Source organism: Schistocerca serialis, chromosome 4 (genome assembly GCF_023864345.2).
Source record: "Schistocerca serialis cubense isolate TAMUIC-IGC-003099 chromosome 4, iqSchSeri2.2, whole genome shotgun sequence".
Classification (NCBI taxonomy): Eukaryota; Metazoa; Arthropoda; class Insecta; order Orthoptera; family Acrididae; genus Schistocerca; species Schistocerca serialis.
The window spans coordinates 265,921,143-266,065,321 of NC_064641.1; the positions used below are offsets into that span (position 1 = coordinate 265,921,143).

The 144,179-nt window shown below is 42.3% G+C and overlaps 1 protein-coding gene across 3 annotated transcripts; it reads right to left on the reverse strand.

Annotated features, from left to right (window-relative positions):
* Nucleotides 1-1,099: 1,099 nt before the first annotated feature.
* On the reverse strand, nucleotides 1,100-116,711 carry LOC126473715 (uncharacterized). Of its 3 annotated transcripts, XR_007586519.1 has the most exons (7): nucleotides 116,616-116,711; nucleotides 76,116-76,204; nucleotides 68,662-68,754; nucleotides 55,844-55,927; nucleotides 44,570-44,725; nucleotides 31,678-31,920; nucleotides 1,100-1,236 (listed from the first exon to the last, which is right to left on the reverse strand). XR_007586519.1 is itself a non-coding variant. In XM_050100959.1 (6 exons), the coding sequence occupies exons 2-6, from the start codon at nucleotides 76,200-76,202 to the stop codon at nucleotides 31,786-31,788; spliced, it is 555 nt and encodes a 184-aa protein (XP_049956916.1). In that variant the 5' UTR covers nucleotides 76,203-76,204; nucleotides 116,616-116,711; the 3' UTR covers nucleotides 30,501-31,785. The 3 variants fall into 3 exon arrangements, 2 of the variants coding, with proteins under 2 accessions (XP_049956916.1, XP_049956917.1); XM_050100959.1 differs by lacking the exon at nucleotides 1,100-1,236 and having other exon boundaries at nucleotides 30,501-31,920; XM_050100960.1 differs by lacking the exon at nucleotides 1,100-1,236 and having other exon boundaries at nucleotides 30,501-31,920; nucleotides 76,116-76,207; nucleotides 116,616-116,708.
* Nucleotides 116,712-144,179: the final 27,468 nt, after the last annotated feature.

A 144,179-nucleotide genomic window follows, 5' to 3' on the forward strand; every position in this document is an offset into this window, starting at 1 on the left:
CTGCCATCTTAGTCAACACTCTAGCTTATCCTGTACAGAAAACCTGCTATACACTAAATTCGTAGAAGTCTGCAATTGTAGATGTACATGCTCTCTGTTGTTAAATACCTTGATTGTTCCAGGGAAGTCCCCTGCATAGATTGTATGATCACCCAGTATCACCGATGGTGCATCAAAATTTCTATGGAACAAGACTGAAAGTTGCATTGACACATCCCACAGTCGACACCACTCATTCGCGGCGTTCATTCGTGGATAATGTAGCTTTGTTGTCACTAAATCAAAGGTTTTGAAATACTACCACCATGAACAACTCCTTATTCGACGCCATACCAACACTGACATACTCACAGCCTGTGGTCAGTTGGTTGCTGCTGCTAGTTTTCCAGGAAAAATAATTGTCAGTTACACACATTTTTTATCGCCTACGTACCTGTTCATCGGCATCGGCGTCAATACTTTACCCTTTGGCGGTTGTCTTCTAACGGAGTGAAATTTTTATCGATCACTGTAAATATATACAAGTCATAACCTTTTATAGACTAATACGCTCACCTTCATTGCCCGTTCATCATCGTCATCATCATCATCATTAACGTGAATAAAGTTATTAATATCTTTGACACTAAATGCAGGGTGATGATGTTCATTGTCAAGTAAAAAATGTATGAATTCAGTTAAAGAAAACTACTCATATCTGAGTGGTTAAAACGCAAAAGAAGTATTCTAAGCGGTTTGTGTGTGCTGTGAAATGGCGTGCTGAAGTCACAGCTGTAAATTTTACCACGAAATGATGAGGTATGATAATTATTTAATATCACGCTGTGCGGATGATAAGCAGAGAGTCAGAGGCAACACATTCACACATCCTGCCTTGCACAGCAATTGATCGATGCCATAGATTTAAAGTTATTATTATTATTATTATTATTATCATTATTACCGCTGCAACATCACATGAATGGTACCGTGTGTCTAGAGTGAGTTATAACTGTCAGTGAACACAAACAATATTAATTTGTACATCAACAAGGTGCTTTATGAACTTCAAATGTAAGTGCTGTTATTAACAGATTCAGTTGAATGTAAAAACATAAAATAAAAGAAATAATATATATTTATTTACATAGCCACCATGTTACAATATTCCTCCTTATTTCTATACATACTTTTGGGCTGTTACTGCTGCTACTGTAAACACCTCCATGTCCAAGGCCAGTAGCAGTTCTGCTAGAGCTGTAAAAATAAGAAAAACCCTCAGTATAAAATCATACTGACATAATAATAATAGTAATTATAGATGAGTGAATACTTACTGGAATCACTGTTATTATATCGCTAATGCTTCTTGTGTGGTGGGACACAGTACTGACATTTTAAAAAGGGTATACAATTCTAGCAAACATGGATTCCAAAGAGGTGATTCATCTTCTTGCCATTCTGTTGCATTGCCATTATTTATGCTTCTCGGTTATTATATATTTCCATGCTTGATGCATAAAGCTGTGAGCATGTTTTTCTGATAGATATTCACAACAAACAGACGTCTTAAATTCTCCTTTCCTCAAAGCAAGCGCCTTGGCATTTGTTGTATGTGCTAACATCAAAGAATTGACTGCTCTCATGCCAGCGTCATGTATTTTAATAGTATCGCATATAATAAGTTATTCTCGTAACGTCATAATCGCAGGTTTCGCCGTCTCACAGCTTCTTTACAATATAGCGATGGGAAAGCTGCACTGCATTCAGACTGAAATTGATCGAAGGGTGGAGAGCATGAATGGCGTTGGCAGGCAGCTTGATGACATCGATGAAAGAGGTTGCTGGGGTTGGGTTGGGAGGCAGTGGGTGAGGGGGAGAGGTGTTCTTAATAGGGCGGTGATGTGATGATGTCGGGAATCCCAAAATACGATGATACAGAACTGCTGATGGATGTTGAGCCAACAGTTAAGCCCAGAAACTGCAGAGGCCCATTACTACCACTGCCAAGCCTACGATCTAAGTTAACCAAATAATGCAGAGAACAGCCAAAACTCCAATATTAATTTGTTTTATTACTTAATGACTAGTTTGGAGCCTAAACTCATTATCAAATTATGTTAAAAGAAACAGATACCAAATACTAAGCGCTTTGTGCATAACAAACCGTTGCCACGGTACAAAGATAACTGATGAAAACTGGTACATACCAACAAGCTATGCAATAGCATACAACAGTCACATGAATTTGTGTTGTATTATAATTAGTATAAAACAGTGCAGTGCTGAACTTCACTCAACTAACTGGGACATCAAAGTGTGGAAGATATTAGAATGATTACGACAGGGGCTCTTATCAGATATGCGCAACTTCGTTTTACATTTTTTTTCCTTTGCTCAGTCTTTTATAAAACTCTTCCGCGCAGTTGTGTACAGCATAACAAAAGACATATTTCAACCACACCCAAAAATCTTTACGAACAGACATTTAAGTTACAATTTGTGACGGAAGGAAGAAATAGCCTGTACACCATCATGCCAGCGCCACACTCGAAAAATCGATGAAACAAATTTTGAACGTCTCGACGAATCTACTAACACAAAAACAAATTTTCAGAACACCAAAAAATTGAATAACAGACAAATTTAAAAGACAACTTAGTACGACATAGAAAGACAGGAAAGTCCGTGATGAATAAAACCACACAGTCTGGTATAAAACAATTACGTGGAATAGAACGTGCAACAGAGGTAGGCCTACATCTGCCTTTAAAATCATATTAACAGAACCCCATACGCACAAAAAGAGCTTGTATTCATAAACATTGTAAATTATCATACATAAAGGTAAGGTCTTTTTCACAGTGTGGAACTCGAGTCTTCCGCCTCCCAAAAAATGACTGTAGGGCAGAAATCAATAATAAGACATTATAATATTAATATAACAACATATTTCTAACAAAACTGTACAGAAGTGCTTCACCGGTAAAAGATAGCTACATGAATATAAAAACTGAGGACGCCGAAAGTTGTAAAGGCTAGTTTCTGTATCATATTGATTACGAACCTAAAATACAATACTCTCACATAAGTTAGGTTACCTAGTTTCAGAAATAAAACTGATAATATTCTCTCGTGGCAAGCGTACTTTCGGCATGTGAATTAAGACAATCAACCAAACTAATGGACCATGTGAATGGATATGTATCACGTTACAGATCCTCCTGAGGAGTGGTAGCGTAAAGTGCAGCACTAATCTGACTTGTCATGAAGCCGAAATTATGAATGGACTGATAGCTGTGCGAATAAGCGAAAGTAACCAACACAGTGGCTTAGAGAAGCTCTTAAAATTTTCACAGTCGAGGTTGATGTTGCATATTAGTTCATAGAGCGAATACATTTATTTGTGTGGTACTCTGTGCTTCTGTGAGCCAGTGCATCGGTTACTGTTTCTTATTCGCATAGCTCTCAATACATTCACAACCTCGGCTTTAAATTCGGTTCTCCTACACCCCCCCCCCCCCAATTACCCCTCTCGCTTCAGACATGCATAAGAAGAATGTACGAGATCTGAAAGAGTAACTATATCTACATCTACATAGATCTCTGCAAGCCACCATACAGCGCGAGCCAGAGGATACCCTTTACAGCTACTAGTCACTTCCTTTCGTGTTCCACCTACAAATAGAGGGAGGGAAAAACGACTATCTGTAAGCCTCCATGTGAGTCGCAGTTTCTCATATCTTATCTTCGTGGTTCTAACACGCAATATATGTTGGCGACAGTAAAATTGTTCTGCAGTGAGCTTTAAACTCTGGTTCTCTGGTTCTCAGAATTTTCTGAGTAGTGTTCCTCGAAAAGAACGTCGCCTTCCCTAGACGACTTCCCACTTGAATTCTCAAAGCATCTCCGTAACACTCGTTTGTTGTTCGAACCTGCTGGTAGCAAACCTAGCACCCTATTCTGAACTACTCCTCTATTCCGACTTGGTACGGATTCCAAACACTCGAGCAGTATGCAAGAATAGGTCGCACCAGCGTCCTGTAAGTAGTCTCTTTTACAGATTAAGTCGACCATTCACATTACCTACCACAGTCCTCATATGATAGTCCCATTTCATATTGCTTTGCAACTTTATGCCCAGGTATTTAAAAGACATGACTGTGTCAATCACGATACGACTAAAGCTGTATCCGAAAATTACATATACCTAATGTAAAGAAACAGAAACGAAACGTAAATAAGGTGCAAAATCATATTTAATATAGAGTGTGAAGCTACAAAGGTTTCCCTCGTGGCTTTTGCATCTTAACAGCTGCTCTTATTTTTTAAATCTGTCACGTTCACGGGAAGTCGTGTTTGAGCGTTCATTGAAAGTGAGTGAACGTATAGGTCATATCGACATCAGTACTACCTGTCCGTTGCAGAACCATAGAATAGCCGGCCGCAGTGGCCGTGCGGTTCTAGGCGCTTCAGTTCGGAACCGCGAGACTGCTACGGTCGCAGGTTCGAGTCCTGCCTCGGGCATGGATGTGTGGGGCGTCCTTAGTTTAGTTAAGTAGTTCTAAGTTCTAGGGGAGGCGCCACCTGGGGGAGGTGTGTTACCTTCCGAAACTGGGTTAAAACCACCAGGAGACCCTCTGATTCCTGGGAATCTTCAGATTTCTGAAGTGCTCTGTGGCTCGGAGGAACCTGAGTGGGGCGGGGACCGCAATGTCCTATCCCGTGGCCTTGACGTGGCCCCAGCGCTCAGTAGCCCCCTAGATGGGGTGAAGCTAACACGGGAAGGGCCGTCCATGCATGACGTTAAAAGGCTAGCCCTTAACTGGGTGCAATCCTCACCGATCCGCACTGGCCCACTGTGAATTATCAAAAGCGGTGGGTGAGACATGGTCGGCCATGATCCCCCAGTACGTGTGGAGGCCCTCCGGGGAACGTAACTCGGGTTTGAGTGCCGCACCGTCTCGATGATGTCAAACTCAACAACATAAGACCTGGGCCATTCCATCATTCTCTCAACATCATCACAATTTCATACCATCTCCAGGCTGTGGAAAGGTGAGGGTTGTCGTTGTGTCAAGGAAGGACGTTAAACTCCCGTCAAGATAGGACGTTAAACGCCCCCAACCCGAGGCGAAAGCAAAGGGTGCATGGCGCAGGGGAAGCTGCGTTACGAGAGACACACCATCTGTCTCTCTTGAGTCGAGCTTGGCAGCTGGGCGAGGGCATGACGGTAAGTCAAACGACGATCCTGGAGCCCTGCAGCCCAGGTGCTGTAGCTCCTCACGCCCTGGACGACGTTAAAGGTCTCCCACCCCAAAGCGACAGCAAAGGGTGCATGGCGCAGGGGGAGCTGCGCAACAGGGGACACCACACCAACTGTGTCCCCACGCCGGTGACTGGTTTGCCGTCGTGGGATCCTGCCCCAAGTCGGCAAGTGTGCTTCGCCACGCCTCTGGTCTTCCGAGGCGTGCTCCGCCAAGCCCAGGAGGTGGTAACACAGCCTGGGTGAGGTTAGATGGGCCCAGACCCCCGAACGACTGCATGACCAGCCCACCACCTGAGTAGGAGTGGGTCCTTGGCCGTCAGGTGGAAGCTTGGGCCAGTAGGGGGCGAAGGGAGGGAGGTGCATCCGCCTCCCCGGAGTGCGGGGTATATTTGCCGGTGCGAGATAGGTGATATCGGAGGTGGTAGTTATCGAAGAGGACCAGTGCGCTGGAAACGGCGCGCTGAACCTGGCAGCTCTGAGGGGTCCTTGGTCTAGGGGCGAGGCCGGTGGACGAGCTGCACTTAGTCCCCCCCCATGCCAGAGGAGCCGGTCCGGGGCAAGAGACGTGGCTCCCAATTTTTTCGCTTGTCAAACTGAAATGATGGCTACAGATGAGACAAGCGAATCGAGTGCACCCACGAGGGCTTCTATGCTAGCTGATTTCTCGCCACAAGATTGCTTGAATCAAGCGACGGAGGAAAGCACTATAGAACGATTGATGAGGTTAAGCCAATTCATTGACCAAAATGTCAAGAATGGTAAAATTAGTCAAGCAGCCGATCAAACAATCAAAAATGAGCTGGCGGCATGGTCAATTGCTAGCGCCAAATTAGAGGGCAGAATAGAGGAGCTAGAGAAAGAAAATGATAGGCTCCGGAAGCAACCAACAAAGTCATGGGCCGGTGTTGTTGCGCAAGCGGCAACAAAGCCCCAATCTACCAAGGACACGATTGCGAAAGTGTCAAAACGACCTGACACAGCAGTCTTTTTGCGACCACTCCCCGGACAGGACATTAAGAAAGTTCAGGAGGTTTTTGCAACCACAGTAAATCCAGCCAAAGACAAGATTAAGATTAACAGAGTCAAGGCAACCAAAAATGTAGTCATTGTAGATGTTGCCGCAGAAGAGGATAAAGACAAGATACTGGCAAACCAGGAACTTTTCAAGTCAGTCCAATGCGAGCCCCCACGAAAGAGGAACCCACTGGTCATCCTATATGATGTTCCAGTTTCACTAACTAATGAAGACCTTTGTGACACTCTGTACCAACAGAATCTAGATGACATGGACATTGAGACTTTTATGAAAGACTTTAAGTTAAGATTCAGGACAGGACCGAGGGATCGAGATGTAGTCCACCATGTGGCGGAGGTCTCAGGGGCTCCTTGGAAAAGATTGACAACTTTGGGCAAGGTGTATATAGGCTTTCATGCCATAAATGTCAAGGATTTCCTGGTGGTACCTCGTTGCCACAACTGTGCAGATATTGATCATATACATAAAAATTGCACTAGGAAGCCGGCTTGCTCCAGGTGTGGTTCTGAAGATCATCTAAGAAAAAACTGCAGCAAAACAAGCGTTTGTGTGCCATGTACATGTAGAGGAAAAAAGTCCTGCGGGGCATCTGGCAGAAACTGCCCAACCTACAAGATGTTAGAACAGCGCTTAATAGCCAGAACTGATTTTGGCTGACGCTATAAACCAAAGCAGGACAGCTAAGAAAAGAAAATCCCCTAACAAACAAAGAAGAGATGCTGAAAGAGCACGAAAATTTAAAGAATTCATAAATCGAACACAGAACACCAAGGAACAAGAAATAACCATGAGAAGTGTAAGTACACAAACAGAACCAGTAGATGAAGCAGACAAACAAAAAACTCCCATAAAAAATACAACCAGACAGCCTGAACCTGTAAATTATGATCCTCCAGTTGTCACTTCCACACTCAACCCTGAAGCGGCAAACTTTGTCGCCCGATCGGTAACAACAAGTCAACCCCCCACAACAACACTAAGCACCCACACGCCACCTAATGACTCAAGACCCCACGACACAAACACCACCATCCTCACACAAGACGACACCCCTAAAGTAATCAAATGGTTCAAATGGCTCTGAGCACTATGGGACTTAACAGCTGTGGTCATCAGTCCCCTAGAACTTAGAACTACTTAAACCTAACTAACCTAAGGATATCACACACATTCATGCCCGAGGCAGGATTCGAACCTGCGACCGTAGCAGTCGCGCGGTTCCGGACTGCGTGCCTAGAACCGTGAGACCCCTAAAGTAATCCTACCGGATAGCTCTGTAACAAGCACAACACAACTGGACGCAACAACATTAAGACCCATAGGAGTAGACCCTAGGAGAATCTATCCAAACTTAGAATTCGCTATGCAGCTTTCCCGCCTGGAGCAGCCGGCCATCCTCACTACAGCACTTCGGCACGTCGTACATGTAGGGCATAAATATGGAAGAAGGGTCACCTTCTCCACAGTGGAGGCCGTAGACAGAATACAGCTGAGGTCAATAAACCTTCCCACCGAATTCGGAGCCCTGCGTGACTTACTTAAAAAAGTGTTTGAAAGGAGAGGGAAAAGATTTGAGATGGACGAAATATATGCACAGTCTGTCCTGGCCAATGGGCGAATAGCATCAGACTGGAGCAAACCATGGCCCGAATGTAATTTCCATACATATTTCCCATAATGTCACAAAAAATTGTAATCGGACAGATTAACACCCACAATAGTCGCCTTGTCATGCAGGAGCTGCGAAGGATAGTGGAGGAGCTGAGACTGGACGTAATCTGCCTACAGGAACCATACTCTCGGGCTGGGCAAATCCCCTTCATGTCAGCCTCCTGGCAAGTCATTTCCACTGGGGAAGACCCCCAAGCAGTAGTAATCATCACAAATAAAGGGCTGAGAGCAACAACAATAAAGCAGCTGTCAAACAGCCACTGTAACGCCGTGGAAATACAGACGACTCTTGGCCTGGTTTTCATAGTAAATATGTACTTCCAGTACGGAGGGAATTTTGAGGACCACCTAGATCATCTTGCGGAAACGACCACGGCATTACAAGGCAAGAAGGTTATTATCACAGCAGATATGAATGCGAAATCCCCCCTATGGCACAGCGGCACCAGAGACGCAAATGGTGGAAAGGCTGAGGAGTTTATCATGGCCCAGCAGCTTGTTGTGGCCAACAAACCCGGTAATCCCCCCACCTACACAGGTGGAGGCGGATTACGGACCAACATTGATGTCACCCTGGCCACATCTAACATCAGCAGTAACATACAAAGTTGGACAGTGAAGGATCAAGTTACCACAAGTGACCACAATCTTTTTTCAACTCAGTCAAGAAGAGTGCCGCTGGGACCTGGGGTGGGAAACACAGTATAACTTCAATAAAACCAACTGGGAACGCCTGGGTCGAGAGTGTAGTATTCCTCCATTGCCCGAGGGTGACCTGGACGTGGATAGGTACGCCGAGGAACTGGTGGGATCAATGGTTAGGGCGCTAAAAGCTGCTGTTCCAACTAGGAGAAGGGCCGTAGCGGCCTCTCCATCACCACGGACTGCTGACCTCGAACGTCTGCGTCAGTCTGTCCGACGGGCGAGGAGGTACTACCAGCGATGTGCCATCTGGCCGGAAAAACAATACTGGTTGCAGCAATATAGAGAAGCTAAGGAAGCATTCCAGAAAGAACTAAAACAGGTAACAATGAAGAGCTGGGAGGACTATGTACTTAGACAGCTTGAAACTGACCTGTGGGGAGTTCCCTACAAGTTGGTCAGGGAGAAGATAAGGTCCCCAGCGGTCCTCTCCACTCTCAGAGAGGCTGGAAGAACTACAGAGTCCTGGCGGGAGACCGCTGAGGTCCTCCTGAGGACTTTACTTCCAGATGATGAGGAAGATGGTGAAACAGAGACCCAGCAGCAAATCCACAGGGCAGACCAGCAGGAGTACACCTACAATACCCGGGTGTACCCTTTATCTGAAGAAGAAATTGCTGCACAAATAAAATCGCTAAAAAAGGGGAAAGCACCAGGGCCAGATGGTATAGTAGCGGAGGCGGTATAGTTCCTCGCCCCACAGCTGATAGCACCTCTTACAGGGTTATACAATGAATGTCTTAGGACTGGCAAATCCCAAAGATCTGGAAAAGGGCAAATATGGTCATTATTAAGAAGGGCAAGGACAACGATCCCATGGAGCCAAAGTCCTACAGACCAATATGTCTCCTAGACATCATGGGGAAACTGTTAGAGAAGCTGTTGGCTGACAGACTGACCGCACACAGAACTTTGTGCGGGATGAGCGACAGGCAATTCGGCTTTCGGCCGGGGCGATCGGAGTCTGACGCAATCGCCCTGGCGGCTGAAGTCTGTGGCTCTGTCCTGCACAAATACGTGGTCGACATCATGGTGGACATCAGTGGTGCCTTTGACAACCTGTGGTGGCCCTCGCTCTTCTCCCGCTTGCGTGAGAAGGAGTGCCCAGGGCCCCTCTATGGCTGTCTCAGGAGCTATTGTATGGACAGGGAGGTCTGGTTATCATCGCCTAGCGACAAAATAAGCAAGACCATTACGAAGGGGTGTCCCCAGGGCTCCGTACTGGGGCCACTCTTTTGGGACGTAAATGTAGAACCGCTGTTAGAAAACCTACAACTCAGCGAGGACGTGCTAGACGTGATAGCCTATGCTGATGACCTCCTCCTGTTGGTCGGCGGCCGTAGCCGGGAAGAACTTGAACCAAAAGTAGAAAGAGCAATCAACATACTAGCTGAATGGTGTCAACAAGCTAAAATGAAAATTGCACCAAATAAATCAACATACCTCCTCTTAAAAGGCAGTCTGGTCAGGAATCCCACAGTAAGAATTGATGGTATACCAGTTCTTCGGCGTTGCGAAGCGCGATATCTTGGAGTTATTATTGATGAAAAATGGAACTACACATCTCATATCGAAACCATTACACTACGCGCAATAGAAACCCTGAACAACCTCATCAACATTGGTCATAAAAGATTTCACCTGCCACCTGCTCTCATCAAATTATACCACAACAGCATCCTATCATCAATAGTAGGTTATGCGTGTGGGGTCTGGGCTCACAGGCTCACGAAGGTGATGCCGGCCATGACCGTGAGAAGGGTGCAAAGAAACATGATAATGCAGTGCCTACAGAATGACACCTGGGGGGGCTCTATTGGTGCTAATGGGATTATGCCCATTAGACATAAAAATAAGGGAACAGGCAGCATGGTGCTGGGTCACCAAGGGAAAGATAGATAAGACAAGGGACATATTGGGGGTTCAGGTAGGAAATAAACCTGCCATAAAAAGATGGGGGGAGGAGTTATGGCAAACATCTTGGGAGAACGAAGAAACTGGTAGAAGGGTCTTTCAGCTGCTGCCAAACATCAAGGAGCGACTTGGGATGACCTACTTCGAGCCAAGCAGGGGACTATTGCACTTTCTCACGGGACATGGACCATATCCGACATATCTATGTCGGTTTGGAAAAAGAGCTACACCAGCGTGCGACTGTGGCGCTCAAGACGGAACACCTGAGCACATCATCTATGACTGCCTGCTATATGATGATATGGCGCATGACCTGCGAACGCAATTACCCGATCATGACACTTATGCCCTAATACGACGTGCCGATGCCTTCAGTATCCTCAACACATTGGCAAACGAGGTATCACATAAGGTTTTGCGAGAATTCTTAAGAAACCAAGAAAGACGATATTGAACCGGAATAGACTGAGATGTACTCGCCATACCGCCGGGTGCGGAGCAGGCCAGTCTCCCCTGACTGGAATCCGCTGCACTACTGGACCAGGACAGCGAGTGCATCACCCACCAGACTACGACTACTGCACTCAACTTAGACATAGAACCAATTACATTAGTAGTAGTAGTAGTAGACTTAGAACACTAACAACACTAACAAGTAGGGACTGCAGCGACAATACAGACTTGGCCAGCCCAGTGCCAGGGGCACGCTCACATGGGTTTAGCTCAGTGAGCAGGCCTAATAACAGTAGGTTTGTAACACCAACTGGCACACCTGTAATCGCTGCAGAACACAACAGAATAGTAGGATAGTCCAATAGATTAACCTTGTCCACAAGTTAGCCAGTTACAATAAAAAAGTAGAACTTGCTGTATTTTAGTAGTAATATAATACATAGACCCACTAATTATTGAAGTGGTGGGTTATTTTTGTATTTCTCATATAGTTGTAATGTACTGTGTTAATAAAGATTTAAAAAAAAAGCTCTAGGGGACTGATGACCTCAGATGTTAAGTCCCATACTGCTCAGAGCCATTTGAACCATTTAAACCATAGAATATAAGACATTCTTCGATACATAGGAGACAGCACGGACGGTGAATGTTCAGTTCAGCCTCGAGCGCCGAGCGGGAAGGTTCTTGTTTATTTAACTTGCCGCAGCGTGCTTGTGTGGAAGTTTTCCTCATTAGAGTTGTTCTGTCTGCCGAGTGATTCATAGCGCCTCTGCTACGCCTTACTGTCTGTTTGTCTTCGTCTATTTGCAGTGGCGTCGGCCGCTCCACTATGGCTACCATGGTTTCCACTTGTGTTCCACGAAAAGGTACTGTGTGCTTCACTTCCGCTAAAACAACGCTACATATGCAGCCCGGGTCTCTAGAAATCCACCAATGGCTTGTCCATACAATTCATGTGAACTCTGACCAGATCACACCCCTTATTTTGATGCAGACGAGTATGTGTTTTACGTGAAATTTATGGATTCCCTTTATGTTGAAAGATTATTGTCACGGCATGGTTCTCAAGTCCCGTTCAAGCATCGCGATAGCCGGCCGGTGTGGCCGAGCGGTTCTAGGTGCTTCAGTCTGGAACCGCGCGACCGCTACGGTCGCAGGTTCGCTGCCTCGGGCATGGATGTATGTGATATCCTTAGGTTAGTTAGGTTTAAGTAGTTCTAAGTGCTAGGGGACTTTTGACCTCAGATGTTAAGTCCCATAGTGCTCAGAGTCATTTGAACCAAGCCAAGCATCGCGATAATTCCGTTAGTATGGTGTCACTCGCAGAAGGTAAAACTGACTGTACCAATTACCAATGTCCGAGCGTTCAACCTCCCGCCGGCGGGTGGTGACAACTTTCTAAAGGACATATTGACTCCTTATGGTAACGTGAAAAACGTCCGTCATGATCGTTGGACTACGCAACACAGATTAGTGTTATAGTGGAATCCGTTCCGTGGAAATGCATTTTAAACGCAATATTCCATTACATTTACTAGTGTGTGGTTATCGCGTCGTGTGATGTATACTGGTCAGGAACCTGCTTCCTGCGTAATGAAAGTGGACACGTTCTGTCTAATTGCCCGCGGAAGGTTTTTGTGTTAAAGCCGTCACTAACGCAGCGCTGCAAATTGACGGTTGCTGATATTATTCCTTTCACTTCCAACGTCGGACCTATTTCGGCTTCAGATCATAAGGAACAATAAACCATTTCCGATAATTTCCGCCTTTACCTCCGATACAGGTTCAGAATCCTATTGCCCCTAGGATAGAACTCGTAACAGTGACAAACAAGCATCGTCGCACTCAAGATGGTGAGAGTTCCTTCTGCCCCAACCCCCTCCGCATCGATTGTATCCCCTGCTCCTCTCGATGCTACGATACCTCCCATCAATGTTTCGGTGAATGGCAAAGAAGTTATCTCCAGCATCCTCTTGCTAGCGAAGTGGCTCCTCCTGAGATGGTTGTGTGTGTAGAGGGAACGGATTCCCCACCCCCTTCTTTCTTGTGTCCTCCGTTACAGTCTGAGTCAACGCAATGTCCTACTGCTCCTGAGGCTTCAGACGCTGGCGGTTTCCCGAATTTGGCGCCTACAAAAACTCCTGAGCGGAACAAATTAGCGACCAAGTATCATTGTTGTATTGGTAGTTCCACAGAATGCTCCCGCCTTAGTGACTGGACCTGCAGTACATGGCCCTTGTTCTGAGGGGCAGGAGACTGTGCCTACAGCCCCTCACACACCCCCGTCTGCAGAGGCCGCCATGCCACGAAGCCGACAGAAACAGCGTATACAACCTAACCGTGCGGTGGCACGTAAGAAATCTAAGAAACAAGGTCGTGATGATGGGGCTCCGTTCTCCGGATGTCTGATTCACCTGTGGACTCCGCAACGGAGCTTGACGCTCAGCTGGCTACCTAATTCTGCTCCGTATGTTCCGTACTTCCCTGTATAGCTGTATTCAATGACTCAGGCCAACCCGTTCCTTTTGTTAAATGTTAATAGTTTGGAATCAGAATTGTGATTGGCTTCGTTGCGTCACTTCATTTATGATTCATGTGCGGACGTAGTCTTATTTCAGGAGGTGTTATAGTAATTTCTCCTTACCTGGTTTTCGTATGATCTTTAACGTAGCATCCGAATGTTCTACTGAGGCAGCCTTATTCTTTTGCGAAGGCATTCCCATAGCTGGGGTGAAAATGTTGGATTCTGGCAGGGGCATAGGCTGTCAGCCTTTTAATCTTGCCTTGGCTCTTTTACATGCACCGGTTGCACAGTGGATCGTTCGCGTTTTTATAAAGAGGATATTATTTATGTGTTGCGTATGAGTCCTCCGGGTATTCTGTTGGATGGTGATTTTAAATTTGTATTGCGTCATGCGGATCAGTCTTCTAATTTTAATTTCCCTATTGAATTACATGAATTGGTCCGCTCTGTACGCCTCAAAGAAGTCTGGATATGTAAATACCCGACGTTAGTTAAATTTACCCACTTTACTGCGACTTCTAATAGCAGATAAGATACTTATCAGACAGCCTGAGCGATTGCATTCTTAATGTTGAGGTCATCCCAGCTCCTTTTACGGATCACTGTGCTGTGGCCACAACTTTCAATCTTGAACAGCAACCATTCAAATTGTTTTACACTCCGTGGATGTTAAACGTCGCTCATCTAGTTGACCTCACTCTCGGTGACGTGATGCGAGCCGTGTGGAAGCGTACTCTACGGTCCAATGGGTAACACTCTTCCACCCTTAACTGATGGACACAGCTAGAAAAACTGAGGCTCAGGCAAACTTTGATACTTCTTTGTGCTGCCAAGGCGCCAGACTTTCGGAGAACTTACGAATATTACTATTCCATCCTGCGTGAGCTTAATGTTGCTTCGGATCACGCCCCTCTGAAAATTGTGAATCTTAGGCGAGTAAAGGCAAAATGGTTGGCCTTGAAGAGAATACAAATCTAAGGTTTGAAAATCCGTTCGAAGCGGAGTTCATTGGCGACGGAAGAACTGGCTTCGTTATATTATTTTCTTCGGCATCAGACCGATGGCCGACGAGCTTGCATTCATTCTCTCACAACAAGTGATGGACGTATCGTTATGACGCAAGCTGATATAGTGCGTATCTTACACCAGTACTATGTAGACACCTACGACATCGATGAGTCCAATGAAACCTTTTACCACCCACTTGTCAGCATCTTGGATACGACAATTACACCTGAACATAATGCAACGCTCTTAGCTGCCTTTCAGCCTGAGGAAGTTTACAAACTTAATGTGGGATTGCCTTCTCAAAAGCCCCCGGGTCTACATGGACTTCCAAAGGAATTTTACGTGTGCTTTTGGCAGTTGTTAAGTGGTACCTTTACCTCCCTTTTCAATGAAATGTTACAGGGAAGAGTAGTGCCGACCTCACTCAAAGTGGGAAAAATTGTCTAATTCCGAAACGCACTGGACCGGCTGCTCCTGAAAGCTTTTGCCCACTTCCTTGGTTAAACTTTGATTAGGCTGGTCCTGGCGGAGGTTCGAGTCCTCCCTCGGGCATGGATGTCTGTGTTTGTCCTTAGGACAATTTAGGTTAAGTAGTATGTAAGCTTAGGGACTGACGACCTTAGCAGTTAAGTCCCATAAGATTTCACACATAGTTAATAAACTTTGATTATAAGACTGTGGCGAGGGCAGTTAATTTTAGGATGTCAGATCTGATGGAGACAATTGTTGCAAAACATCAAGGCCTGTAGTCGAGTGTCGCGACGTGGTTTCAGTTGCTGTTGTAAAGTCCGTCCCTTGTGCACTTGGTCTTCCAGACTTCAATAAGGCATTTGATCGTGTTAATCACGACTTCTTGCTTCAGATTCTGAAGGTAGTTGGTTTCACTGTTGAAACACTACGAGTGCTCTCAAATCTGTTTACGGGTATTTCGGCTTCGGTTGTTGTCAATGGCCAACTGACGCCCTCAATAAATTTCCGTAGGGGAGTGCCTCAAGGAAGCCCGCTGTCAGTAACTTTGTTTGTGTTGTCTCTGGAGCCACTACTTCGGATGCTAGCACCCCAGCTGACAGGTCGGACGCTTTCCGGAGGGACTATAGTTATTCGTGCATACGCGGATGACGTGATGGTTCTACTTCGCAATCCTGCTGAGGTACCTCGACTGAAGGCTGTAGTCGATGGTTTTTGTAGGAGTTCAGGTGCAAAACGTAATGAAGGGAAATGCAAGCATCTTCCCTTGCAAGGTTTTGATGACGCGGTTGTTCCATGGGTTACTGCGGTGGATCGGCATACGTCTCTCGGTATCATCATTGATCGTTGTCCACTCAAAGCGGCGGCGCTCAACTGGAAGTCTGTTACGGAAAAAATTCAGGGGGCGATACTAGAGCATGAAAGGCGTTCTCTTACTCTTCTCCAGGAAATCCGAATACTGGATACATAGGTCTTATGCAAAGCTTATTGTGTGGCCCAAGTTTATTCGCTTCGCTCGATGACGGCGAAGAAAAACTACAATTGTCTGGTCGTTTCTTATGCAAAAGACATGTTTTTCGCTTACGGTATGAGGTGATCATGAAGCCTCGTTCCTTTGGGGGGCTGGACCTGACTGATATATGAAGGAAGGTGCAGATGCTGTATCGGCGTCGTACTGTTTTGACGATGACTCAAGAAACTCACACATTCACGTCTCCTTTATTTCTCTGTGTCCGTCCTACTAGTCTTGATCCCCCTATTGATGATGGTCGCATGAACTACAAGTTAAAACACATTTCTGACTTCTGTCTTACGGTGAGCTATTTAGGGGCTGACATACACTCCTGGAAATGGAAAAAAGAACACATTGACACCGGTGTGTCAGACCCACCATACTTGCTCCGGACACTGCGAGAGGGCTGTACAAGCAATGATCACACGCACGGCACAGCGGACACACCAGGAACCGCGGTGTTGGCCGTCGAATGGCGCTAGCTGCGCAGCATTTGTGCACCGCCGCCGTCAGTGTCAGCCAGTTTGCCGTGGCATACGGAGCTCCATCGCAGTCTTTAACACTGGTAGCATGCCGCGACAGCGTGGACGTGAACCGTATGTGCAGTTGACGGACTTTGAGCGAGAGCGTATAGTGGGCATGCGGGCGGCCGGGTGGACGTACCGCCGAATTGCTCAACACGTGGGGCGTGAGGTCTCCACAGTACATCGATGTTGTCTTCAGTGGTCGGCGGAAGGTGCACGTGCCCGTCGACCTGGGACCGGACCACAGCGACGCACGGATGCACGCCAAGACCGTAGGATCCTACGCAGTGCCGTAGGGGACCGCACCGCCACTTCCCAGCAAATTAGGGACACTGTTGCTCCTGGGGTATCGACGAGGACCATTCGCAACCGTCTCCATGAAGCTCGGCTACGGTCCCGCACATCGTTAAGCCGTCTTCCGCTCACGCCCCAACATCGTGCAGCCCGCCTCCAGTGGTGTCGCGACAGGCGTGAATGGAGGGACGAATGGAGACGTGTCGTCTTCAGCGATGAGAGTCGCTTCTGCCTTGGTGCCAATGATGGTCGTATGCGTGTTTGGCGCCGTGCAGGTGAGCGCCACAATCAGGACTGCATACGACCGAGGCACACAGGGCCAACACCCGGCATCATGGTGTGGGGAGCGATCTCCTACACTGGCCGTACACCACTGGTGATCGTCGAGGGGACACTGAATAGTGCACGGTACATCCAAACCGTCATCGAACCCATCGTTCTACCATTCCTAGACCGGCAAGGAAACTTGCTGTTCCAACAGGACAATGCACGTCCGCATGTATCCCGTGCCACCCAACGTGCTCTAGAAGGTGTACGTCAACTACCCTGGCCAGCAAGATCTCCGGATCTGTCCCCCATTGAGCATGTTTGGGACTGGATGAAGCGTCGTCTCACGCGGTCTGCAAGTCCAGCACGAACGCTGGTCCAACTGAGGCGCCAGGTGGAAATGGCATGGCAAGCCGTTCCACAGGACTACATCCAGCATCTCTACGGTCGTCTCCATGGGAGAATAGCAGCCTGCATTGCTGCGAAAGGTGGATATACACTGTACTAGTGCCGACATTGTGCATGCTCTGTTGCCTGTGTCTATGTGCCTGTGGTTCTGTCAGTGTGATCATGTGATGTATCTGACCCCCGGAATGTGTCAATAAAGTTCCCCTTCCTGGGACAATGAATTCACGGTGTTCTTATTTCAATTTCCAGGAGTGTATTATGGAGGCCTGTCCTCACCAAGAAATTCCTAAAGACTCGTTGGGAAGCAGTCCCTTACTTGAACCTCGTTGAAAGAGAATCGCCGCAAACAGCCTGGACAACAGTTTGGTTCAATATCAGTCTTCCGATTTTGCCGATGCGCGTAGCGTCCTCATGGTATAAGGTAGTAAATAACATGATTCCAATGAACGTGTGACTATTCGTTATTGGGCTTAGTGACACGGATTCATGTAGTCGTTGTACGTCTCCCGATACGATACGACATCGCTTTACTTATGAAGGTCATATCGCAAACTGGTCTTGGATCAGGACACGACTGGCCTTCTTTACTCGATCTTCTGAGACTGCATACACTACGGACATCATATTGCGCCCAGATTCTTCTTCCTATACACAGTCTAAAACCCATACCTTTATGTGGTTGCTGTGACACTTCGTTCATTATGTTGTAGAAGGCGAGGGGGGAGATCATATGAACTTCGTGCAGTACACGATCACTGCCTATTGGATATTCTTGCGAATGCCTCGATATCGAGACCTCTTCACCAACATGTTGAATCTTGTTTTCCGTCGGTAAGGTGTTGGTTAATTTAATTTTTCTGATGATAAGTGTTTTTCTTTGTTATGTATGTTCCCACCTGATTTTCTTCAGCTCGTCCTCTCCTGGTCTCCCTGTTCGTTTTGTTTTGTGTTTTGACTCACCATCGCTCCAGTTCTATTGTCAAATGTGTATAGATGAAGTATAGATATACATGAGCATATACTATCCTTGCTATCAAATTGGGATTCTTCTTAGTTTGCTATTTAGAATGTAATCTTGTTTCGTTTTCCTTATATTTTTAGATTCTATTACAAACTATAAAAATATATAAAAACACAGAACAAAAAAATTAAAAAAATACTAAAAACCATATAAAATAATTGCTGATACATACTATGTGAGCTTGGTGGTGGTTTGTCGGCTATGTTATCGTTTCCTTCCTTTCTCCTTTTATTTATTATTCTGTTGTCATAACTAATTTTTTCTCCCATTTGTAGCTTATATTACATGATGATTTGACTATGGTCTACTGAAGTGTCATGATAGTACAAAGTCATTCTGATAATAAAAAAAAAAACCAAATGCGTCCCTAGAAAACGTATTCCACGAAAGATTTTTTGAAGCAAGGCAAGCAGCATATTGCAGTTTTGTACAGAAAAGTGTCACCCTGCGTTACTGTAACAAAATGCACTGCTAATCTCATCTGATCTACCTACTTGTTTATAATGTACATTATTTTCATCACATGCACAAAAACGTGAAATGCGAGAAGAAGCCTCATCCACAGCTGTAGACCCCGTGTGCATGTAAAATTGACAGACAACATGCCTGTAAATATTCGATACGCAATTTATTAGAAGTGCATTGCAGGTAATATGGCGTGAGCCTCATATGTAGACATACCGAAACAAAAATTAAAAAAAAAGAGTCAAGAAAATTTAGCACTAAATATCCATACTGGAGTATTAAAGAAGACCTAGCACAAATGAGGATTTTGCAGAAACAGGAGAGCAGCCATTCCATCCGAAGTCCTGAGCACATCTTTCATCAACATAAAGAAAAAATACTTTACCTGCTTTTCAGAAGCAAAATCGATCTTAGCACAGGATCTACTGCTGAAGGTGAACACTCTCTCTCTCTCTCTCTCTCTCTCTCTCTCTCTCTCTCTCTCTCACACACTCTTTCTATGGACCAGATGATTAGCAAGTTTGGCTAACGATCGATAAGATTATGATAAAATTATTCAATAAAATTACAGGGTTATTACAAATGATTGAAGCGATTTCACAGCTCTACAATAACATTATTATTTGAGATATTTTCACAATGCTTTGCACACACATACAAAAACTCAAAAAGTTTTTTTAGGCATTCACAAAGGTTCGATATGTGCCCCTTTAGTGATTCGGCAGACATAAAGCCGATAATTAAGTTCCTCTCACACTCGGCGCAGCATGTCCCCATCAATGAGTTCGAAAGCATAGTTGATGCGAGCTCGCAGTTCTGGCACTTTTCTTGGTAGAGGAGGTTTAAACACTGAATCTTTCACATAACCCCACAGAAAGAAATCGCATGGGGTTAAGACGGGAGAGCGTGGAGGCCATGACATGAATTGCTGATCATGATCTCCACCACGACCGATCCATCGGTTTTCCAATCTCCTGTTTAAGAAATGCCGAACATCATGATGGAAGTGCGGTGGAGCACCATCCTGTTGAAAGATGAAGTCGGCGCTGTCGGTCTCCAGTTGTGGCATGAGTCAATTTTCGAGCATGTTCAGATACACGTGTCCTGTAACGTTTTTTTCGCAGAAGAAAAAGGGGCTGTCAACTTTAAACCGTGAGATTGCACAAAACACGTTAACTTTTGGTGAATTGCGAATTTGCTGCACGAATGCGTGAGGATTCTCTGTCGACGAATAAAGCAAGCAGGGAGCTAAACGTACCACAGCCGACGGTTTGTAGCAATTGTAAACGGTAAGGCTTCTGCTTTAGCCTTTTCCGTAAGATTTTCCAAACCGTCGGCTGTGGTACGTTTAGCTCCGTGCTTGCTTTATTCGTCGACTTCCGCGGGCTACGCGTGAAACTTGCCTGCACGCGTTCAACCGTTTCTTTGCCCACTGCAAGCCGACCCGTTGATTTCCCCTTACAGAGGCATCCAGAAGCTTTGAACTGCGCATACCATCGCCGAATGGAGTTAGCAGTTGGTGGATCTTTGTTGAACTTCGTCCTGAAGTGTCGTTGCACTGTTGTGACTGACTGATGTGAGTGCATTTCAAGCACGACATACGCTTTCTCGGCTCCTGTCGCCATTTTGTCTCATTGCGCTCTCGAGCGCTCTGGCGGCAGAAACCTGAAGTGCGGCTTCAGCCGAACAAAACTTTATGAGTTTTTCTACGTATCTGTAGTGTGTCGTGACCATGTCAATGAATGGAGCTACAGTGAATTTATGAAATCGCTTCAATCATTTGTAATAGCCCTGTAGTTTTGATCTCAAGTAAGTTATTTATTTCATTCGCTGACGGGTTTCGATCTGTTATACGGGAGCCATAACACTATTTTACCCTGTAAAAAGGGCAGTACAGTTCCATATAGGCCAAAGAACTTAAATAATATCATAAGAACAAAATAATATAAAAGCACTGCTGAAACACCTATGGGGACAGCGGGCGGCAACGGTGAGTGGTAGGCCGCTCTGGAAGTTGAGAAGAACACTGCTGAATAAAGCTCAACCGCTAGTAGTTTTTTTTAATATCGAAAGTTCCGTCCACCATCTATGACATAACGTAGGTAATCGCCAACGTTTGTGAGACATGACTACATTTTGCGGAATCCATTTACAAAAGTAAATACTTATTAGAACATGGTAATACAATAAACAGCTAAGGACGTTTTAAATATCAAGTAGAAGTCGTGAATCACAAAAAGCTCAAAAACAGCGAAGAAATCGGTATTCAATGACAAAGGCTGATTTAAACGTAAACTACCCTCTACAGTGACTTACGGTAGACGTAAACGTAGAGTAGATTCTCGGTATGACATCATCTGGTAACAAAGTAAACGGTACGGCAGTCAACAAGTACTGCCCTCAGTCAAAGATCTTGCAGAGGTACCTGAAGTTACACTCGACATGCATATATTATGCGCACGTACATGTGCAATTAGCTACCTGCTACACCGTTAAGGCTGAGTAGATGTAATGATATCGTTTAAAAGCTCTAGCCACTGTTTACAAGTCAAACAGAAGTATAAAATGTTACAATCTTACTTAAAAATTACAAAATGAGCATATTCGATATACATGTATAAACCAAGAATACAGCTGGCCTCCTGATCTCATGTGAATCTTAGTCAAGAAAGGCCGACAAAACTAATAACGGTAACAACATAATGCAGTTAAAAGGTTGTGTTTAGCTGCTAGGTACTGTATTTACATTATGTAAAATGCAGTAGCCAAAATAGAACACTAAATTCTGTAAGAAGGGGCTTATGAATTAAAATAATATTTGCAAGAAACTCTAAGGATGTAACGTAAATTTTAACATACACACAAAAATATTTTAAATGGTGAGATATTCTAAATATTGAGATTTTTAAATATTAAAAAGCATATGAAGTGAGAAAAGAACAATAAGAATCATCTCATTTTTACACAGTACTTTGAAATTGCACTAACGGATGTCATACAATAATATTTGTTTATTTGAAAACCCAGATATTACCAATAGTGCCAAATATGCTCTTAATTTTTTGCCTCCTGTAGTGTATACAAATATTATGAAAAAGCAACTGCTGCTGAAACAGTAAAGTAAGAGAACAGAAACATAAAATGTAATTTGCAATAAGGTATACTTGTCAGGTTCAAAAATGGTTCAAATGGCTCTGAGCACTATGTGACTTAACTTCTGAGGTCATCAGTCCCCTAGAACTTAGGACTACTTAAACCTAACCTAAGGAAATCACACACATCCATGCCCGACGCGGGATTCGAACCTGCGACCGTAGTGGTCGCGCCGTTTATACTTGTCAGGTCAGACATGTAGTAAGTATGATCTATAAATACAGTTGCGAATAAGGTGTAAGTGTCCTACAATTAGATTAACCAGATGTATGAGAAGCGTAAATTATGGGCAGGTCTGACTTTATACAATGTGTATAATAAAAAGAATAAACTTAAAACATTATTATGTACAATAAAAGTATTTTTTATTAGAAGAAAATTTCGTTCAAATGTAAAAAGACCAAGTGCAATTATAACTCAGCAGAGAAGGTTCTGTGCAAACTTAATCCATCCTGGGAATCGAGAAGCTCAACGATTTTTGCCTGTTTTCGAAACATATACTGGCAAGATACCGATCCTTGAAATTATAAGACCTTACCATAATCTCTGCAGCAGTTTCTCAGACTAGCCCACACATACATAAGAATCAAGCACGGGCCTTCACTCCATGCAATCTATATAAGTAGATATTGAAGCGTTAATAAAATATTTTTATTTACGTCCTAAAACGTGACTATAACTTACATTTTTATGCACGCACAGTGATGTTCATGTATTATGATTTTGACAGATGATCAGTACAACGTATGTTGAAATGGCGGAAGTAGTTTTTGTTTGGTGTAATTATAATTTAACAATTTTCATATTTTTTTACTTTACTTGTACTGTGAAACCTTGCTTCCCGCCGAATTTCATGATTCTGCGTCAACGGAAAATACCCTATAGATTTTAATCAGTGGCTTTGCGAGTTTCAAAATATATGACATAGATTTAAGCTTGATGCAGCATTCTGTTCCAGAGAAAAAGGGGTCTTAATAGATGGACAAAGAGACAGGTGGATAAAAAAGGTAAAATAGTTTTTTTCGTGTGACATAATTACAAATTAACGATTTTCTGATTTGTTCTTTACTTGTACTGTGAAACCTTGCTATTAGTCAAATTTTATGATTAAAGCTCAATGGCGAGTAGCTTACAGGTTTAGACGAGTGAGTCAAAATATGTGACTTAACTGGTCGAATCTTTTGATTGCATTGACTTAGAATCTTAAAATTGTTACACTGCCAAGGGAGCATAGACCATAATGTGTGTCATAAATTCGAATTTGGTACTCCAATCTGCTCACGAGATGAAGGTGTCTTAACAGACAGACCGACAGACAATGAAGCAGTCCTGTGAGGGTCCGGTTTTCATAGACTGCGGCACAGAACCCTATAAACTAGGGAAGAAATAAATGGAAAGTTAACAGACAAAGAAGGAAAATAGTGTGTAAAACATCGAGAAAATCTGTGCTTGATTAAAATACGTAATAGATATAAAGACAACAAGTGATATAATAATAGTAAAATCTATGAACGAGAAGAGCTGAGAATTTTAAACCAATTCATAAAAATATCGAAAAACCTCCTCTAAAGACTAACAGCTCATTAAGGAGAGACGACTGTTACTTTTTATGACGAATATAGATTTCAGGTTCCTGTAAGGAATTAAGTAAAACAGTTTTAGGAACCATGGAGAGAACTTTGAGACTATTAGTAGTAATCTGTCTGTCTGACTTCCGTAATTGCTGTCACAAGTGTTACACATAATTTTACAAACTCTGGAGTTCAGATATAGCGCTACTACGGTTGTCAGTAGTTTCCCTTGACTTATTATGAGAAAGGTTATTCGTTGAAAGGGCTATGGTTAATTCAGTATTTCAGCAGTGTATTAATCTTTTCATGGACATCCCCTAGATAGGCCATTTTAGTAGATCTATAGTTACCTTTAATTGTGGCTTGAACTAGATTTTGATAAGGCATTTTAATTTAGTGAATAGAGCATCAAAATATTCAGTGTCATAGTTATTAGTTGTAGACCTGTTTGATCACGTTCAATCCCTTCTGAATTGCATCTGTTTCTTATGACAGCTTTAGAATCGTAAAATCGGACTGAAGAAGTGCCTTTTATGTCCAAATGATTACCAAGAAGGGGCGTTAAAAACTACATCAGAAGTTATAGGTTTTCTGGGATAGAAAACTGATGTTTACTATTATGATGTAATTGTGCTATCTAGAAAGCTAATGTAGTTGTGGACATCATATTGAACAGTGAAACGCAAATTTAGGTGAATACTGTTAAACACAATTGTCAGGAATTCAATTTGTTTTTGGAAAGTTTTATAGACCATGAGGTTATCATATACGTATCTTTTGTAAAGATGGCTTTACTGTGTGTATCACAGTTACAGTAAAATATTATGTTTCTCAGTAATTAACAAATAAACAGCCTATCAGTGAGTTACCATAGCAAGGCCATCTTTTTGAAAGTAAATTTTCTCGATATATGAAAAAGAGTTGAAGGATAAGTTAATCTTGAGTAACGGAATGACTCCAAAATTTCCCGTATGTTCATGACTTTATGCTTGATGAGGCTATCTTTAATAATTGCAATAGTTTCTGTAATTGGAATAGTGGTGTAAAGCTTGGTAATATCCAGTGATTCAAACGTAACACCAGGAGAAATACTGCCTCTGTAAATTTGTTCAGCTAATCGAGACGCATTTTTTATACAGAAATTTTCCTTGAAGACATAAAAGTTTCCAGAATACTAGTTGATTTTTTGTTTACTTTTTATGATGGACAATTTTTGTTAATGGCAATGGGATGGATGGGAAAATTTATTTGTGCAACTTTATCTGAGACCTTAATTTCAGAACATGTGGACTCATAATCTTAAGAGAACTTCTGTGATTTGGCAGAAAAAGATAATTATTGTCATCATTTAATTCTTTTAAATTTTGTTTGAAACTTTTATATTAGGTCTTTTTCAAATTCTGTGATATCATTTCTGGAAGAAATTGAAAGTCTTAGAAATATAAGCCTGTACATGGACTATAATTAGGATGTTCCCTTCATGTGCTTAGTATAGTAGCGTTTGCAGAGAGCTACACTGTGTGATCAGAAGTGTCCGGACATTTGACTGAAAATGACTTAGAAGTTCGTGGTGCCCTCCATCGGCAATGCTTGAATTCAATATGGTGTTGGCTCAAAGGAGTGCTGTTACTAAGGACAGGTGTTGATGCCGATCGGTGATGCCTTGCACGAAGTCGGCGTTCCATAACATCCCAAAGGTGTTCTATAGGATTCAGGTCAGGACTCTGTGCAGGCCAGTCCATTACAGGGAGGTTACTGTCGTGTAACCACTCCGCCACAGACCGTGCATTATGAACAGGTGCTCGATCGTATTGACATATGCAATCGGCATCCCCGAATTGCTCTTCAAGAGTGGGAAGCAAGAAGGTGCTTAAAACATCAATGTAGGCCTGTGGTGTGATAGTGCCACGCAAAACAAGGGGTGCAAGCCCCTCCATGAAAAACACGACCCCACCGTAGCACCACCGCCTCGGAATCTTACTTTTCGTACTTCACACGCTGGCAGATGACGTTCACCTGTCATTCGCCGTACCCACACCCTGCCATCGGATCGACACATTATGAACCGTGATTCGTCACTCCACACAACTTTTATCCATAGTTCAATCGTCCAATGTTTACGCTCCTTACATCATGCGAGGCGTCGTTTGGCATTTACCGGTATGTGTGCCTTACGAGCAGCCGCTCGACCATGAGATCCAAATTTTCTGACCTCCCTCCTAGCTGTCATAGTATTTGCAGTGGATCCTGATGCAGTTTGCAATTCCTTTGTGATGCTCTTAATAAATGTCTGTCTATTATACATTACGAGTCGCTTCAACCATCGGCGATCTCTGTCAGTCAACAGACTAGGTCGGCCTGTACGCTTTTACGTTGTTCAAAATGGTTCAAATGGCTCTGAGCACTATGGGACTTAACATCTGTGGTCATCAGTCACCTAGAACGTAGAACTACTTAAACCTAACTAACCTAAGGACATCACACACATCCATGCCCGAGGCAGGATTTGAACCTGCGACCGTAACGGTCACGAGGTTCCAGACTGAAGCGCCTAGAGCCGCACGGCCACACCGGCCGACTTTTGTGTTGTACGTGTCCCTTCACGTTTCCACTTCACTATCACATCGGAAACAGTGGACCTAGGGATGTGTAGGAGTGTGGAAATCCCGCGTACATACGTATGATACAAGTGACACCCAACCATCTGGCCACTTTCGAAGTCCGTGAGTTCCACGGAGCGCCCCATTCTGCTCTCTCACGATATGTAATGGGTTCTGAGGTCGCTGATGTGGATTACCTGGCAGTAGGTGGCAGCACAATGCAGCTAATATGAGAAACGTATGTTTTGGGGGTGTTCGCATACTTTTGATCACATAGTGTATGTAAATATGGGCTGACCTTTGTGGTCCATTTTTTTACTTCTTGTGCTATTTATTATTTATACTATTTCCATATTCAAAATATGTTTATATGTATGACAACATTCATGAATCTTTCGAATTTCTTAAAAATGTTATTTAATTTTATGTGTCTCCTATCACGGATTTTAGCATTTTACATTCACTATTACATTTTATGTAATGCCACTGTCTCCTACTGTCACTAATGGTATATCAGCCTACTTTTATATTATGTTATTCTTATGACTGTATTCAAGACCTTTATCCTCTAAGAAAGTGTATTACTTTATTTAACACTGTAAAATGGTCTGATGTTTATTCTGTAATAGACAAACCCACCACCAATTGAAATAAATTACTTACTATGGGATGAAGACTGATTTTATTGAAATAATTTCATGGAAGGAGTCCATCCCATTTCCTTTTAACGTTATTTCCACTGTTCTCTTTAAGTGTGGATCATCACAAGGCAAAGAACCAAGTAATATCAGATGATATCAACAGTGGTATATTCTTGAGCCTATATGATGTATAAAGATCACATGAAACTGAAAGCAGATTATGTGAGGGAAAAGCTTAAATTTGTTGGCAGGTTTCTGTGAAAGTAAAATTTAGTTGTTATGGAAACAACATACGAGACTTCAGGGCAGAAAATTCAGCATTACTGCTCCTTCATTTGAAGTCCCTATCATGCGGTCAAGGAAATCTGAGCTCCTATGTTATAATAATGAAAGACTTAATACGTAGGACATCAGGTGTAGCAAATATGTAAAAACAAAGACTAGGTGTGTTCCCAAAATAAAATGAATACTGGGACAAATGATAATAAACAAAATCAAGAATCAGAACTAAAACCAGGCAAAAAAATTATCAGGACATCGTCAAAATCATTTTGCAGAACTGAAGTTTAATCAAAAATTAGATTACGTCTATGCATAATAATTGTGTCACGTTCTTGTTTCTTAACTATATGAACAAATCTGTAGTTACTGTATATCTATTTCAGCAAGAGGAAATTTCAGCAATATATTAGATTCTTAGAATATCTCACGATGATCATATCGCGATGCCATGTTTCGTTCCATGGAAATACGAGGCCTGTTCAGAAAGTAAGCTCCGATTGATTGCCAAATTGAAACCACAGTGAACATCAGAAATGTTTTACTTGTAACAATTAGCTACACCTTTCAGCTACTTCTCTACGTAGTCGCCGTTCTGACTTAGACTTTTGTCATAGCGTTGTACCAACTTTTCAATAGCCTCATCATAGAAGGCAGCCGCCAGTGCTTTCCGCCAATTCTCCACGCTGGCCTACACCTCGTTGTCTGTGTCAAAATGTTGTCTTCAAAGACAGCGGTTCATGTGACCAGAGATGAAACTCAGGGGGAGACAATTGCGGACTGTATTGTGGGTAATCTAACATTTCCATTTGAAAACTATGCAGGAGCATCTTCATTGCCCCTGCAGAATGCGGCTGAGAATTGTCGTGAAGACGAAACAGCACGACAGTTATGTAATGTTAGCTGCATAGCTTCAGGCGAAATTTCTCACCAGGCCCTCGTACTTGGCGGCAGACACTATTTTCTAGACATCTTTACGCACTCACTGCGAGCTCAGAAATGAGAAGAGCGACGTGATGCTAACTGGGGTTATACTAGAGACACTACCCAACACATCTGTGCAAAGCTTTATCGGATTTTCATAGTCGTTTCCATTTCGCGACCTATCGGAGCTTACTTTCTGAACGCCCCTCGTATATTTGCATTCGTGTGACCCCTGTCCCTTGTCTTACATGTTCCGTTGAAGAATTTATTAATTAAAATTCCGTTATCAGTCCTAACATCTTGCATTATTTTTTATATCCAGAGTGTCATGAAATTAAAGATAAGTGAAGCTATTTACTTACTCAATTACACCTAACATAGCCATTAATATATAGACCGTTTCAAAAAGAATACACATATTACAAAGTATTATATTGTCAAAACTATCAATCCGTGCGCCATGGCTCGGTTATTGAAAGAACGAATACATTGTCTAGTGTATATTCATTGTCGCTAGTCGTCGGCTATCTTCTCTATGGTTGGCTACTCCGGAGCAGAGATCATTCTGTGTTCTCTAGTTTGCTAAGAGTAATTCCGTGATTACGGTGAAAAGATGTTTCACGACCAGGCACCAAACTACTCCTCCGAATGGATGGAAAATTTGCAGTTGGTATCGACGGTTTCTAAACATAGGGTGTGGGGTTAAAGGAAAGAGTCCCGGCAGTCCTTGTCTTTGCGACAAAAATGTTGCACGAAATCAAACCGCTTTCCAACGTATTCCTACAAAATCAATTCGTCGTACCAGTCGGAAGTTACAACTGCCAACAACAACAGTTTGGCGTGCTTTGTGATGACGGTGATTTGAAGCCGTGCAGTTTACAGCTGTTACAGGTTTTACGTCATGACGACAAACACAAGCATGTGGCATTTTCTGACGAGGTTTAGAATGCTGCTGACAATGATAACCCTTTCGCACAACGCATCGTGTTCAGCAATAAAGCGAATTTCTACGTTAGTAGGAAAGTATACAAACGCAATGTCCGAATTTGCGACCTACAGAACCTAAATGCACATATTGAACAAGTACGAGATTCACACGAATCTATATGTTTTTATATGATATCCCACCCATTCTTTTCGACCCATTCTTCTTTGACGGAAACACTATTAACGGTCAGCTGTATCTTGTATTGTATTGTATGTTAACTGGGGGCCTAGAAACGAACAGAGAGGCTCCGTCCCCGCCGCAGCTGCAGTGGTCCACAACACTACGACGACTACCGCAGTCCACTTCAGCCCTCTGCCGTCCCACACCGAACCACTCTTTCAGGATTATTGTGCGGTTCGGCCCTCTGTGGACTCCCACAGGGAACGTCTCACACGAGACGACTGTAACTCCTACGTTTGCGTGGTAGACTAATGGTGGTGTAAGCGTACGTGCAGAAATTGTTTGCGCAGCAATCGCCGACATAGTGTAGCTGAGGTGGAATGAGGGAAACCAGCCCGCATTCGTCGAGGCAGATGGAAAACCGCCTAAAAGCCATCCACAGACTGGCTGGCTAACCGGACCTCGACACAAGTTCGCCGGGCGGATCCGTGCCGGGACCAGGCGCCCCTTCCCAGTCCGGAAAGCGGTGAATTATACCACACGGCTAACCGGGCGGGCCAGCTGTATCTTACTATGTTATAAACGTGTTGTGTCCGATGCTGTGCAAGGACAACATTTTTCAACAATATGGGGCATCCCCTCACTGGAGACATCAAGTATGTGAATCTCTGAATGAGACTTTACCAAGCCGTTAGATTGGTCGTCAAACACCCGGTAACTTAGCACTCCTCGTCTGATCTCCACGGCCACCAGATTTGCCGCCCTGTGACTTCTTCCTGTGGAGTTTCATTAAAATCAACGTTTGCGCACAACAGTACCACAGAAACCAGAAGACGTGAAGAACCGAATCCATTCTGTTATACACCAGTGACGATGGACGTGCTTACCCAAGTATGGGAGGGATTCTAGTTTCAATTTTGTTCTTGTCGCTAGTGGGGTGCATATTGAACAACTGTAATCTAAACATTTGTCCCAAGGCTCATACTTGTATGCTGTATACCTTAAAAAATATGTGCATTCGAAATATGGATCTTCTTTTTGAAACAACCTACACTTACGTGCTTACCTTGTTAGTAAATCCTACAACGAAATAGTCCTTAGGGCGTAGGAGCAATAGCAAATAAACAGTAAACATGAAACGCTAACATTAAGGAAATATCACTTTTTAATTTCATTTGACGTATAGACATGAATAAATATTTATATACATTCATTTAATGAAAGTGATGAAGGTTATCTCTGAAACATAAGGTACCGTAGCGACATAAAAGGCAAATGAAAAAAGGAACTATAAAAGTTATTTATGTTTATACATGCCACTGACAAGCAATGCTTTAATTATTTTTAAAAATAAAATCGTCCTAGTAACATTCTTTATTGATGATATTCTGATGTGTAATTTTACGAGTGGCAGTTTTTGTATACCTATTGTACTAACCTGACAAAATGTTGAGTGGAGGCCGATTGGTAACTGACCCAAATTTAAATAATATGCGTCTTATATGTTCGATGTAGCTGTTAGATGTAGTTATATTGAATTCGACGAGTGGAAGCCGCACTCCCTCCACGATGATATCACATGAAAAAAATTCTGAAACTTTCTGTAGTATGGTTTCACAGCCTAGGCTTCTGTATGTTCGTTTTCAACTTTGAATGACATGTTTTTCAGTCATCTCATTCTGTTACGTCTTGATATACACTGTACCATTAGGTCATCTGAAATTACGCGAAAGTTTGTTCGTGGACACTTCAAAGTTACGTTTCATAGATGTACGCTGCTCCTGAATCGTTTAATAATAACAAATGGAAAGCACCAGTTTGCTTTTGTTCTACAATATTGTAGAACAAAAGCAAACTGGTGCTTTTCATTTATTATAATGTTGTTCTACCAAGAACCGACGGAATATTCTGCTAATACGTTTAACAATAGTACGAAATGCCAGAGGTCACTACTACCATTAGTTCATGCTGATCCCAGAAGCCATAGACAACCTCCGCAAACGTCTTCATCAGTGTTTGTCACTAAAGATGACCCCTTAGTAGATATTATGACTGAAAAATGTGTCATCAGTGCTTTCTATAAATTAATTATTTAGAGGTTTCTTGATTCACGTATCCACAGATCCCTGAAATATGTACGAATTACCCTTCTAGATGTAAATGTTATTTATGCTGCACCCTGTACATTCAGACAATGGCACTTCTGTATTCACAACCTAAGAGAACACAATAAAAACATCGTTTTAATATTTTAAGATAATCCTCAACATGAAACTACCTTTGTGAGTCTTCAGATACATCACTCTTGACACGACGATTGCACTCACAGCAACATAGAGTACACCATGATAGTTTGGAATGGAGATGGTATTACCACTAAACTTACGAAGAATGTTAATTGCACAGTTTCTCCTTAGAGAAAATAAGGTCACCATGAAAGAAGTCACTGTGCCACGCTCTTGAAGCTGTGAGCAACCGCTGGCTGTGCTCGACCTTAGACTTCGTTGCTGTCTGAGGTCGTGGTCCTTTGCGTAGTGGTCGTCGTGGTCGTGGTAGTAGCTGGCCGCAGAGCTTGCCGGAGAGACTCGCGGAACTCGGCACGTGTTTGTGCCACATTGCGATACGAATCCTGCAAATGGTTAACATCCAGTATAAGAGACAGTATCAGAATTGTCCAATGCAAAGTAGACCAACTTTTACGAAACAGCTGTCCTGTTTTCAAACAACAAAATGAAAGGTGTTTTCGTAGGCAATGCTCTAACAATCTATTGAACAATCCGCCTCAGTTGTGCAAATTTGCTGGTCTTTACCATGGTTTTGGCTAGAATAATCTAGCCTTCTTCAGAAGCATAATATTACTATAACATGCCAGAGTACGGCACAATCAACATTAAAAATTAAAACCTATAGTACCGTGGGACCATGTCGATCTAAAATTACTTAACTGAAGTCCAGCCCCGGCATCACTTCACCACGCGGTCGGTTGGGAATGGCAGCAGAAGCGGCAGCGGCAACTACGTTGGCACTGAATGAGTCAGTGCCAACATAGTTGCCGCTGACAACCAACCGTGTGGTTATCCAAGTAACCAAGCCAGTAGTGGGAGGCGTAGATCAACTTTAATCCTAGCACCACTAAGGTCGGATATGTTACATGAATGTCTAGGGGGAGCGGGGGGAGGGCAGGCAAAAATTGCCCTCACATCTCACATTCTTTTCACTTTTTAACATTTTTTGTTCGTTTGTTTATTTTCTTTTGATTATTTAATGATCTAGGAATTTCTTTGCTGTGTTGCAATACACTTTCCATAGTTAATCAGGAACATTATAACATATACAAATACAATAAATAATATGAGAATATGAGAAATATTATTATATTTTGATCATGAATCTAACACTTTCATATACATCAATTTTATATTAAGAAATCGTATAGGAACGTACAATAGCAAACCACAAATAAGAAAATAGAAAATCAAAGTCATAAATTACATATGAGTTTTTCCTTCCTACTCACTTTCAATTTCACAACCTTTGCATACGATCGTTATTGCAGAATGAGTGGAACACACATATTTGGAACACCTGCAACAAACTATAGACACTTTTGTCATCTTGTCTATTTCCTTTTTAGAGTTTTTATTCTTCAAACAGATGTGACATCTTCCTCTTGAATAAAATTCAACAGATTGCACAGTTGTAGTAACGCTGGGTGGCGTTTTCCCTAGAACACTTTCCACTGCAGAGATGACAGGCTTTTGTAAACCCATGATATTATTTGCTCTCTCATCCACAGCCGGCCTAACTAGGTGTTGACCTAATTCTGGCAGATACAGCCTCCTTACATTATGCTTCTTCATATTGCAATTTGGGTCGCTTATCATGAAAATCATTCCAGCAGGCAATATCTATCAAGGTGAAAAAGAGAGATAATGAACACCTACTCGTCCCTAGTTTTACTGAATGATGTATCATTTGATCAATGCCGTCTGTGCCCCCTTTTGTTTCATCGTAGTAGAGATAGATGTTTGTATTTTTTTCTCTCTGTCGACTCATCCACCATGTTAGGATTGTGTTGTGTGGAAAGAAGTAGGAGATTCTTAGTAGGCTTCAGTTTGGAGATGTATGAGACCAAGGTAACTGCTGCATTGCCTGTTTTCGGATCTGTGAATAAGAACTTAGAGGAAAACAGCACTCGATCGTGTGTCTTCTTTAGCTGTTCTGGTATGTGTTTTCAAATGGGCTCTGAGCACTATGGGACTTAACTGCTACGGTCATCAGTCCCCTAGAACTTAGAACTACTTAAACCTAACTAACCTAAGGACAGCACACAACACCCAGCCATCACGAGGCAGAGAAAATCCCTGACCCCGCCGGGAATCGAACCCGGGAACCCGGGCGTGGGAAGCGAGAACGCTATCGCACGACCACGAGATGCGGGCTTATGTGTTTTCAGTTACTCTTCAATGTTCCCACCAAAGTTAACCTGTCATCATTGTAAAGAAGCTCGTTTAGGTCTATGGATGTATAATGACGATCTATTGTTATATTGCTTCCACTTAATGCCAGCGGACTCACAAGACGTCTAACAACTGCATTTGCACTCCGTTCTTCAGCAGGCCGTTTATCCTTCCCTGCATAGACCTGAATTTTTAGAACATACCGGGCGTGTGCATCGGATAACATCCTAATCAGAATGCCATACTTCCCAGGCTTGTCTTTCATAAAGACCTTAAAGGGACATCTTCCTCGGAATAGGGAGAGCATTTCATCGATCGTTAGATCTGCACTTGGTATGTAATATTTCACCAACATTTTGTCAATTTTGTAGAAAACTTCACGAAGGGGGAAAAACTAATCCTGCTTTCATCTTTGGGTTCTTGTTTCTTTATTATGAAATCTAATCAGCGACAGAAGTTCTCCACATCGAATACGACACATTGTAGCAATGTAGATATTCTGTCCAAGTACGTTGCCCCGTTAGTCGTCAAGAGGCAGTCTAGTGTCATTATATGTTCCTGTGCATATCAAAATACCATAATTTTTTGAAAGATTCTGACACACTAGAGGTCAAGCCTTCATTAGTAAAACCGTCACGAACATTCACTATATTTTGTACTGGCCTGGGTACTTGCCTTGGAGTCGCAGTAATATAATCACTACCACTTTGCTGGAAGCTTTGATGGAAGCAGCTGCGTGCTGTTCATCAGGGGATGAACTCCGTGGACTTGACTCATGTTCAATTGCCGTGTCACTATCGTATGTCACAACTGTATCATCTTCGTCTTGATTACTTTCATCACCTTCTCTTGCTTAATTTTTTATATCTGACACCTCTTCCTCTATGAGAATCATCTGATACTGACAAGACATTTTATTAGAACTGCGAGTAATGTACAACTGCTCGAACAACAAAGGAGATTTCTTTCGAAACAGCAATGGCAACACAATACAGCGGTACCAACAGTCAGAAACTGCATTTCTTTCTGCCATACTGAAAAATATTTTAATGAGAAACGTTTTCTCACCAATGTCAGGCATATTTAAAGACTTAAATAATTCACAAAAATTGCAAACCCTAGACAGCACACACTCTAGATACCTTTGTACAACTACCTAAATTCTTGCTTCTTCACTCCAACAAATAGATGTTGTTGTGGTCTTCAGTCAAGAGACTGGTTTGATGCAGCTCTCCATGCTACTCTAGCCTGTGCAAGCCTCTTCATTTCCCAGTACCTACTGCAAACTACATCCCTCTGAATCTGTTTAGTGTATTCATCTCTTGGTCTCCCTCTACGATTTTTACCCTCCACGCTGCCCTCCAACACTAAATTGGTGATCCCTTGATGACTCAGAATATGTCCTACCAACCGATCCCTTCTTCTAGTCAACTTGTGCCACAAATTCTTCTCCCCAATTCTATTCAATACCTCCTCATTAGTTGTGTGATTTACCCATCTAATCTTCATCCTTCTTCTGTAGTACCACATTTCGTAAGCTTTTATTCTCTTTCAGTCTAAACTATTTATGGTCCACGTATAACTTCCTTACATGGCTACACTCCATACAAACACTTTCAAAATGGTTCAAATGGCTCTGAGCACTATGGGACTCAACTTCTGAAGTCATCAATCCCATAGAACTTAGAACAACTTAAACCTATGTAGCCTAAGGACATCACACACATCCATGCCCGAGGCAGGATTCGAACCTGCGGCCGGAGCATTCGCGCGGTCCCAGACTGCAGCGCCTAGAACGGCTCGGCCACCTCGCCCGGCAAATACTTTCAGAAAAGATTTCCTGACACTTAAACCTATACTCTATGTTAACAAATTTCTCTTCTTCAGAAACACTTTCCTTGCCATTGCCAGTCTAAATTTTACATCCTCTCTACTTCGACCATCATAAGTTATTTTGCTTCCCAAATAGCAAAACACATTTACTACTTTAAGCGTCTCATTTCCTAATCTAATACCCTTTGCAGCACCCGATTTAATTCGGCTACATTCCACTATCCTCGATTTGCTTTTCTTGATGTTCATCTTGTATCCTCCTTTCAAGATACTGTCCATTCCGTTCAACTGCTCTTCCAGGTCCTTTGCTGCCTCTGGCAGAATTACAATGTCATCGGCAAACCTCAAAGTTTTTATTTCTTCTCCATGGATTTTAATTCCTATTCCGAATTTTTCTTTTGTTTCCTTTACTGCATGTTCAATATACAGATTGAATAACATCGGAAGAGGCTACAACTCTGTCTCACTCCCTTCCCAACCACTGCTTCCCTTTCATGTCCGTCGACTCTTATAACTGCCTCTGGTTTCTGTAGAAATTGTAAATGTCCTTTCGCTCCCTGTATTTTACACCTGCCACCTTCAGAATTTGAAAGAGAGTATTACAGTCAACATTGTCACAAGTTTTCTCTAAGTCTACAAATGCTAGAACGTAGGTTTGTCTTTCCTTACTCTAGCTTCTAAGATACATCGTAGGGTCAGTATTGCCTCACGTGTTCCAACATTTCTACGGAATCGAAACTAATCTTCCCCGAGGTCGGCTTCTACCAGCTTTCCCATTCGTCTGTAAAGAACTCGTCTTAGTATTTTGCAGCAGTGGCTTATTAAACTGATAGTTCGGTAATTTTCACTTCTGTCAGCACCTGCTTTCTTTGGGGTTGGAATTATTATATTCTTCTTGAAGTCTGAGGGTATTTCGCCTGTCTCATACATCTTGCTCACCAGATGGTAGAGTTTTGTCAGGGCTGGCTCTCCCAAAGCTATCAGTAGTTCTAATGTTTCAAATGGCTCTGAGCACTATGGGACTTAACATCTATGGTCATCAGCCCCCTAGAACTTAGAACTACTTAAACCTAACTAACCTATGGATGTCACACAACACCCAGTCATCACGAGTCACAGAAAATCCCTGACCCCCGCCGGGAATCGAAGCCGGGAACCCGGGCATGGGAAGCGAGGACGTTACCGCACGACCACGAGTTGCGGACAGTTCTAATGGAATGTTGTCTATTCCGGGGACCTTGTTTCGACTTAGGTCTTTCAGTGCTCTGTCAAACTCTTCACGCAGTGTCATATCTCCCATTTCATCTTCATCTACATCCTCTTCCATTTCCATAATATTGTCCTCAAGAACATCGCCCTTGTATAGACCCTCTATATACATCTTTCACCTTTCTACTTTCCCGTCTTTGCTTAGAACTGGGTTTCCATCTGAGAACTTGATATTCATGCAAGTGGTTCTCTTTTCTCCAAAGATCTCTTTAATTTTCCTGTAGGCAGTATCGATCTTACCCCTAGTGAGATAAGCCTCTACATCATTATATTTGTCCTCTTGCCATCCCTACTTTGCCATTTTCACTTTTTGTCGATTCCATTTCTGAGACTTTTGTATTCCTTTTTGCCTGCTTCATTTACTGCATTTTTATATTTTCTCCTTTCATCAATTAAATCCAATATTTCTTCCGTTACCCAAGGATTTCTACTAGCCCTCGTCTTTTTACCTACTAGATGCTCTGCTGCCTTCACTACTTCATCCCTCAAAGCTACCCATTCTTCTTCTACTGTATTTCTTTCCCCCATTCTTGTCAATTGTTCCCTTATTTTTCTCCCTGAAACTCTGTACAACCTCTGGTCTAGTAAGTTTATCCAGGTCCCATTTCATTAAATTGCCACCTCTTTGCAGTTTCTTCAGTTTTAATCTACAGTTCATAATCAATAGATTGTGGTCGGAGTCCACATCTTCCCCTGGAAATGTCTTACAATTTAAAACCTGGTTCCTAAATCTCTGTCTTACCATTATATAATCTATCTGAAACCTTTCAGTATCTCCAGGCTTCTTCCATGTATACAAACTTCTTTTATGATTGCTGAACCAATTGTTAGCTATGATTAATTTACGCCCTGTGCAAAATTCTACCAGGCGGCTTCCTCTTTAATTCCTTACCCCCATTACATATTCACCTAATACGTTTCCTTCTCTTCGTTTTCCTACTATCGAATTCCAGTCACCCATGACTATTAAATTACCATCTCCCTTCACTATCTGAATAATTTATTTTATCTCATCATACATTTCATCAATCTCTTCGTCATCTGCGGAGTTAGTCGGCATATAAACTTGTACTACTGTGGCAGGCGTGGGTTTCGTATCAATCTTGGCCTCAATAATGCGTTCACTATGTTGTTTGTAGTAGCTTACCCGCATTCCTATCTTTTTATTCATTACTAAACCTACTCCTGCAGTACCCCTATTTGATTTTGTATTTCTAACCCTGCATTCACGTGACCAAAAGTCTTGTTCCTCCTGCCACCGAACTTCACTAATTCCCACTATATCTAACTTTAACCTATCCATTTCCCTTTTTAAATTTTGTAACCTACCTGCCCGATTAAGTGATCTAACATTCCACGCTCCGATCCGTAGAACGCCAGTTTTCTTTCTCCTGATAACGACGTTCTCTTGAGTAGTCCCCGCTCGGAGATCCGAATGGGGAACTATTTTACCTCCGGAATATTTTACCCAAGAGGACGCCATCATCATTTAACCATACAGTAGAGCTGCATGCCCTCGGGAAAAATTACGGCTGTAGTTTCCCCTTGCTTTCAGCCGTTAGCAGTACCAGCACTGCAAGGCCGTTTTAGTTAGTGTTGCAAGGCCAGATCACTCATCCAGACTATTGCCCCTGAAACTACTGAAAAGTCGGCTGCCCCTCTTCAGGAACCACATGTTTGTCTGACCTCTCAACAGATATCCCTCCGTTGAGGTTGCACCTACGGTACGGCTATCTGTATCGCTGAGGCTCGCAAGCCTCCGCATCAACGGCAGGGTCCATGGTTCATCGGTGGAAACGAATTGATATATTACACAAATAAAACAAATACTGCAGACTGTTGTTTTTGTTTGTCCCCCCCCCCCCCCCGCACATTTAGTGGTTCTACAGTTAATAATCATATGAACAACGGTTTTGGAGTGCTTTGCCGAAAGTGATAGTTAAGTTCTGTTTAATAGCTTTTAGTTAAAATGTAAATCGGATTATCGAATCACTTCACTTGCAAGTTACTATCATTTTATACAATGAACTACAATGTTTATTTCTTAGAAAAGTTATATTTCTGGGTTTTGTGTCAGCTAAGCTATTTGTAAGACATAAATAAAAGTCGTAGCCTGCAACCATTCATGATCATGGTTAGTTTGCCACATATAGCTATTGAAATTCACAGAGTGTTGCTTCAACTGATATTGTATCCAACATTTCTGGCGTCCTCTGGGAGACACAGGGGACAGAGAAGCATTTCAATTCTTCACCGTTTATTGCAATGAAAAGGGAATTCTTAGCAATGTTCACAATGAAAGAACAGCTAGCTACTTTTTGAGGTAGTCACTTTTCGAACGATAAACTGTTGGTGAATTTAAACATGCATCTGCATGATTTCTGAAGCTCGCAGGAGGTGAAATTTCCGGAAAAATTTAAGTCTTAAAACCAAGACCTAAATCTATGGAATATAATGGGCTTGCCCTTTTCTCACACGGTATGCTGAGAACCATGGATGAAAGGCAACAGGCCAATTCCGTATTTCAAGATTTCTGGAAAGCATTTTACGCGGTGCCCCATTGCAAGCCTTTAATGAAGGTACGAGCTTACGTAATAAGTTCACAGATATGTGAGTAGCTCGTTCTTAAATAATGTAAGAGGTGTAACAAAGAAACGATTCTAAGGCATAATTACAGAAAGCAGTACGTGTATGTTAGAAGTATTGACCCTCGCTGTTGAGACACTTGTCGCACTGTGGCACAAGGCGCTGAATGGCTGTCTCATAAAATTCCGCGGGCTTTGATGGTAACCAGTTCCGCACGTACAGCTGTACGACGTCATCCGAAGTGAATCGTTAGCCCCTCAGTGCCTTTGACCAAGATGGCCCCCTTCTCATTCACTTCCTGCAGCACGGCACACCAGTTAATGGTCAGCGTTACTCGCAAACCTTGACCAACCTTCGCCAAGCGATCAAATCAAAACGACCAGGCAATCTCACCCGTGGGGTCATTCTACTCCACGACAATGCAAAGCCTCATACGGCCAACACAGTCATGCCACTCCTGCAGAAACTCAAATGGGAGGTTCTCGGCCACCCTCGATACAGTCTGTACCTCTCTCCCTGTGATTACATCGATTTTGGTCCCCTTAAAACGGCTCTGTATGGCAAACGATTCACCTCAGACAGCGGTACGTGCGGAACTGGTTAACATCGCAGCCCCAGGAATTTTATGAGACAGCCATCCACCGCCTTGTGTCACAGTGGGACACGTGTCTCAACAGCCAAGGTCAATACTTCTAACATACAGGGACTTTTTTCTGTAATTATGCCTCCGGCTCGTTTCCTTTTGAACGCCCCTTATAGAACCCAGTATATTGTCCTCGACGGTGAGTGTTCATCAGAGACAAGAGTACCGTCAGGAGTGACCCAGCGATGTGTGATAACACCGCTGTTGATCTCTGTACACATAAATGATTTGGCGGACAGAGTGGACAGCAATCTGCGGTTGTTTGATGATGATGCCTTGGTGTACGGTAAGGTGACGAAGTTGAGTGACTGTAGGAAGATACAAGACGACTTAGACGAAATATCGAGTTGGTGTGATGAATGGCAGCTGCCGCTAAATGAGGAAAACAGTAAGTTAATGCGGATGAGCAGGAAGAACAAACCTGTAATGTTCGGTTACAGTATTACTAGTGTCCTGCTTGACACAGTCAGGTCATTTAAATATCTGAGCGTAACGTTGCAAAGCGATATGAGATGGAGCGAGCATTTCAAAACTGTGGTTGGAAAGAAATGGTTGACTTCGGTTTATAGGGAGATACCGCATATAGGCGGCTAGTGCGACCTTTTCTTGAGTACTGCTCGAGTGTTTAGGATCCGTAACAGGTCGGATTGAAGGTAAATATCGAAGCAATTCATAGGCAGGCTGCTAGATTTGTTACCGGTAGGTTCGAACAACATGTAAGTGTTATGGAGATGCTTCGGGAACTCAAATGGGAATCCGTGGAGGGAAGGCGACGTTCTTTTCGATAAACACTATTGTGAAATTTAGAGAACCGGCATTTGAAGCTGACTGCCGAACGATTCTACTGCCGTCAACATACACTGCGCGTAAGGACCGCTAAGATACGATACGACAAATTAGTGCTCATACGGAGGCGTACAGACAGTCGTTTTTCCCTCAATCTGTTAGAGAGTGGAACAGGAGGGAAATGACAAGAAGTGGTACAGGATACCCTCCGCCACAGAGAGTACCGTGGCTTGCGAAGTATCCATGTAGATGTAGCTGTAGATGTAATGGATTTGGAAAGTATAAAATGTGACAGAGGTTGCCGTTTTGTAAGACATAAATTTACCTAGTGGTATATTTTTCCTAAATTTTGAGGAAGCGTTGTACTTAAGAGTATAGCCAAGGATAGAAAGACAGAACATTTCAGTGAATACCAAAAAATGAAGGATACTTGCAGCCTTAAAGTATAGGTTTATTGCTTTTCCTTAATTTATCTATCAAACAAACATGAAAAAGGGATGGCCACTTTTGCAAAGGCAACAAATTTTGATAAATAATACTTTTAGATATGAAGAAAATAAATGCTTAAAACTTAATTGAAAAATTAATAAATGTTTCTCTGCAAATGTAGTAACCTCTAACTTTTTTAAAAAGAGTTACTTGCATCTGCTCAACGAACTGAATATATTAACAATCAGTGTGATACATAAACAGGGGTCAAGAAGTAGGGCAGTACGTTTCACCTTTTTTAAAAACAAACAAACCAGCATCTTTACATACTTTTCATATTTGAACCTAGTGTCTTCTGGCGTAAATTTCTGACGTAATGAAATTTGGAAAGGACTAATTAAGCAGAAACGAGTGAAAGCAGAAAACTACCTTCATTACCTAAAACTAAGTTCCTACATGACACATAAAGGTACGAACTGGAAAACTGTCCAACACTGAGCAACAAACCATTTGTCATCTGTCTAATACCATAAAGTGCCTGACAAGTAAAGAAGTAGATTTTAAATCTAAATTGATATCGTTTCTTCCAGAAAATTTCTCTTACTATAGAACTAAATTATTAACTACGAATTAACGATATTATGCTACAGAAGATAGAGGTGTTTATTTTTGTCATTAACTTGAACTAATGCCTGTGGTATGTTTAATTTTGTTACGCTTGAGCCCATGTGCTATTAGTAATTTCTAAGTAAGCAGAATTTTATACACGCAGATGTTTGGTAATCTGTAAACTGACTCGTCCTCCTAAATTTCTATAGAAATTCTCGCCATGATCTACTGAATATGGAATAATCGATTTACATAACTATCTAAATATTGCGACAATAATGTCACTGTTTTACCACCACAACATTTTCCAATGATAAATAATTTTTCTTTCAGTTAATACTATAATAAACCAACATTTGGTAACGTAAGGTAACAACATTAAAGTTATAAACCAACTGGTTATTCACTTAATACAAGTGATTTTTCTTTTTCTTTTTCGTAGTGTTTATCATGTTTTCCAAGAGGTCTGCTTTTTCAGGATTTACGAAGTTTATTATTTAAGTCTGTGGCCGGATGCACTTCGTGGGGACATCTGTCTGCATACCACGTGAACTTTGTTCTGTGTGTTGTCGTATTTTATTTGTTAGTGAATCGTATTATATGAGGTGGATTTAGGGAACTAGCCCAGCATTTGCCTAAACGAGCGTGGGGAACCAACTAAAAACTACACTATGCCGGCCATTGTACAATCCGCACGGATCCTATCTGGGTCTAGCTCATCTCCCTACCTCACAATCTAGCCTACCCATGTTACGCTGTGGAGCAGACCATATGACATGAATAATCAGAATGCTAAGAGTTTTACCGTCTTATGTAAGTAGAGTGTAATTTCCCTATGGATAAACCCTATAAAACTAAAATCATTAGATAATATAACTATCCAATAAATTAGTTCTTATTTCAAATTATCAGCAAGCAGATCAGTGAAATTCATGATTTAGTATAGAACAAGTACAAGGATTTCGTAACGATGTTCATATTTAAGTACATTAAACTAGTTTGCTGCATCGCAGGAAGATCAGTATCATTAATTTGTAGATCGAATGACTCTCTTAAAAGCATTTTGATTTGTATTGAACTGGTGAGTATCTGAGTTGATCAGCACTAAATTGATACTATCCAAACATGAACTGCTATGTAGCAATCGTGTGTGGAATTATTGAATCAATTTTGTTCTGTTGTATACTCCCAGAAGAAGCTAAGATACTACAGGACTGTCTCATTAAATCCTTCGGTGCTAAACTCAAAACTAACAATCGGGACACTAATAGGAAAAATTGCTTTTATGTGTTATCTTGGAGGTGGAATTGCGTGTAACTGTGGGGAATACTTGATGGTAATCTACGCCCATATGAGATGAAATCTGGGGTTCGACTTACGTCGACATCAGTGTCAATCTCCTGGATGAACATCAGAAGTATTCGGACACCACTATGTAATGCGGAAGTAACCACTATGTGTTACGAGCGGGGACCACCATTATAGAACGAGATGGGGAGAATCGTGTGACCGCTAATAAACTCTTCCGAATCCTGAAATAGCCGACCCTTAGAAAAAGTGACAAAGGCTACGGCGAAGGAGAATCACTTGTGTTAAGTGGCAGCCAGTTGGTTTATAACAGTAATAGCACAATCGGTAAGCCAGAAGAGTTCAGCGACTTCGACTGTAGGCTAGCCATTGAGTGTCATCTGAATCAGAAACTCACCAGGGACGTTTTAACCCTTGTAAAGCCGCCCCAGCCGACTGTGGGTGATGAGGCTGTGAAATACAACACGAAGAAGCAACCACAGTTAAAACAACAGGTAGATCTCCTGTACCGAAGGACAGGGCCCGTAGATTATTGCAAAATGTGATTGCAAAAACTCGCATGAAATCAGCAGAAGGAACCACTCATGACTTTCTAAGTGCTACTCGGCTAGCAGAATGAGTATGGTCGAACTTCTCATGTCTAAAGTTTCGGTAGCCAATAACAAACGACTTTGGAGGTGGCGTAAAAAGAGACGCCACTCGACTGTAGAAAATTGTAAACGAATGATTTGAGGTGATTAATCACGTTGTATCCTTTGACAATCCCAAGGAGGGGTTTGAGTCTGGTGAATGCCTGGAGAACTATATCTGCTATCGTGGGAAATGACGATAGTGAAGTATAGAGGAGGTCGTGTTGTAGTACACAACTGCTTTTCGTGATTAACAAGACGCTAAGTGCTGAAGTATAAGAAAACATTTTACAGAACTGCGTATTGCATACAGTAGAGAAACAACTCGGAGAGCGTGACTGTACCAGCATGATAATGCACTCTGTCACAAAGCAACATCTGTTAGGCAATGTCCTGTGGACAACAACATTCGTGGACTATCCTACCCAGAGTCCCGGCCTGAACACAACAGAACATCTGTGGTGTGAGTCAGGACGTCGACTCCGTTCCGGACTCCAGTGTCTCGGATCACTCCCTTCTGTATTTTCTGTTCTTGAGGAATAATGGGCGGCCATTCGTGCACAGACATTGAGGCACCTAACTGTTGGTGTCCCCCAGAAGAGTTCAAGCCATATAAAGACGAGGGTGGACGCAGGTCGTATTAATGGCCACTAGTACACTGGATGAGATAGTGTATTCGGATGGTATTCTACACACAGCAGAGATGAGCAATGGATCGCGACTTACGTTGACAGCAATGTCAACCTCCTGATTGAAGAGCCGCACGAGCCCACGGATGTTGAGACGCGCGATCCTCAGCAGCTCCTGGCGCGTCAGCACGTACTCCGTGGTGGTGGTCATGTTGTCGCCGCCCTCGCCCGGCGGCGTGCTCTGAGAGGGAGGCTGCGGAACAACAGTGGAAGGTGTTAACTGCGTGTGGTAGTTATAACAGCGATACGCATAGACGATATGCCAGCGCAGCAAGCAGAGAATGAGCGGTGATATGCTGAGACATTTGTGTGTTGATTCTGAAGGAGGAACGTTCATGAAATTGAACGAAAACGTCACTTTCCAATCAGTTTTATTTTATTTATTAGTACATCTCATGGACAGTAAGTGACAGAATAAAAAACTTTAGGTTCAGCTTTAAATAGCATTTCCTGAAAATTACGTTATTTTTTTTAAGTTTATGAGTCTATGAAGGCTATAATTATGAAATTTTGTACACTTATTTCTATAAACCGAATAAATTTGGCCTGAAGAGTAAGTTTTGTAATTTTCATCGTAAGATGATGAATGGGGCAAAGTGCTTGGAATTTTGCATGAATTCATTATACTTGCAGTATTAAGATTCAAAATTTATTTAAATTCTCCTAGTCGATATATTAAAAAAAGCCTCCCAAGAGAAGTTTACTATTTGCAAAGAGGTTAAACTGAAAAAATATGGAAATCTCTAGAACAGTTTCTGACAAAAATGTCCTTATATTATTTTTAAAAAATAGAATTTTTTAATTGCACAAGAGTCAAATACATATAATCATAAAAACTCAACAGTAAATCTGTTAATTTCATGTAAAACTTGGTACAAAATTTCGTTACTGTAGCTATAAAATGGTGCATTTGGTGAATATTTTAAATAATGTGTGATTTTCATGGACGTCCCCTCCTGATACAGTTACCTTACATGCCCAATGATTCTGGCGCAGCAATAGTTAAGGTGTCTGATCACTAGATGAGGAGAACCACTAGTTCAGCCGGACTTGGCTTTGGAAGCAGATCGGCAGCAGCCGTTCTAAGGAAACATTTCGGCATTTACTTGAACTGCTGCTTCCGCAAACAACTTCTCTCGGGATATGTAGACGGGAATTTGTACCTTGGTCGGTTGGCGCCTGTGTTTAAACCACACGACAGAAATCAAAGTAACCAGACAACAAAAAACAATATCCTAGTGGAACAGAAGAAAAAATTTTAACATAAATAAATAGGTAATATTTTTATATAGAAAAGGATTCTTCGGTTTTATTGAAAATGTTATGAACTGCCTTCGTCTGATTTGCCTTGATAATTACAGATAGTGAAACAGTGGTATGAATCACAAAAATAAACCTAGTTTCAGAATATTAGTAAAAAATCAGGAAATTGTAAGTATTTTTGCAGTATGGAGGATTTACTTTATTAAAATTGATTCTTTCCATGCAATTACTAAAAGGATATTTTCACAACTTGTTTGTTTCCCTTCAAACAGTTAAGAAAATTTACTATAGTTGGTCTGAAAACTGAAGATGTTTTACATTTACTTTATTTTGCAAATTCAAAAATGATTGGTCCTCTGATTTCTGTAGTGCCGTTCATTTACTTATAGTTTTATTTTATCGACTATGTCAGCTTACATGCTGATGTCTTGTTCGTGTGTACATTGCACATTAATTTTCCTGAAAATTTGTTATTTTTAACATTCGGCATATTCTATGCGATGCAACACATTTACATAAAATCGGGAATACTTGGAAAATGGGGAGGTCGCTGTGAGAATTACAGAAACCTAATAATTCTGATTGCAGTACAGGAGTGGAGATAGAGATATTGAAAATGATATAATGAGAGGGAGGGACAGGTATAATTATCAGGAAGACAGAGACTTGGAGCTGAGTGTACAGACACACACTGAGGAAGGAGGGAAAACTCTTAAGGTATATTGCATCCAATCCACATTTGAACCCTCCAACCACAACGCAGTTTTCTCACAGTCCTCTGTATTCCGCGAGTGCAGAGCACTTTCTGGCCACGGGCAAGCTAAGTAAATATTTTTTTAAAGATAATTATTCTGTCCTTGGTATTATTTCAGAAGCAGTACTGGGAAGATAGACCAAAAATGGCTTCTAAAATAAGTAATGCTCTCGCATGTTTATGTTTGAAGAAGCTAATGAGCCGTGGCGCCATTGAGTTAGTAGACTGTTCTGTCTGGCGCCACTGGCTCAGGTGTAGCATCGACTATCCCTCTTGTCGACCCATTGCCAATATCTATGAGGTAGAGTTGCTATATGTGGATTGTGTCCTTAGAAGGTCTTTCCTTGCCGATATATATACGGGGTTCGCTGGCCCGAGGGAGAGGCACGAAGTTTGGGGATTGGCGGTAGCGTCGCGACAAGAGGTGGTCTCGAGATCCGAGCGGCCGAAGCCACGAGTTACGCAGGGAGGGCCTCTGCAGAGCGAAGATACCCGAGTACTTGACCGGGGTCAGCGTCGACTACAATCAGCCGGCTGACATCCCGTCGGTTGGTTGGCAACGTTCGTTTCGGACGACCGCTCGTGGCCTGGCTGTCCTCTTCTAAATGGCTTTCATCGGCACCACTCAGTAACTGCTGCGGCGCACCGTGGACCATGGAATTGCTTCCTGATAAAGGGGAGTAGCATTCTTTAAACCTCTTGGTGATTTGTTTCATTGTCTATCTGCCTTCCTTATTATTTTCTGGTTTGTACCCGACCCTCAGAGTTGTACTCGGTCGCCTGTTTGGTCGTACATGTAGGCAGTATTATTGTACTAAGACACTAGCTGTCGTTTGAAAATTTGTACTGCTACTATATGGCCTTTCCTTTCTGATTGTACCCATGTTCTAATTAATCAGCTCTTTGTCGTAAATACAGTCGGAACAACTGTACTAAGGCACAGATTGCCTTTAAACAAAAGAGTGACCTTGTGGCTAGATTTAGCTGTTAACCGGTTTAATTCTTTGAGTGTAATCTCATTTCTCAGTCATTAGTTATAATCTGAACAACCTGTTGTAATAAGGTGTTCGTTCCCGTGTTCGAAAGACCCGGTAATTATTGTTGTATTTTAGCTGGACCTTGTGGTTCCGTCGAGTAAGTTCTCTTGTAATAAGTGTTCAAAAGTAATGTTTTCACATGTTGCTTCAGAGCGGTCTTAATAACTGACAATCAGTTTAACTTTGAAAACATTAACACCAACTGTCACCATGGGATCCAGTTGCATCTTGGTTGCCGATTGAAATTAAGAGATTGGTTGCTTTGAAGTAAGCCTTATCATTGTCATATTGTTTGCTAATCTGTAACCCTTAAGCAAAGGTGCGCATCTTAACCCAGAAACTTCCGACGTACAGCTTTCAAATTAAAAGTTAAGTCATCTATTTTGAGTAGCTGAATCACTCTTCTCATTAGTGGGGTTTATATAGTTTTCACGTGTTGCAGAAGAGCATTTAATAAGAGAGACTGTGTCCAGCGAGCTAGTAAACACCGCTGTTTCACCCGATAACGGGCGGGCTGCAGGTCCGGCCGTCTTGTAATCATTGCCATGTTGTTTGGTGTTTTGCAATACAGCACTTCAGATTTCTTTTGCAAAGATTAAAAGCTTATTCAACTTAAGGCTTAGGATCAAAAGAATTTTTCAAGTTTTTCGTTTTGTCAAAGAAAATTTTATGGTTATATGCTTCGATTATCTGTTAAACACAGTTTATATGTTGTTAAATAAATAGGTTGTGTGAAAATAAAGTTATATTTGTGGATCCTCCATTCCCTATTTTTCTTAATTCCAGTAAGTACCACGCATGAAATAAAAATTGAAAAAGAGTACTGATTGAACTACCAGAATGGAGAGACATTCTTCATGTTGTTGCAGTATGTGACACTGAACACATGGAGAAAATAATCTGCACTGAAGCAATCTATAAGTGCTTATGAGAGCATGGTTCCCTTAGTCAGAATGGTAATATAAGGTTCAAATTACTTGAGATTGGTTGCTCTAATCTGGTATGTATTCAATGATGCCATACAATGTTTTGTTTCCAATATTTATCTGATCACGAAGCAGACTTTTGTTGTGTGTCAGTGTACTATATATCTGACAGTCTCTTTATGAGGATGTGTATGCTGCCACTGAATTTGATTATATTCAAGTCTTTGGGTTTAGTGTTAGCTGTCGGGTGTTATTTTTAATGTTATGTGCACTGTGCTGCATGGTCTGATTTGTTCTTTATACTGGGTGTGAAAGATCTTAGTTGTCAGCATTGTGCATGAAACATGACAATAAATGTAACTAAGTTGGTAGGTGTATGATTCTTGGGAAATTGTAGATACTGGCTATTGATAGCGTATGTTTTTGGTTTTAGTATCAGTGTATATTTCTATATTGTATTGTGTATTTTCTTTCCTAAGTATTTAATGAATGACAGTAGTAACAAGCAACTAATCGTTGTTCAGCTATGGGGATAAAAATCATTGCTGTTGAAACCAGTTCATTAACTAAAGCCGTTTTCCACCATAATCTGGGTTTGAAAAGTGTCATAGGCATGGTCCATTTGGAAATGTTAAGTGCTCGCTTTCCTGTGAGCATTCTGCTGACTTAACCAGCCAGTTACAAAGGGACTTACAATTGGATATTGACTCAGAACCACAGTGACTCTTAACTTCTTGACATTATTGTTTCATTGCCAGAGGTAGAGGAAGTGATAAGTGACATAATGAAAATTTGTAATTTGTAGGAAGCACTAATCAAAGGTGTCACAGAGCTACCTGCAATATGAGAAATATGCTTCAACTGAAATTTAGTCATTAATGCATATACAACATTACTCAAATTATTTGGAGATCAGCTTTTGTAATACATTTAAAGTATTTTTTCTAAATATTCATAATTTTTCGTATCTGTGTTATTCTATGGTGTTATTCTAATAGTCAATGACAATCCAGATATTCAGTGGCACCAAGAAGCTTTATTTGGGCGTTTACATTAGAGTTAAGCACAGTTAGAAGAAGCTCATTACGAGAACTATGAAACTGAGTGCACAACTGACACCGAAGAGATTAAGTAGTAGATATGACACAGGCTGAATTCGTAATAGTGAATATCACATTGAATGAATCTTATAAGTACTACACTTGGTCAGTAATAGGAAGTCAAACTCACTCTTACAGAAAAGAAAGAAATGTAAAATAGGTATTATGATAACAAACAATTCTGTTATATCAGTGAGGTGTATCAACTCTGTTGTATCTATGAATAAGCATGATATATGGATACACTGTAGTACATGATTTTGAAAAGGGGTATATATATATACATATATATATATATATATATATATATATATATATATTGAAATAAAGAAGGACAAAAATACAGTACTTCTAAGTTGCTCCCATAATTCCTGGGTGTGCTGCCACATCGGATCATCGAAATTCCACATTAGTTTGCTGGACAACCATTCCACCACCATCAAGTGGTGCTGATGGACATTCCAGCAGCACCATCTAACAATGATGTAACAATATTTGCTGAGATATTGGGGTCTTTGCTGATCGGATCTGGCAGTACAATGAAAATTCTGGAAGCAGCATGTATCCCAAGGAAGTGTCAGACCACATGTTACTTCTATGTTGTCTTTATTGATAGAAATTAAAAAGGAAAGGGTTTCTAGGAGAAACATAGCATGTAATGGGTTACAGAAATCGATGGCATGCATAAAGGTATGCAGAATGCAGATAGTAAGCTGTCCATCTAAGATTTCTAAAATTAAAACGAAACATTACATTCAGCACATTTATAAAATGATTTTCACTGACCACTAATACGTAAACAGAGTTCTACAGATTGCCTCAGGAAATAAATCAGCTGTTCAGTTTGGTCAATGAAACTAAAATAGACTTTGAAATAGTCAATATTCAATGTGTGAAATAAGTATACATTTTTGTCTAAAGTCATGTTGGATATCTCTAAATTCAATACTATACAGATAATATGAGAGGTTTGATATAGCACAAATGAAACAAGAGAAATGGTAAATGTTTGCAAAATACTGAAGAAGCAGGAAATAATTAATCTGAAAACATTCAGGCTACCAGCCAACAGTACAAATCATTTAACAAAAAAGGTAATAGAAATTACAATGAAATAAACCTTCAATGGCTTTGAGAGAAAAGTAAACAATGAAATCATGAAATATTATATGGAGGAACTGGTGTGTGGTACAAAATGAGTTAATGGCTACTGTTGAACAGTGGAAATTGTCATTTCAGCTACCCCAGTGGAAAAAATGTTAAGTACATCAGTGTGGAAAAATATGCAACGAACACAGTGGATACCTACAATACAGGGGTAAACTCTATAACAATGTGAAGGAAACAGATAATTACGAACAAGTATATTATCCAGTATATTTGAGGAAAAGTATTGCAAATGCGTGGTATGGATTGGCCTCATAAAGGGTTGTAGTCTGTAACAGATCCAATATGTTAGAAAAATATAAAGAGGACAAGACTGGAATAAAACGTGAAGTGAGCAGCTTACAGATTAAAGTATCAAGTGAAATATGATAAAAGACATGCTCATGATTAAAGAGAGAGGATAGTTAACACTGCCTATAGTTAAGTCAATAATAATGGAGATAAGACATAATGACAATGACATACAAATATATATGATAATTTGGGAAGATGAAAGGAAGGAAAATTAATAATTCATACATGCATGATGGAAATTAAGATGGACCTTCAGGAAAAAGAAAGATTTAGCAACTAGAAAGAAATATTTCTGCCAACAAGTAAATATACTACTTTCAATATATTAACATGGAATAAGGGAAGAATTTGATTTGCTTAATATACAACATGTGTTAAAATGTAATATGAACACTGGGAAAGTTGGAAATGTGATTTGCTACAAAATCATATTAGAACTGTGTGGAAGTAAAATGGTGAAAATTGCATAAAGCAAGGAAACAAAGAAATTTGTGGAAAATGTTTATGTGGTAGGTATTCATATTGATGAAAACAGTTACTTGGTTATTGAGAAGGATTCTATCATACTATCACAAATGCTATATTACAGTTACAAATTTTCTCTGGAAAACTTACATACTTGTTGATACCATGATACAAGAAGGAGAAACAGCTAATATAACCAACCAAAAGACTATTATTTTAACCAGTTGAGATTTGACTACAGCATATACATCAGTTTATCTATAACTGAAATTTGAGAAATATTGAACAGTTTGTGTTTAGGACAGAGTGCATAAATTTCTGATTAGTTCTGAACCCACAAGAATTTATTTGAAAGACTTTCACACTGCAGTTTGTTGTTTTTGTGAAAAACATTAAAATGCATTTCACTACAATACACGACATGTTAGTTTTCCCAGATTGTTTAATTTCTGTGAGCTTTTAGACTGGAAGATATGCATTCTCATTACAATTTAACCTACTGTAACCACCTCAAGTGCAGTTATCTAGTTCTTCTGTTGTAAATATTTGATTACTTCTGCACTTACTTTAACTTGAAAGGTTTTTTGGATTTTATGAGTTGATAACTGCCTACATTGCTGCTCTGGAATCACAAAATAAAACTGCGTTCTCTAATGTGTGTAAATACCGTAGTTGTTTAGCTGACCTATTTACAGTACTGATGACATCAATTTCCCCAAAAATTTGATTGGTGCAATCCTAAAGCTTGAGGGAGTGAGGAAGTTTTGCTGTATACTCCTATGTCATTTCTTTCTTCTTGCATTAATGAACCATCTACATAGATGTTGAGCCATAGATCTTGAGAGTGTCTTGGCATTATTGTTTCCATTGCTTTCATTATTAATTTATGTTTCAATTTTTTACCCATTAAGTATAAATGGTATTGCAAATTAGGAAACACAGTTGGAGAGAGTGGGAAAAGTGCCAACTATCAGCAGTTTATTTTTTGATCTTATGTCTTCCATCATTGGCTGAGGTTAACGTGTGTTTCCAACTGTCTGTTGCAGTAGGCCCTAATCCAGTAATAATTCTCACAGATAAGACTGTTGACTTTACTCGATCGGCTGTAGTTCTTAACGATGGTTCTGGATTTTTCTAACCTATTGATATTTCCTGTAGTAGCTGTAATAAGTGCTACACTACCATATGTTAAAATTTGTATTATGTAAGTTTTGTAACTGTTGTTAAGTACAGTCCTTGAACATCACTGTTTACTGCCAGCTAATCACTTCCCTACACCAAGTCTGTGTTTGGCTGGCTCAGCATGTTTATTTGTTTTGTTATTTCAGTTTGATTTTTGATTTATATATACCCCTAAATATTTAGGGTGTTCGTTCCTATATATGTCCACCATCCAAGTTTCACAGTTAATTTTGGATGACAATGACAAGAAGATTGTGGCAATGTTTATGAAGTGTTGCACATTGGAGTGCTGTGTTCTCTTGTGTGAAATCAGGAATGTAATATTTCAGTTGCTTATCATTCTAAAAGAGCAATAGGATATGGAAGACTCTATAACTATAACAACCAGGGAATACTTCTGATAATAAATGTAAGTTATTGGAGTTCGGTGCGTACATTCAGCACTTCTTTGTAGATGACATCCAATTGAAGGTTGAAAAGCAAACAAATTGCCTTTGGTTCCATTCACATATTGGTGGGACAAATAGTGGTTTACTTGTTATCAATGTTAAATAATGGGATTCACCTCTGTGTTCTATACTTTGTTCAGCTCTTTGCTTAAATATGGCCACACTACATCAAGTAATACTAAATATGGGAAACAGATACTTTCTGTGTGTAGAGTATACAAATATAACAATAAAGAATTCACATGGTTCAAATGACTCTGAGCACTATCGGACTTAACATCTGAGGTCATCAGTTTCCTAGAACTTAGAACTACTTAAACCAAACTAACCTAAGGACATCACATACATCCATGCCCGAGGCAGGATTCAAACCTGTGACCATAGCAGCAGTGTAGTTCCAGACTGAAGTGCCTAGAACCGCTCAGCCACTCTGGCTGGCCAATAAAGAATTCATGAATGGTTTTAAGTAATAGAGATAATGATATGGAAATGATAACACATAACAACAGATGGAATAATCTTTTATTTGATGTTATATGGTTTGATTTTGCCCAGGTCAGGAAGAAATGCTTGTAGCAAATAGCATCAACAGATTAACATACATTAATGCCTTAAAATTTGTTTAGTAGGAAACCTTTCTCTTGTGTGGGAAAAATAAATCTATCATTTCAAAGGAATTCTTATTTTCATGTCAGGAATTTTATTTTCATGTCAAAAATGTGCAATTAATGCTGACTACATATAGGTGAAATACTTTAACAGGTGTCAGATAAAGATTTTAATTTAACCAGAACTATTCTTAATCCTGGAGGCCAATTAATAAATGTGGGTTAATGGCATACATGTGAATTTTTTCGTTTTGGTGTTCAGAATATGCTGCTTGCAACTAGAGCAAGAAAACTGAAAATATGTGCAACCAACACATCTACAAAAACATCCATAGTTCAATGTGATGAACTTCCAAACAGAGTAGCTGATTACAAGATGATGATTGATAGAAGAATATACAGAAGAGTAAATATGGCCTGGACTATTTTTCTAAACTGAAAAATGGCTTCATCAAAAAGATTAAAATATGTTGAAAAGTAAGTTTTTTATCTGAATTTAATAATAACTTTAACTAATACCAATAAACCATGAAGTTCAGTGCTAAAACCACTCGAAAATTTAGGTTTCCGAAGTAAGCAATTGACATATGCACACTTAGAATATCTGAGAAAGTCAGGGAATCACTCAAATGGACAGTGGAACACAATGGAAACAAAGGTGCAGTTATGACTAAAATTTAAATGAAGTGGGGTGCATGGGACATGCAGCCAGGTGAATGGATGGCTGATGCATCAAGGAAGATATCATGAGATTGAAGAAGATACGAAAAGCATGTGTTCAAATGAGACTATAATATACAAAGGAAGATTGTGAATATCTGAAGACAACAATGGATGGTAAAGTGCAGTAGATGTCAAATGTTTCATTATAATTGTGATAATATTGGTCATCATAATTCAGGGAGCTTTGGCTTACCCTGTGTACAACAGTATAGCTTGCAAAATAAGGTTTAAGAATCTTAAACATAAGTGAAAATTGTTATTCGCTAATGTAATAGTTTGGAATATAAATTAACATTATTTCTAGTTTTTCTCTGTATCAGGTTACTACAATAAGTGTTTTTGAGCATAATTTAATGTAATAATCAACACATTACTAAGACAATTTGTGATCCACTTAAACCACTGCTGCACAGTTGAGAGCAGTAACTTAATTTCTCCAACATCTTGTTTCATTGATGATGTTTTGCATACTTTTTGTACTAAGTCTATGGAATAAAGTGGTACATGTTCTTGCTGTATTGATATGTTGTTACTACTTAGTATGATGTATAGACATTGTAGGTGCCAAAGGTGTCACTAGAGTGTACTGCACCATTGGTATAAGTAGTGTTCGGGTGTATGACCTCAACTGAATTGATGTATATGCCTAATACAAAGTTTTAAGCAATATATTTTAAATACTTGCATGACATCGGCTATAAACTTGAGTCACACATTTATAGTCTTTATGTAATTCATAACAGATAGCTAAAAAAATTAAATTATGCCTAATAGGATTGAATTTTAACATGTGCTGAATAATATGCATCTCAAAAACATTATACAGTTGTTGCAGGATGTGGGTATAACCTATTATACAATAACTTAGAATTACAGGTGTTTCACTGAAAATACTATGTTAAACAAGGAAGAAAGTATATGGGAAATATCCTCATGTCATAATATAGTCTGGGGTAGCCCTGTATATCACGTAACTCTGGACCACCAACGGGAATAAATTTTTGATACCCCTTAATACATAGTGTTATTGCAGTTTGAAACAACTGTCTTTAATCTTTATATAGCTGTATTGCTATTCTTTGCTCCAGATACAGATACTGATATAAAACATTAAAAGATTAAAATTGCATCAAGTGAATCAAAATATTTTCGTTTTGTGGAATTCATTTCAGCTAGCATTATGTAAAGACTAAGAAAATATAATTACCAATTAAGTTTACAAGCTATTGTTCTGGAGATTTGTGAACAATTTTCCTGACATATAACTTCATTAAACATGTAAATAATTTGGTTTAAAGTTTAAGACCCTAACCTTAAATAGATTACCTGCTTAAATAGGTTACCTGCTCTGTTGATGGTGCATCTCGAATGTTATCGTTGAGGATTTGGGAAATTTGTCGTATGGCGCTTTTTGTATCATTTCTCGTCTGAAACATTGAAACAAATGAAAATTATTCACTTTTTTATACACAGTCGATTACACCACAACGTATCTGTTTACTTATATTCAGCTTTTTTTCTGGGTTGCAGTAAATATCGGTAACGAATTTCGTACATTTATGCCTATATTCCGTAAAATGTGTGACATTAATTAGAATTGTAACTGCAAAGACAGGAAAGAGAGAAACGAAAAAAAAAGTGAGGTGGAAGCAATTCGGTTGAAAATACTTTGCAAGAAGCAGGTGTAGCAGCGAATAACATCCTGCTAAAGACTATCAACGAGCCCTAAGACGTAGGCGTGATCAGATAGATAAGCACAGTATTTGTAAATAAATACAGAATAATTATCATCAGACTAACTATCGGACATACGAGTTCACGTTAGCAGAAGATGCTGCAGCATTTAAGGCAGTCACAATATTGAAACTATCCACAGAAACAGAAATGTAGCATAAGGCTAACGGTTTACTTGGTTAGCATTGCTTAATAAATGTGCTATTAAGTGTTACACAGTAAGAAATCGAAAGACACCATGAACACCTTGACCTGACGGTTCTAGTATTAGATACCCGTGGAATACGGTAATTAAAATGTTGTTCTTATGTGAACATAATTCCAGACCTGAAGGAAACCATTCCTAAAGATGAAGCAAAGAGTGAGCATGTGATGGCTAGTGAGTGCATCTAATCTTAGAATCACAACACAGCATACCTGGAGGACTTGTACATGGTACTTACTGCTGTCTTAGATAATACATTTATACCAACCAGCCATACAAGTTCAACGTACAAATATAATAATACACGAAATTACACATTTGTGTTATTGTAATTTTCATAGTCACTTATTGACAGTGTCCGTTACGTATAAAGTTATATAGATAACACAGTTTACACACACATACGTTACCCTTGTTTCACGATGTGATGTGGTGTTGCAAATAAGGTGGTGGAAACCTTGGAGTGCCAATCTAGTGATCACTTGTCTCATCTCAAAGTTTTCCTTTGTCCATGTTCGGTCAATCTCTGCTGTAAAATTCTTGATGTGTATCTTTCATTTTTTCCTTCAATTTCTTTAGTAGACTTTTCCGAAGCGCAGACATTGGTTAGCATCAGGTTTGTCCGTAGGTCTTCAGTGAGGAAGGATTACCTCGTGAGCATGTATACGACTCTGGACGAATTGTCTTGGACACTCTGATCGCTTTCTTTGAATACGGGATCGCCTTCACGCTATCTAGTGTCGTTAGGTTTTTCACTGTAAGACGTTGTCTGATGATTTCTGTGCATACGTCAGTGTTAGCGAGATTTTGACCCTTAATATTCTCTAGGCTGTCTCTGGTCTGAGGGAGCTAATGTGTTCTATTTCATGGACAGCCATTATTGCTTCACTGCTTCCTTTGTTAGATCTTGTGTGAAAAATTCTGCACTTTTTTGTATCGTGACGCTTAGAAGTTCGAAATCTGGTACTATTTTTAGTTTTCTCTCTCGTATGGAGATCTCAGCCGTCGCAGGCGCTCTGAGCAATTTCATTTCTGTTTTGTCACATTTATTTAGAAGTTGAATTTTTCGACCTAATCTACCATGACGTTTAAAGTTTCTTATAGGTTTATAATGTCCATTGAGCCTGTTAAAATACCATCTGCATATGCGTATGAGATTGCACCCTCTCTTTTGGGTATGCTTACAGTTTTCTTCTACTCCAAGGATAAGTAACAGAAGACATACTGGCTCTCTCGGAAGTACTCTGTTCGATTGAAGTATCGCTGCTGATCGGGAGAGGTTGACTGAAATCCTTAAAATTAAAGGATTTTAAGTCTGTAACTGGCATCAGCCAGCAATTTTGTGATTTTTAGTTTACTATTGCCTCACACACTTCATATACAGGTGCACCAACTCACATTAAAAGGACTGCAGTCTAGGAGTTAATGAGCAGTTGTGAGATACTGAAAAATATTACCAGTTACTGTGTATGTTATGAGGTACGGTAGTGGAAAATATTATTTTTATAGTGTCATCAATCAGTGACTCCTAGCCTTTAGAAAAAGAACCACGAGTTTCAATTACCTTCCCCTTTGAAAATTAAACTTCGGTGGCAACACAAACTGATGTTGCACATCAGTAATGCTTTTTAATCACATCACTAGATGGAATTACTAGCAGTGTTGACACTCAAACCATTTACTGCAGTTGTTTGGAATGTTGTTTATTGTTTTCCAAGCTGTTAATGTTTGCGGAGTATTCAATAAATCTCATAAAATACACAGTAAGTGGTAATATTTTTCAGTTTCTCACAAATTACGCATTAACTCGTAGACTGCAGCCCTTTTAATATCAGTTGGTGCACCTATATACGAAGTGTGTGCAGAGCAAGGCTGTAATTCGAAAAAGTACAGAAAATTTGAATAATTCGACATTTCTTTGTTACAAGCGTGAGTCCTTCATTTTTTGGTGTCCTAAAAGTTTATTTTGAAGACATGAATGTTTATGTACAATACCCTTTTAAATTCCTTGCTTCTGTGCCGGGTCTGTGCTACAGTGAGTTCAGACCATTCTTAACCTCTAGCGTTTATCCACCATATCTCAGTAATGTTGTGTTACAAGAGTATTCTGCACTAAACAACTCCTGATAATGAAATGCATTCATGTTAAGTGGAAATATGTATGTAATTTTTATTTTCATGTACATATTACGTTACCTGAAACTGATAACACAAATTCATGTCTTATTATAGCGTGTACAGAATTTCTTGGGAAAAATTGCAGAAGAAAACTGCCTGGATATATGTAAACAGTGTCACAATATTACAGCAAAACATGATCAAGGGCTGATTGATCTTTATTGTGTGAAGCAGAGGTGTCCACGAAATCACGCTCAAAGGATTAATTCTTCCAGCTTTAAATATCATATACTTAATGGAGCTACCAGAGAGAGTGTGTGTTTCGATGTATTTACAGGAGATTTTAACGTCAGTGTGAAGAGAATAAGAAGACTACGAGCACTGAAAATCGCTGTCAGAATACCCGAAGACAAGAGAGGGAGCCATATTTCCCACAGCCTACCAAGAGCAGTGCATGGTTTAGTACCATATCATATATAATTCTTTTCGTGATAAGAATGTCATTACGTAGGTGGGCAAAACGATATTACTTAAAGTGCTGACATCAACATCAAAGCGATATGGAAATTATTGCTTGAGAACACCTTCAAGAAAAAGTAATCTGTTACTTTTACCGGACATCCTTCACCGACAGTTTTAATAACAAATTTGGAAGGACACAAAGAGACGCTAGTTGCACTTGTGAGGAACTAAATGTTCAGCTGAAGTCTAATGATACAATGAAGCGCAGGGCCGTGATTCAGCTCCTTCTTCATAGGCAGAGGAGCATAAAATTTTGCACTTCTCTTCAACATTAGAAATCGGAAGCAGGTATATTAGAAGACCACACTGTTACTTTGCAGTTCGATTTAAAGTAGAACGTCTTCCTACCAAAACGTCCAGTGCAACACGCGTTTTATGCAAGGAAACTTACTTTTAATTTATATTGCTTACACATTATAAAGACCGACAAAACTACAGTATACATCTATCACAAAGATGAAGGCGATGAAAGTCCATATGAAGTTATCTCATTTATAAATGATTTATATAAAAGATGTCCCAAGAAATACGTTCAACTCCAACCGAGCAGCTAAAATAAGAATCAAACCCTCAGCAGATTTGTGATGTACCTAATTGTTTCTGGGAAATACAACACTCTCTAATGAGGGGTCACAGTTTTTTGTCCTGTGATTGGGATTTCAGCATTATAGAAAAGAAACTAAGGGAACAGGCCAGAATATCTACTGTGCATGACGTTAGAAAGGTGATTCTTACAAGTTGTAATTCTTAAAGGTCAGGCGGAAGATAAATTCCTTCTTAAAGAAATTGGTGCTACTGAGAATTAGTCTCAAGTCATGTGGACGCTGTATTACAGGAATACGTGAATTTCTGAAGAAACTGAGAAGAGTGGCAGACAAGGAAATTAACTTTCTCTATCAGCACTTTTTCAACTTTTATTTTTGATAGTATCACACTGAGCTGTATTAGAGCTTTTACGATGATCAATGGACAGTGTTTCTGGGACTCCACCATGGCCTTCTGACTGCACCAGATAAGCTATTTTACTCATCAGGAATGGTTTCAATTAAGTCTAATACAGTAACAGTCATTGAAAAATACCAACGTAATCTGCCTGACGAACAGATTCATTTCTATGAAGAAATTTTGAAGTCACCTGTAACGAACGATAGCCAAAACGACGAAGAAGTGGGGTGTGAAGTATTAATTTCTGTTGTAGAATTGCGCATGATTATGTGAAATGCAGAACTGTACATATTGTATAGTTTTCTTTAAAGATTACGATAATTTGAATAGAAGGGAGTATATGGTTTCAGAATTTTTTAAGGCACCAATTTCAGCTTTTACCAGTTAATTACATTACTTTAAAATTATATTAGAAATCCAGTCTTTTCTCAAAGAACCAGGCTTTCATCGTATTACATGAAATGTGAAGGAATATGCTAATAAGTAATAATTTTAAGATTTAAACGGTTTTTATCGATTTCCCACAAATGTATGACAGTTGATTTAACCCCATTTAAAGTATACGATTTTTCCGATCTATCCCAGGATTGCACTTATGATTCATGTCCATATTTAGTTTTCACTTGCGGTTTTCTCTAATTATTCTTTTGTCACTGGTTTCTTGTCCACAAAGTCAAAGACTTTTGTGAAGTCTATGAATTACTGGTGGTTACAAACAAAGCGCAGTTGCTCGCAGAGTTCAAGTGTGGGCTGTAATTATCGTATGGTGACCAAACTTGGTCACTGGAAATTGAAATAAGAACACCGTGAATTCATTGTCCCAGGAAGGGGAAACTTTATTGACACATTCCTGGGGTCACATACATCACATGATCACACTGACAGAACCACAGGCACATAGACACAGGCAACGGAGCATGCACAATGTCGGCACTAGTACAGTGTATATCCACCTTTCGCAGCAATGCAGGCTGCTATTCTCCCATGGAGACGATCGTAGAGATGCTGGATGTAGTCCTGTGGAACGGCTTGCCATGCCATTTCCATCTGGCGCCTCAGTTGGACCAGCGTTCGTGCTGGACGTGCAGACCGCGTGAGACGACGCTTCGACCAGTCCCAAACATGCTCAATGGGGGACAGATCCGGAGATCTTGCTGGCCAGGGTAGTTGACTTACACCTTATAGAGCACGTTGGGTGGCACGGTATACATGCGGACGTGCATTGTCCTGTTGGAACAGCAAGTTCCCTTGCCGGTCTAGGAATGGTAGAACGATGGGTTTGATGACGGTTTGGATGTACAGTGCACTATTCAGTGTCCCCTCGACTATCACCAGTGGTGTACGGCCAGTGTAGGAGATCGCTCCCCACACCATGATGCCGGGTGTTGGCCCTGTGTGCCTCGGTCGTATGCAGTCCTGATTGTGGCGCTCACCTGCACGGCGCCAAACACGCATACGACCATCATTGGCACCAAGGCAGAAGCGACTCTCATCGCTGAAGACGACACGTCTCCATTCGTCCCTCCATTCACGCCTGTCGCGACACCACTGGAGGCGGGCTGCACGATGTTGGGGCGTGAGCGGAAGACGGCCTAACGGTGTGCGGGACCATAGCCCAGCTTCATGGAGACGGTTGCGAATGGTCCTCACCGATACCCCAGGAGCAACAGTGTTCCTAATTTGCTGGGAAGTGGCGGTGCGGTCCCCTACGGCACTGCGTAGGATCCTACAGTCTTGGCGTGCATCCGTGCGTCGCTGCGGTCCAGTCCCAGGTCGACGGGCACGTGCACCTTCCGCCGACCACTGGCGACAACATCGATGTACTGTGGAGACCTCACGCCCCACGTGTTGAGCAATTCGGCGGTACGTCCACCCGGCCTCCCGCATGCCCACTATACGCCCTCGCTCAAAGTCCGTCAACTGCACATACGGTTCACGTCCACGCTGTCGCGGCATGCTACCAGTGTTAAAGACTGCGATGGGGCTCCGTATGCCACGGCAAACTGGCTGACACTGACGGCGGCGGTGCACAAATGCTGCGCAGCTAGCGCCATTCGACGGCCAACACCGCGGATCCTGGTGTGTCCGCTGTGCCGTGCGTGTGATCATTGCTTGTACAGCAGTCTCGCAGTGTCCGGAGCAAGTATGGTGGGTCTGACACACCGGTGTCAATGTGTTCTTTTTTCCATTTCCAGGAGTGTACTACGTGCTAATGCAGAAAGACCTTTTTTGTCATCAGTCTTCGGACTGGTTTGATGCAGCCCGACGCGTGTTCCTTTCCTGTGCTAACCTCCTCGACTCAGAGCAGCATTTGCAGTCTACGTCCTCAGTTAATTGCTGGATGTATACCAATCTCTTCCTCTACAGTTTTTGCTTTCTACAGCTCCTCTAGTACCGCGGAAGTCACTCCCTGATGCCTTAACATACGTCCTATCACCTTGTTCCTTCTCCTTGTCATTGTTTTCCACATATTCCTATCCTCTCCGATTCTGCGTAGAGCCTCCTCATTCCTTACCTCATCGGTCACCCAATTTTCAACATTCGTCTGTAGCACCACACCTCAAATGCTTCGACTCTCTTCTGCTCCGGTTTTTCCACAGTCCAAGTTTCACTACCGTACAATGCTGTTCTCCAGACGTACATTTTCTGAAATTTCTTCCTCAAATTAAGGCCGATATTTAACATTAGTAGACTTCTCTTGGGCAGGAATGCATTTTTTACCATTGCTAGTCTGCTTTCGATGTCCTCCCTGCTCCGTCCACCATTGGTTGTTTTACTGCCTAGGTAGCAGAATTCCGTAACTTCATCTATTTCGTAACCATCAAACCTGATGTAAAGTTTCTCACTGTTCTCACTTCTACTACTTCTCATTACCTTCGTCTTTCTTCGATTTACTCTCAGCCCATACTCTGTACTCATTAGACTATTCATTCAGTTCAGCACGTCATGTAATTCTTCTTCACTTTCATTCAGGATAGCAATGTCATCAGTGAATATTATCATTGATATCCTTTCACCTTGAGCTTTAATTCCACTCCTGGATCTATCTTTTATTTCTATCATTGCTTCCTCGATGTACAGAGTGAACAGTAGGGGCGAAAGGCTACATCAGTGTCTTAAACCCTTTTTTTACGACCACTTCGTTCTTGGTCGTCCACACTTATTGTTCTCTCCTGGCTGTTGTACGTATTGTACATGATCCGTCTCTCCCTATAGCTTACCCCTACTTTTCTCGAAATTTCGAACATGTAGTACCATTTTACATTGTTGAACGCTTTCTCCAGGTCGACAAATCCTATGAACGTGTTTTGATTTTTCTTTAGTCTTGCTTCCATTATTAACCGCAACGTCAGAATTGCCTCTCGTGCCTTTGCCTTTCCTAAAGCCAAACTGATCGTCATCTAGCGTATCCTCAATTTTCTTTACCATTCTTCTGTATATTATTCTTGTAAGCAACTTCGATGCCAGAGCTGTTAAGCTGATTCTTGCACATGTCAGCTCTTGCCGTCTTCGGAATTGTGTAGATGATGCTTTTCCGAAAGTCAGATGGTATGTCGCCAGACTCATACATTATACACCAACGTGAATAGTCGTTTTGTTGCCACATCGTTCTGATTATGAATCAAAGGCGCTACCGCTTGACCACTGGTGTCTTATGCTAGAAGAAAATTAATTCCAATTTTTATTACCAAATATGGCGCTGTACAGCATCTCGTCGATGTCTCCTTACTCATCCTGAACAAACTGTATAATCGGTGGTTAATAATGAAATCAGCAGTGTGGCTTTCTCATTTTTTTATCTTTCCTGTCCACGTCCTGTTCCTAACCCATTACATGTCGAAACACTTCTACATGTGTTTCTTGCATTTACAGGACCATATTTGCACCCGATGGCCAAAATAGAATCAAATTGTTTTCCAGCTTGAATCAGTTCGACAATAACGCATTGGAGTATCTACCAAGCTACCGCCCACATTGGACGTTCCGGGGAGGCTGCAGTTTAATCACCCGATACTACCTTCTGTCCCATCAAGGGCTTTCCATACACTCTGTAATAGGAGTTCCATCAAGCTCAGTGTTGATCTTCCTTTTCTGTTATCTTTCGAACTTTGAGATGTATTCAGTCGTTGGTCTGAGGGACGTGGGAGAATCGTACCGACAGATCGCACGGACAGTTGTCTGCAGTGCAATGATTGCAGATCGTTTTGTGACGCAATGGACACAGTTTGACAGTATGGGAAGAAGAGTAAGAACGGTTCCTTCCAGGAGGAGTACACCAGAAGATCGTAGAGTTATTCGACTGACTCATACAAATTGACGGATTACAACATCTTAAGTCAGGGCAAAGGTTAAAGGCAGACTGCCACTACGAACCGTCGGGAAAGATTACTGGAAACCATATTGTAATATCGAATTGTATGTTCCCTACACCGCTGACACCATACCACAGACAACAGAGAATTGCATGTACTAGACCGAGAGTCACCAGGGACGTTGAGTGTTATCTGTGATGTTCAGACTTAAATCTTGATTCTGTCTGTGATTCTCAGATCGAAACCACTGAGTACGTGGGTGACCTGGTGTAAGGTCACAGGACGCAGCGTTTCTCGAGACCCATACCTCTCCTGCTCCTGGACTCGTGTTGTGGAAGATACTAAATGTGACAGCAGGACTGATCTGTGAATTTTTGACTGGAGGATGAATGGTCGCCAGCATGCGACAATAACAGTGAAACCTGTTGTTATACAACCAAAGTACCAAATGGCATGCCCTAACAGGATAACGCCAGATCCCACACTGAATTTCACAGTTCAAATGCCTTGGGAAACGTAGGAGTCATTGACTGACCTGACTGGTCCCCAGATTTGTCACTCTTGCAGCCCGTCTGGGATGCGATTGAAAGACGAATTTTCATACCAGACCCCAGTCAGTAATATTCATGAAATTACAGTATCTGTTTCAGGCTCAACAGGAAATTCATCAAAATGAAATTCAGAGGCTGTCTGCTGCCATGCCAAAAGAAAAACAAGAATGTATTCGTCCTTCTGACGATGGACATGTTTGGACATTATTCAAACGGAATTAAAGTTTAATCATTTAACATCCGTTACGTCACGGGAGACCGGTGTGGCCGAGCGGTTCTAGGCGCTTCAGACGAACCGCGCGACCGCTACGGTCGCAGGTTCGAATCCTGCCTCGGGCATGGATGTGTGTGATGTCCTTAGGATAGTTAGGTTTAAGTAGTTCTAAGTTCTAGGGGACTGATGACCTCAGATGTTAAGTCCCACAGTGCTTAGAGCCGTTACGTCACGCATCGACAACCTTTGGTGACCTGCAAGCCTGATTCGTATACTTACTTAATTTCACGGTCCGTCTCGTCACGTTACGCGACAGCAGCTCTCCTAGCGCTTAAAGACAAAACTATATTGTCCATGGCGTTAATGTTTCCAGGGTAACGCGCCGATGTGAATGGTATCCTTTTCCCGAAACGCGACGCCAACAAGTTTGGTCTCAAAACAGGCTTTTTTGAGAAAAGATAAATTTTATGTTCACATCTGAAGACGTTTACATTTACGCGTCGTAAACTTTCTTGAATTACGGCTCTTCGGAACAGCAATATAAAAACTTGCTTGCAAAATTCTGCTACGCATCACTTTCATGCCCACGCATTTGTTCCGTAGACCGGACTGAAATCATTCATGGTTCGAATCCGGCCAGCTATCCCTCTGTTCTCCAGCCGTGGGTTATGTGATGAACATCACCACAAATTTTTATAAATGTGCTTCGTAGTGTAACACTTTTCACCGGTCTCTGCCTCTCCAGATAAACATCATAAACGACATAGTGTTAAACGTGGATTATCAGAACGTTTTTGTGAAAATGTAGTACGTAAGCTAGAGACTTTAAAAAGGGAAATGGGTGGATTGATGTTAGATGCACTGAAAATTAATGAGTGGTGGCAGGAAGAACGGGACTACTGGTCAGGTGAGTACGGAGTTATAAACACAAAATCAAATAACTGTACTGTAGAATTAACTCTATCGATAATGAATAAGAAAATAGGAATATGGGTAAGCTGCTATCAACAGCATAGTGCATGCATCACCTTAGCAAAAATAGATACGAAACCAACACCCACCGCAGCAGTACAAGTTTATACGTGAAATAGCTCCGTAAATGATGAGGTGGTTGAAAACTCATATGAACGTTCATGGCATGTATAACATGCACCAATAAGGCAACACCTAATAAACTTTACGACGCGGTAACATATACTAACTCCTTTGACGGACGGTAACGGTGTGTCAGTGCACCAGGAGTCGAAATACAAAGAGCAATAAAATTAAAGGATCACTTTTCGAAACCTCGAAATTGTCCCCCGCGACACATAAGTTTGAAATTTCACTCAAAGGTGCCTATAACCTTCCTCTGTAATGGTGCAGAAACATGGTGCCCTGCGACATCACTCCCAGGCCCGGCCATGCTTCGAGCAGCAAAGTGTCGACACACGCGGAAAGAAGGCTGCAGCTCAGAAGTTCTTGTGAGCTGTAAGGTCAGTTAAGGATATCACAATGTCACCAAATTTCGCCGCAATTCTGCCTAACTCCACCGTGGACGTCTCACACGATAACTAGGTGGTCATATCACCTCTTACCCACATTCCATCCCTTCTCTTGACGCCTGTGCGATGGAGGTCAAACCGCGAAAAACGGAGGTGCAATCACGCTGTATTATGTGGGTAGCCGAGGTGGCATAAAGGGCGTCAATGAATCCACTCCTTTCCCTGGGGGAATGGGGAATTGATTCCCACATATTTCACGGTCAAAAATGACATTTCTATGTACGTTATCAGAAAGGTTTTCTTGACACCCTTTGTCACAGGTAACACCGCCGAACGTTTTAAGCCTCCTATAAGGACACTGAGGGGCTGCATCCTCATTGAATGCGACTGAACACCTGTGGAGTGCAGAGAGACCACAAGTTTTGCCTACGTGTACAGACTGGAACCACTAGGAACCGTTTAAAACCATTCCACGAAATTTGAATGTGATCCGAAATACTCCCTCCTGTGGCGTGACCGCACAGAGTGCAACATGTACAAGTGTGAATGAAACGGCACAGGGTCTGTCTAAGACCCCGCAGTTCGGCAATACCTTCGCTGCCACCCACGAAACTTTACTGAGCACGTTATAAATGTACCTCTCATAAATGTGGACAGCAATTCAACCTGGAGCCGACTCTAGCGCCTGAGCGTTAGCAATACCTTCCACATCCTTCTATGCGGTCTGCCTAGCTTCAGGCACCAGAACAGCGAAGAAGCTGAATTGGTGTCTAAATTTCTGACATGTACGTTTGTTTACAATGTGCTTAGTAAAGTTGCGTGGGTAGCGCCGAGGGTATTGCCGAACTGGCGAGGAGGGGGCGGTGATAGTTTACAGGTACACTTTGCTGTTTGAACCACGTATATGTTAAATTGCCCTCCCACTTGATGACGCCATAGGAGGGTGTTGAAGAAGCATAAGTACCCTTTACTGCTCCTGATGACGTTCAAATTTCGCCCAGTGGTTCTGAACAGTGCTTAGTGGTTGCACCCTTTACAATCGCGTCGCACACCCAAGTGGTGAGATCACCTTCAATGTCGATGCAGCCCCACAGTCTCCCTAGAGAACTCTTGAAATGTCCCAGGATGTCAGCAGGGTCAAAGTAAGTCGAGAACACTTCCCGCTCATCAGTTCATTGCACTTTGTTGTTTTCTACAGCGAAATGTGTGCGAATCAATGCCTCAGGTAGAGGAGTGGTGTCCTTGACGCCCTTTTTGCCACTCCAGATGCGTATTCCTGTCTATTCTGAACGGCGTTGCGACGGTGTGTCTGAAATGTTTTCCTCGGGCACGCATAAGGAAACCGCGTGATTTCAACGCTGGGTATCGCGGTTCTGACCTGCATCGCCTAGGCATCAAAAGATGTGGTGGTATGTGGGTAAGAGGAGCTGTGACGAGCTTCTCATAGCGTGACCCGTCCCCTGTGGCACTGTGCAGAATTGTGACATAATTTGGTGCCAATGTGATATCATTAACTCACCTTGTAGCTCGATAGCTCGAATGAACTACTGAGGTATGGCTTCCGTCTTCCTCCTGTTTCGACAGCTCACTGTTTGAAGCGTCGCCGAGCCAGAGCGCGACGTCGCAGGGCGCCACGCTTTCGCACCATTATACGGAGCAAGGTGGTAGGTGCCTTCGAGAGAAGTGTCGCAAAATGGTTCAAATGGCTCTGAGCACTATGGGACTCAACTGCTGAGGTCATTAGTCCCCTAGAACTTAGAACTAGTTAAACCTAACTAACCTAAGGACATCACGAACATCCATGCCCGAGGCAGGATTCGAACCTGCGACCGGAGCGGTCTTGCGGTTCCAGACTGCAGCGCCTTTAACCGCACGGCCACTTCGGCCGGCGAAGTGTCGCAGTAATGCGGCGCAGCGGGAGACGATTGTGGGGTTCTGAAACAGTAATACTTTAATTCCGTTGCGCCGTATAGGGCATTACTACAGACATTAACCTGTGATTAGATATAAACCAGTTAAAATATCCCGGTATTCTACCAACATCTATTGTGCGTCATGTAAAGTTGTGATCTCACCTCTCTAAGAACCCTGAAGAACGTAAAGAGCAGCCGAGGCAGCTGGAACAGTGCGACCTGTCGCCGTGGTCGTGTAGAGCTCTGCTGGGACTCCTGCAACAGTGACACAAAACCTCCAAATGCGTGAAGTACATGTCAAGTACATGGCACTGTCAATGAATTGCCATAAAACAGAACTTTCCTGTAGCAAACAATTTTTCTCAATTCTCCTTCAATGCTGAAGAGTATACTAAGCCAAAAAGTAACTGTAGGAAAATGGGACTTCTTGAAAGCGATTACTTAGCTGTGGTACTCACAAATACGGGAGCAATGACTAATTGACTCTATATAATGGATCACACCGAGAGTTCACACCCTTACAACATTCTCTGATGAATACTACGTACAATGAAAGGGACGGGTTGGGCTAACTCAGTAAATATTTCCTTCTCGTCAGTGGGGTAGTTACATCGGGTAAAACGAGTTTTCTGTTGCTTAGGCCGCGTGAACAACACTAAGGGTATTCATTTTTGCCCACATTGGATAAAGCACATTTTGAAACAAGGAAAACGATCTATTTTAGCCGAATTTGCACCTAGAATCATTGAAAAAGTTGGCGAGACACACACCAGTGAGCTGACATATTTTGCAGATTTTCATTCGATAACGTAGTAGGTAATAATTCCTGAGGTAGCCCTTCTTTAACAAAGAAAGTTTTCGTTGCTCAAAAACGTGCTGAAAGGAAAACATGTGGTGCTCATTCCAATCATTGTATAGGTCTGATATAACTCATCTTTAAGAAAGAAAGTCTTCATTGTTAAAAAGCGTGCCGTAACAATAATACGTGGTACTCACACACTATCATCTTGCAGATATCTGTTTAAGGAGTTGCCATTCTGACTTCTGCTTCACAGTATATTTATTCCCATAAGAAATTTGTTGCAAACAATCATATTCTGTTTCAGTTCAAAAGAAACGATCATGTTCATAATTACATTACGACAAAATAATGATATCACTTACTCCATATTAAGGTTGTCCTCATTAGAAAAAAAGAGTGCACAATGCTACGACCAAAATTTTTGATCACTTACCCAGTAATAAAGTGTGTCTGTCAGACAGCAAAACAAAATTTGAAAACTGAAAAAGTTTCTCCTTGAAACTCTGACTATTCAGCAAAACATTTTCTGTTATTATGATGAGTGAAAGGTGGTGGGTAGGAAGAAGGAATTACTACTTCACATCGGTATGTTAAAAGAACGAAAATGTTTGAAAAGCATATATATTCAAAACGTCGCTATGTTTACAAGTTAATTGGTGATGTGAATGTAAAATGACTCGTTCCACAACGAGCCGTGCATGGCTCTTGTTCCCGCCATCATGAATTTTACACCCTGTTTTTAACGTACTTCCATCTCACTACATTCGTTTAAATTAATACTGTCATTGAGTTGCTACTATGCCTGACCATGAGCGGCGTTAGCAGCGCGTATGGATATATCCCCCCTCGTAGTATCGTTGCTCGACTGCTATTACTTCCCGCTCGTTGTCTCTTGGAATGGAGTTGGTCGCAGATCGGATCGCGAGTTCGGGTCTGCCAGTCAGTTGGAACGTGTCTGGAGCGCAGTCCCGACCTGCCAGTCGTGGAGTTGCAATGCGGCACTAGTGCAGTCGGGTAAAGCAGCAGTGGGGTCTGTGTCGACATGGCTCGCCCGACCATTGCCGCCACGCATCACTTCAGCCGGGCTAAGGTCTTGGTGGATCGTCGGGCGGTCGTCCTCCCGGACTACGCGTTTTGGCTCGCCGATCGTGCATGAGTCGCCTGTGTGTGTGTGCATCGACTTCCGATTTGTCTTTGTGCGTGCTTAGTTACTGTTGGGTATCGTTCAGGTCTTCGTGCAAGTGTTTGTCAGGTGTGTGTGTAGTTTGTGATTTGGATTGACTAGTTATTTTAAATGTCGTCGGCGTATTGGCTCTGAAAGGTCGGTCGTCTCATCGGGCTACGTGCAACTGGTTCTCTGAGCGCTTCTGGGCCCTTTCAGTTACCATCTTGTGGAACTTTGGTCGTTCCTTTCCTGGTGCAGGGATGTCGTTTAGCCCATGGGAGTGTTTCCTCTGCATGGCGGGGTCCGAGTCAGTATTTCCGCCGTTGTGTGTCTGGAAGTAAGTGGGAAACCAGTGAGACGCCCGCTAAACCCGCTGGGCGGAACAGGTAATAGGATTGTGGAAAGGGCCAAGGGATGAAGTCAGTTTCTGCTTCTATTTGTCGTTTATTGTAATTTAGCAACTCTTTCAAGACTGAAGGCCTCCAACAAGAAATCTTAACAAGATAAAGATCCAGTTAAGATAGCAATAAAATAATTAAAAAAACAACATGCGCAAAGTGCAATAATAATGGCTGAGAGCCACAATTTCAAAAGTTTTAGAATATATTACCATAGACCTTAAAAGGCAGAAGGCCAATAGGAAATCTGAAAACAAATCAAAAATTCAATTAATATAGCAATAAAATAATTTAAAACTCAAAATCAACATATAGAAGGTGCAACACAAACCGCTGAGTGTCACAATTAAATTTCAAACTTCAGAATATATTACCATAATCTTTAAAGCCAGAAGGCCACAGTGTTTAAGCTTGAAAAATTTAAAAATTAATTTTGCAAATTTTTAAGAAAACAAAACAAATAACCATAAGCTTAAAATTTAAAATAGCTGACAACAGGTAATTAAACACCGGTGGCACTCAGAAGGCTTCCATGGAGGTCGGTCTGCACTCGTTCACGTAGATGAGACAGGTGGTAAGCCGAACTATAGTTGATCCGTCGGAATCCAACCAAGGGACAGCCACGGACCGGCCGACACAACGACTTGCTTGCCACCCATCGTTATATGAGAACTCAAACACAAAAGTTGAGAACGTGATTATCCGCTATATGTATCGAACCACACAACATGAATGGACGTGGCTTGGGTAGTTGAAACCACCACTGAACTTTGACGTCCTGTGTCAGTTAACCACGAAGATGGTAGCGATCGGACGGCTCCACACGCGCTCCGATACTGTGCAGGGACCGGCAGCGGACCCAGCAGTCTGCACCACGCGGAGATATCTTCCCCAGTCCGCAGCAACCAACCGACTTCCTGCTGGTCTGTCCACGACCGCTGGTCCGTCGCGACTGCACTGCTGGTACGTCTCCCGTTTACTTCCAGACACATAACGACGGAAATACTGGCTCGAACCTCCCCCCCCCCCCCCCCCCCATGCAGAGAAAACACGCCCATTGTCTAAACGACATCCCTGAACCAGGAAAGGAACGACCAAAGTTCCACAAGATGGTAATTGAAAGGGCCCAGAAGGGCTCAGAGAACCAGTTGCACGTATCCCGATGACACGATCGACCTCTCAGAGTAAATACGCCGACGACATTTAAAATAACTAGTCAATCCAAATCACAAACTACACACACACCTGACAAACACTTGCACGAAGACCTGAACGATACCCAACACACAAAGACAAATCGGAAGTCGATGCACACACACACAGCCGACTCATGCACGATCGGCGAGCCAAAACGCGTAGTCCGGGAGGACGACCGACCGACGATCCACCAAGACCGTGGCCCGGCTGAAGTGATGCGTGGCGGCAATGGTCGGGCGAGCCATGTCGTCGCAGACCTCACTGCTGCCCCACCCGACTACACTAGTGCCGCATTGCAACACCACGACTGTCAGGTCCGGACTGCGCTCCAGACACGTTCCAACTGACTGGCAGACCCGAACTCGCGATCCGAACTGCGACCAACTCCATTCCAAGAGACAGCGAGCGGGAAGTAATAGCAGTTGAGCAAAGATACTACGAGGGGGGATATATCGATACGCTCTGCTAACGCCGCTCATTGTCAGGCAAAGTAGCAACTCAGTGACAGTAGTAATTTAAATGAACTTAGTGAGATGGAAGTACGTTAAAAACAGGGTGTAAAATACGAGGGCAGTTCAATAAGTAATGCAACACATTTTTTTTTCTGAAACAGGGGTTGTTTTATTCAGCATTGAAATACACCAGGTTATTCCCCAATCTTTTAGCTACACAACACTATTTTTCAACGTAATCTCCATTCAATGCTACGGCCTTACGCCACCTTGAAATGAGGGCCTGTATGCCTGCACGGTACCATTCCACTGGTCGATGTCGGAGCCAACGTCGTACTGCATCAATAACTTCTTCATCATCCGCGTAGTGCCTCCCACGGATTGCGTCCTTCATTGGGCCAAACATATGGAAATCCGACGGTGCGAGATCGGGGCTGTAGGGTGCATGAGGAAGAACAGTGCACTGAAGTTTTGTGAGCTGCTCTCGGGTGCGAAGACTTGTGTGAGGTCTTGCGTTGTCATGAAGAAAGAGAAGTTCGTTCAGATTTTTGTGCCTACGAACACGCTGAAGTCGTTTCTTCAATTTCTGAAGAGTAGCACAATACACTTCAGAGTTGATCGTTTGACCATGGGGTAGGACATCGAACAGAATAACCTCTTCAGCGTCCCAGAAGACTGTAACCATGACTTTACTGGCTGACGGTATGGCTTTAAACTTTTTCTTGGTAGGGGAGTGGGTGTGGCGCCACTCCATTGATTGCCGTTTTGTTTCAGGTTCGAAGTGATGAACCCATGTTTCATCGCCTGTAACAATCTTTGACAAGAAATTGTCACCCTCAGCCACATGACGAGCAAGCAATTCCGCACAGATGGTTCTCCTTTGCTCTTTATGGTGTTCGGTTAGACAACGAGGGACCCAGCGGGAACAAACCTTTGAATATCCCAACTGGTGAACAATTGTGACAGCACTACCAACAGAGATGTCAAGTTGAGCACTGAGTTGTTTGATGGTGATCCGTCGATCATCTCGAACGAGTGTGTTCGCACGCTCTGCCATTGCAGGAGTCACAGCTGTGCACGGCCGGCTCGCACGTGGGAGATCAGACAGTCTTGCTTGACCTTGCGGCGATGATGACACACGCTTTGCCCAATGACTCACCGTGCTTTTGTCCACTGCCAGATCACCGTAGACATTCTGCAAGCGCCTATGAATATCTGAGATGCCCTGGTTTTCCGCCAAAAGAAACTCGATCACTGCCCGTTGTTTGCAACGCACATCCGTTACAGACGCCATTTTAACAGCTCCGTAAAGCGCTGCCACCTGTCGGAAGTCAATGAAACTATACGAGACGAAGCGGGAATGTTTGAAAATATTCCACAAGAAATTTCCGGTTTTTTCAACCAAAATTGGCCGAGAAAAAAAATGTGTTGCATTACTTATTGAACTGCCCTCGTACATGATGGCGGGAACAAGGGCCACGCACGGCTCACACATCATTACGAATTATTGTGCAAATGGTCGATGGAACTTGAAGAAAACAAAGTCAAGTCTGTACTGATCTACAGACTGCAGCAGAAATTTTGCACCGTCAAATTAACGATCGGCTGATTTATTAGTCTTTCACTCTGTTCTCTTCTTAAAATACACGTATAAAACTTAACGTATGATGATACTAGTGAAATATTTTGTAGAAGTCAATTTTAGGTTTCTAAAAATACGCTGATCAGCAGAAACATTATGACTAACGTCCACCGCGAGCTTGGGTACCACCTCGTGACGTTACGGACAGGTGATGCGGTGCGGGAAGTATGTAAGCGGTGCAGAGAATGGGGAACCACTCTAACGACACTGAAGGTAGAAAATGTGGAAATCAGTGATACAGTATTTTGAAAAGCATCATAGTGAACCTATGTTGTCACCGCCACCAAGGCCACGTTATCTGAACCCTATTGAGCGCATCTTTGTGCCTTTTTACCAAAGCTCAATAATTTAGCGAAACTGTGTGACCTGTGCACCTATCTGCTGCGACGTCTGTTACGTCGCAAAATAATGTACCTGGTGTATCTATGAAAAAACTACTACGCCTTCCCTGGCAACACAGGCTATGGAGCGGAGGACTGTTAAGCAACACCCTAGTCACGGGCAGTGAATGTTCTGGCGCAATGCAACAAAATAACGTCACAGTGAGAGAGGTTGCCTCAATGTTATGACAATCCGCCATGAAGTAACAAGAGTAATTCACACTGCAAGGAAGCTCATTCAGGAAGCTGACAAAGTGATGGAGCTAGTCAGTGAATCTGAAGAATGAATTTGTGCAATATTACCACTCTGGCTTGGTTGCTTCAGGAGATGACTGAACAAAACAAGCAGAGCGAATGAAGTCATCGAGAGTGACGACTGGCTGCGACCACCTGCAGCTCGTTCTGCGGAGGGCTTGCTGTAGTTGGCCAGAAGGGTCTCATACATATTCCTCAGATCAATCATTCTCGGTTTTGCTCAGTTTGCTCACGTGTTCTCAGACATTCTTCACGTGCATACGTGTAGCTGAGCTACACCGCCAGCGCTAGACTAACTCCAAGTCGAAGACCGTTCATAACACACGATGATTCAGGCAGTCACTTACTCATGCTTTAAGCTCTGGGAGCTGACAGCATCCGACTAAAGAGAAGACTGCACGAACACTACACGGCATCTTCACACCGCCGAGTCAGCTACTGGGTTACTACCTACTGAGTGTGGGCACCTTCCTGGTGAGGGGGGGCGGAGGAGGGGGGGGGTGTTTGTATCGAAACTGGTTGCTGTTCGGCCTTTGTACGACCACGATATCGCTAACCATCGCCCAAAGTGGGCACGCGCCTTTGATATCGAGCTTGCTAGGGGTGACAGTTTGAATACCGTCCTCTCCTGTGCTGTATTCCGCCCGAAGAGAGGCAGCATCTTGGTCGGGACTGTCATTCATCCACGCGTGATCTCTGGAGCGCTGGCAGCCCTGCTGACTCCAGCGAGTGATGCAGTAGACACACGCCACTGCCCAGACGTACCTGCCAATGATGGCCCGCTGGGCTCTGCAGCTCACTACGTCATCCGGGGGTCACCGGTCCCTCCTTCACCGGCGACCACACCTGTGTGTCTAACACGAACAAAATCTGAACCTACCAGTGATGCCTTACTGGCGGCTTGCCTCTTCATTCCAGTCCCCAGCACTCACAACTCACGTACTCTAGAGGGACACGGTGTTATTTCCTGACCTACGCACAGCTCCTTCCACAGGAGAGCTCGTATCCAGGGCTCCTACAATATTATCATAAGCGTACGAAGGGCATGTCGAATCCGCGCCACGCTGAATCGCTGCTGTGTAGCATTCGAAAGATGGACCATTATGCTATTAAGCAAATGCAGATAATGTTTTGGCTGATCAATGTATAATACATACTTTTGCAAGTATTTCAAAGATCGTGCCTTTACTAAGCCACCTAATCTGATGAAAGTGCCTTATTCTTTCTTAATTCTTCTTTCCGCCATCAGCCGTGTGCCGTGGTTAAATTTCAGTGTATCCAGCTTGACAGCAGCAGGCGCAGCACTACGGTACGTCGACACAAACCTGATGCAGAGGGCGCAGAGCCGTCTCCTGACACAGGCAGAAGGCTACCAGCGCCGCACAGTACAGGAACAACAGCCGAGGCCACATGGCTGCTGAAACACAAGTTAAATGTAATGATAACGGGTAAAGAACTACAAGACATTTGCTACATACAATGCACGAGATCCTTAATTGATTTTTCGGTAAAATGAGAAGCTATTTCGTAGGGAAGGCTGTAGATGTGGTGTTGTATGTACATTTATTAGAAAAGTGTGTAAATCATCTGACATAAAACAGAATACAGTGAAAAGCTATTGAGTTAAGTGTATGTGAATTCAAATACTTATGTAAGGGATTCTTACATACACCATTAGGTAATTTCTTTTTCTTTTACAGAATTTGGAGTTCTGAATATTAGACTTAAAATTGAAAATTCTGCCTCGTGACTTCAAGTAAACTTCGTAACGCAACTCCTAAGACAGACTAACTGATTAACTTACTAATCTCTTACAATGTGTCACAGATGTTACAAGAGATTGTCATATACGATGAGGATAGTGAAACTTCAGTCGGCCAGATACTACATTTATTGCCAAACAGACGTATTGTTAATATTAACATTAAACAGCATAGCTGTATAAAGGTAACTACATTTATTGTGTCACCATCATTTTTCTTTAATGAATCGTCAGGTGAGCTGTAGTTCAACAAACTGAAGTTTTGTTTTATTCAACTGGAGGTCATCCAATGATATTTGTCGAACGAAACCAATGGCGACATAACAAGTGTACGTTATTACAGCTTTTATTTGCACTAACAATAATGAGCTGTAGAGCAAAAGGTGATCAAGTTTATTTAGGTGTGTTATTATAAGACTGGGATGGCATATTAATGTTTCAAATCAGAAGGTAATTAAATTTGCGTTTAATAATGATTACAGAGTAAATAATAATTATACCAGAAAACGAACGATTAATGGAAACAACAGGACTTTTAATTGCAAACTACAGAAAGTAATTTTGAAAGGGGTCTCAAAACAGTGTCAATGAACCATTTGACTTATTCTTCTGTAATTATAAATTTTGCTTTGATCTTGCATTTCTAATGAATAAAATGGAAGTTAAGATAAAGTTAAATACATGGGTAAAACTAGGTACAAATATATCACCAGGAACTCCCACAGTGTTAAATACAGCAGCAAAATAAATCAATCAGTTAAATCATTAATTATACTGGGAAGCAGAAATAAAGTAACATACAAGATTCATCATAATCAATGTATGTAATCCAAATAACGATAAGACAGTATACTGATTTTAGCTGAAGTAAGAAATCAATTAGTAAACAAAAATAAGACGTGTCTTGTCTTAAATGGGCCCTGCGGCATTAAACAAAGTTCAAGGAAAATAAACTTACAGTTAACTCATCTAATCAAGGTTTCGCTTGGTATGGGAATAATTCAAAAAAATCTAAAATTGCTAGTTGTAAAGCCATTTCGCCGGCAGCTGTGGCCGAGCGGTTCTAGGCGCTTCAGTCCGGAACCGCGCACCTGCTACAGTTGCAGGTTTGAATCCTGCCTCAGGCATGGATGTGTGTGGTGTCCTTAGGTTAGTTAGGTTTAAGTAGTTCTAAGTCTAGGGGACTGATGACCTCAGATGTGAAGTCCCATAGTGCTTATAGCCATTTGAACCATTTTGTAAAGCCATTTCACATAACGTATGATACAAGAGATGTTAGAAGCTGTAGATGTTTCATTATTATTCAGCTTTTATAACATAACAAGAATCATGCATGGAAGGTTATTTACTTGAATAAGAATGAAATACAACTTAATGCTCTAAATGGGTTCAGGAAAAGCAAATTTACTTAAACAACAGACTTTGAGTTTACAAAGTACGTCATCAATGCCACAGAGAAACATGCAATTGACTATTGGTTCCTTCTATACCTACATAAAACGTTTCATCTGATCTATCATGATCTAATACTTAGGCAATCATGGTATCTGTAGAGTTCCCTGTAACTTAAGTCTTACCCTCTGGCAGGCAATAAGTGGGAGAAATAGGCTACGTAACCGAAAGTAATTTTTCTGTGTGTAGGAAAGTTACCTATGGAGTACTTCATAGGTATGTGTCAGGCCATCTTCTGATCTTTATTTTCATAAGTGATATCACTTTCTTCAGAAGAGGCACAGTGTCTTTTTCTTTTTGCAGTTGATAGTAGACCATTATACTAAAGGGCATAATGTGACTGATTTATTGCAAAAGGTTCTGTGAAGCAGAAGAAGGAGAAAGACAGTTTACAAATATTTGTCAGAAGAAACGTTATAGATGAGCTTTAGAGAAAAAAAAATAGTTCTGTAAGTAATATAACCCTGTTATTAGGGAGTCATTGCATTGATCAAATATTCCACATAAACTTTCTAGGAGTTTGAGTGGTTGATTATATCAGATGGGGAAAGGGTATGTGTTTTGAGAAAACACACAGTATTCAATTTTGTACAATAATTACCGCCATACGAACAACTGGTGTAGTCCATGAACGGGAGTTTACAAACACGTTAGAAGGTTCCAAATATTGGGTGTACGTGTTGACGAAAACTTATACTGGAAGAAGCATATTAGTGAGCTTCTCAGTCAATGAAGTTGAGCTACTTTTCCCCTTCGTATAACTGCTAGTCTCTGAAACAAACGATTCACCCTCCGTACTCATTTTGCATATTTCCACTGAATAATGTATTGTGGAATACTTTTGTGGGTTACTCGCATCTTAGAAAATATTGATGGCACAAAAGCGAGCAGTAAAAGTAATAAGTGATGTTCACACACAATACACCATGTAAATACCTCTTCAAGGAGCTAGACATTTTAACTACACGGACCCAGTACACATATTCGCTAATTAAATTCATCGTAAATAGTGCATCACAATTTCAGAAGAACAGTGTTGTCCATAGCTAGACCACTACAGGAAAAGTGATCTGTTTTACCCATGATTAACACTGTCAGTGGCTCGGAAAGGTGTTCAATATGCAGCAACAAAAATTTTTGATTATTTGCGTAATTCCATAAAATGCGTGACAGGCAGCAAAGCAAGCTTTAATTCTAACATAATCAACTCATTCTAGTCGATGGGCAAATTTTATGTTTAAAAGCTGGTAGCCTGTAGAAGGAAGAAAAAATTGTTTCAAGTGCAGTTTAAGAAGAGGACTAAATAATAATGTGTTCAGTAATGTTAACGCTAATCGTGTACATATATCCTGTAAAGTGATTCGCTATAAATTATTACACTAAAAGAATTGTTCAAATGATCCATGGAACACTTAACTAAAAAAAGAGGTAAGTGACTTTTATAAACCGAATACAATGTTGCGTGCATTTCCAGCTGGAATAATTTATTTATGTTACCATAGGTTAAAGAAGTCTGTGATGTATTTTATATGTGTCATATACACCGATGATCCAAAGAAAGTAATATCGTGTAGGACCACCGCGAGCACGCATAAATGCCGCAACACGAAGCGACATGAAATCGATTAATGTCTGAAGTAGTGCTGGAGGGAATTGACACCATGAACCCTGCAGGGCTGTCCATAAATCCGTAACAGTGCAAGGGTGTGGATATGCCCAATAATGTTCATGTCTGGGGAGCTTGGGGGCCAGCGGAAGTGTTAGAAGAGTGTTCCTGGAGCTATTTTGTAGCAATCCTGAACGTGTGGGGTGTCGCACTGTCCTGCTGGAATTGCCCAGGTCCGTCGGAATGCATAGTGGACATGAATGGATGGAGGTGATCGGACAGAACGCTTATGTACGTGTCACCTGTCAGACGTATCTACACGTATCGCTCCAAGTACACATGCCCCACACCATTAAGGAGCCTCCACCAGCTTGAACCGTACCCTGCTGACGTGAGGGGTTCATGGATTCATGAGGTTTTCTGCATACCCGTACACGTCCATCCGCAAAATACAATTTGAAACGAGACTCATCCGACGAGGCAACATGTTTCCAATCATCAACAGTCCACTGTCGGTGTTGATGGTCCCAATGAGGCGTAAAGCTTTGTCTCGTGCAGTCATCAAGGGTACACGAGTGGGCCTCCGGCTACAAAAGCCCATATCGATGATGTTTCGTTGAATGGTTCGCACGCTGACACTTTTTGATGTCCCAACATTGAAATTTGCAGCAATTTGCGGGAGGGTTTCATTTCTGTAACGTTGAACGATTCTCTTCAGTCGTCGTTGGTCCCATCCTTACAGGATCATTTCCCGGGCGCAACGATGTTTCATGGGATTTCTAATATTCACAGTACACTCGTGATAAGGTCGACTGGAAAATCCCCACTTCATCGCTACCTCGGAGATGCTATGTACCATCGCTCGCGCGCCGATTACAACACTATTTTCAGACTCACATCTTGATAACCTGCCATTGTAGTAGCAGTAACTGATATAACAACTGCGCCAGACAGTTATCTCATATAGGCGTTGCCCATCGCAGCTCCCTGTTTTGCGTGTTCACATATACCTGTATTTGAATACACATGCCTATACAAGTTTCTTTGGCGCTTTAACGGAGAAGGAAAATCTCTAACGCTGAGTCATTATTTCAGGCAGTCAGGTACACAGAAAGTGGCTGGTACTCTCGTAGAGGAATAATATTTGTGAGAGTGAAGATAAGTGTGTGACGTCCAGTCAGTGGTGTGTGTGTGTGTGTGTGTGTGTGTGTGTGTGTGTGTGTGTGCGCTTGTGCGCACTTATGAGTCTAGAAGTACAGTATTTGTAGAAGAACTAGAAAATAAGATATTCATTGCTGTTGTTGTGTACAACTAGCGACTCATCTCAGCTTCGTAGGGTATGGCCGGACGACTAATCTGATGAAGAGGTAATTTTATTTGTGGGCCACTGCCTAGAGTTTCCATTAGACTTCTGAGAACAAAGTAGGGTAACTGAATATTAACTCCAAATTCTGCTGTAAGTTATCTTATTTAAACAGTGGATGCCGGGGAAGTTCTCAGGGGTCATGACTTAATCGAGGCACATGATCATAGTGTAGCCAGTTTGGACGATATTTACAAATTACATGCACAAACCTTCCTCGTGAATCAGAATATCTGTTACTGAAAACCGTAACACCTAGAGCAGTTCCTGAAATTATCATTCACATACGAACAGAAAAACGTGGTAGTAGCAATAATTTGTAATACGTAGCGACTAAGACACAATTTTGTATTCTTGTTATATTATGTAAATAGGTCTCCTTTAATTTACGTCTATGGTCACAAACTTTTTGTTAACAGATTACCGGCTTCGGTCTATAATGACCATCAGGTCTGTTTTATAAAAACAAAGTCCTAATGTACTACATTTAACATTTGACGATGTCACTATGGGTGCAGTACATTAGGACTTTGTTTTTATAAAACAGATCTGATGATGGTCATTATAGACCGAAACCGGTAATCTGTTAACGAAACGTTTGCGACCATAGACGTAAATTAAAGGCAACTTATTGTGTATACGGGTCACTGTTTTATTCGCTAAAATGTCGCAACTTGTGAAATTATGAAAAGTCTATATATCTCTTTCGAAGTGACTTGTCTGTTTCATTGTGAACAATGATCAGAAACTGAATAATAATAATTATTGCATTTATCATTATCAATAGGAAAAGGGAAACTCAGACATACACTGTCAGAGCCACAGGGAAAGGACTGATGTAATGAAGGGGGTAAGTTCCATTTCTCCTACATAGCTTTAGTGATAACAGGAATTGCTTATAAGATAATTCAATGTGGAGCTATTCAGTATCATCGACATTTAAAATTTTTGTATTGTTTATCAGATATCGATATGATATGTGTTTCTGTGCGTTACTAACAAATGTCAAGGAATGCTTACCGGGATCAAAATAGGACAAAATATATGAACGTATATTCCACAAAGCATGGTTAATAAGATACAGGTGTTGGCAAAGTACGGAACGCACTATGGTGATGTATTTCCTGTGGAGATGGTTGTGAGATCATATATGACGAACGAAACATGAAACACTCAGATGGCAGAAGTGGTGATTAATATTAACAGAATGTGTGTTCGGTGCCATGGATATTATACGTCAGCTAGTACTTGGGTTAATCATAAATGTGTAATGTTAATAGAATCACCTTGTGTTGAACCTCGAATTTCTCCTCCCCTCTCTGGCCAGGCTGTCTTATTCCTCAGGTGGAACCTCAGGCATCACTGGCGATTGGTTTTAAAAGCCTCACACTGTGCAGATACATCGGAGAAACGATAATTGCTATTGACAGTAAATAGCACATGGCTCTTTAGCGGGATAATCATTTGTTCACTATGTTATACAGTGTTATTGTGCAGCACCTTCCACCCACCGAATACACCCAGAGCATTAATTTATATTCCCCAGACTGTAGTCTTACGTTACCCTTGGTTTCCTCCAGTCACCAAGTGCCTGAAGCTCATTTCAGCTTCGACATGACCTGGGGCTTTTACTCTAGTGTGCCAGTGTTTATGAGAATACATGTCTCCACCACTCTTATTAGGTACAGCACATCCTGAAGATTTAGTATTTTAACACAATTTCAGGTTTTGGGTAGCTGCAGACAAGGCGCTGACGAGTGCCACAATAATCTTCGTGTCTTACTTTTAAGGCGTCGGCATCAAGGTGACAAGTTGTGCTCAGTAGGAAATGCACTGATTAGCCAAAGCATTATTATCATCTGCTTTATAGCTTTTTAGTCCACCTATGAAACACTTTACAGCAGCGAATCTGTGTGGCTTTATTTCGACAGATCCTTGACATGTCTCGAGAGGTACGTGCCTACGGATGACTATTCACATATCACACAGTTCCCACAAATTACCAGCCTGTGGAGGTGCGAGTAGCGTCTCAGATGTCTTCCATTGGGTTCAGATGAGGCAGCCAGAATATCAGCGTGAGTTTACTGTTATGTTCCTAAAACTACTGTAGCTCGTTCTGACCTTTTGGCACCGACAGTTATCTTGCTAGAAGGAGCAATTACCGTCAGGAAAGACATTAAATGTGAGATGCAGCTGTTCCACAGATATTTTAACGTAGCGCACAGTCATGGTTCTTTGTATTAGTAGCGCAGGTCCCATGGAAGTCCAAGTAAATCTCCCCCATAAGATAACATTGCCCCCAGTTGGCTGTCTGTGGCGCGCCGCATGGGCAGAGTAGCTGTTCGGCTGGATGGCGGACTATCTGGTCAAGACCATCGACCTGGAGTAACAAGAAATGTGGTTCATCCGATACGTCGATACTTCTCCACTGATCCACCGTCCATTCTCGATGATCCCTTTAGGGGGCGTCTGCTGTGGAGCCCCATGTTCAACAGTGTGTGCTGAAAGGTATGCCCCGAAACACTTGTGTCTGTGCCATTATCGCTCTCTCTCGACAGATCTGCCGCAGATCGCTGCCTGTCCTCCTTTATAGCACGAGTAAGCTTCACATAAGCTTCACGTACTGCAGTGAAGCCCCGTCCTACACCTTACTAGTGGTATTATGTCTTGCAGCCACTTTCCATAGTTGCTCACGACTGCAGCACGTGGCCAGCCGTTAATCTTCGTTGTTTCCAAGATGCTCGTCTCTAGGCGCTGGGCCATAACAATCTGACCTTTAACAAAGTCGCTTATGTAAGTGGATTTCTACATCTGCGGTCTGTATCGTCTTAGTGTGATTCCCCACCGCGGCACCTAATTGCAACGTCACTAGGCGGTATACAAGCTCGCCCGTGGATCGAGGTGAATTCGCTGTGCCTCAACTGCGTACGTCACTGTAATTGAAAGGGTTCCTCCTCAGGTGACCGAAAAATGATGCGAACTGAGAGTAGTGTCCACAGCATATTCCTTGTACTGTAATCTGAAATTTGGAAATTTGTGGTAATCTCTTATGGGACCAAACTGCTGAGGTCAACGGTCCCTAAGCCCATACAATATTTAATCTAACTTAAACTAACTTACGTTAAGGACGACGCACACACCCATGCCCAAGGGAGGACTCGAACCTTAGACGGGGGGAGCCGCACGGACCGTGACAAGGCGCCTCAGACCGCTCGGCTACCCAGCGCGGCCCAGAATCATGTTGAACGCCTTTCGACATGACTCGCCTCAGTACAGATGACAGCATTGCCAATGCACAGCCCTAAATTACTTCTTTAAGAAATGATCTGTATGTCAGAAACAGTGATTCTGATTTACGTATCCAGAGAATTTACATCAAACAGTTAACGATTCCTTAACTAGAAAGTCATACATGTTGGAGCTATTTGGTTAGAGTATTCATTAAGATAAAGAACATCGTCTTGCTCTGCAATGTGCTCAGCAAGAAAATTCTGTGACCGCGTAAGGGAGCGTAGCCTAAACTTTAACTTTTTATCACAACAGAAGATGCAAAGTAAATTATCAATTTATACTCAAAATGAGCTTCAAGTCAATCTTATTTGTTGTTCCCCCGATCGTTGTCACCTCCGATAAAAATTTTCTGGTGTGTTTTCGCATGTTTGATTTTGTAAATTTGTGATAAGATCTTATGGGACCAAACTGCTGTGGTCATCGGTCCCTAAGCTTACACACTACTTAATCGAACTAAAACAAACTTACTCTAAGGACAACACACACCCATGCCCGAGGGAGGACTCGGACCTCCGACGAGGGAGCAGCTCGGACCGTGAAAGGGCGCCTTAGACCGCGCGGCTACCCCGCGTGGCCTGTAATCTGAACTACGTCGGCTATATTATACTAGAAATACGTGGTTAACTCATATTAATGTAACTACCACTTATGTTCGAAGACAACGCTTAGTAACCACTCACAAACCGCAGGTAGCAGCACTAGCAGTGGAAGATACATGAAGCCTGTGGGGGGAGGGGGGGACTCGGAAAACAATGCAGTTGTTATCGTAATGCGGAAATGGAGCGATTTATCTCATGTCCAAAGAGGCATGATCACTGGCTTTCGGGCCAAGTGTGAAAATGTTGTGTCTAGACAAGACAGCCTAGACACAATGAGAGGAAGCCGAAAGGCACGCGCTAAGCTAAAGCAGGGGGGCGTGAGGTCTCAAACAGGATACGTAATGAATGCTATAAAGAAAAGTACGTAGCTTCTGGAATACTTAACTTTAATCCATCCTTTTGGTACATCTGGAGATTGTGGCGATACAAGTGAGACTCTTTAGATACATGCAATATTACTAATGGCGCCTTGCTAGGTCGTAGCCATTGACTTAGCTGAAGGCTATTCTAACTATCTGCTCGGCAACGGAGCGAGGCTTCGTCAGTGTAGTCGCTAGCTACGTCGTCCGTACAACTGGGGCGAGTGCTAGTCCGTATCTCGAGACCTGCCTTGTGGTGGCACTCGGTCTGCGATCCCTGACAGTGGCGACACGCGGGTCCGACATGTACTAATAGACCGCGGCCGATTTAAAGCTACCACCTAGCAAGTGTGGTGTCTGGCGGTGACACCACAGAAACCATTTCCGAAATGGCGATGTTTGTTCAACTGTACTGGTGTCGCCGTGGTTGCAGTATGCTGTGAATGGCAAAATGGTGCTATCCAGAGCCGACGCCGAGGCTACTGTGGTACACGACGGGGCATAGATGACACGGACGAATGACGACTGTGGAGATGTGTAATGGCGAATAGGAGTGCAACTTTTGAATAACTGACCGCCCAGAGGGAATCCGCAACGGCTGTTCAGTGAAAGTTGCTGCGTATGGGCCTTCGCATCAGATGCGAGATTTACGCACCCGTATCGCCTACTTTTCATCGAAGATAGAGGCTGAAATCTGCACGCTAATAACGCAACAACTGGACGTTCACTGAATGTCGACAGCTACCTTTCCACATGAATAACGTTTTATGCTCCATCAGACCGATGGCAAACGCACAATCGTGGGAAGGATCCAGGCCGGAGGAGGGAGCACTATTGTCTGGGGAATCTTTTTGATGTATTCCTTGGGTGCTCTCTTCATTCTAAATGGCACAATGAATCAACAAAAGTAAGCATCTATCCATGGGGACCATGTCCACCCCTACATGCTTTTTGATCTTCCTTGGCACAGTGGTATATAGCAGCAGGGCTGTGCATGTGCATGGTTCCAAGAACACCAGGTCGTGACTGCTGTTCTCCCGTGGCCACCAAACTCCCAGGATTTAAACCCAGCAGAGAATCTGTGGGACCAATTAGATCGGGCTGTTGACGTCATGGACCCTCAACCGATACACCTAGAGCAGCTGACCACGGCGTTGTAGTCAACAAGGGACCTTGCAGAACGTCATTGACTCTCTTACTGCATGTCTTGCCACGGTCCGTGGCACAAAGGGTGGTCATTCAAACTTTTTACATGCGGTCACCTTAATGTGACAGAACAGTGTAAGTACTGCTCTGTGAGTGGTCATTTCAGTGACGATGCTCTAGGCATATAAGTATGTCTCGCGGAACATTTCCAACGTAGTTTACAGTGTAAATGCTGCGAAGATCATGAACATGAATGAAACAAGGCATCAGATATGAGCTGACAATGATTATTTCAGATTACACTCACAAGGGGAGGCCGCCAATTGTGAAATTCAGATTCGATTCATACTGCGCATAATAAAAGGTCATGGCCAGAGGTGTAATGTGGCAAAGCACCAAGATGCACTTCTCAGCCGTTGTCGAGAAAATCGACAGTTAAAAGAAACCGTTGTGGTGAAATACTCTCTACGATTTATTATTTCCTACAGTGTTATGGCGTAGCGGTAAGCGCTCGGGTTCGTAATCCGAAGGTCACCGGATCGAATCTCGCGCCATGCAATTTTTTTTTATTATTAGTTTTTTGTAATTCAAACATTAATGAATTGCTTACGCATGTTGGTGAAGGCGGATCGCTCTCCAATTGTACCGCCTCCATTTTTTCGTTTGTTTAACGGGGTGTACCAAAGCTCTCACGTCCGCACTGATTTTCGACGATGTTATAAGTTGCGCTAGGGACCGCATCTACCTTCTTTCGGAGTTAGCAGGCAACTACGCTGTTATGCGGCGGCTAGTTTCGGCCCATTCAACATCTGTCCTTCAAGTGTAACGAGCGAGTAACGGAGTTTGTATTTCATACCTGCCACAGCAAATTTGTGTTCGTGGGGTCTCTATTCTAATTCGAATGCTTGACTTACGCCATACGTACTCGTTTCGGAATATCGTTTCTACGTCTTCCGTTAACTATACGTGGTTAACATTATGAAGACAATTAATAACATTTGTGAAATACAACTTTGCGGAAAACATAATGATGTTCGAAGTCGCCAGTTTTTCCACGACAAACGACTTTCAACAACCTATTATATGCATAATTGTTGCAACTGATTGCCGAGAATTTTATATATATATATATATATATATATATATATATATATATATACATATATAATCAGTGCGGACTTGAGAGCTTTGGTACACCCTGGTAAACGGAAAAATGGAGGCGGTACAATTGGAGAGCGATCCGCCTTCACCAAGATGCATAAGCAATTAATTAATAGTATATATATATATATATATATATATATATATATATATATACATGAATTACAAAAAACTAATAATAAAAAAAATTTGCATGGCGCGAGATTCGATCCGGCGACTTTCGGATTACTATTCCGAGCGCTTACCGCTGTGCCACGACGCTGTAGAAAATTGTCATTCGTAGAGAATATTTCACCGCAACGGTTTCTTTTGACTGTTGATTTTCTCGACAACGGCTGAGAAGTGCATCTTGGTGCTTTGCCACATTACACCTCTGGCCATGAGCTTTTATTATGCGCAGTATGAATCGAATCTGAATTTCACAATTGGCGGCCTCCCCTTGTCAGCCATAAACGTCTGCCAGCTGGACATTATGACTGATGATAGCTGTATTGCATTTGAAAGAAATATCTACAGTAAATCTTGAAAACAAAGTTCAATTACCGGAATTAAATCATGAGATACGCGAGGACGACGAAATATGAGAATATGAAGTGTTTGAGATGTGTTACAAAAGGCTTTTTTTTTGTTTTGTTTTTCGGTCATCAGCCTTCTGACTGGTTTGAGGCTGCCCGTCACGAATTCCTCTCCTGTGCTGACCTCTTCATCTCAGAGTAGCACTTGCAACCTACGTCCCTAGTTATTTGCTAGATGTATTCAAATCTCTGTCTTCCTCTACAGTTTTTGCCTCTACAGATCCCTCTAGTACCATGGATGTCATTCCCTCATGTGCTAACAGATGTCCTAGCATCCTGTCCCTTCTCTTATCACTGTTTTCCACATGTCCCTTTCCTCTCCGATTCTACGCAGACCCTACTCATTCCTTACCTTGTCAGCCCACCTAATTTTCAACATTCGTCTGTAGCACCACATCTCAAATGCTTCCATTCTCTTCTGCTCCGGTTTTCCCACAATCCATGTTTCAGTACCATACAATGCTGTACTCCTCTTGAAAATTTCTGCCTCAAATTAAGGCGAATATTTAATATTAGTAAACTTCTCTTGGACAGGAATACCCTTTTGCCATTGCTAGTCTGCTTTTGGTTCAAATGGCTCTGAGCACTATGGGACTCAACTGCTGTGGTCATAAGTCCCCTAGAACTTAGAACTACTTAAACCTAACTAACCTAAGGACATCACACACATCCATGCCCGAGGCAGGATTCGAACCTGCGACCGTAGCGGTCGTGCGGTTCCAGACTGTAGCGCCTTTAACCGCTCGGCCACTCCGGCCGGCAGTCTGCTTTTGATGTCCTCCTTTCTCCGTAGGTCATTCGTTATTGTACTGTCTTGGTAGCAGAATTTCTTAACTTCATCTGCTTCGTGACCATAAATCCTGATGTTAAGTTTCTCGCTGTTCTCATTTCTAGCACTTATCATTACCTTCGTCTATCTACGATTTATTCTCAACCCATACTTTGTACTCATCAGACAGTTTATTCCGTTCAGCAAATCATGTAATTCATCACTTTCATTCAGGATAGCAATGTTATCATTGAATCGTATCATTGATATCCTTTCACCATTAATTTTAATTCCACTCCTGAAACTTTCTTCTATTTCCATCATTGCTTCCTCAATGTACATATTGAACAGTAGGGGCGAAAGGCTACATCCTTGTCTTACATCCTTTTCAATAACAGCACTTCGTTCTTGGTCGTTCACTCTTATTATTTTCTTTTGGCTGTCGTACATATTGTATATCACCAGTCTCTCCCTACAGCTTACCCCTAATTTTCTCAGAACTTCGAACAACTTGCACTATTTTACATTCTCAAACATTTTTTCTAGGTCGACAAATCCTATGAACGTGCCTTGATGTTTCTTTAGTCTTGCTTCCATTATTAACCGCAACGTCAGAATTGCCTCTCTCGTGACTTTACCTTTCCTAAAGTCAAACTGATCGTCATCTAGCGCATCCTCAATTTTCTTTTCATTCTTCCGTATATTATTCTTATAAGCAACTTGGATGCATGAGCTGTTAAGCTAGTTGTGCGATAATTCTCGCACTTGTCAGCACTTGCCGTTTTCGGAATTGCGTGGACGATATTTTTCCGGAAGTCAGATGGTATGTCACCAGACTCATACATTCTACACACCTACGTGAATATTCGTTTAGTTGCCACTTCCCCAATGACTTTAGAAATTCTGATGGAATGTTATCTATCCCTTCTGCCTTATTTGATCTTAAGTCTTCCAAAAGTCTTTTAAATTCTGATTCTATTACTGGATCCCCTACCTCTTCTCAGATGACTAATGTTTCTTCTTCTATAACATCAGACAAATCTCCCGCCTCATGGAGGTTTTGAATGTATTCTTTCCATCTGTCCGCTCTTTCCTCTGCACTTAACAGTGGAATTCCCGTTGCACTCTTAATGTTACCACCCTTGCTTTTAATGTCACCGAAGGTTGTTTTGACTTTCCTGTATGTTGAATCTGCCCTTCTGACAACCATTTCTTTTTTGATGTCTTCATATTTTTCCTGCAGCCATTTCGTCTTAGCTTCCCTGCACTTCCTATTTATTTAATTCCTCATATACTTGTATTTCACTATTCCTGAGTTTCCCGGAATATTTTTATGCTTACTCTTTTCATCGATCAACTGAAGTATTTCTTCTGTTACCCATAGTTTCTTCACAGTTACCTTCTTTGTACCTATGTTCTCTTTCCCAACTTCTGTGATGGCCCTTTTTAGAGAAGACCATTCCTCTTCAACGGTACTGCCTACTGAGCTATTCCTCATTGCTGTATCTATAGCATCGGAATACTTCAGTCGTATCTCGTCATTCCTTAGTGCTTCCGTATACCACTTCTTCGCGTATTGATTCTTCCTGGCTAATGTCTTAAACTTCAACCTACTCTTCGTCACTACTAAATTGTGCTCAGATTGTATGTCCGATCCTAGGCACGCATTACAATCCAGTATCTGCTTTCGTTATCACTGTCTGACCATGATGTAACAAAACTGAAATCTTCCCGTATCACCCGGCCGTTTCCATGTATACTTCCTCCTCTTGTGATTTTTGGACTGCGTATTCGCTATTTCTAGCTGAAACTTGTTACAGAACTCAATTAGTCTTTCTCCTTTCTCACTGCTTGTAACAAGTCCATGTACTCCTGTAACCTGTTCCCCTACTCCTTCCCCTAGGACTGCATTCCAGTCTCCCATGACTATTAGGTTTTCATATCCCTTTACATACTGTATTACCCTTTCAGCATCCTCATACATTTTCGCTATCTCTTCATCTTCAGCTTCCAACGTCGGCATACGCTCGTATATATCTGAACTATCGTTGTCGGCGTTGGTTTTTGTCGATTCTGATAAGAACAACCGTATCAATGAACTGTTCATTGTAACACATTCTCTGCCCTACGTTCCTGTTCGTAACGAATCCTACTCCTGTTATACCTTTTTTGCTGCTGTTGATATTACCCTATATTCACCTGACCAGAAATCTTTCCACGTCACTTCACTGACTCCTACTATATCTAGATTGAGCCTTTGCATTTCCCACTTCAGATTTTCTACTTTCCCTACCACGTTCAATCTTTTGACATTCCACGCGCCAACTCGTAGAGCGTTATCCTTTCTTTGATTATTCAATCTTTTTCTCATAGCAGCCTTCCCCTTGGCAGTCCCCTCCCGGAGATCCGAATGGGGGACTATTCCGCAATGTTTTGCCAGTTGAGAGATAATCGTGATACTTCTTCAATTACAGGACACATTTCCTGTGGATACATGTTACGTGTCTTCAATGCAGTTGTTTCCTTGGTCCTCTGCATCCTCATGCCACTGATCGTTGCTGATTCTTCCGACTTTAGGGGCAGATTCCTATCCCTGGGACAAGATAGTCTCCAATCCGCTCCTCGGCCCTCTTTGACAAGGCCGTTGGCAGAGTGAGGAGTGGCTTCTTATGCCGGAAGTCTTCGGCCACCAATGCTGATTATTAATCAAAATTTAACCAGCGGCGGAATCCGAACCCGGGATTGAAGACGTTTTGATTATGAATCAAAGACGTTAGTCCCCTTTTTTTCATTTTTTTCGGTATCGTTCGTTGCGTTTGGTCTTGGTGGACATGACAGGACATCTGTTCAAGTTGATAGTTGTTTCCTTTACTCATTTCGTTTCTTTTTATTACGGAGGGCCAGCGCCTCTCTGAGCGAACACGTTGAGCTATCGTGGCGGCTCCCTAGACCACGGTACAGAAGAACATTGAAAATTAAATAGAGCGTAAGATAAGAAACGAGGAGATTCTCTGCAGAATCAGTGTGGAAATGAATGTGTGGAAAACTAAAAAAATGGCTCTGAGCACTATGAGACTCAACTGCTGAGGTCATTAGTCCCCTAGAACTTAGAACTAGTTAAACCTAACTAACCTAAGGACATCACAAACATCCATGCCCGAGGCAGGATTCGAACCTGAGACCGTAGCGGTCTTGCGGTTCCAGGCTGCAGCGCCTTTAACCGCACGGCCACTTCGGCCGGGAAAACTAAAAGAAGGGATGTGATACTGCACCCTTTAATAAAATGTGCCACATATTGCATGGATCTAGAAGGACTGTGTAGAGAACAAATTATAGGGGAAGACGAAGATAAGGATTTGCTCCTAAAAGTCGTCAGGAGAAATATCTCTATTGTTTCGGCAGATATCTGCAGTTCAGTGTTTACGGTATATACCTGGGGCCACAGCAAAGAAATACTACTCATAGCGTCTTTAATGAGAGGCCTACTGTCGACGAAAATCTGCGGTTTGTTTCCCGTTACGAACAAATGAATTAAATTAGAATTTCTCGTTGTCATTTGGGACAGCCGTCTCAAATTAATATAATGCCACATTCATTATACAGAAATATGTTTACAGGGAAATTAAAACTGAAGGAAAACCAGTACTGGAGCTGCGACTGAGCAGCGCTGCTACTCGACGGTAGCAGCCAGTGCAGGCCAGGGAAGCGCTGCAGTTGCTGGAAAACTGCTTATTTTTCGTGTTTTCATGCCCTTTTTAATACATACCGATAAAATTAATATCACAATAGATTAATTTGGGACCGTTCTATCGAATGCGCACGTAAAATTTCGCTTTAAAATCATTTTGTACATAACGGGGAACATACCGATGCTCTCCATCGACACTGAACGTTTCATGAAAGACATGATGAACAGTATTTGTTTGGTTTGACTCCAGTTGCACACCGCTGGAAAGAAACAGCAAATTTCTGTCGAAACACTAGCCAAAATGCACCTGACGACCCTTACGAGAGACACTCTGTATACACTAATTCACTGAAGACGTTGGATGTAGTTGATGTTCTGAGATGTAGAGGTTAGTACAGAGACAAACGGTGGCGAACCGCTTCAAAGCAGCCAGGAGATGTTGTCCACTTGAAGAATGTTTCTTCACAAAGCAGAAAGTGTGTAGCTGCAGAAACTGATTACTAACCGTTTTAGAGCTGCCTGTACACTACTTTTTCTTAGAGTAATTAATCTCTCATGTGTTATCTCCTCATTCTGCAAATAATTTCAGGTGTTGCTTCTGCTCCCGATCTTAGAAGATATGCTTATTACAGATGTCGCAACAGCATTTCAATTACTTGAGCAAGCGGTCGCGGTAACTGCACTTGGGCGTCATTAGGGCTCCTGACACGCAATGGAGGCGGCCTCATAACGCAAAAGCTGAAGCTGACGAAGAGGCAGCGTCTGTTGCAAACCGGAGGCTGGCGTCTTATGTAACAGCGGCAGGAGCAGCTCCGCTCTGCCTGCTTCCTGGTGGATTTCCTTCTGGCACTGCCAGGGCTATCTCAGTGTGCATCCCCACCGTCGAAATTGTAAGCCACTTCCGTGAAATCTGTTCGGCGTTCCTACGTAGTTGATACGTACAACATACTGTTTCCCATAATACGAAAATATCAGCAGAAACTGAGATATTCGTGTTGTATCAGATTAGCGTCCGCTGTGACACCGATGACGGACTAATAAAATTACCTTTAGCTTGTTTCGCATTGGTTTGTCTCATTTATTAATAACTATTTTCTCTCTGATACGGTAGGTGACCGAGATTCGCCGCGCGGAGTGGCCGCGTGGTATGAGACGCCATGTAATGGATTGCGTGGCCTCTCCCGCCAAAGGTTCGAAAACCTCCCTCGGGTGTGTATTGTTCTTAGCATAGGTTAGTTTTAGTTAGTTTAAATAGTGTGTAGGTCTAGGGACCGAGGACCTCAGCAGTTTGATCCCTTAGGAATTCACTCACATTTGAACATTTCAACATTGGACCGAGATGCGGGCAGAAGCCCAAAGTTCACTTGATCAGTCTAAATTTTTACCCTTCAACTTACTGTTTTATGCCACATAAAATCATCATCACTGGAGTTTGGTGATTATCTGCCATCCTCAGACTTACATTCTATTGAATATACAAAGTATCCACTGACCACTTTGCATAACGGACGACCGGCACGAAAAAGTCGGAGGATGCCATAAAGTTTATGGTAATAGTTAATAGAAGACAGGGTTTCACACTATTTTATACAGTTACAATGCCTGACAAAAAGCGAAGCGCACAGAAGTCATCGGATGTCAGTGCGCTTCATACACGTACACACCATTTGCACGTATGTAACTGTTTAGATTTGCAATTTTCTGCGACAGGTTACGGCCTTCGGAGTGCATTGATGTTGTTCCAGTTTTGTGTTGTTACCAGGCTGGTATTGTATGTAACAGGCGCAAAAGCGTGAGTTGCTGATCACTGAAGGTCATGAGTATGTCATATACATGTGAGAGACAGCGTTATCAGGTGCTGACAGAGTTTCAAAGAGGTTCCATTGTGGATCTTCATATGGCCGGCTGGTCGAATCTAACAGTCAGATTTCTGGGGCATTGGGATGTTTCCTGTCGACCAAAACTCACCATCACAAGGTAGGATCACTGTAGGTTAGATATACTTTTCATTCCAATAGAAACCTAGTGAGGATATCCTGCAAGATGCAGAAAATTTCAGAAACAAGAATACACAATATATATTCACAAAGAACAACAGATACGCTAATGTGCCTTCCGCACATCCTAAGTGAAAGCTTAGTAAGTGAGGAGTAAGCTAAAAACAATCTCAAACATATTTTCATTTAAAAGGTAATAATAAACTTGCCACAAAAAATGCATATTTTCAATACAGCAAGGTACATATAAATGTACATATAATTCTTAGGCTGTTGTAGCCATGCATCATGAAATAGAAAAATAATCTTACAAAACTTATTTCCAGTGATCGCATTACCACATTGAATTTGCGCAGAATTATTTGATATTATTAGTAACATACACAAATCAGTCAGTTCTGCTAATAAATGCATCAGTGTAGTAGAAAGAGGTGAAGGTAAACTTTTCGTGATGTGAGGCCATGGTTCAAGAAACTCTTCTGTTCCTGATGTTTCGTCCACGACTGCGCCGGACATCTTCAGAGGCGCTCCTCCGCTGAGTCTTGCCGAGTGGACGAAACGTCTTGGACCACGACCTCAAGTCCCGAAAGGTTTACCTTCAGCTACATCATCCGGTCGTGAAAGCCTTCATTCTAGGAGTAGAAAGAGTTGGCCAGCAGTGAGTCCTTTACCTAGATGACTATCGTCGGCGAGTATGGCGGTGACTTGAGAACAGTCCCGCTCTTCAAATGTCTTGGAAAGCCACAGCAGTATTACACCTGGCACAACGGTGTGAGACTCTTCAAAAATATGGCTCTGAGCGCTATGCGACTTAACTTCTGAGGTCATCAGTCGCCTAGAACTTAGAACTACTTAAACCTAAGTAACCTAGGGACATCACACACATCCATGCCCGAGGCAGGATTCGAACCTGCGGCCGTAGCGGTCACGCGGTTCCAGACTGAAGCGCCCATAACCGCACGGCCACACCGGCCGGCTTGAGACTCTTCGAACGTGACTTGAGGTTACGGCTGGTAGCGACTGGGGGAAGTCTGACGGCACACGAAAGCCCTTCGCCCTCACGTGTTATCTCTCATGCGGCAGTATCGTGATGCGATTTATCAACACAGCAATGCTTGTCCACACATGACACATCTCTCTGAACTCTCTGGGAGATGTTGAGGTACATATGTGGGCAGCAAGGTCCACAAATCTGTCCGTGTTATTTTTTTTTTTTTTTGTAGGGTTTAAGGGCGCTCAACTGCTGAGGTCATTAGCGCCCAGTCACTGGTGTTAGAGCACATGGAATCTGCTAAAACTCAAGGCGATGGGGGGACATCAGAAGGACCTGACAAAGATGCAGATAAAATAAGTAAAAAGGTTAAATGTCTTTGGACAAGCCAGTTAAAGTTATAAAACGCAGAATATGAGCAGCTGCTCGAGCGTCATCAGCTAAAACATCCGGTAAAGTAGATGGCAGGGACAGGATAACACGAAATTGGCTAAAACGGGGACACGACAATAAAACATGGCGCACTGTTAATGCCTGACCACAAGGGCACTGCAGGGCTGGGTCACCGGAGAGCAGATAGCGGTGGCTAAACCGGCAATGCCCAATCCGCAAACTGGTCAGAAGGACCTCCTCGCGCCGAGATGGTCGGGAGGATGTTGTCTAAGCAGTTGGGAGCGGTTTTACAGCCCGGAGCTTGTTTCCTTGGAGGGATGACCAAGCATCCCACCACAACGACACAAGCCTCTTACATACATCCCCACGAACGTCAGATGACGGGACACAATGGGAGGCTGGCCGAGGCAGGAGGACTGCAGCCTTGGCTGCAGCATCCGCAGCCTCATTCCCAGGCACTCGTACATGTCCGGGAACCCACAGAAAGCTGACAGAACCACCATTATCAGCGAAAGAATGGAGAGACTGCTGTATCCGTTGAATCAAGGGATGGACCGGATAGGGAGCTCCAAGGCTCTGAAGAGCACTGAGTGAGTCAGAGCAGAGTACATACGATGAATGGCGGTGGCAGCGGGCATACTGAACGGCCTGATGGAGAGCAAAAAGCTCGGCCGTAAAGCTGGAACATTGGTCGAGGAGCCGGTATTTAAAGGTGGCAGCCCCGACGACAAAGGCACAGCCGACACCGTCGTCAGTTTTGGAGCCATCGGTGTAAATAAAGGTGTGACCGGCAAGTCGAGCACGAAGTTCGACAAACCGTGAGCAATACACTGCAGCCGGAGTACCCTCCTTCGGGAGTGAGCTGAGGTCGAGATAAATATGAACCGGAGCCTGGAGCCAAGGTGGTGTCGGGCTCTCACCCTCTCTGAAGGTGGTAGGGAGGGCAAAATCCAATTGTCGAAGCAGGCGACGGAAGCGGACTCCGGGGGGCAGCAGGGCAGACACATACAACCCGTACTGACGGTCGAGAGAATCGGCGAAGAAGGACTCGTAAGAGGGGTGGTCGGGCATAGACAACAGCCGGCAGGCATACCGACACAGCAGTACGTCGCGCCGGTAGGTCAATGGTAACTCGGCAGCTTCAGCATAAAGACTCTCGACAGGACTAGTGCAGAAGGCTCCGGTCGCAAGACGTATCCCCCGATGGTGGATGGAGTTGAGCCGGCGTAAGAGGGATGGCCGAGCGGACGAGTAGACGAAGCTCCCATAATCCAGCTTCGATTGGACTATGGACTGATACAAGTGAAGCAGGACAGTGCGATCCGCTCCCCAAGATGAACCGCTAAGAACTCTGAGGACATTAAGGGAACGTGTACAACGGGCCGCCAAATAAGAGACATGTGGAGACCAACACAGTTTCCTGTCCAACGTGAGCCCTAGAAACTTAGTTGTGTCCGCGAATGGGAGAACAACGGGACCGAGATGTAAGGATGGCGGAAGGAACGCTTTATATCGCCAAAAGTTGATACAAACCGTCTTCTCTTCAGAGAACCGGAAGCCATTTGCCACGCTCCATGATTAGAGGCTGTCTAGACAACGCTGAAGGCAGCGCTCCAGGAGGCATGTTCTCTGGGCACTGCAGTAGATCGCGAAGTCATCGACAAAGAGAGAGCCTGAGGCATTAGGTGGAATGCAATCCATAATTGGATTGATCGCGATGGCAAAAAGGGCTACGCTCAAGACGGAGCCCTGAGGTACTCCGTTCTTCTGGAGGAAGACGTCGGACAATACGGAACCCACACGTACCCTAAACTTTCGATCCGTTAAAAAGGAATCAATAAAAAGGGGCAGGCGACCGTGTAGGCCCCACCTGTGCATAGTGTGGAGGATACCTCCTCTCCAACAGGTATCATAAGCCTTCTCCAAGTCGAAGAACACGGCTACCGTTTGGCGCCTTCGCAAAAAGTTGTTCATGATGAATGTCGACTAGGTCACAAGGTGGTCAACAGCGGAGCGGCGGCGACGAAAGCCGCATTGGGCATTAGTAAGTAGTCGTCGAGATTCAATAATCCAGACTAACCGAGCATTAACCATGCGCTCCATCACCTTACAGACACAGCTTGTAAGAGAAATGGGGCAGTAACTAGAAGGAAGGTGTCTATCCTTCCCGGGTTTGGGTATAGGAACAACAACGGCGTCACGCCAACGCATGGGGACTTGACCTTCGGTCCAGACGCGATTGTAGGTACGAAGAAGGAAGCTTTTGCCCGCCGGAGAAAGGTGTGCCAGCATCTGAACGTGAATGGCATCTGGCCCCGGAGCAGAGGACCGGGACAATGCAAGCGCACGTTCGAGTTCCCGCATAGTAAAGGGGGCATTATAAGTTTCCAGATTTAGCGAGTGGAAGGAAGGTCGCCGAGCCTCTTCTGCCTCTTTCCTGGGAAGGAAGGCAGGATGGTAATGGGCGGAGCTTGAAACCTCCGCGAAAAAGCGGTCAAAGGCGTTGGAGACAGCCACAGGATCAACAAGGACCTCATTACCTGATGTCAGGCCAGGTACCGAGGAGTAAGCCTTAATGCCCGACAGCCGGCGCAGGCTACCCCAAACGACAGAAGAGGGAGTGAAACTGTTAAAGGAGCTGGTGAAAGAGGCCCAACAAGCTTTTTTGCTGTCTTTTATGACTCTACGGCATTGCGCTCGGAGTCGTTTGTATTCTATACAATTCGCCAACGTAGGATGGCGGCGAAAGGTGCGTAAAGCACGTCGTCGAGCACGGATAGCGTCCCTACAAGCCTCGTTCCACCAGGGGACGGAAACGCGACGTGAAGAAGAAGTAGTACGAGGAATGGAACGTTTGGCAGCATTGATGATAACAGCCGTGAGGTATTCGACCTGACTGTCACAACTGGGAAAATCGTGGTCTGGAAAGGTCGCCAGGGAGGAGTACAGTCCCCAGTCAGCTTTCAGTATGTTCCAGCTCGAAGGACGTGGGGATGGGGTGTGGTGCAGGAGACGAACGACACAGGGGAAGTGGTCGCTCGAATAGGTGTCAGAAAGGACATACCACTCGAATCGACGGGCAAGAGTGGCAGAACAGATCGAGAGGTCCAAGTGGGAGTAGGTATGAGTAGAGTCCGAAAGGAAAGTCGGGGCGCCGGTATTGAGGCAGACAAGATTGAGATGGTTGAAGACATCCGCCAAGAGTGAGCCTCTTGGACAGGACGCAGGAGAGCCCCAAAGGGGATGATGGGCATTGAAGTCGCCAAACAATGAAAACGGCGGGGGAAGCTGAACAATCAGGTGCATCATGTCAGCCCGACTAACAGCAGATGATGGTGGAGTGTAGATGGTACAAACTGAAAAAGTAAAAGCAGAAAGAGTAATGCGGACAGCTATTGCTTGGAGTGGGGTGGTCAATGGGATGGGATGGTAATAAACATCGTCCCGAACGAGCAACATGACCCCACCATGAGCTGGGATACCGTCCACAGGGGTGAGGTCATACCGCTCCGAGGTATAGTGGGTAAAGGCAATACGGTCAGTCGGGCGCAACTTGGTTTCCTGGAGACCAAGGACGAGTGGACAGTGCAGGCAGAGGAGCAGTTGTAATTCCTCCCGATTAGATCGAATACCTCTTATGTTCCAATGAAACAACGCCATCGCTAGTCAAAAGGTTGGGGGAACGAGACGGGGGAAGAGCTGGTCACCTCCACGGCCGCGGAGGGCCAGGTTGCGAGGGAACTACGCTACAACCGACGGGAGGCGGATCCGGTTCCATCGACTCGTCGCCAGCTGCGGCCGCTGTCCCTGGTTGTGTAGGACGGGCCGCATCATTTGCCGACGAAAGGCCGGCGGAGCGCCTGGCAGCAGAGCGTCCCGGCGAAACTGAGGACGGCCGGGAGCAGCGACTCAAGGATGGAGCGTCAGACGAAACGCGCTGGGGTGGAGAGGGGGATAGAGACTTCTTCTTGGAGGCCTTCTTGGAAGGCCGAGGAGGCACAGGGATGGTGGGCTGGACCCGAAGAAGGTCCTTACGCGCGGGGTCCGTTTTGGAACGCCGGACCTCGGAAGCTGGGGTCCGGAACGTTTCCCCGATGGATGCCTGAGAAGAGGATCACTTCTCAGGTGGCGTGGGGGGAGGAGGAGGAGGAAGGGTGGCCCCTGGGGCAGAGGGGGTGGGGGCCACGGGGGAGGAGGATTTGGAAGGGAGGGATTTGGGAGGCGGAGGCAGAGCCCCCTGATGGGCGGAGGAGGCGGAGGGGGGACAGGATAGGGGTGAGGATACCGTGGAAGGAGTGGACACAACTGAGGCAAACGAGGTGGTCAATGGCACAGGATGGAGGCGGTCGTACTTCTTCCGGGCCTCAGAATAAGAGAGCCAATCCAAAGTTTTGAGTTCTTGTATCTTCTTCTCCTTCTGATATGCGGGGCAGTCGGAGGATCTAGGCGAGTGGACGCCAGGACAATTAACGCACCGAGGTGGTGGGGTGCATGTATGTTCCTCACGAAGAGGACGTTCACAATCGCCACAAAGGTGCTCAGCCTCACACCGTGATGACATATGCCCAAAGCGCAAACACCTAAAACAGCGCATAGGAGGCGGGACGTAAGGTCGCATGTCACACCGGTAGCACATCACCTTTACCTTCTCCGGGAGAACGTCCCCCTCGAAGGCGAGGATAAAGGCCCCGGTGTCAATGCGACGGTCTTTGGGGCCGCGCTGGACTCGCCGGACGAAATGCACGCCTTGGTGCTCCAGGTTGGCGCTGAGCTCCTCATCAGATTGTAGCAGGAGGTCACGATGAAAAATAACCCCCTGCGTCCTATTTAGTGCCAGATGTGGGACAATGGATACTCGGATGTCCCCTAGGCGGTCGCACGCCTGGAGCGCCGCCGACTGTATGGCGGAGGTAGTCTTGATAAGGACGGACCCTGAATGCATCTTGCTGAGAGCCTCGATTTCCCCGAAGACGTCCTCAATGTGCTGAACAAAGAACATGAGCTTGGAGGTGGCGAACGTCCCCCCATCGGTTCGAGAACAGACCAAATAGCGGGGGAAGTACTTCGCCCCTAGCCGGCGGGCCTGTCCCTCCTCCCATGGAGTGGCCAAGGGGGAAAGGGCAGGAGAACCAGAACTAGAAACGGTACCTTTTCTTTTGAAAGACTCGGCCGCAGAGCGACCTGATACATGTTGACGTTTCATCTGCAAAACGTCCGCCCCGATACCACCCACTCCGACCAGGGGCTCTCCCAACGGGCGCCACCCAGCCGCAGCAAGGGTCACCTGGCAGGATGACCATTGCCGGGAGTCCTGATGCCCCACGGAGACGGGCATCTACTCCTTGGCCGACGTGGGGAGGGTGCAGCTCAGGTATCGGCAGTACGATCCCTGTGTTGTCAGGGGGCTACAACCTAGAGGGTACATGACGACCCCACCACAACGGGCTGGCTACCGTGCTGGATTTCTGGTGCCATGGAAAGTCCATCATGATCGCTGGTGCAGATGGAGATGCACTATGGGCGTAACTTGGACAACCCATCAGGCATTTAGGCCCAATTTGAGGAATAGTGGGTATGGTTACAACGCCGGTGCAATGCTGAGTGCCAAGGTCTTAGTGCACTTAGGACCAGTGGTACACCATGTAAGGTGTCCTTCCCCAAAAGGCTTGTACTTCTGTAGAATTTTGAAAATAGGAGGTCAAACCCCAAGGGGGACCATTACATGGAAGGCCGAAACGGTTGAAACTCCTTTTAGTCGCCTCTTACGACAGGTAGGAATACCTTGGGCCTATTCTTACCCCGGACCCGCAGGGGGGATGTCCGTGTTAGAACATGTATGGGAGCAGCGTCGATGTCGACTCCGTTCTGGTGCCAATATGCAGGATTTCCAAGTCCAGTTGCAAATACTGTGGCTCACCTTACCTCAGAAGAGAATACAATGGCCTTATGAAACCCTTTCCAACCGAATAAGTGAATGCAACCAGAGGAGAGGAGCTGAAAAGTTATGCTGATAAGTGGGCTCATACTTCCAAGTTCTTTGTAAATCTGACTCTACATCACATACCATCAGAACCCATGAAGTTTCATTTCGCTTCCTCCTCCATTTCTATGTGCCTTACTTTTTTTGTCAGATGGGGTATTCTGAACTTTCGTCACCTAAATTATTCCAAAGGCAAAATGTTAAAATTTTTACATTGGTAGATTCTTGCCTACCAAATTCTGAAAAACACAAACAGTCCCATTTTTGTTTCAAATTCTGGTTTGCTGATCTTTTCCGCTTTGTCTTACATCATGCTTCACAGACAGAATCATCAACTGTACACGTGAAATATTTTCTTGATTAAGAGGAAGACATTAATGAAGTTCCACAAGGATCCGTATTGGATCCTCTGTAATTTTCCATTAAATATTAATGATCTTCTAATCAATACATCAATTAATTATTTTTGCAGATCATAGGATTATTACCATTGCCAGTAGACATGAAGCAACAAAATAAATTGTAAGTACTGTATTTAGAGGGATTATGGGCTGAATTTCCGCGGATTATCCTCCTCATAAATTGAATAAAACACAGCTTACTCAATCCTTCTGTTCAAAGAGTACAACACAATTGATAAATTTAAATAATGGTAAATTCTTCAAGTTTAGTGGAGTACATACTGATAACAAACTGAAAGAAACATTTTAGAAACCCTTAAACAGCCCAGTTCTGCCTCGTTTTAAAACTGCAAGCCTTGGAAAGATACATTAAGTAATGTGAAAGGGAGCCACATTGTGGGGAAACTCATCAGTGAGAGAGAAATTTTTTTATTGTACAAAGGCCTCATATTAGAGTATATCTCTTAAACTACTTATCAGAGGATTATATATTTTCGTTACAGAATCACAATGCATATTTTCTCTCACGTAATTTGTTGCATATAATCCATTATGGTTCACAGAGGGTAACGACATCTATCATTATAGTACCAGAATGAAAAGCGACCTTCATTAATTTTCATTAAAAGTTACTTAAGCTCACAAGGCGGTGACAAATAACCTTGCAAAAAATGTTTAGCCATTAAGATAATGATATTAAAAGCTTGAGAGATAGAAAAGCTAAATATGAATGTTACATGAAGAAGTTTTTTTCCGGGCAAGTACTTCTATTCCACTAAACAATTTCTATTTACTGACTTGTATCACGAAATTACCATGTATATCGCTAAGTGCAGCGTTTTAATATTGGCTTTCGAAACCAGAGCCTCTATCAATGAGCTATTGAGTTAACTTTGTTGAGCAAACCGCTCCTATGATGAAATAATCCTTGTCAGAACAGGAGTTGAATCTCAATACAGACCTACTAACAGCTGATCTAAGGAGGAGAAATATATTTACATTTTTTTAACTTCAGACGAAATATGTGAATGCGTAATATGCTTCATTGTGTTACACTGGTTGCTTCAAAGATGGTGTTGTTGGACGTTTAGTTTCGAAGATATGACGATATGAATGTCATATCGTTTGCATACTCATTGCTAAACCAGAGGTGAGATGGGTGAGTTACAATTAGCTCACATACAATCAAACAATGACTCAGTTCGACTGACGATGTGTAACGACAGGAATCGCGTGAAATAAACGCGGTTAAAAAAACTTTTTAAATCAAATTCATAAACTCGATGAGAGTGGGCAACGCTTGGAAGAGAAACAAAATCACGAAGTATGTAGTGTATTGGTGACATCACTGAAAATTTGCTAATTTTACATAGGACACAAAAAAGTAAAGTTTTTGAAGATTTTGAAAATTTGCATCATAAAGAGAAAGGAAGCTCGCAAGCTCCTGAATTTTTATTTATCAGCTCTGCAGGATGTACTGAATGTCTTAACACGTACATCATTTTGATCATCAAATATTTATATTATACACGGCTATCAATTAAATTTTGTGTGAAAGTGAATGTGTAATAAAATATCCTGTATCTGTATAGTCTCATAAACATATTTGGAGATTGTGCATAGGACTGTGTTTTGGTATTTTTTTATTCCCTTCAGGCACAAATTTCAAACGGTAAGTCAGGCTTGTCTGCATCTTCATTCAAGGTGTGTAAACAGTACGCAAGATATAAACTACACACTTAATAGTTGCAGTAGGTATCCATAAATGTAACGAAATATGGCGCAAAACAAAAACGCAAAATTGGTTTGAAACATGCAAATCGGTTATGTCCATTGTGTGCAGAAGCTGAGTCCCATAAAGCACGTATTGTCTAGCTCCCAGCAGAGGTACTGGTGTCTTTAACTGACACCTATGGTTTCCGCTACAGCAGCATATTAGCACCATCTCGGAAACCAAAGTCAGATCTTGGAGATCCAATTTCTTGGCTTTTCAGGTCGATTATGCACGTAGAACGCACAGAACGAAACATTTATTCAGCGATGTGTCACAGACACTTTTTTTGTTATCATTTTTTTAATCTTTTTCCCGTACTACAATATCTACTTGCTGGATTTTTAATTCGCAGGTGAACGAATAAATCACTAAGCAGATTCAGAAGGATGTAGGCTGCAGTAAGTACTGGGAGATGAAGAAGCTTGCACAGGATAGAGTAGCATGGAGAGAAGCATTAAACCAGTCTCAGGACTGAAGACAACAACAACAACAACAACGAATAAATAGTAAATCAGATTACGTTCTGTTTACTACGGATGTTTGTAGTAACAACAAAAACGAAACGTTATAAAATATCAGCGGCACCACATCACTGATGTGTTAACAACGTGTAAATTCTTTAAAACCGGATCGTTAACCTCCGTATTTACCGAATATTCCAAACCTCGATTACAGATTTGTGAACATACCACATGTCACACACATGTTCTACATCGAAACTACATAATAACCAGTACTAGAAACATAACGCAGAACCTTATCTGTCCTGAATATGGAAGCAGAAGGAGGCGTATCTTAATGTAAGATTTTCAGAACTACCATTAATTTCAGTCACACTCCCTTGTGTTGTTCTACCTGTGAGGGAACAGTGACTTCTTAACACGATTAATCATAGCCATTTTACTAGAATAAATACTGACGTTTCTTTTCTTAAACTTCATGCTTGAAATCTTACAGGGGCGCAGTCTGTGTATCTGGTCAAAAGAAGAAAGTGGTGATTCACTTAAGCGGATTCCAGTTGAGAGACCTGTTTATGCAAGAGACGTCTGCAGTAAACCTGTCGGCGCCGTAGTTGTCACACTTTCTAGAAGCGCGTTGCCAAACTCTTTGTTTACCTGCCAGAAGGCCAGAGCTCCTTAACATTCACGAAGCTGATTACGATCGCTAGAATTCGCCTCGAGGAGGAGGCAGTGCCGCTCGCCGTTATACCTGTGGGGTACATAAGTGGAAGTCGTACCTGATAGCACTACAGATAGTTCGTGACCCGAAGCGACCTCCACCTCAGACGTATTTGTGCCTCTGCATCATGGCTTTTAGCATGGGAGACTTGATTATCAGTTTGTACACCACAGGAGGTTTGTTCAGTATTTTTTTTAAAAAAAAGATAAATGCATCTCCAAACAAGAAAGCATGAGAGTGGAGAAAACCTTGTGGGCAAATTAGCACATCAAGAGTTTCCTTCATTTCCTGAAATCTTTTGACAAATCAGATGCACTACTTTGCGTGGTTAACAAATCATAGACCTTTAGGATAGATCTGACGTTGCCTTGGAACCCATAAAAGTCAAATTACCATACAAGTTTTTCATTAAAATTGCCTTAAATAAAGGGTGAATGTCATACTTAGAAATCTAGTTACGTGAGTTGGTAAATGTGATTACCTCTATTCCAAATCTGTCAGCTTCCGATGAGGCTGAAAGGAATTAATTTCATATCCATTTTCGAAGAAATAACACACCAATCGAACCTAAAGAAAATTCTCCGGAGGGAGAAGAGAACCTGTAAGATCCACATCACCACAATACTGATGACACAGAGTTAAAAAGTCACACGAACTTGTTGAAGGCGAGAGGCTTTTAACTTCAGTTTCTTTTTTTTTTTTTTTGTTATCCACGCCAAGCAACATTTAAATAATATATGAAGTGTATTTGCAGTTGCGAATATGTGCAACCATCATATTTATAATGAAACGAAGACAACAAAAATTTGTGCCAGACCAGGACACGAACCGGGACTTCAAGCTTATTAGCCTCACCATTAGGCTACCCGAGCACGTTTCACAGCCTTACCCAAACTTCTGTATGTTGCCAGCATGTGTTTACAACCTGCACTCGTTCATCCATTGTGTATATCCCTGTACAAGGGAAACGTTTTAATTGAAAGTTGCTTGCTCAGTGTCGGCGGATAAATACGGTATCGCACTGTTTGTGTTGTTCAGAAGTACGGTGCAACTGCGAATACGTTTCATGTACTTCATATCAGCTTTAGTCGCCACGAGGAACATTGCACAATACTTCTGAACAACAAAAGCACTGCAATATCGTATTTCAATTAAAATGTCTACCGAGTACGGGGATATATGTAATGGATGTACTAGTGGAGATTGTGCACACATCGTTCACGTCATATGGAACTTTGGAGTCTGGCCACGAAACGTGCTCTTATAGCCTACTGGAAAGGCGACCACTCCCGATAAGTGGGAAATCCGGGCTCGAGTTTCAGACGGGCACAAACCGTCGTTGTCGTCATTCCATTATACAGCTCACTGTTCTCTATATTCGCAACTGCGAACACGTTTAATGCATTTCTTAACAACTGTAGTCACTGCATCCCTGTTCCTTCGGACTTTTACGCATGTCCAGAGAAATACTGCATCGTACTTCTGAACAACATAGGCTCTGGAATATCGCAGTCACATTTAAATAACCTTATGTCGAGACATCAACGTTAGCTTTCTTGTATATACTTGTATTATTTTCTTCTTTTGTATAGCATCCGCTTAACTGTTCATTTCAATAATGAAAGCTAAAAAAATAATTGGAATGTGTGTGCTATTTTGGTTTTATTATCAACCCATCCGTGACACCTATTATATCAACATATCGTTTGTGATGCAATGAAGGAAGATTAGAATTGAACGTTCCGTCGATAACGAGATCATTAAAGACGGTGTACAGGCTCAGGCTGGTGGAGGTACGTAAGCAAATTGATTGTGTCCGTTTCAAAGGAAACTTCCGGCATTTAGGGTAAGCACAGGAAACCTAAAACTGAATGCTCAGATCTTTGACGCAATACTGAGTTTTTCCTTTAATAGTGATGCTTAAAATCTTATAGAGGCGCATTCTGTGTAATGGGCCGAAAAAAGAAAGTGGCGTCGCATTAAGCGGATTCCAGCTGAGGGCTCGCCATTCTCCCCATCGCACATAGTGACTAGTGCAATTCTCTGTAGGAAAAGATGAAAAGAATATCGATTCTTAATTTACCCAAAATACAGAAACCGAGATGAGAGTGTGGATATAAAAAAGTAGAAACAAGTAATTACAATTTTTAAAACGTGGTTATATCAATAGCATTTTTAACAAAATTTAGGCCCCTGCTAAAGATAAATTAATACTGAAGAAGCCTAATAAATATGTAGATAAATATCGTGAGTGTATAGCAATAATTTTTAAGAAGCTGAAGTTGTACTGCAACCAAGTAAGAAGTACTTTGTAGTCAAGTATCGATTGCCTTTTATGTTAATCTCCAAGATCAGTTCACTGGTTCACAATTAATGATTATAAATGAACGGTTGAGCTACATTGAGAATTATTTCAAATGGCTTTGCAACTTTTACTTTTTATATGACCTGAGGCGACACAGTACTAGTATATGTAATTTTGTTTTTCTGTAATGTTGTTGTCATCAGTAAAATTTTGTTAGTATTATGAGAAGCCTGCCGATCCTCAAACACTTCAATAATATGTTAAGAAAGTACAGTGGTATTGCAAACTGCATCGGGCGACGTGTGGACTGAGAGCAGATGGGAGGCTTTCATCGAAGTACCCCGATCACGATCTTGTGCAGAACTGAATGCTGCTACCTTCACTGTCCCTGTAGAAGTTTATTTTGCCTATTTTAACTCAGTTACCTTGTAAGGTTTTATGTTTTGGAGCAGGTGTCTCCACTCACGAAAAGCATTCTTAACACAAAGACGGTGTTTGGACTGATTTGCTGTGTCAGTTCGCGAACTTCGTGTAGGCCATAATTCAGGCGCCTCAGAATTCTAACTCTGCCATGCATGTACAGATAATCCAACATAGTATTTGTTGTTAAGAATATTGAGTCATTCTGAAGAAACTGCAACATTGATTCAGTGAGCACTAGACGATATGCCCAAGGTCAACGCATGCTTCTGTGCACTGTTCAGCAGGTTTATTTTCAATAGGCTTCAGGCAGAACTGAAAAAAAATACTGAGTGATATACCGCAAGAATTCCATTAAAATTTGGAAGGTTTCCTTGTTGCACACACCTGCTATTTTGTTAATACTAGCTTACTTCTTCTAATTGGCAATCCGTAATCTATGCTCTAACTCCTTCCATAAAGAAGTACCTTTGACTTGCTTGGTCCTATGGAACCATTTAAATAAATAAAGTCAGGGGAAAAACGCCATTAATGTAGCAACTCTTCGTCACACCATAATACGAGAGCCGGCTATAAAACAGAACCCAGTGGAGGAGGAACCTTGTAGGAGCACGGGGTCGTCTGGGCCTGATCGCGTAAAGTAAAGTAAGCGTAATCAAGCTGGCTATAAAGCAACTGGAATTGCTGTCACCGAGCAAGGAGGCATGCGCCATAGACGAACGACCAATAGCTCTGAATCGTAAACCCTTCTCAGTCGAATGAGGCATCTGTGGTGTCTTAAGCAATTTAGTATGGCCATTATCTTAATTTGTGTAAGAGCTGTTATTTTGTTTTGCCGCAAAAGTAATAAGTTTAATAATAGAGCAACGAAGTGTCGTGAAATTTCACGTCAAACTTGAATAATCCTACCGAAACCTAAACTTTACAGAAGAAGTGTATAGCGAAGACTTTTTTTATCACGTAAGCGAGTTTTTGAGTGGTTCAAGCATTCCAAAGATGGCCGAGAAGACGTTGAAGATGACTCACGGCCGGGACGTCCTTCAACAATAAAAATAGATGAAAATATCGAAAACCTCGGTAATGTGATTCGATCTGAGCATATGTTGGGTATTCAATCGATTGCTGAAAGTGTAGCATTGAGAAAGAACACCTAAGGAAATTTCGAATACTCAATTTAATATGAGGAAAGTGTGTCCGGAACTCTTTTCGAAGATCCTCGCGATCGAACAAACAGAAGGTAGTCAAAGTGTTTGTAGTGACACTTTGGATATAACTGAAAATCAACCTAATTTCTCGGAAAAAGTGATATCATGTGAGGAATCTTTGTTTCTAACTTATGACCCGCATCGAAAGGCCCAGCTTTACCGAGAGCGGAAGAAGCCCGATTGAGCAAATCAAGATTCAAAGCGACAATTACTTTTTCTTAATATTCATGGTTCGTTTCCTTTTATATTCGTGGAAACGTGTATCCTCACTGAGTTCCAGAACGTCAAACTATTAATCAATGTGACTAGCTTGATATTTAACAAGGAAATTCGCCAAACATCAGTGCAAATTGAGAAGTTATTTTATTTTCGGTACAAGTTTCGGAAATTGAATATGCCACCTTCAAGCCCCTTATGTGCTTCTCAAAAGTTGTCGATGTTGACGTACAGCGGAAATTTGATTCTGGCTGTCGTGAATTCTCAAGTACTTCCTTCGAAGACTTGACTGCAACTCGTCAGTACGTATACACAAAATGTTTTACAGACACGTTATTTTACGGCCACACCTTGTACGTACGCTACGGTGTCCCGTGTGCTACAACGTTGTTAAGCCTTCGCCTTCGGGTACCTGACTCTCGCTCTCACTCTCTCTATCTTTCACATGCCGGGCAGTTATTTGCAGTTACGCAAGCGGCAGCGAGTCTGCTAGATGTTGGGGCGGCAGCAGCTGCAGCAGTAGGCCACCTCCCGTCCTTGGAGACTTTTACTTTCTGCCTACCTCTGGCTTGCCGGCGGCTGGATGTGCGCGGACCGGTCCTCCTTTGTAGGTCATAAGGGCGCGGCGGCGCCTAGGGCAGCGACTGGGCCCACAGACAACCTGGGAACACCACTCGTGACTCAGCCGCCAGGACCGTGTGTGTTTCTAAACAACCCACTCGAACTGTATCCGATATTCCGTCCCTCGCTGTAAGGCCGCCTAACTATTAAGTCCGGGGCAACGCAGTAACTTTCTACTACACAGAACTTCGGATGTCGTCAGATCCCTTACGTCTCATTTTTTATGTTTATTCGATTATATTCCCTGGCCAGATTTCGGTACTCTGTTACGTAGAATAAGAGTGAGAATCATTTCAGTTTTGAAACGTACTCATGCGTACCTTTTGGTAACTATTAATAGCAGCACTTTAGAGCATGGCCGTGATAGAGCACTGGACTCCGTCTTAGAGATAGCGAGTTAAATCTAGGGATACGGGCGGGGTGGTTTCCCCGTTGCAGCCCCTCCAAGACGACCGCAGGTCCACTCAAACGAGTACCGGGGGTCTTTCCCTGGGGTAAAAGGTGGCCGTGGCGCTGGGTTCGCCGCCCGCCCCCTCCCAGTGCCGTGGGGAAGAAAGATTGTACCTTATTTATAGACAGATCAATAATCCTGTCAAGGGCTTGTACCACGGACTTTACAATTTTACCTTTACATTAAAGTACGCAGTCATTTGATACCGCAGAGACTATTTTGAGGCATTTTCGTCAGAGTTAGCCCCGACAGTTTCAGTGATTTATAGTAATGGGAAGCCACTCATCCACTGCTTCTCGATCAGTCTATTTTAATACTGCAGGCAATGCCCCTAATGTCGCTCTAGTCGTCAGTTACCCGAAGGAATGGTTACGTTGTGATGTGCGTCGGATGGTACCATTTAGGACTGTTTCTCTACTGGAGTCAGCTTATAAGTTGAACTTAGCTACAAACCCTCTTTTCTACAGAAGACGGTAGGAAAAAAAAGAGCGTTTCGAATAAACAGTACATAGATGAACTCGGGAAACCGCCTTAGATCCACACACAGGCTGGTGACTGTTCCAGACCAACGGATATTAATCCTTTGTTGGAAAAGATTCGTCTTAATCATCTAAATCGCACAATTCACAATTACTGTTTTCTTCCATTCCCATTTTCAGATGTCTTACAAACAGAAAAACAGTGGTGTGACGAATGAAGTTTAATTAGCTGAAGCAAAATCCACAACTGGCCTGTTGTAGATTTTGCTTCACCTCTAACTAAACTTAGTTGGTTACACCACCGGTTTTCTATTTGCTGCAGATTTAAAGATGACAGTGGACGAAACCGATGATTTACAAATAAAGTACCATAACACGATCACGGACTCATTTACAGACTTTATGTCTTCAGTGGATATTAATCCAACCGGGCGTGGCTTACCTCTCTGTCTCGTAAGCATTAAGCAGTATGAGGCTAAATGTACGTTATACCAATCACCAGGAAATATTAAAGCATGCAAACATCAAGGAAGGGAAAAGAGACAAATAAGGAAAGGAAAATACGAAGAAGTACTGGAGTTACAGCTAAGACTTCCACTAGCAAAGTCTGCATAAGATTATGGTGCGTGGGGGCTCAGTGAGAAATAAAGACGAGAGATGAAGAAATTTGTTAACTTTGGAACTGGGGAAATAGCTGCATCTCAGACGTAATTGGGCAAGTCATTCTGCTCGAATGCTTGTAGCACATAAGAACTTGCCCTCCTTCCAATATGAGTTTGGAGAAATGAATTCAGAATGTAACTTAAGCGTCATGTTCTTATAGGAATGTTCTGTTCGAAGACTGATGTGTAATTACTGAGAAGTAGATAAAGCTGACCAAGTCTGTAGTAATTGCCCAACCGCGTTGCACCTACCCAGGAGCATAAGAGTTTAGCGGCTCATCGACAAAGAAGTAATTACAGATGGAGTTTTAGGTTGTTGTAGGCTGAGGAAGTTAATCAGCCGGGTCCGGTCCAAAGCTATAATCCCGGCATTTCCCTTAAGTGATCTAGGGAAACGAAACGACAGAAAACAAGTCAGAGTGGCCGCTCTGTGATCTGAACTGCCGTCCCCGTGAATGTGACACACAATGACGGTAGTTCTCCGCGGAAGAGGAAACTTGTTCATTGTGCCGGTTACGTACAGCACACCGGAATTTAAGGCTGGGAGTCCCTTCTATTTGGACCTTTTTACGGAACCTCGCAATATTCGAAGATAAGTGAAACATTTTCCTCTTTTTTATTTAAAATGGGAACATCAATGTTTCATATTTTAGGAAAATATGATCAACAAATACACCTCCTGGCACGCAAATACAAACTGACGGGCGAATCTTTCATCTTCAGAACGAAACCTAAGGGCTACAAGAATTTATTTTACTAGGTAATATGGAATTGCGAACTATTGGATCGAAGCAGTCTTGACAACAAAGTCACGTGAAATCGAACGTTACACGTGCAACTTTTTCAAGACTTTGGCGAATAGATAATGGGTTTCGAACTGATCGAATAAGCCCCTTTTTTACTGCGTTGGAGCTAAATATTATACCATAAGTTGTACTCAAGAAATTATTTACGAACTGAAACTGCAGGGAGATTACAGATAAAGAAATTATAAATTCTTACTGATGGCAATTTTGTAAATCAACCCTTCTGTCGAAGTCAACTTTATTGTTCTGTCTTCTCCAGAGATGTATACAGGATCACAAGAACAGACATAACTACTGGGATGCAGGAGAGAGAGGGAGAGAGAGAGAGGGAGAGAGAGAGAGAGAGGGAGAGAGGGAGAGAGGGAGAGAGGGAGAGAGGGAGAGAGGGAGAGAGGGAGAGAGGGAGAGAGGGAGAGAGGGAGAGAGGGAGAGAGGGAGAGAGGGAGAGAGGGAGAGAGGGAGAGAGGGAGAGAGGGAGAGGGGGAGAGGGGGAGAGGGGGAGAGGGGGAGAGGGGGAGAGAGGGAGAGGGGGAGAGGGGGAGAGGGGGAGAGGGGGAGAGGGGGAGAGGGGGAGAGGGGGAGAGGGGGAGAGGGGGAGAGGGGGAGAGGGGGAGAGGGGGAGAGGGGGAGAGGGGGAGAGGGGGAGAGGGGGAGAGGGGGAGAGGGGGAGAGGGGGAGAGGGGGAGAGGGGGAGAGGGGGAGAGGGGGAGAGGGGGAGAGGGGGAGAGGGGGAGAGGGGGAGAGGGGGAGAGGGGGAGAGGGGGAGAGGGGGAGAGGGGGAGAGGGGGAGAGGGGGAGAGGGGGAGAGGGGGAGAGGGGGAGAGGGGGAGAGGGGGAGAGGGGGAGAGAGGGAGAGAGGGAGAGAGGGAGAGAGGGAGAGAGGGAGAGAGGGAGAGAGAGAGAGAGAGAGAGAGAGAGAGAGAGAGAGAAGAGAGAGAGAGGAGAAGAGAGAGAGAGAGAGACAGAGAGAGAGAGAGAGAGAGAAAGGGGGGGGTGGAGGGGGGGGGGGGAAGGGTGGATGGTAGAGTGAGAGAGACGAGGGGAGAAAAGAGGTAGTGGTAAAAACACTAAGTTTTATAATCAGTAATGGAGGCAGAGAAGTAGTTGAAGTAGTTACTATGATTCCGTAACCTAATCAATACCTTCTCCTAAAGTTGTCTTACTATTCCTTTTCCCTTTACCACACTAATCCTTTACAACAAAGTGGATAAATTCATAACAAGTACTACATTTTTCCTGTCCTACAAGTACTAAAACTCAAAAAATAAATCTAAGTATGACATGTGTGGTACCGACTATGCGAAATGCTTTTTGGCTTCGTTTTACATCTTTATTATTAGGTTTCGATTTATAAGCCCATTTTCAATTATGTAAACTTCTTAACATTTAGTTTCCTGCCCAATCACCTATGACAAACTGAAATAATTGACGTTTGCTAAAAACGGCTTAGATGTTTACAGATCTTTTTGGGTAATGTGTAGCATGCCTTCGAAGCTACATATTTGATTGGATGGTAAAAGTATTTTTTTTTTCTTTTTTACAACTATCTGATACCAAATCTTCTCTCTCAGTCAAAACCAAAGTAGTTCCTAATTATGCGACTCTGTTTTACTCAGTCCTATTCTCATAAAGGACTAAATGCATGACGTCATTTGCTGACAATCCTAATAGTTTACTTGCTCTGTTGAGTTACTTATAATCGAAGCTCAAAGGTTATTCTTGTAACACATTTTCACTTGAAATTGCAGTCATCTCTTTTCTCGATAGGGTTGATTCGTATAGACATACCCACTCTATTTCTGAGACATGCAAAGCTCTCATTTTTCGTTTACTATTGAGGAACATGAAATCTTCCAGCAGTGTAGATTATGCCTCCCGCAGTTACTCAGCCCAGGCAAATGCTCAGACGGGTCCTTGAATAAGATCATCCTAGTATTCCGTATGTTGTTACGTCACCGATATGGAGCAATGGCTAAGACAATAGATCGTACCCGTGAGAACTGGATTTCAATTCTAGTTCCAGCCATCCAAGGCATAAAATCGGGTTTTTGTAATGAATTGTTAATTTTTATTGCCTGTTATGCAAATTGGAATATTTTTTTGCTGTAAAAAAATCTAAACAAGGTCTCTTTACTAGTAGTTGATATACACATATATATGGGAAAAGCGGTAAGCCATTTTATGTTCCGTTCGTACAGCTTAAAGTCTCTGTCCACAGCTCGCCGATGCTTTAGGGAAGAAAGAGGTTAGTCATAGAAATATTTACTGTTGTAACATACGTATGCAAGGAAAAATGTTGCATTTCTAGGGCCTACTGGCACTGGTGTCTCATCGCATCATACTAACAGTAACAGGGGAAATAAGCCAAGTTTAAATTAACATACTTGAATGTTCAGTTTCAGTGTGTTTGCTATTGATTTTGGAGCACTATGGTTGTTGCCGCAGTGTTTTCATTAGTGAACCTTGGTGACCGACGGTAGATGTTCCTTTTATTCCTTTTTTTCTGCAAGATGCTGGAGGACGACAGTTTAGATCTGGCCGACGAAAACGTTGACATAACCACATCTGCAAATCATGCTAAGAACGTAACGTGGACGGCTAAAAGATGCAAATGAAAGGTCCTGGGCGCAGTCACACGGACGAGGTAAGCTTGCAGCTGGGAACTGACGTGTTACAACAGCATACAGACACCAAAAAGGTCAAACCTAGCCAAAGACTAATACTTTAGCTTCCCCAAAATCAAAGACCAGAAGTCTTCACTACCTCAACGTATTACTGCTTTCAAAATATTAAATATGTTAAGTGACCTGTAATAAGCAAGAAAATTAAATGAATAAAACGTTTTTTTGTTCATATAATCTGGTATTATCCTCTTTTGCTCCTGAGTAGATTAATGTGACACTAGTTTATATTCAGTTTTATATTTGCTATAAATGTGTTCATATAACAACTAAAATATGTTTGTACTCCAATAATAATAATAATAAAGGAAGGTTTCAATAACACAATACAGGTGCATGATCATTGAGTTTCATTCTGTGAAATTGTTGTAAAATTTCTTAAATACTAAAAATTAGTTTTAAAATGATATTATGATCCATTATAAGTACGAAATTAATTTAGCGAGTAATAGACAGGACTCATATTAGACTGTGAAATCAAATAAAAATAAGAATTCGTATAATTTTAAAATAAGACCTTCAGTAACCAAATAAATTTAAAAATGGATCTCATCACTATTACGGTGTTCAATCTTAAGATAATACAATAATAACTTAGAGCGCCTCAGTCACCTGGAGAATTCACGAAATACAGGGTGATTCAAAAAGAATACCACAACTTTAAAAATGTGTATTTAATGAAAGAAACGTAATATAACCTTCTGTTATACATCATAACAAAGAGTATTTAAAAAGGTTTTTTTTCGCTCAAAAACAAGTTCAGAGATGTTCAAAATGGCCCCCTCCAGACACACGAGCAATATCAACCCGATACTCCAACTCGTTCCACACTCTCTGTAGCATATCAGGCGTAACAGTTTGGATAGCTGCTGTTATTTCTCGTTTCAAATCATCAATGGTGGCTGGGAGAGGTAGCCGAAACAGCATATCCTTAACATACCCCCATAAGAAAAAATCGCAGGGGGTAAGATCAGGGCTTCTTGGAGGCCAGTGATGACGTGCTCTGTCACGGGCTGCCTGGCGGCCGATCCATCGCCTCGGGTAGTTGACGTTCAGGTAGTTACGGACAGATAAGTGCCAATGTGGTGGCGCTCCACCCTGCTGCAATATGAATTGTTGTGCTTCTTGTTCGAGCTGAGGGAACAGCCAATTCTCTAACACCTCCAGATACTGTAGTCCAGTTACAGTAGCACCTTCGAAGAAAAAGGGACCAAAAACTTTATTGGCTGAAATGGCGAACAAATGTACAACTAAATGAAACTTTATAGCTCCCTTAATTCGCCGACAGATAGTGCTTAGCTCTGCCTTTTGTCGTTGTAGAGTTTTAAATTCCTAAAGTTGTGGTATTCTTTTTGAATCACACTGTATTTCTACGAGTGTACATCACACTATCACTATTTAATGGCTAGGTGCTAAAATGAATCAGTCACTTACTTAACCGTGAAGTTATCTGTACGCTTGATTGTTACTTTTAAGATTCGCTGGTGACCTACCTCGGGCCGGGGCACGTAGGTTTCAAAGCGTGGCGCCGCACAGCCGCAGGTTAGCTGGGTCCTCCAGTCGCAGACCGCCGGCAGGAGGTTAGTTCGCACTGGCCGGCTGGCCACGCCGCTGTCGCGCCAGCAGCTGCCGACGAGACGCCAGAGACACCTGGCGGCTGAAGCAGCAACTCGCCGGGTGACCAGCGGCATTAGGCTCACGGGTTTTTCTGGCCTGCTTGCGTGTAGTTTTGCCCTGTTGTAACGGTTGTTCAAAAATGGCTCTGAGCACTATGGGACTCAACTGCTGAGGTCATGAGGTCATTAGTCCCCTAGAACTTAGAACTAGTTAAACCTAACTAACCTAAGGACATCACAAACATCCATGCCCGAGGCAGGATTCGAACCTGCGACCGTAGCGGTCTTGCGGTTCCAGACTGCAGCGCCTTTAACCGCACGGCCACTTCGGCCGGCTGTATCGGTTGTTGTCTGTCGTAATACAGCTATTAAAGTAGCTCTGCGAGGGACAGTAATGATGACATTTTCTGTCCCGCGGCAGCTACATAAAAAAATTGACAAAGCTTGAAGGGCCGTGCAAATTGAAATGACAGGGACTAAAGAGCGTAAGGCCTTCGTCATCCAAACAGCTGTAGCTTCTTTCGGAACAAAGCAAAACCCAGCAGGTATTATGAGTGGTAACTGTATAAGAGGTATCAGTTGCAACACGGATACAATTGTACATTGTGTACGACCATTACCATTTTTATCTTAGCAAATACCATAGTATCTGAATTTTTTTCTTTCATATGGCAACTCGCCGCCTCTGAGGGCTAGACTTTTTAGTTCACGCCATTTAGGTGAGTTGCGTGCCGTTGATGATGAGGTGATGATGACGACATGCAGACCCCGAGGGGAGAAAATTTCCGACCCGGCTGGGAGATCAAACCTGGGCCCACTCGGCTGGCATCCAGCCACGCTGACGCCGCAAGCTTCCGAAGATGACCATTGTACCCGATGATTCTTTGCTATTACATGTCGTTTACACCTGCGTTCATACCGATACTTTGCAAACGGACATTATTGCATCGCAGACCGTGCGTCCTGTTGTGTTCCATTCACACAAGCAGGAAGGAAATGACTTTTTGCATGGTGTGGTTTAAAGTTAATGGATAAGAGACATCAGTTATAAAACAGATATGATTGTATGTTGTTTATGACCATTTCATTTATTCGTAGCAAATAATATGGTATCTAATGATTCTTGGCTATTAGATGTTATTTACATCTACTTTCATACTCTACAAACGGCGAATTGCGTGTCAGAGGGTAAGTCCTGCTGTCTTCCATACACACATGAAGTGCGCAAAAGGAAACAGATGAAATTCCTCTAAGCCTGCAGTAATCTAAAGTTTCCGTGGAAACAGGACTGAACGCTGTAGAAAATCCTTTCAGTCTTCAATATCAGTTCTGTAGTATATTTCTATTAGGGTAATCCCAAAAGTAAGGTCTCCTGTTTTTTTTTATAAGCACATAGACCTGTTTATTTCTACAATGATTTACATCAATTTACAGCTTGAACATTTAGCTATATTTCGACTTAATCACCATTCTGTCGATGCATTTTTGTGGACGCTGTGGCAGTTTTGGCATGCCCATGTCATACCAGCTCATCAACATGCTGTTCAGAAAGTTATGAACCTCTTCTTTCACCTCGTCGTCGGAGCTGAATCGCTTTCCGGCGAAATGTTCTTTTAACTTAGGGAACAGGTGATAGTCACTGGGCGCCAAGTCAGGGCTATAGGATGGGTGGGTGATTATGTTCCACTGAAACTGTTGCAGGAGAGCAACGGTTTGCCGAGCGATGTGTGGGCGACCGTTGTCATGGAGAATGTGTACGCCCTGCTCAACATTCCTCTTCTCCGTTTCTGAATTGCCCGTTTGAGTTTTTTCAGTCTCACAGTACCCGTCAGCGTTAATTGTGGTCCCAGTGGGCGTAAAGTCGACCAACAATACCCCTTTCCGATCCCCAAAAACGGTTGTCATAACTTTTTCGGCAGTCTGTGTTTGTTTGAATTTCGGCGGCTTTGGCGAAGAAGGATGCCGCGACTGCCGTGATTGTTGCTTGGTCTCAGGTGTAGAGTGGTATGCCCAGGTTTCGTCACCCGTGACAATTGAGTCCAGAAAGTTGTCCTGTTCGGCTGCAAGGCGGCGAAGAAATGCGGGGGAAGCATCAACTCGTTACCGCATGTGGTCCTCAGTCAGCATTCATGGCACCCATCTTGCGCACACCTTCCGGTAGTTCAATGTTTCCGTTAAAATTCTGTGAGCGGTGCTTCGGGAAACCTCAGGAACCAACGTTCAGAGATCATTCAGGGTGATGCGCCGATCTTCACGAATGCTTTGCTCAACCTTCAATACTGTCTCCTCAGAAACTGACGGTCTCACGCTCCTTTGTTAGTCGTGAATTTCGGTCCGACCAGTTGCAAACTCACTACACCACTTACGAACATTTTTGACATCCATGCACGACTCACCATACACTTCCGTCAATTGACGATGGATTTCAATCGGCGCAGTGCCCTTTGCGTTCAAAAACCGAATAACTGTGCGCAATTCTCACTTGGTGGTAACATCCAACGGGAGCTCCATTTTCAACGGCTGCCAAGTCAAGACTGAGCGCCTCAGTGCGGGGTGCGCATGTTTACACACAGCGCGTGAAGCACTCTTCATAACAGTGTGACCAACTGCCAAACAGAGTTCTGTACTTATAAAAAAATAGGAGACCTTACTATTGGGATTATCCTCGTAGATTCCTCCATACTATTTCTTGAAATACTGTTTGTGCAATTTCCTGTAATTCTTGACATCTCTCGTCAAACTTTTGCCAGGTCAGATTTCCCAGTATTTCCGTTGAACTTCTAGTTCAATTCTGGTATTCAATGAAAGTGATGTGAGTTCTCTTTTCATTCGATGTCTCATAATTGATATCTGTACACCGGTTATTTTTTAGTCAGAAGTCTTCAACAGTCGATGTGTTGCGCCACAGAGGTTCAGAGCACGAGCAATGTGATCTTTGGTTGTCACTGGCATAATCATTTCCAGTGGAGCATTCAGAGAGAAGTAAGTGAGAGAGTTGGGTGCTGGTCACGCTGCTGAGCAGTCTGGAAATAACTAGCACAACACAGACATGCAGATGCAGAGGATATTGTGTTTTGGAAAAACTTTTGTAAAGACTGATCTAAAAAGTGTCAAGACGTTCAGGCAATGTTGTCACTGCATTACTTGCTCAAGCCTAATTTATTATGTCGAGAAAGGCACACTGGTGCAATTACATTTTAATAAGTTGGGAGTTACACACATAAGTATGTACTGACACATAAGTATGTACTGACTTGGCAGAAAATCCTAAGAAATTTTGGTCTTATGTCAAAGCGGTAGGTGGATCAAAACAAAATGTCTAGACACTCTGTGACCAAAATGGTACTGAAACAGAGGATGACAGACTAAAGGCCGAAATACTAAATGTCTTTTTCCAAAGTTGTTTCACAGAGGAAGATTGCACTGTAGTTCCTTCTCTAGATTGTCGCACAGATGACAAAATGGTAGATATCGAAATAGACGACAGAGGGATAGAGAAACAATTAAAATCGCTCAAAAGAGGAAAGGCCTCTGGACCTGATGGGATACCAGTTCAATTTTACACAGAGTACGCGAAGGAACTTGCCCCCCTTCTTGCAGCGGTGTACCGTAGGTCTCTAGAAGAGCGTAGCGTTCCAAAGGATTGGAAAAGGGCACAGGTCATCCCCGTTTTCAAGAAGGGACGTCGAGCAGATGTGCAGAACTATAGACCTATATCTCTAACGTCAATCAGTTGTAGAATTTTGGAACACGTATTGTGTTCGAGTATAATGACTTTTCTGGAGACTAGAAATCTACTCTGTAGGAATCAGCATGGGTTTCGAAAAAGACGGTCATGTGAAACCCAGCTAGCGTTATTCGTCCACGAGACTCAGAGGGCCATAGATACGGGTTCACAGGTAGACGCCGTGTTTCTTGACTTCCGCAAGGCGTTCGATACAGTTCCCCACAGTCGTTTAATGAACAAAGTAAGAGCATATGGACTATCAGACCAATTGTGTGATTGGATTGAGGAGTTCCTAGATAACAGGACGCAGCATGTCATTCTCAATGGAGATAAGTCTTCCGAAGTAAGAGTGATTTCAGGTGTGCCGCAGGGGAGTGTCATAGGACCGTTGCTATTCACAATATACATAAATGACCTTGTGGATGACATCGGAAGTTCACTGAGGCTTTTTGCGGATGATGCTGTGGTGTATCGAGAGGTTGTAACAATGGAAAATTGTACTGAAATGCAGGAGGATCTGCAGCGAATTGACGCATGGTGCAGGGAATGGCAATTGAATCTCAATGTAGACAAGTGTAATGTGCTGCGAATACACAGAAAGATAGATCCTTTATCATTTAGCTACAAAATAGCAGGTCAGAAACTGGAAGCAGTTAATACCATAAATTATCTGGGAGTACGCATTAGGAGTGATTTAAAATGGAATGATCATATAATGTTGATCGTCGGTAAAGCAGATGCCAGACTGAGATTCATTGGAAGAATCCTAAGGAAATGCAATCCGAAAACAAAGGAAGTAGGTTACAGTACGCTTGTTCGCCCACTGCTTGAATACTGCTCAGCAGTGTGGGATCCGTACCAGGTAGGGTTGATAGAAGATATAGAGAAGATCCAACGGAGAGCAGCACGCTTCGTTACAGGATCATTTAGTAATCGCGAAAGCGTTACGGAGATGATAGATAAACTCCAGTGGAAGACTCTGCAGGAGAGACGCTCAGTAGCTCGGTACGGGCTTTTGTCAAAGTTTCGAGAACATACCTTCAACGAAGAGTCAAGCAGTATATTCCTCCCTCCTACGTATATCTCGCGAAGAGACCATGAGGATAAAATCAGAGAGATTAGAGCCCACACAGAGGCATACCGACAATCCTTCTTTCCACGAACAATACGAGAATGGAATAGATGGGAGAACCGATAGAGGTACTCAAGGTACCCTCCGCCACTCACCGTCAGGTGGCTTGCGGAGTATGGATGTAGATGTAGATGTAGATGTAGAAGTTTCGTGTGCTATCTGTAAATCTGGTGAATTTTCGTTAGTGGCTGTAGGTGTTTTAATTTCGTTTCTTGATTTTTGTTTTGGTTTTCACTTCAGCAAACAAGGAGAAATAGCATTGTATTGGCCGATACTAGTGTGGAAAACTGGTTGAAAATTGTACACGAGCTGCCCTGTCTAGCAGACCGAAGAGTCGATTCAAATCCGGCTCAGTGCCACGTGTTACCTGAACAGACTACACTGGTGTGCTAAACTTAAGGGGAAAAAGAAATTCCCATGCTGTGTCAGTGCCAAGTAACAAAGGTCGATGAAACTTAGAGCATGTAAGCAAAGAAAGAGCTACTGCAGTTAATGCAGAATGTGACTAAAAAAATATTTACTTTAAGTAATACTGTTATTCAAAGACAGTCACCAGGATTTATGATGGTCCGTTGCATACTCAGCGACGTGCTCCCATTGTGGTCACAAAGCCGTTATGAAGTTCACGTGGTGGGGCGTTTCATTCCTCCACCAGAGTGGATGACAGCTACTTGATGGTCGCTAGTACACGTGGACGTGCCGCAGTACGTGTACCATCGCATTTCGCACAGCGCCGGTGTGGTTTAAATCGGGGGAACTTGAGATTCAATCCATTCGCCCATCCCCGTTGCAAACAGCAAGTGCAATGTTCTTTTAGCTATCCACACATTTTGATTCTTCTGCCGTCATAATAATTTCTCGAAAACCAAGCAAGAATTTCACATAGAACTTTAGTATTACTAGAGTATAGTACTTATAAGTTGTTGTGCAGTAATAACGACGCATAAACAAAAACTTCAAACCATTGACCGATGTGAAGCCATTGTAATTGTAGATTTCATAACCAGAAGAGTTTCCGTGACTTGTGAAAGGGAAGTCTCACTCTTCAGAATCTGGTATTGGTGCAGGTGGCTGCGCTGGTGAACAACAGAACCGCAGTTCTTAAATATTTTTCTTGATTATCACATTTTCGAGCAGTTCCACAATTTATTCAGCTAGTCTAGCCAGATAACTGCTTTAATTTTCTGCTACTGCTTTCTCTATTCCCACTTTAACAAGCGCAGATTTTCCAAGAAACACAATACGCTAACATGGGAAAGCTTTTTCGTAAGCGCTTTCCATACGACAGGTAGATTCTGACACTGGAGAGGAACAATATTCGCGTTCCGCTTCCAACACAGACGATTCAGTCTATAAGCGGGTGGGACAGCTCTGTCAGTGTAGCTATGATTCGTTTTTCAGTGTCGATACAGTTCTTTCTACAACCCTAATAAAAACGCTGTTGAGCGCCACATACTCTCCGTTATTTTCACTGATGCTCTTCCTAACTTATAGCTTTTCTAGCGAACATTTGACAATCATGAGCAACTTACTACCCAAGCTGCTGTATTTCAGCTACATGATGTGACTGCGATGTCCTACCGCCTGAGGTGGCCCAGCATACTAGCACATATGCGAATTGGGGTTCGGGTACTCAATTAGGCTTTACGTGGTTTTCCTAATTTACGCAGGAAAGCTACGCGTTAAAAGGTACTGCCGATTTTCTGATTTATCCTTCGCCAATCCAGACATGTCCTTCGCCTCTATAGACTTTGTTGACATGACGCACAACCCTAATCGTACTTTTTTTGGTGATGTCTACAGACCTTGCTTTCTCCATGAGAGCATTTAGTAGGTGGTCAAGATTACATGATCACAATGTTACTGCATGTGGATTGATAAACTGCTGAGGAAAATATGTGGACCCCTTCTACTGCCTTCCCACTGTCTATGAAGACGACTGATGAGCTTCCTCGAGCCAATATGGCCTCCAAACGCTTATGTCAACTTTCACAGTCTATAATGCAATGAGTAGCCGCTGTGATCATTGTGAAAGAAGGACGCTAATAGCTATTTCCAGTAGGACGTGGAGAAGTAAACACATCCGTACCCCAAATATGGGCACTTGCTATCGACTGGCTGAATGCTCGCACACATTTTTTTCAGATGCGACTGTGCTTTCCTAACAACTACTTCAGATTCCAGACGAATCATGTAATCAAAGCAATCCAATATTTCACCTCAGAAATCATGTATTTCGTCGCCCCACCCAAATATTCTCACTCTGGAACCATGGAAAGTAAATGAAGTTTTAATTCGTCTGTGTCTAGCCTTATTAATTTATAGAACAGAAGAACAAACGAATTCCTCTTTTCAGCAAACATAGACAAAACATAACTGTCATAAATATCCTGTATAGCGATTAATAGCTAATATCTACGTTAGAAAATATCGTCTAACAAAGCAGGGCTTGTTATTGCCATGGAAGGTACAGAATCCAGTTAATTCTGGGCCGCTGCATACGATTCTCTTCATTGCACATGAAAACGGTTGTGGATGGCAGGTTAGCTTGGAACCAGAAGATGACACAATTTGGTGTCGAAACTAGTAGCATGTTTTAATAACAATAAAAGATTTTGGACTGAAATACAGCCGCTGGTTAATTATCACTGTGCAGATACGTCGTGTCTGACTGCAGACCCGCTTTACTTGATGGATTGCTAGAGAAAGCCGGTAATGAACGTATCTAGAATAAAAAAAGGAGTTGTGGAATGAGGATGTTTGGAAAAGAGGTTATAAAATAAACATCAATAATAATTAAAAACGGGTAAATGAGTGTAGCGGAAGTAATCACGAAATGCTGAAGTAATTTGATTACAAAATCGAATTTTCAAATTCTGCTATTTTGGAAACAATGCAACTGACGACAGCCATAATGAAGAGGTTATAAAACATAGACTGACCATAGCAAAGAAACTGTTTGTGGGTTATATGCTGCTTCCATGGTCTTCGGATGTACTGGCGAATTTGGTCGTCGAAAGTCCACGAATCGATTAAATTCCATCAGCATCATCTGATGATGGCGGAACCGTTGTCCGCCGAAATATCGTAGACTTTCAACGATCGGATGCGGAATCACACTCAAGAACCATGGAAGCAGCACAGGTGTTTTTGACAGAGAGACGTTACCTTAAGTCGAACATTAATTGGCGTGTTAGCATGTCATTTTTGAAAGTATTTTTATGGAAAGTAGACTTCTACTGAAATGAAACGTGCTCAATAAACAGTACAGATATGTGGAGAATAGACTCTTCAAAAATCTAGTTTTACAGGAGAATCCAGATGACCAGATGGGTAGTCAGAGTTTGTAATGAAGAGGCACTGTACTGAATTAGGGAGTAAAGAGTATTATGGAGGGAAGTCTGTGAAGCAAAAACCGCAGAAAAGACAAAGATCTTACTCCAGTAACCAGGTTAGTGTAAATATAAGCTGCAATAGTTTTGCGTAGATGAGGACCTGGCTCAGGATAGAGTAGCGTAGGGAACTGCATTGTAACGTTCTGCTGGATGGACGCTACAACAGTATCAGTTGAATAAAATTTAACGAGTGATGTTTCTCGAATATGGTTTCAACAAACGATTTTTGGCGACACTGTAAAAATTGTAGCTCCTTGCAACTGTATATGCTTATTACATTGTTGTGTTCTACTGGACAGCGTTCACCTGAAACTTATTTCTGGTAGTACTTACATTCCTCCTGACGTGTAGAAAAAATGAAATTGCGTAACAATAAGAGATTTCACAATTTTACACTGTAACATTACTTGATCCAATGCGTCAACGACTAGTTCTGCTGTATGTCATTAGAGGTCTAAGCCGGTCATGAAACAAAAGTTATATCCGAACTTGAATATTAAATTGTTAAAAATGTTAATCGATTAAAACATACTTCTCATGCCCGGATAACGTTCACTTGCAGGTATTATGAGGTCAATGATCTGCTCTGTCATACGTTGTGTAGCTTAAATATTTGACTGGCGCTTTGTTCTACTCGCCGAGATGCCTCAGGAGGAGCTGTTTGCGTGAGTCCTGGTACAGCCGGTGGTGGAGGAACTTCCTGCACCTTGTTAGGGAGATTTTAAACGTGATGTAATAGAAATAATTGCGAAACAACTGCAATAACACACCGCAAGGGCTTTCTCTGCTTCTGAGTAGGGAGGGAAAGCACGCCTCACGCCTTTTCCAGGGTTCGGTGAAATGTGCCCACGGCCGCTTCGCTCAAGCAGCGCTAGTGAACGGAAATCACCGAAGAGGAACTAAAGAAGACAGCTGTGCTCAGTGCTAGAAGTGGTATCATTGCCTATACAAAAGTGAGTTACAACGCATCTGGAGAGACAACTCGATACAGGGCACTTACAGTGCTCAGCGACGACCACCAAGAATTTATGGTGTTTTAGCCTTTGTCAGCATCAGTTATTGACAATTGCATGATGGATCACGAATAGAGCCCTAATTATGTTAACAGTGATCATAGGGATCGAGTGATAGCTGTACAGAAACGTACATATGAAGTGTCAGTCACTTGCACCGATGAAATATTGTATGAATTTCGTAGTGACATCTGACGTCTCACGCGAGAACCACTCCTACATGTACATATGAAACTCATTAGAGACGGAATACTGAGAAAAGGTCAGGATGTTGAGCTGTTGTATGACTCCTAAGTTACTCGGGACAACAAGTAGTTTAACCTACCTTCCAGCCATCTATATTTAGGTTTTCTGTGATGACCCTAAATCACTTATGGCTAATGGTTCAAATGGCTCTGAGCACTATGGGACTTAACAGCTGTGGTCATCAGTCCCCTAGAACTTAGAACTACTTAAACCTAACTAACCTAAGGACAGCACACAACACCCAGCCATCACGAGGCAGAGAAAATCCCTGACCCCGCCGGGAATCGAACCCGGGCGTGGGAAGAGAGAACGCTACCGCACGACCACGAGATGCGGGCACTTATGGCTAATGTCGGGGTGATTTCTTATAAAGAGAGCAGTCACTTTCGTCCCTTAAACTCTTACAATCGGAACTTACATTTCGTCTGTATTCATATTGTCATAGGACAGTGAAATCGTATTGTCATTCCTCCTTCCTTCTTTCCACAACGTCTGAAACACGAAGTATGGGCAGGAAACCTTAAGGAACTACCGAAGATTGGAATAGGCGAACAGGGTTTTAAAGCTCACACATCCCGAATACTTCTCCGGTGTGGTAACTATTGTGCCAAGTCAGCGTTATCTTTTTCGTCCCGTGTGTGGACCGTTTCGGTCGCAGCTCCGAAGCCTGAAAACACTGGTTAACGCAAATTTGTTTAGGTAACTTCCAGTGTATATCAGCAGCTGAAATTTGCCTTAGACACCACGAGTGGCATTAACTACTAGTAGCAAAAGTCACTACGGCAAGTTTCGACCTGACAAGTCTGTCCATTTCCTTGTTAGTTCTATCAGATTCTGTGCTCCATGTCGTTACTGGTGGAACGTTATTTCAGAGATCTCATACGTAAGAGGAAAGCGACATGACTGATGTGACACAACAGTTAGCACACCGGAGTCGTTTTCGGGACTTGTGGGCTATAAAACCCTGTTCGCCTATTCCAGTTGAGATCTTCCATGATTTTCTTAGTAATTAATATGAATCATTGGTAGTTCCTTAAGGTTTCCTGCCCATACTTCGTCATTCTGACCTTGTGGAAAGGAAGGAAGGAAGAATGACAATTAGATTTCACTGTCCTCTGACGATATGAATACAGACGAAATATGAGTTCCGACTGTGAGAGTTTAAGGGAGGAAACTGGCCGCTCTCTTTATAAGAAATCACCCTGACATTAGCTGTAAGTGATTTAGGGTCATCTCAGAAAACCTAAATATAGATTGCTGGAAGGTAGTTTAAACTACTTTTTGTCCTGAGTAACTTACGAGTCATACAACAGCGCAACATCCTGACGTTCTCCCAGTATTCCGTCTCTAATGAATTTCATCTGTACATATAGGAATGGTTCTCGTGTGAGACCTCAGATGTCACTGAGAAATTCATACAATATTTCATCGGCGCAAGTGACTGACAGCTTCAGGTCCGAAGAACACGCTGCTGTATTATGACAGAAGCCTCCGTTTTAAGGCAGTCTGAGTAAGAAACGCTTGGATGTGAAGGCGCCAAATTCGCTGGTGAATTGCGAAGATTTCTTCATCGGGGTCGGGAAGGACAACTACGCCACTTGTCGCAAGATGAACCAAGGTCCGCGGTGCAAGCGCAAAGGCAACGGTTGTTCTCCATAACACCCTCTGTCGAAAGCCGCTTAGTGAAATCCACATCCTTGACGACGTGTGACCACCCAAGCTGTCATTTCGCGTGAAGTTATTCTAGGAGCGTTCTCAACATACAACCTTGAGCAACTGGTTAGGAAACCAACAAGAGATGGGAACATATTATATGTCCTGCAGCCAAACAGACCTGATCTTTTTGAAGAAGTTAATCTAGAAGAAGGTATTAGCGTTGCTTCTATGTCAGCGGAAGTTGCAAAAAAGAAAAAAAGGACATCATAGGGTTTTCTTGTTTGGGAAAGCAAATATAGGTGCCATTAACGAATATCTTCATAGTCAGTTCAGAGCATTCACAGCAAGACTCAAAGGTATTGAGCATCGTTGGTCGGAATTGTACACAACGTGCTACAGAAACATTTGCCTAGCAAAAATATAGGGGAGGTGAAAGATCCACCTTGGTCCAACAAACGTATTAGGAAGTTGCTGAGAAAGCAGAGAATTCTGCACAGTCGTTTTAAACGTAGTCACTGCCACGCTGACAAACAGGAATTATGAGAAATGGAGGCAGCTGCCAAAAGGTCTATGAGAGATTCTTTTAACGTATTTGAAAGCAATATTTTATCTGCAGATTCTAAAAGTAGCCCCTAAATAATTTGGTCGTACGTAAAATCTATGAACGCTACAAATAATTCAGTACCTTCTCTTGCTGACAGTACGGGTAATGTAACGGATGAAGATAAACAGAAGGCCGAAGTTCTAAACCTAGCATTCAAAAACTCGTTTACGGTAGAGGACTGCAGCACCACTCCCCCTTTCAACTGTCGAAAAAACGCAAGGAAGGCTGACATAGTGTTTAGTGTATCTAGGATCGTAAAACAGTTAAGATCCTTCGACGCCAGGAAGGCATCTGGCCCAGACGGAATCCCCGTAAGGCTATATGTTGACTATGCTACAAATATAGCACCATTCTTATCCATCATCTATCAGAGATCAGTGGAACAGCGGAAAGTTCCACGGGACCGGAAGAAGGCCCAAGTCATAGCAATCTATAAAAAGGGTAGAAAATCGGATGCAAATAATTACCGGCCAATTTCAATGACATCGATTTGTTGTAGAATCATGGAACATATTTTGTGTTGAGGCACAATGACCTTTCCAGACTCTGAGAAGCTCATCTGCAGAAACCGGCACGGTTTTAGGAAACAGCAGTCATGCGAGGCACAGCTGGCCTTCTTTGTGCATGATATACGACAGGCTCTAGATACCGGCTCTTAGGCTGATGCCATATTCCTCGACTTTCGAAAGGGGTTAGACTCACTTCCTCACTGTCGATTTCTCTATCAGATGACATATGAGGTTAGATACAAAGTTTTCTAACAGACAGAGAGCAGTATGTCGTCCTGAGAGGGAAGACTTCAACAAAAGCAAGTGTACCATCATGTGTGCGCCAGGGCGGCGTAACACGTCCTCTGCTTTTTACGATTTACATAAACGATCTGGTTGATGATATGGACAGCGGCATTAGACTGTTTGTCGATGATGCTGTAGTTTACAGGAAAGTATCACACGAAAGTTGTGAACAAATCAATGAGGATTTGCTGAAAATAAATGCGGGGTGTAATGACTGGCAGTTATCTCTCAATATTAGTAAGTGTAACCTACTGCGTATAACAAAACGAAAATCCCCATTAATGTACGAGTACAAAATAAATGTCCAGTCTTTGGAAGCGGTAACATCCGTCAAGTATCTGGGTGTGACTATTCGAAATGATCTCAGATGGAACGATCGGATTGCACAAATAAGGGGTAAGGCGAACTCAGGATTGCAGTTTATTGGTAGAATCCTGAAGCGATGCAGTCCTTCAACGAAGGAAATTGCTCACAATACCTTAGTTCGTACAGTCTTAAGAGTATTGGTCATCTGTATGGGGCTCTTACCAGATGGGTCTTATTCAAGAGGTTGAGAAGGTCCAAAGAAGAGCGGTAAGATTTGTGACTGGTACATTTAGCCATCGCGAGAGCTTTACAAATCTCATAGAAAGTTTGAAGTGTGACACACTTACAGATAGACGACGCACTAAACGGAAAGGGCTGCTCACTAAATTCCAGAGTCCGATCTTCGCCGAGGACGTAGAGCATATATTATTACAGTCAACTTTCAAATCGCGCAATGATCAACATTCATCGATATAATGGTCAACTGTGGTCCTGAAAAGGACCAAGATGATGTTTCTGGTGTGAAAGGATCAGCCGCCAAAGAAGCCTGACGCCCAGGGTACACCCGATTGCAAGTGTTATCTTGGTCGGAAATCATTGCAATCTCCGTGGAGGCTCCTTTCATGTACCGAAGTCGACGCCTCACCTGCAGACGCCAGAAGCTGAAGAACTACCACCTGGACACAACGAGAGCTGGCTGGTGTGGAAATCTTTAAACAGATTACGATCGGGAGTTGGACGATCCAGAGACAACCTGAAGAGATGGGGCTTCATAACAGAAGACACGTCCTGTGATTGGGGACAAGAACAAACCACAAGCCACATGCTCCAGTGCTTTTTGTGCACTACATCCTCCACGAAGATTGATCTCCTGCAAGCCACTCCAAGCACCTTGGAGGTTGCAATGTACTGGGCACATGTAATATAAATACAATTTGTGTATATATATGTACATATTTATTGATGTGTATGGCTACTGTAAATTTGTATGTTTCTGATTCGAGATTAAAATAAATAATCACTATTCAAAGATGAGGGAAATCAGAGCCCGTACCGCCGAGGCGTTCAGACAACGTTTTTCTCCCTTGCGCAATCTGCGAGCGGAACGGGGGGGGGGGGGGGGGGGTTGGGAGGAATATGACTTTGGCGCCCAATAGTGCCCTCCGTCACATGCCGCTTGGTGGTTAGCAGAGTATATATTTAGATGTGGATGTGGACGAGGAAGGGAAATTCAACATCACCTGGGACATGCTAGTTAACGTATTTTGTGATTTACGCAAGGGAAAGGCTCCTCAACGTGAAATAGTAGGGCATGAGGTCACAAAACCCGTACTGCTCCATGTCAACTTATAGCTACGTCGTCCGTTGTGAGAACGGATTAAAACATGGATATACCTGGAGGTCGTTGTTTGTTCGGTGTCATTATGAAGCGCAGTGCGCACGATCATGTAATTCAAGAGGAATCTCGATTTGATGCTTTCGTAAAAACGACAGGTAATATTCCTGTTCTTTGCAGTACTGTCCAGTAAATGTAAATTTACTTTTTGCCAAATGTTTGTAACTGTGTCGCTCGAACCAAACTATCTAGGGAAGAAGCTACTTCCCGTGAATCACTCTCGTTTGTTCTTAGGTATGAGTAGCTGGCAAGTCTTGTACTTCATGTTGTTCTGAATAATAAATTCACATATTTATCAAAAACGTCTTCCGTTAACATAGTCACCTACAGATTTCCCATTTATGTTTTTATGGCGCGTATCTTTGTTTTAGAGACGGTGTGTCAGGAAGGACAATGTACATTGATCTAAAGCAGTGAGGGCGATAGTGGATCGTTTCTTCCTGTTTGAGCGCTGTATTCCGAATAGAGGCTGCACCTTTAAATACGAAGGTGCATTCAATTTTACTGCCACTACTTAAGGTGGAAATGAATGTAAGACTTTTCACAATCAATCTTCTTATCGAAGAATGGTACGTTGATCAACACTACGGCCTGATAACATTCACCAATCAGTAACATACAGAGATTTAATTTTCCTTGCAGCAATTCACATTAATACTTATTGAGATAATTAATATTTTGAGACGTCTGCATGTAAATCTAAAGCGACATGCTAGCTATCAGCGATGCGTCCTTCCGGCGGCAAGCCTTCAATACATACACTGCATTCTGTTGAATACATTCCTTTGATTATCATTTTCACACTCGCTCGTTGCTGCTCGCAGTCCGATACATTACACTGGCGACCGCAACGGACGATGTCGAATATTGCTACATATTTTACCAATATGTAATTACTGTATGTGCATGTGCGACAAATTACTTCTTTGTTGCATATAATACATCGATACGACGGCTGATATGAGGGGAAATAATATGGAAGGCAGATAAAGAAAAGGAAGAAACTGCAAAATTATGTGTAACATCGGATGTCCTGATTCTTGGAGTTTGTGGGAAAATGTCGTATCCCATCGTTAATTATAACAGTTTGGAAACTGCAAGACACTTAATTACAAGCATTGCTGAGTTGAGAGTTGGTGAAATCAAGACGACTGTTGGCGCGCATATTGCAGTTAAGATGACGATGCGACGCTAGCTTCTTTGATATTCCAAAGAGGTTTTCCTAGCGAGCTGAGCGAGATAATTCATCATTGCCAAATGTAGGACGTTACTGTAGGCAAAGCGAGTGAGGGTTGGGTTGTTTTGGGGAAGGAGACCAGACAGCGAGGTCATCGGTCTCATCGGATTAGGGAAGGACGGGGAAGGAAGTCGGCCGTGCCCTTTTGAAAGGAACCATCCCGGCATTTGCCTGGAACGATTTAGGGAAATCACGGAAAACCTAAATCAGGATGGCCGGACGCGGGATTGAACCGTCGTCCTTCCGAATGCGAGTCCAGTGTTTAACCACTGCGCCACCTCGCTCGGTACAAAGCGAGTGAATTTAATCTTATATTTTGTGGTATGACTAAAATCATGGAACCAACAGGCATAATTCAGCCTCCAAACAAATAGTGGAAAAACAATATGAGGAAGCCAGACTCCGAAGTAGGAGGCGCGACTGCCATTGAGATCGAGGCAGGATTTCATGCGTGTCCTTTAGAAACAGTTTCGTACCAACCGTCTGTAGTGCCAGATCCTTTGGCTTCAATATTTCAAAATTTAGAAAATATTATAAAGAAAAATGTCGAGTTTATGGCACAAAGCCTTGACAGTGAACTAAAATGTGCGTGGCAAATAACAGTCAGATCAACTGAAAAACAATTTCGAGCTAATGGCACGAATCTTTACAATAAGACAGACGCATGAATAAAACAGAATTTCGAGAAAGTAACATAAGAACTATCCGAACAAATAAGTGTTAAGCTTGATCACGTTTCAAAAGAGCAGTCAGGACAAACTGCCACAAATTTCATAACAATTAGTACCGGCATCGATGCATTACAACAATCATACCGCTCAGTACCGTGAACATTAAAACAATTATCGTGTGAAGTAGGAGCGCTGAAAACAGAGCAGAACAGTATGGAAACTTCAACACAGCAGCCTACGAACCGGTTCCAACATTCAACTATGAAACACGAAAAATAAATCAATGAAAGTTTTGCTGCACAGCATTAGGACTGACAAGCTATGTTTCTCCATCTTTGAAGGCACAAGAGAAAAAAAAACCGACTCGCTTAACGCAAACCAACAGTATCACATCTAGCTAACGTGTATGGCAACGCATCCTTCAACGGAAGACGATACAGACACGAAGCAGGACCAGTTAGTCTACACACTGATAATTCATTTTATTAGGTGAGGGCAGGGCCGACTTCATCCTGCATATTACTTAAAGAAAGCCTGTAATAACGTAGGAAATTCCGGGTATTCTTACCTGAAAAGAAATCACCCCGTCCACTTGTATTTATAAGGAGCTTCAGAGCTGTCTCACCGCAAACATGGACTGACCAACAGGAAATACAGTTTGTCATGGCTCATATACATGTTGAGGGAGCGCTTTGATCAACGGAAGCAACTGAAAATGCACAACATATGCTGAAGCAGTGGTTGGGAAGGGAGTAAGACAGGGTTGTAGCCTCTCCCCGATGTTGTTCAATCTGTATATTGAGCAAGCAGTAAAGGAAACAAAAGAAAAATTCTGAGTAGGTATTAAAATTCATGGAGAAGAAATAAAAACTTTGAGGTTCGCCGATGACATTGTAATTCTGTCAGAGACAGCAAAGGACTTGGAAGAGCAGTTGAATGGAATGGACAGTGTCTTGAAAGGAGGATATAAGATGAACATCAACAAAAGCAAAACAAGGATAATGGAATGTAGTCTAATCAAGTCGGGTGATGCTGAGGGAATTAGATTAGGAAATGAGGCACTTAAAGTAGTAAAGGAGTTTTGCTATTTGGGGAGCAAAATAACTGATGATGGTCGAAGTAGAGAGGATATAAAATGTAGGCTGGCAATGGCAAGGAAAGCGTTTCTGAAGAAGAGGAATTTGTTAACATCCAGTATTGATTTAAGTGTCAGGAAGTCATTTCTGAAAGTATTCGTATGGAGTGTAGCCATGTATGGAAGTGAAACATGGACGATAAATAGTTTGGACAAGAAGAGAATAGAAGCTTTCGAAATGTGGTGCTACAGAAGAATGCTGAAGATTAGATGGGTAGATCACATAACTAATGAGGAAGTATTGAATAGGGTTGGGGAGAAGAGAAGTTTGTGGCACAACTTGACCAGAAGAAGGGATCGGTTGGTAGGACATGTTCTGAGGCATCAAGGGATCACCAATTTAGTATTGGAGGGCAGCATGGAGGGTAAAAATCGTAGAGGGAGACCAAGAGACGAATACACTAAGCAGATTCAGAAGGATGTAGGTTGCAGTAGGTACTGGGAGATGAAAAAGCTTGCACAGGATAGAGTAGCATGGAGAGCTGCATCAAACCAGTCTCAGGACTGAAGACCACAACAACAACAATGCTGATATCGAAAAGGTTAATAAATCAGTACCGCTCCGCTTCACTTCAAGAAAGATTACGGAAACGAGTATATGATTCGGAGACCTACGATCCTAAACGGGCAACGAAAGATATTTAAAAGAACTGGATACTGCGACGAGCAGACGGCAAGGAAAGATGTGGTTAAGTTGTTAAAGTCCATGTTGCCAGTGCTCAGGAAGGAGAAACTCATACGTGCACAGGAAGATAACATGGAACAATTCGTGTGAGCACTGGATTCGTTAGGTCCACCACATGAGGACGCGAAGAGCACGTCTGGCAGTCTAGCTACATATGGTAACGGCAACAGCAACGACGGCCGTATACCGGAAGAATAACGATAATAAACTTAAAGCTGTACTTCGTATCTGTGCGCTAGCATGTGTCAGTTGTCAAGAAAGTTAAAGTAGCGAAAAGGCAAAGTGATCTTCATTATAAAGCAATAAGGAAACAGATAGTAAATGTGTTATCAGTGCCATTGAAAGAGCCCCTTTAAATAGTTACTCTTGGCTAAACGCTAGAGGTGAGGTCATGTGTAACTATACCTTCCAGGATTTAAGGGGGCAATCAAGTGAAATAAAATATTGTGACGTTATTTCCTATTTATCTGTACTGTCATAATAAAATATACACCGATCCAAACATAAGATAAAAAGAGAGGAGAAGAGTCAGTAACAGTAAAAAGGCACGGTATCGATATATAAAAAAACGGTCAGTTGTTAAACAGTAGAAGCTTGTTGAGGGAAGAAACTCCTTCCCGTTAATCACTCTTGTTTGTCTGGCTTTACAATGGAGACGTAGGTATAAGTAACTGGCAAATCTTGTACTTCATATTGTTCTGAATAATAAATTAGCATATTTACCAAAAGTGTGTACCATTAACGTAGTCATCTATAGCCTTCTCGTACATGCATTTATGCTGTGTATTTTTTTGTCTCAGAGACGGTGTGTCAAAAAGGGCAACGTACATTGTTCGAAAGCAATCAGACCGACTGCGAATGGCCTCTTGCTGTTGGAGCATTACACTCCGACTAGAACCTGCACCACTAAATACGAAAGAGGATTCAATTTTGCTGCCACAATGTAAGGTGGAAATTAAAGGAAGAGTTAGTACTTTCATAAGCACCTTGTTCCCAGGTCGGGTTGGCGTGGGGCAGGAAGACAGTTCAGGACTTAACAATTGGCAGTTTCAAGCGCGGAAACCGTGCGGAAACTGCCATATTTCGTAATTCTTTTGGTTGACTTCCAGTAGGTGTGGGCAGTTAAAATCCTGCATTCGGGTTTCTCTGAAAGTTGCCTGGCTATTGGACAAAAATCAGCACGTGATTCGACATAACGAGTTTGACCATTCCCTTGTAAGATGAAGAAGTAAATAGACTGCGCTCGTCTCAACCTCCCCACAGTCACTTCAAATGGCTTAAAGAAACGGCAGAAACCTAAATATGTTTAGCTGTAAGAGGATGGTAGTATGTTGTTTAAGTGCAAGTCCACTGCACTAACCACTTCATTAACTCGCTCTGTGGGAGGCAGATAATGAAGCATGATTTACGTTCATGTAAGCTTTAATTTATTTTGGTATTCACAATGGGATGCTATATTTCCAGATAACTAAGATATACTCCTGTCATAGGGGTGCGAAAGAAGCTAAGGGGGAAATATAATTAGTGTCACAAATCCTGGAGTCCAGCTGGCATGGGTGCACAATGTGTGCAACTAGTTAGTTAAGGACCACTTTCGTTCAAGGCTGGGTTGTTAAATGTCTTTTATAGCTGGTTGTTACAGAGCACGTTTGGAGGTTTCCCACACTCATCTAGAAAAATGTTGCTTTCAAAGCACATTTTGTTCGATTTAATTATGCCAGTCAACGTTGAATAATGGAAGGCGTAAGAGTAATTCTGCTAATCTTCCAGCGTGGTCAAACTTGAAATATTATATGCAAAGCAAGCGTTATAGATGGGGCCAAAGTTAAATAAGTGTTTTTGAAGGCGATGATTATCTGATTTGAGAACAATTAACGTGGCTTTTGCTGGTTATTATGTTGGTATCCAATCAAATCTTCTCAATCATTATAATTATTTACATTTCAGATTATAACATCCAGTATCAGCCTAACATTATTAGTGTATGAATAGAAATATTCTTGATGATTAACTAGTTGAATACCCGTAATGGATATTAAAATTTTGTTAAAATTTCCAGATTTTATCTTCTGTAATTTGTTGCAATCACGTAAATTCCATTCGTATCACTACGGGCCATACACCCAAATATCTACCTATATTGTCCAACAAATTTCGCTATTTCTGATCGGTTCTGACCGGTATTGGTGCCTATATTTCTGTTACTTTTCTACTAAATATCCAAAATTAATTCTCACTTAAAATTTTTCCCTGTTAGTTATCTTTTCAATCTGGTCCTAACTTTTTCTGTCTCATTTTTTCGGTTATATAGTATGTTGATAATCAATTCTTTTACCACATGAAATTAAATCATAAAAAATGATACCAAACGTAATGTTGCCCGAAAATGGAGCATCAGTCTTAGTATAATATTTGAGGTCATGATGTAGCAAGCATTAAACTACTCTACTTGCAACACTGAAAAGAGTCAGATTTGTTCACAGCACGGGTTATTGGGAACAAAATAAAACGTGAAATTCAGTTCAAGGCAGGCGGCGCACCACTTTCACTGCTGATCAAGTATGTTGCTCAGCTTCGGATAGAACTGCTCTGGGGCACGTGCTCCACTCTCTGATGAAGGCACCCTGCACTGAGGCGTGACGCCTGTCGCGATGTAACAGAGTAGCATCGAAACAACTTGCTTTTCAACCCTAATTTCCTCGTTACTTTATTTCGCCGCAAAGACCCAATTTCAATAAATAAATATTACACTATACACAGACATACAAAATACACAATACAAAGTATTCGAAGATTTTGCCTTGAAAGGTGATTCTTAAGTGTTTACCAAATCAAGGTATCACAATGTACGTATTTCTTTTTTCGCGTCTCTACCAGCTAACATTTCTCGAGATTTCTGTTACACGCTCTTGTCACTCTAAGAATCCTTTGACGATTCGGATCCCCCTATTCTTATGCTCTCAACGTTACCTATTAATCTCACCTGGTATAAGCTCTGTACACTTTAGCAGTATTCGAGTTTGGACCGTAAAAATGTTTTCTGTTCCATCTACAAGTTTTCCATTATCCCATCAATGATTCGTAACTACTATGTGTTTTACCTACACGTTTTACTATGCACACATGGTTACTGAATTCATTGATTTTAGCTTGTTGGGAAGGAATGAGATAACCTGCCCTTCACCGATTTTTCTACTTAGACTCCCAGCCATTTGCACCTTCGTGTCTATGACCGTTGCTGCTCCATCGGTGATTGCACTCTCGGTATGAAGATTAACAAAGAGACCGAGTATGACTAGCCAACAAGTCCAACTTATTTCTGTCACAAGTAATGCTCTGACCCATCTGTTCCACGTAATTTTCAGAGGAAGCTTTGTAGCTGTTACAAAGACAGTTTTGTGTCGTTCGTAGCTTCTGAAGTAAATTTTCTAATCGTCCGTGGGACAAAGTATTCGTCATTAGGATGTAATCATAGATAGCTCCAGTCATAGGTTTTTGCCAGAAGTTGGAAACTTGCCTGTTTATTGATCACTTTCATTTCTTCGCCTTACCCTGCTTTTATTTATTTATTTAATGTTCCGTGGGGCCACATTAAGAAGAAGTCTCCATGGTCATGGAACGAGTCAATACATGAAATTATAACACGATTCTAGAAACAGATAAAATGAAATATAAGAAACATATTCAGGCGACAAGTCGAAAGTTTAAATAAAGAAAATCAACAATGTAACACTGGAATTTGCTTAATTTTTTAGCTCTTCCAGGAGCTCCTCGACAGAATAGAAGGAGTGAGCCACGAGGAAACTCTTCAGTTTAGTCTTAAAAGTGTTTGGACTACTGCTAAGCTTTTTGAGTTCTTGTGGTAGCTTATTGAAGATGGATGCAGTAGAATACTGCACTCCTTTCTGCACAAGAGTCAAGGAAGTGCATTCCATATGCAGATTTGATTTCTGCCTAGTATTAACTGAGTGAAAGCTGCTAACTGTTGGGAATAAGCTAATATTGCTAACAACAAACGACATTAAAGAAAATATATACTGTGAGGGCAATGTCAAAGTTCCCAGACTATTGAATAGGGGTAGACAAGAGGTTTTCGAACTTACACCACACATAGCTCGAACAGCCCGTTTTTGAGCCAAAAATACCCTTTTTGAATCAGAAGAATTACCCAAAAAATAATACCATATGACATAAGCGTATTTTCACAATACGTTACGTGAGTGTACTTTAATCAGTTTTGATTAATCGTAAGGCACGCGGTAACTTTTCTGCATGGTCACTGAAGTAATTTTGCGTCTTTGGGGAGTCAGTTTATTTTCTACCAATAGGATGTCTTTGTTTGAAAGAGTATTCGCCATTCTAGTCTATGCTCTATTCCATGTTCTGTTGGACGCTAGTTGCTGGAGCATGTTTTGAGAGAAGACTGACTTTGTTTGGTCGATGTCCATGTTATTGTGGGGATTCTACAATGAAAAGAATTGGGTGACATCACTTTAGTTTACTTGCCATGGCGAAGATTAGTTATAATGGTGGAATTGTGTTGGCATCGCTCGGTTATGACCATACCGTGAGCAATAATGCGACAATGTGCTCGCAGGTAGTAAAATGGAAGCTCATAAGCTGCTCAAACTTAGTTGAACTCAAGCTGATCATAGTACCCTACATTGTCTTTACACATAGTCATACCGTAAATTCAAAGTTTTTAACCTCTCCGGAAGTAATAAATACCTTATGCTCCTTCAAAACCGGGAAATAAGGACATGACGCTACCATTGCTCGTCATGAATCTGAATCTTGTACTTGTAAATATGAACAGCCACGCAAGTTTGTAAAATCGTGTCTTTGTGTCACTAGATCGTACCACGCTGCAGTGACATCATCTTCTTGAAATTTGTGGCCTCGATTCACGAGCAACAATTCAGGCGATGTCGGAAATCAAATACCGATTTCCGATTTCACGAGACATTAGTAATTAGCAACTTTGCTTTGGATACTATTAAGTTGTAGGCCCAGCAGAGGTCGATCTAAGAGTGTTGTGTCACCGATTGCAGCTTGTTACGCATCGTGTGAACAGATTTCGCGCATTAATGTGATGTTAAGTGAAGATGGTGTTCATCATATATATGTTCTTTCAGATGGTATTCAGATTTTTTACATTCATCTTCAATGTTTACCGAACTGAGGAGACGTCAACATCGTACAACTGTACGATGTAAGTAGAAAGTTAACACTTGTTCAAGTTAATTCACTGCCTTGACGAGTCAGTAATCATCATTTCCAGTAGGAGCCTCGAGGATATGACCACTCGTCGGCTAAAAAGTAAAATGGGCTTTTGAAAATCGATAGGTTAGAAACTGTTTTAGTCAGAAAGAGTATTTGTGTGAGCATTGACTGATAACCCTGATAGACAAATATAGTGATCTCACATGGCAGATATAAACAAGTTTATATTTTAGCTCAGATGGAAACCCAGTTCTAAGCAAAGAAGGGAAAGCAGAAAGATGCATGGAGTATATAGAGGGTCTATACAACGGCGATGTACTTGAGGACAATATTATGGAAATGGAAGAGGAGGTAGATGAAGATGAAATGGGAGATATGGTACTGCGTGAAGAGTTTGACAGAGCACTGAATGACCTAAGTCGAAACAAGGCCCCGGGAGTAGACAACATTCCATTAGAACTACTGATAACCTTGGGAGAGCCAGCCCTGACAAAACTCTACCATCTAGTGAGCAAGATGTATGAAACAGGCGAAATACCCTCAGACTTCAAGAAGAATATAATAATTCCAATCCCAAAGAAAGCAGGTGTTGACAGATGTGAAAATTACCGAAATATTTGTTTAATAAGCCACGGCTGCAAAAGACTAACATGAATTCTTTACAGACGAATGGAAAAACTGGTAGAACCCGACCTCGGGGAAGATCAGTTTGGATTCCGTAGAAATATTGGAACTCGTGAGGCAATACTGACCCTACAATTATCTTAGAAAATAGATTAAGGAAAGGCAACCCTATGTTTCTAGCAAAATAACTGATGATGGTCGAAGTAGAGAGGATATAAAATGTAGACTGGCAATGGAAAGAAAAGCATTTATGAAGAAGAGAAATTTGTTAGCATCAAGTGTAGATTTAAGTGTCAGGAAGTCGTTTCTAAAAGTATTTGTATGGAGTGTAGCCATGTATGGAAGTGAAACATGGACGATAAATAGTTTAGACAAGAAGAAAAAAAGCTTTCGAAATGCGGTGCTACAGAAGAATGCTGAAGATTAGATGGGTAGATCACATAACTAATGAGGAGGTATTGAATAGAATTGGGTAGAAGAGAAATTTGTGGCACAACTTGACTAGAAGACGGGATGTAGCATGGAGAGCTGCATCAAACCAGTTTCAGGACTGCCAGAGCGAGAGATACTTCATCAGTGAAACACCCTACACCAGCAAAGATAGCTGCAAGAAACGTTAGCGCCATTGAAGGAATTGTATACATCAGGAAATTCCGTGGAATATTGGAAAACAGGACGCGTGGTGGACAACAGAAGCACTCTGGTCTCATTACTGCTCCATTTTTACAGAACTGAGTTACCAAAGATTTTTTTTACAAACGCGGGTAATTGATAAATAAACAGAGGCAACGCTGCAAGAAAATAATTTTACCACTTCAGATTCCCCAGTTTAACCTTCCTCGAAGTATCGCAGCGTTTTATCGATACAATACAATACAATGCCGTGGTATTTCAAAAACATTCACTATATCGCGAAAGCCTTAAAAAGACCAACATTTTAGTCTTGATGTGAACAAAAACGACGCTTTCCGCCGATAGTAGACATGCTCATCCATGAGAACTGGGGATATCTTTGAAAAAGCTAATCGATTCTAAAGCTGAAAGTTTAAGATGGCTTCTAAGTTTTGACTACTCTCCTTCGAGCATCTCATCACACTCACTAATCTGGATAATTATAGAGGGTCTTCAGTGATGACAATACTTCACATTTATGTATTTATTTTCTTAGTTATCCCCTCAATGCTACCAAAATCGATGTAGAACTTAAGTCATTTTACTTACCAGCTACCTTGCAGCGTTAATGAGTTACCATCAGATTTGCACTTTCGTGCTGCAAATCACTATGAACAGTGGTGGAAACATAATAGTACCCACAACCTTTGCGTTTGTGGCGCATTGCACACGAAATTGGCCTTGTTACAACAGCACTGCTAATATTAAGGATTCTTAATGACTGTGTGTGTGGATGCTTTTAGATCTGGAACTAGTATAACTAGCTGATCATGTCATTCAAATCAAATTCTTTCGTAAATTAACATCCTTAAGTAGAGTCTTCTTACTGTAATTGCAGAATATAGTAAATGAAAAAGACCAGTTTGCTTTTGTTCAACAATATTACTTTTATTGCTAACCGGTTTCCGGCTTACAAGGCCATCTTCAGACATTTACTGAGTATTATCACCAAAGAAGTTAAATGTTAGAAGACAACACTGGAAGAGAAGTAACACATATAGACTGAAGTAGAAACATACAGTAAGTAACTTCTTTGCAATGAAATACTAAAAACTGAACAATACATAAATAACAATGGAGTTGACAGGAAAACCTTTAGCACAAAATAGGAATAGCATGCCTACATAACAGTTTCTATTAATAAACAAAATTATTAAAATAACACAAAATTAGTACTATACAAGGCTGCATCAAGAGGTATGAAACATGGAGAGTGATACACAACCAATTGAAAAAGAAGAGACAGTTGTCAATGTAAATACAGAATACATAAGGAACTTAAGGAATATCAATAAGATAAACAGAAATTAATAAATGCAGAAAAATGGAGGTGTTTAAGGAAACCTACAGTTTGAGAGTGTGGTGGTACTGCATTTTAACATTAACATTATAATCAAAGCAGTGGCTGTATACCTGTTTTCATTAAATAAATGAGCAAAGTAAAATGTGAACAGTATTTGATGAGACAACTACAAGGGGAGTTAAACATGGACAGTAATACAAGTACAAGTTAAAAGGAAATCCTTAACTTTTGAACCTACAGCCTATGTGGAATACAAAGACAACTGCAACAAATAAAACAACTTAATGAATACAGGAAAATGGGAATATGTAGGAAGAGAGAGTGTGGGAAGTAATGAACAACAAAGATGATTATATGAAGTTTAGGAGAGGGGAAGTGTTGAGTTGTGTCTGGTCATTTAGGATGAGATCAGGACTGTGAGCAAGATGTTTGTTAATTTCCAGGGCTTCCAGCAGGTTGAGTTTATGGCCTCTGTTTTCTAAGTGAAGTACATGGGACACTGGCTGGTAGTTGTGACCCTCACTCAGTACGTGCTCAGCAAATGCAGAGTCTGAATTCTGCAAGCTCCAGCTGGGTGCATGTTCAGCCAGCCTAGTTGATATGTCTCTACCTGACTGACCATTGTAAAATTTGCCACAATCAGAACAGGTGATTTTGTATACCCCACTGTTGGCTAATAACTGGACCTTGTCTTTGCTATTAAAAGCACACTGGACTGTTGTGTTCCTGACATAGTATGAAACCCTATACTTGCAGGATTTCAGTGCTTTGGCTACAATATGTGATACCCGACTTAGAAATGGTAGTGTACACCTTTTCTTGCAGACAATGGATGGGGAAGCAGGTGGGGCTGTTAATATGCAGAATATAGTCTTCTTTGCTGCGCTACGTATCCGCGAGAGAGAGCAGTTAAATAAATTACTTCTTTAAGAACTGAGCTGTATGTCAGAAACTGTGATTTTGATTAACGCATCCAGAGAATTTACATGAAAGAATTAACGATCGCTTAACTAGAAAGTCATATATGTTGCAACTATTTGGTTAGTGTATTCATTAAAATAAAGAACATCGTCTTGCTCTGAATTGTGCTCAACAAGAAAATCATGAGACCGCGTAAGGGAGAGTAGCCTAAACTTTTACTTTTTATCACATCAGAACATGTATACCAAACTATCAATTTATGTTCAAAATGAACTTCAAATCAGTCTTTGTTGTTACTCTCCCGATCGTTGTCACCTCCGATAAAAATTTTCTGGTGTGTTTTCGCATGTTTGATAGCGTAAATTTGTGAGAAGAAATTATGGGAGCAAACTGCTGAGGTCATCGGTCCCTAAACTTATACACTACTTAATCGAACTAAAACTAATTTACGCTAAGTACAACGCACACACCCATGCCCGAGGGAGGACTCGAACCTCCGACGGAGGGAGCCGCGCGGACCGTGACAAGGCGCCTTAGACTGGGAGGCTATCCCATGCGGCTATTTGACAGTGACCGATATTTTGACCGAAACGTCGTTTAATGCCACACAACGGAAATGTTTTATTGAAGGAATCGCTTTTGGTTTGTTACATCACCTTTACAGCTGCCATTTTGATTCTGGGGCACATTCCAGTGAAATG

Coding starts and splice junctions, on each gene's coding strand:
- LOC126473715 (XM_050100959.1), bottom strand. CDS start 76,202: ATGTGGCCTCGGCTGTTGTTCCTGTACTGTGCGGCGCTGGTAGCCTTC. Junction 55,928..68,661: donor TCTTCAGGGTTCTTAGAGAG/GTGAGATCACAA, acceptor TCAATGTTTCAG/ACGAGAAATGATACAAAAAG. Junction 44,726..55,843: donor ATGCACCATCAACAGAGCAG/GTAACCTATTTA, acceptor GTTGTTCCGCAG/CCTCCCTCTCAGAGCACGCC.